General features: G+C 36.6%; 1 pseudogene; it reads right to left on the bottom strand.

Annotated features, from left to right (window-relative positions):
- Positions 1–68,936: 68,936 nt before the first annotated feature.
- LOC122690283 lies at positions 68,937–141,020 on the bottom strand (annotated as a pseudogene).
- Between the last annotated feature and the right edge of the window lie 3,159 nt (positions 141,021–144,179).

Raw genomic sequence — 144,179 nt, 5'->3', positions numbered from 1 at the left:
TCTTCAATAAATGGTGCTAGGAAAACTGGATAGCTACATGTCAAAGAATGAAATTAGAATACTTCCCAACACCATCAAAAATAAATTTAACATGGATCAGATTGGAAACTATGAAACTCTTAGAGGAAAACACAGGCAGAACACTCACTGACACAAATCACAGCAAGATCTTTTTTTGACCCATCTCCTAAAGTAATGAAAATAAAAACAAATTGGACCTAATTAAACTTAATTAAAAGCTTTTGCACAGCAAAAGAAACAGTCAACAGGATGAAATAACAACCCTCAAAATGGGAGAATATATTTGCAAACAAAGCAACTGACAAAGGATTAACTAGCAAAATATACAAACAGCTCATGCAACTCAGTATCAAGAAGATAAACAACCCAATCAAGAAATGGGCAGAAGAACTAAATAGACATTTCTGCAAAGAAGATATAAATATGGCCAACAAACACATAAAAAGATGCTCAACATCACACAATTGTGTCTGACTCTCTGCCACCCCATGGACTGTAGCCCACCAGGCTCCTCTGTCCATGGGATTCTCCAGGCAAGAATACTGGACTGGGTTGCCATTTCCTTCTCCAGGGATCTTCCCGACCCAGGGACTGAACCTGGGTCTCCCACATTGCAAGGAGACTCTTTACCGACTGAGTCACCAGGGAAGACCACTAATTATTTGAGAAATGGAAATCAAAACTGGGGCTTCCCAGGTGGCATGAGTGTTAAAGAACACACCTGCAAATCCAGGAAACTTAAGAGAAGTGGGTTCGGTTCCTGGGTCAGGAAGATCCCCTGGAGGAAAAAAATGGCAATCCACTCCAGTATTCTTGCCTGGAGAATCTCATGGACAGAGGAGCCCAGTGGGCTATAGTCCATAGGGTCACAAACAGCCAGAAAAAACTGAAACGACTAAACAGGCATGCATGCAAATCAAAACAACAATGAGGTATCACATTATATCAGTTAGAATGGCTATCATCAAAATATCTACAAACAATAAATCCTGGAGAGGGTGTGGATAAAAGGGAACTGTCTTTTAATACCTGTGGGAATGTGATTTGATACAGCCACTATGGAGAACAGTATGGCGATTCCTTAAAAAACTAAAAACAGAATTACTATATGATCCAGCAAAAACACTGTTGGGCATATATCTGGAGAAAACCAGAATTCTAATAGATACATGCACCCCAATGTTCATTGCGGCACTATTTACAATAGCCAGGATGTGGAAGCAACCTAAATGTCCACCAACAGAGGAATGGTTAAAGAAGATGTGGTATGGATAAACAATGGAATATTACCTGCCCATTAAAAGGGATGAAATTGTGTCATTTGCAGAGACATGGATGGACCTACAGACTGCCATACAGAGTGAAGTAAGTCAGAAAGAGAAAAACAAATATCAAATATTAACATATGTATTTGGAATCTAGAAAAATGGTACAGATGAACCTATTTGTGAAGCAGAAATTGAGACAGAGTCATAAAGAAAAAAATATATGGACATCAAGGGGAAAAGTGGCAGAGAGGGATGAATTGGGAGATTGGGATTTACATATATGCACTGCTATGTATAAACTAGATAACGAATAAGAACCTACTGTATAGCACAGGGAACTCTACTCAATGTTCTGTGGTGACCTAAATGGGAAGGAGATTAAAAAAAGAGGGGAAATATGTATATGTATGGCTTATTCACTTTGTTGTACAGCAGAAACTGACACAGCAGTGTAAAGCAACTATACTCTAATAAAAATAAGATATAGAGTACTACCATCAACCTAAAAATTCTCTTATCCTTTTCTGATATATCCTCATGCACCTCCCAGAAGCAATTGCTTTATGATTTCCATCTCTTTAGCTTTGTTTCTCCTATGGTAGCAATTCAAAAATGGAATTGTGCAGTGAGTATTATTTGGGATCTAGGTTCTTTAACTGGGTATACTTATACAATTCATCCATGTTGTGGGCATCTATAGTTCTCTCCTTTTGGTGGTTGAGTAGTAGTCCAATACTGATGTATCAAAATGTTCAATTCTTTTTCATGCTGATGGATAGGTAGATAATTTTCAATGTATTTTTTTTATAAGTAAGGTTACTATGAACATTTTTATACAAATCTTTGTGTGGATATATCCTTTCATGTTTCTTGAGAAAATATCTAGGAGAGGAACTGCTTTGTCATAAGGTGGGTAGTTATATGTTTAGTCATAGCAATTGCAGCATTTTACACTCGCATGTAAATCTATGAGAGATCCTGGAGTTCTAAATCCTCTTCAACATTGTGCTCTGTTAGTTTTTTGAATTTTAGTCATTCTAGTATATATATAGTGGTATCTAATCATGAATGTGACTTGAATTTTCCTAATGATTTAAAGGCATTTGTACATCTTGTCATGTTTTGATTGGTCATTACCATTACCTCTCCTGTGAAGTGTCTGTCTAAGACCTTTGCTTATTTTGCAATTTGGCTTGATTTTACTATTTATATATTCTATTTTATTTAAATATTCACAGGCACACACTTAGAGAGAGGGTAGGAGGAGAGACATTTAAAAATTCTATCTGAAATGCAAATCAAAACCACAGTGACTATCACCTTACTCCTGTCAGAAGGGCTAACATCAAAAAGAACACAAATAACAAATGTTGGCCAGGATATGAAGAAATGGGAACCATTGCACACTGTTGGTGGGAATGGAAATTGGTGCAGTCACTGTGGAAAACAGTATGGAGGTTCCTCAAAAATCTAAAAATAGAACTACCATAGGATCCAGCAACTTCACTCTTGGATACATGTCAAAAAAAATTGAAAACACTAACTCAAAAAGATACATGCATCCTAATGTTCCCAGCAACATTAGTCATAATGGCCAATATACAGAATAAATTCAAGTGTCCATCAACAGATGACAGGATAAAGAAGATATGGTATGTATGTGAGCATGTGTTGTGTGTGTGTGTGTATATATATCCATAAGATGGATATCCATCTAATTCATAACATGTTACAGAAAAACCTGAGCAAACTTTTAGCCAACCCATATATATATATATAACACACACATATACCCATACACCATGAAAGTCTCCCATTTGAAACAATGTGGATGGTAATATTATGGTTAGTGAAATGTCAGAGAGAGACAAATACATACATGTAATCTAAACGATTATACAGATATGTATATATGCAAATCAGAACTCACAGATATGGGAAACAAGCCAACAAACTAGTGGATACCCGTGGGAAGAGGGAAGAGAGGAGGGACAAGACAGGGGTATGTGATTAAGAAATACAAACTACTATGTATAAGAGATAAACAACAAGGATATATTGTACAGCACAAGGGAATGTAGCTATTATTTTATAATAACTGTGAATGGAATATAATCTATAAAAATACTGAATCACTAAGGTGCACAACTAGAACTAATATAATATTGTAAATCTGCTATACTTCAATAAAAATATTCTATCTATCTACATTCTCTGTAGTATCAATATACTAACACCTCACAACTTAGAGCATACAGGGAAGCATCTTATCAAACATTCTGAAAGCATTCACCTCCAGACCTTGGAAGTTTCAGGGAAAATGTAAGCAAGATTCAAATAGGAACATGGAATTTCTGAAAGAAAAGGGATAGCCACTCTTCCTAGATATTCAAAATTATCAATGCCTTGACCTTTGAATTGGGTAAGACCTAAAGAAGATGCAAGAGTGAGGGAAAATGCAATATACCACATTCAGTATATTTCATACCAGGGCTGTGTCACTGGAGGGATGTACGATCTACTGACTGTGCACAGTTAGTGCTAAAATGTATCTGATATCAGAAATCCTGAAACTCTGGGAAACTTTTGAAGCAAAGAGATCTTCAGATATATAAGTTGAAAGTGATATTATTAAAACTGTAATCTCTGAGGCTGGGGAAATTTTATTTTTGTGTATCTACAGCTAAGAATGGGAAGAAGGCATATGCACATTTATTCCTTGACAAACCACTAAAGGGAGGAAGGGTAGAAATGGTAAATGGATCCTTTTACTGAACTACTCATACTTCTTTGTTGTTTGTTGTTTAGTCACTAGGTTGAGTCCGACTCTTTTGCGACCCCATGGACTGTAGCCTGCCAGGGCCCTCTGTCCATGGGATTTCCCAGGAAGAGTACTAGAGTGGGTTGCCATGCCCTCTTCCAGGGGATCTTCCCGACCCAGGAATTGAACCTGTGTCTCCTGCACTGCAGGTAAATTGGTTTAGGGCAAATTGGCATTTATTTTGCCAAAGTGGGGGGAGGGGACACAAAAACAGTAAGAATTGTATGTATGTAGGGCTTCCCTGGTGGCTCAGATGGTAAAGAATCTGCCAGCAATTTGGCAGACCTGGGATCGATCCCTGGGTTGGGAAGATCTCCTGGAGGAGGGCATGGTAACCCATTCCAGTATTCTTGCCTGGAGAAAGCTTATGGACAGAGGAGCCTGGCAAGCTACAGTCCATGGGGTCACAAAGAGTTGGACAGGACTAAGCAACTAAGCACAGCACAGTACAGAGTATCACTGGATTCATGAAGGTGTTTGCTTGAGCTTTCTGTTACTTCCCTTGAAAGGATACAAATCAATGATCTTTTTAACTCGTAATTTCCCTTCTGAGTTGGGTGCCTTTGATGAAGCTACAGAGTAATAGGCTGTGCATTTTTGTTCTTTACTTGCTTCTTGTCTTTTCCAAGGTCCTACTTATACAGAATCATTGCAGCAAACTTATCATCAAAAAGCCACTCATCTGAGAAAGCAGATACTGTTCTTGCATGTGCTGACATAGCACAGATGTAGCCAAAAATTCCTCCCCAGCTTCAAATATACAACACCAGGATAAATGACACTGGGGTTCATACTCTTCCAACATCCTGTAGAATCTTTCTTCTGATTCTGACCTTTGAATACCAAGTTTTCCAATTCTCCAGTTATTATTTCTTCTGGATATTATATGATAAATAATGCTTCTTAGAAGCAAAACTGTATTTTCACCTTTACCGAGGAAAGTTATCTTGATTTCTGAAAATGATTTTGTGTAGTCTAAAGAGAAGTAAGCTAACATGGGAATGTAAGGCAGGAATGGAGTGGTCCCAGTAGGAACTAAGTGATCCTCTGAAGTAAATCTGCTATCTGGACCGAAGAACTGACAACACATTCATGTATTGAAAAAAGGACCATATACACCCAAGAGTACCAATATGTATGTACAAATACAAAGATTGAGAAATAAACTGTAGTACAGAGATAATTGAAAGGAGTTAAGTGGGGCTAATTGTAAAAGTCTTCATGGAAGGGATGAATTACTGCCAGGTTTTGTGAGATGTAAAATATATGAATTGCTGATGTGGTCCTTCCTGGATTCCCCTTCAGTAAGTGATACATGAAATATTTGGGATACTTCTGAGGAGGGAACAGGAGAACCAGGCTAGATCTCTGCTGGTAGAGTATGAAGAAAATGAACAGGCGTGGTGATGGCTTCATTGGTAAGAGGCAGGATTGATCACCAAAAACTTGATTATACAAATCAAAGAAGTTATGGATCAAACCTCATTTAATTCAGATACCTGTCAACAGGTATGGTGGGCTAGATGCCACATTAAGATTTCTGACAGTGATAGACAGGATCCAGTGAAAAACAGGTTACTATACAGCTGTAACTGATGAAAGGAATTGATGAATAAGAAAAAGATTTGGAAACTCTAGGAGGAGTCTAGCGAATTGAGGACTCTCTGGGAAACAACTAGTGCCCATCCAGTTGAGGGAAAAGTAAAACCAGATGTCAACACTTGAAAGCAAAAGTTGAAGTAAGCAGATTGGATATGGTCATCTTCATACAGATAACAGATTCGATAAATGACAACTTGGCTCCCAGAGCTCCATTCACCTCTATGCCCTTGTCTAATTGGTATGTGGCATCCAAGGACTATATCCACATCCTATTTGCCAGTTTGGAGGAGACATCTTAATAGTTTATGGAGCAGTCTTGAATAAGAGATAAGCAGAAAGACATGTGGGTTTCTGTACGCATGGCCTGGGTACTCAGAATTCATTTTAGCAGTTTCTTGCTTATTCATCAGATTCATATGGGTGTATGTGAAGTGAAAAGCCATGCTCTGCTTTTAAGAAAACTGGATTAATACATGCATGCTTTTAACACGAGTCATCAGATACTACTTCCTCCTGGATCAAAGAAAACATTTTAAGCCTCCTCTCTCTGTTTTTTCTTCCTAACTGCATTAATCACTTGTTGCATTAAAACTGTTACTTGACATGAATTGCAAATATTACGCTCATTCTGCCATTATCTTTTAAAATTATCAACTGCATTAACATATTTGGAGGCCTTAATTTGTATATATGCCCTATTTAGTTTAACCAATAAGATTAACTCCAATAATAATTTTGCACACATTTACTTTAAAAATGAACATGTTGAAATAATTGTCAAATTAGTAAAGTATTGCTTCAGATATTTCAAACTGGGGCACAACTAAATCTTTGCTACATATTGTATTGCAATTCAAATTAAACTATTCCAAGAACATTGTTATTTGTTTTCTACAGAGTAGATTTAGGCAAAGGAAAACTAACTTGCATTCCTTTCTAAATTAACAAAGAATCTCAGAGAATCATAAACTATTAAAAATAAATTGGACCACTACAATATTGTAAAGTAATTAGCCTCCAATTAAAATAAATAAATTTATATTTTAAAAAAATGGGCATTAAGAGCCATTATCCCCATTTACAAATTATGCAACCTACATCTAGGGAGGAAATAACTGGTCTAAGATGACATAAATTAGTAGAGGAAATAGGGCAAGAACCCAGGTTGCTTGAAATCCAGCTCACTTTGGTCTATCATACAACTTCTCAATACTGTAGAAGGTACTGGGGTTGGGAGTGGTGAATATTGGTCTTAGTATAGTATATTAGTATAGACTGAGCAAATGGATATCATTTAACAGAGCCCACATATTCCAAAACTGATTAAGGTCATGAGAAATCCAGGATAAGAGCTAACCCTCCAACCTGTATGTACATCACTTTGGGCAGGCATTATTTGATTTTGTGGGTGGGTTGATAGAGGAGCCTAACAGAGAAGGAAAAAACTGTAGAGGAAGGATGTGTGTGGAGGTAAGATGGAGAAGGAGGGTGATAAAAGAAAGTAACTAGGCATCAGGCAGATTTTTTTTTTATCTAGATTGGTAGCAAAAATGCACATATTTGATATGAGTGTCTTCTATTGTCTCCACTAGTCCTTTTGTTACAATCCACTAAACACAAGTGGGCCATTATCCTTCATCATCATCACCATCCATTACATTGCGATTGAATGAAAAGGTGAATAACTACTACTCATAATCAAGCTGGATGGCCTTGTTAAATTTAATTTATGAATCATTTCAACATATAGTAAAGGAACAATTCCTTGAGGAGAATGCATTAATCACAAAAAGATTGACTCTCTGAAAACATGCTGGGGCCGGATAAATTGCCTTCTGTCACTGAAGAAGGTGGTTCCTATAGAATGAATAATGCATTTCAAATATTAGAGATGAATAGCAATCTTATGGCATACCCACAGTCCAAAAATGAGTTAGAAAAATATTACTTCTTTTTATGTTAATTCATACTCCGGCACGATGGATTACTATATTTGGGGGCCATTTGACTCACTCAATTATTAAACATATATGTGCTGATTGTCTACTGTATGTAGACAATACAGTAGTATTGTCTAGTTAGTCTAGATGCTGGACATATAATAGTGAACAATAAAGACATAATTTCTGTTCTTATAAATTCTACATTCTAATGAGGGAGATAAAAAGAAACACGTTTTACACACATACACACAAAGACTTGAATGAAGGGGATGATAGTAACAGTAACTAGCATATCTTGAACTGTGAACCGTGAACTTCCATATGTTCAAGCTGGTTTTAGAAAAGGCAGAATAACCAGAGATCAAATTGCCAACATTCGCTAGATCATTGAAAAAGCAAGAGAGTTCCAGAAAAACATCTATTTCTGCTTTATTGACTACGCCAAAGCCTTTGACTGTGTGGATCACAATAAACTATGGAAAATTCTGAAAGAGATGGGCATACCAGACCACCTGACCTGCCTCTTAAGAAACCTGTATGCAGGTCAGGAAGCAACAGTTAGAACAGGACATGGAACAACAGACTGGTTACAAATAGGAAAAGGAGTACTTCAAGGCTGTATATTGTCACCCTGCTTATTTAACTTATATGCAGAGTATATCATGAGAAATGCTGGGTTGGAGGAAGCACAGGCTGGAATCAAGATTTCCAGGAGAGATATCAATAACCTCAGATATACAAATGACACCACCCTTATGGCAGAAAGTGAAGAAGAACTAAAGAGCCTCTTGATGAAAGTGAAAGAGGAGAGTGAAAAAGTTGGCTTAAAGTTCAGCATTCAGAAAACTAAGATCATGACATCTGATTCCATCACTTCATGGGAAATAGATGGGGAAACAATGGAAACAGTGGCTGACTTTATCTTTCTGTGCTCCAAAATCACTGCAGATGGTGACTGCAGCAATGAAATTAAAAGACACTTACTCCTTGGAAGGAAAGTTATGACCAACCTAAATAGCATATTAAAAAGCAGAGACATTACTTTGCCAACAAAGTCCATCTAATCAAGGCTATGGTTTTTCCAGTGGTCATGTATGGATGTGCAAGTTGGACTATAAAGAAAGCTGAGTGCCAAAGAATTGATGCTTTTGAACTGTGGTGTTGGAGAAGACTCTTGAGAGACTGCAAGGAGATCCAACCAGTCCATCCTAAAGATCAGGTAGAAGCTGAAACTCCAATACTTTGGCCACCTGATGCAAAGAGCTGACTCATTGGAAAAGACCCTGATGCTGGGAAATATTGAGGGCAGGAGGAGAAGGGGACTACAGAGGATGAAATGCTTGGATGGTATCACCGACTCGATGGACATGGGTTTGGGTGGACTTCGGGAGTTGGTGATGGACAGGGAGGCCTGGCGTGTGCGGTTCATGGGGTTGCAAATAGTCGGACATGACTGAGCGACTGAACTGAACTGAGCATGTCTTGAACACTGTATGCCACACACTTGTTAAGTGCTTAACATCCATTATCTCATCTATTCAGTCCTCCTAGATAATGCTTTGAAGGGAATATTATTCATCCCTACTTTATAGATGAAGAAACTGATGTTCACAGAGGTAAAGAAATCTGCCTCAAGTTTCACAACATGTGGTAGACATGGCATTCTAATGTTGATGTAACAATGAAGTTTAAATTATTGAGCATGATTCTAGGATTTGTTCAAATCATTTTCCTGCCTCACAGAAGATGGGGGCCAGATAAAATTTTTCCTTGTTAGGCAAACTGCGTCTTTGGTTAGTGGGTTTTTCTACACACTTAAAATACACCGTTTAACAGCTCTGTCTACCTGGGCTCTAGGAAAGTTGTAGTAGCTTATAGATCAATGCTAACAATTTTCAAAGGGCAGATGGTAGCAGTTGTGTCTTGCAATCAAAGTAAGGCTTCCTGGGCTACAGCAAAAAGTAAGCATCAATGCATGAGTGAAGTCTAATAAAAAGCTTTGGACTGGAATTCAAGGGTCTTGACTTATAAATCTAACTTGTCCGCTTATATGCTATGGACATGGAGCAAGTCTCTAAAGAGTTATTACTGTGAAAAATACAAAGAACAGACTAGACATATTTTCCTCTTATAATCTTTTGTTTATCAGTCAAATAAGAGAAGTTATGAAGACTAGGCATTTGCCTTTCATTCCAGTTAGGTTTCTTTCTAAGAAACAGCTTGTTCCTTTCCCTACACTTTCCTTTCTGTTTCTGGGTGTATCAGGGGAGGAAGGAACAGTGAGGTGAGGCAAAAATCAACCATTTCTGCACATTGATGAGCTGACAGATGGAATATACCTGGGCATTTCTTTCTTCAAGTCTCACTCTAAGGAAGTACTCTTCGAGTTATCCTTTTGGAAATGGGGATTTGGTGAATCTCAGGGCAAGCCAAGTATTGAGTCAATGGTATTTGGTAGTGCCCCAGAGTAAGGTAGGGATTTGGGGTCTGGCCCATTATGGATGTTTATCAGCTGACCTCTGTTCAACTGTCATTTACTGGTTGTTTCATTTTAATTCATTGACATTGTTGCTAGCCTTAACACAGGGATCCTTTACAGACTAGGTCAAGTCTCTGATGCAATGAATGGGAAAGCATTTAGATCATGACTTTCAGAAATAAGAAATAACTCTCATTATCTATCATGTGTCTTAGAAAAGGAAAACAAGTTTACATATGTCAAACAAAATGAAAGGCTGGGGAACAGAAAGGCCTCCGTGGCTGGCAATGAAATACAAGGTCGCTTCCTAAAGAAGAGGATACAAATGAACTTACAAAACAAATACAGACTCACAGACTTTGAGAACTAACTTATGGTTGCCAGAAGGAAAACATGGGGGGAGGGATAGTTAGGGAGTTTTGGTACATGTACACAGTGCTGTATTTAAAATAGATTACCAACAAGGATCTACTATAGAGCACATGGAACTTGGCTCAGTGTTATATGGCAGCCTGGATGGGAGGGGAGTTTGGGGAAGAATGGACACGTGTATATGTATGGCTGAGTCCCTTTGCTGTTCACCTAAAACTATCACAACGCTGTTAATCGGGATCTTCTCAACCCAGGGATTGAACCCGGGTCTCCTGCATTGCAGGTAGATTCTTCACTGTCTGAGCCATGGGGGAAGCCCCTAATCAGCTATACTTCAATACAAAATTAAAAAGTTAAAAAAAAGAATAAAAGAAGAGAAAACACTACTTTCTGAAACAACTGGAGGAAGAGGTTAAAATTTTATATCCCCTAGTTCAAATGATGGAAATCAATTTCTGTTTACACAAAAGAAACAGAAGAATCTATTTTTTCCAAGAACAACTCTCACTACAAAAACGTTACTATACCTGGTGATTCTCACAGAGAACTTCCATATAGAATAAACAAGGTATTCATGGATCGCAGAATTATAGACATTGCATCTGGTCAAATCCACCTACTACATGTCACACCTAAGGATAATTATCACCCAAAAGGTGAAGGGACTTGTCCTAAAGTGCACAGCTATGAAGTGAGAGAGTCAGGCCAAAACAAGAGAGTGATTTCTAGTTTAGTTTTCTCTCCACTTTACCACAATGCTTTGTTTTTCCCACTAAAAGATAGGGCAAGGGGAAATTATATTTTCTCTTATTGATCCTCATATGTCTTGTTTTATTCCTCTTAGAAAAAGTGACCCAATTCAAGTTCCCTACATTGCAAAGATGTTAAAGGGAGGTCACAAGAGATTCAATTGCTGAATGTGATTCATTTCATATGGAGGTGTATATCTGACTCAGAGGATTGCATGTCCTTGAAGGCAATCACAGGCATGCTTTCTTGCCTTCTCTGCTTTTCTTACTGCTATAGCATGAAATATTTAAGTACAGAAAATTTATATAAATGAGTAATTAACTAGCATCCTATAAATGATTTTGTATTTATACATTTTACAAATATGAAATAGAAAATGGGGTGGTTTTTTCAGAGAAATCCTATTACAGTATTAGCAATTCTTGCATTCTTAAAGGTTGGAAGTGTATTAAAATGATATATAATTACTGACTAACATTTAATATGGCCCAGTTTATATACACTAAAATATTCTCAAATAATTTATTACCATTTACCTTTACTATAGTTTTCCTTTGAATTCATATCATTTTGTTAAATCCCCAAATAACAAAAGTGGATCAATGTTGTAAAACTTGTGCATCAAAACATGAAAGTAATGGTAAAGATAGTGGTATAAATGCTACAGCTCAGAACAATCACAAATGCAAATTGTCCTTTTATATATATTTGTGTATATGTACATATAATGGGATTATGTATTTGATAGTATATGATAGCAACATGGGACTTTGCAAGTATGACGATTTTAAGGAAGTAGTAAAAAAAATGATAAGATGGGTTAAAGATGAATTTACTCAATTGGCACACCTCAGCAGGGACCCATTATCACAAATTTTTTATACATCAGTTATCATTTCAGGGATATATATAACCTATAATTTCAAAAATAAGTTATCTTGATTATTTTGATGTTGAAGATAAAATGGCAGAGCTGTATAAGAATACTCAGCTGTGATGAAAGCAGTTTGATTACCAAGAGTTTGACTCTTTTGGAACAATTGGTAATATTCTTTACTCAGAGGAAAAAAAAATAACACTTATTTGGGCATACTTAAAAACCAAATGTAAATGTTTCAGAATAATACTGAAACACATTTCCTAGAACTGAAAGAAACCAGAGAATAAATTGGCAATCCATTTATAGCTATCAGACAGTGTGAACATGCAACCATCCAACTTTTGCTTATGATGTATTCATTAACTTAGCTATTGACAAGTGCTGAAAGCATTCTTAAGCTGGAAGTACCTTTTTAATAATTTGGGGTCTAAGTTGGACACAAATAACTACCAATTTTTGATGGAGTCGTGACACAACTATATTTCATAAGGAATAGTAACAAGAAAGTGAAATTTTTTTAATTTCAATAAAATTAACAGTCTCCAAAAAATGACTCAATATAAAATCTGACCTATTGGTCAAACTATAATTGAGCAGGCTACACATGCATATGTGCAAGTCTGTAACCAAAAAATTAATTTGAAATAATACTTTTGAAAATCATAATTTCTTTTTGTACTTCCCTTAAAGTGATAGACTTGCACATAGCAAATACTCTTCAACTGTTGACTATACCTAAATTTCAGCAAACACAGGGATAGATGAATCTCTTATTCAGTCAAACCCACTGTTGATTCTTTTCTCTCACATTGCTTCTATGTCAAAATCCTGCTTCTCTTGAATTAGTTATCTTAGGTCCTTTCCCTTTTACTCTAAATAGAACATCTTGAATTATCTAATACCAATTTTCTATTCAAGTTTCAAACTTTCTTCAATTTAAACACATATCCTCTCTGTATGTATGGGCATAACCTCCTGTTGGACATGAGGTATCTAACAAAAATGTACACACAAATGGATTCAATGATATATTCCAGGTTTTTTTTAAACCTCTCTCTACCACTTTAGCTTAGCTAATTTTGAGTTCAACATGGTGTGTGTTCAAGGAATGGTGTTGACTATCTTATAACAAATACTTTGGGCTATCACAGTTAGGTAATACTGGATTAAAAAAATGACAGATTCTTCATGTGGGTCAGTTAAATTCACACAGAGAAAACCTATTTCTCTGTCTTATATTATACCCCTAAACAAGATCAGCTGTCTTACCAATGCCTGAAATTTCACTTCCCCCTTATCTTACTAAGACTTGACTTTAGACACCATAAGAATATTATTATAATGAGTTAAATGGTTTTACACCCAGATTTCTATGTTCATACAGTTTTCCTCATACTACTTCATTTTTTAACTGCCCAGTTGACTCCCAGCTTTTTTCAATATGATCCATAGGACAACTCTTAAAGAAAAAATATCAACCCTGCTACACTCCTCATACCCTCTTAAAATAACCAGAAACATGTTTTGCCCCCAAACATATAAGCTCTACCCCAATGGCTGTTCTACCTTCATCTCTCTCTTTGACACTGAGATGATATGATCACTCACCTAGAGTCAGACATTCTGGAGTGTGAAGTCAAGTGGGCCTTAGGAAGCAACACTATGAACAAAGCAAGTGGAGGTGATGGAATTCCAGCTGCTGCTGCTGCTGCGGCTAAGTCACTTCAGTAGTGTCCGACTCTGTGCGACCCCATAGACGGCAGCCCACCAAGCTCTCCCGTCCCTGGGATTTTCCAGGCAAGAGCACTGGAGTGGGTTGCCATTTCCTTCTCCAATGCATGAAAGTGAAAGGTGAAAGTGAAGTCGCTCAGTCGTGTCCAACTCTTAGCAACCCCTTGGACTGCAGCCCACCAGGCTCCTCCGTCCATGGGATTTTCCAGGCAAGAGTACTGGAGTGGGGTGCCATTGCCTTCTCCGGGAATTCCAGCTAACCTATTTCAAATCCTAAATGATGCTGCTGCTAAAGTGCCAGACTCAATATGCCAGCAAATTTGGAAAACTCAGCAGTGGCCACAGGGCTGGAAAAGGTCAGTTTTCATTCCAATCCCAAAAAAGGGCAAACCCAAAGAATTTTCAAACTACCACACAATTGCATGCATCTCACACACTAGCAAAGTAATGCTCAAAATCCTCCAAGGTAGGTTTCAAAAGCACATGAACCAAGAATTTCCAAATGTACAGCTGGATTTAGAAAAGGCAGAGGAACCAGAGATCAAATTGCCAACATCCATTGAATCATAGAAAAAGCAAGGGAATTCCAGAAGAACATCTACTTCTGCTTCATTGACTATGCTACAGCCTTTGACTATGCAGAGCACAACGAACTATGGAAAATTCTTAAAGCGATGGAAATACGAGACCATCTTACCTCCTCCTGAGAAACCTATTTGCAGGTCAAAAACAACAGTTAGAACCAGACATGGAACAATGAACTGGTTCAAAATTGGGAAAGGAGTATGTCAAGGCTGTATATTGTCACCCTATTTATTTAACTCATATGCAGAGTACATCATGTGAAATGCCGGGCTAGAAGCACAAGCTGGAATCAAGGTTGCTGGGAGAAATATCAATAACCTCAGATATGCAGATGACACCACCCTTATGGCAGAAAGAGAAGAGGAACTAAAGAGCCTCTTGAGGAAAGTGAAAGAGGAGAGTGAAAAAGTTGGCTTAAAACCCAACATTCAGAAAACTGAGATCATGGCATCCAGTCCCATCATCTCATGCCAAGTAGATGGGGAAACAATGAAAATAGAGATGGACTTTATTTTCTTGAGTTCCAAAATCACTGGATGGTGACTGCAGCCATGAAATTAAAAGACCCTTGCTCCTTGGAAGTAAAGCTTTTACAAACCTACATAGCATATTAAAAAGCAGATACATCACTTTGCTAACAAAAGTCCATATAGTCAAAGCTATGGATTTTCCAGTAGTCATGTATGGATGTGAGAGTTGGAACATAAAGATGGCTGAGCACTGAAGACTCTCGAGAATCCCTTGGACAGCAAGGAGATCAAACAAGTCAATCCTAAAGGAAATCAAACCTGAATATTCATTCGAAGGACTGAAGCTGAAGCTCCAATCCTTTGGCCATCCCATGCAAAGAGCTGAATCATTGGAAACGACTCTGATGCTGGGAAGGATTGATGGCAGGAGGAGAAGGGGATGACAGAGAATGAGATGGTTGGATGTCATCACCAATTCAATGGACATGAGTTTGAGCAAACTCCAAGAGATAGTGAAGGACAGGCAAGCCTGGCATGCTGCAGTCCATGGGTCGCAAAGGGTTGGACACATCTGAGCAACTAAGCAAAGTCTTCACCACTCTTTCTTAATAGTGTTGACTTCTTGGCTTCCATAGTAACACTTCTTTTCTTGTAGGACACAGATTATGTAATGAAAAATTACATACCAAGATAGTTCATGATCAGAGCTACATCTTTATTACCTTATTGTTTTATTAATGTATTACTTTATTACCTTATTATTATGTGCACTCAGTTCCAGGGTGGAACCAACTAAAAGTAAAATATTTTTCTCAATTTCTGGCTACCTGTCCCAACTAAAGAACAGAAAGTCTCTGGGAAGAAGTCCTGAATGATTTGGATATGCTGATAATAGATGATAATTATCTTTGTAATGAATATCATTTTGCTGAGCAACATGGGCATATGAAGCTGACAGGGAAAGAAAAAACAGTGAGTTCACAAAACAAAAACAGAGGAATTAATTGTGAGAGAGAATGTCTTCTTCAAAGCTTCTGTAGACCCTTCCCAAACAGTGGACGTAGTCACTGCTGCCATAATCAAGGAAGAAAGTGAAAGTGTTAGTCATTCAGTAATATCCGACTCTTTGTGACCCCGTGGACTGTAGACCATCAGCCTCCTCTGTCCATGAAATTCTCCAGGCAAGAATACTAGAGTGGGTTGCCACTGTATTGCTAATAATCTTGGCAAGGAATGGTCTTTACTTTTAAGCACAAAGTTTCCACATTCAGGAGAAAGGGGCCAAGTACTTTGAGAAACAAACAAACAAGTAAAAAAAACAAGGAACAAAGCTCCTGCGGTCGCTATTGCCCTCAGCCTTACAGAACTTCCTCGGGTGTTGCATTTGACCATTTGTTCCCCTAACCAGCCCAGCTGCTCTCACCAGGATATTTTTCTGTCCTAGGAAACTGCCTGGTGTGTATTCTATTTTAGAAGTGCACTTATCATTGCTCTTGAAATGCCATTTTGCCTTTGGAAATGCTCACAGGAACTAGCATTCAGAAGGTGAAAAGATTTTTGAAAGCTAAAAAATTTCCCAGTAGGAGTTTCGATTTTCAAAAAGCCATTAAAGAACACAGGCTGGGTCATTTCTAATACAACAACAGCAAAGTTGAAAATATCTCTCAAACCATAATATTGAGCTAAAAATATTATCATAAGATGGCAAAGGGTAATTAGTAATAATATCTGCTGCCATGCATTGGTTCCTGCTTTTTGCTAATGCTTTACATTGATTATCTCAATTAATATTCACAGCATTTATATTCTATATAAATGTAGAAACAGAGACTCAGAGAGGTTAGGTAATTTTCCCATGGTTACCCAATTAATAAGTTGGTCAAGATGAGATTCAAACCCAAGTGTCTTTCTCCTACCACTCTGTTTCACTTGAGTCCCTTCCATTAATGCAGCCTAGCCCTTAAAACAAGTATCAATGTGATGGACCCACAAAATAAGCAAGCTGAGCTCTGCTTTACATGGTGAAGAAAGCAGTTTCTTCTGACATTTTGTATCTGCTGTATTATCTACAGATATTTTCTGCTTTCAAGTTTTCAAGAGAAAATGGTGCAAAGTTACAGAATTCTGAGAAGATACTAATAATTGATTTGTACCTGCTATATGTCAAGTACTTTACATATATAACATTTTCAGGACAGCCCTTCAAGTTTTATAGTATCATTGTCATTTAACACATGAGAAAACAAAAGCCTACTTTTAGTATTCTGGCAATTGGAGGCATTTTGGTGCTGGTGTCCTCTTCCCCAATCCTCCCCTCTTCTGAAGCATAATGTCAAAAATGATTTTTTAATTAAAATTAAATGGAAAAAAGACTACTTGTAAAACCCTTTGCAGAATTATTAAAGGCAGAACTATGAAATCCTACCATTAGTCAGACTGTGAGTGTGCCAAATTTAATTTTTACCAAATGAAACAATTATTTTAATATTTTAAAGGTATCAAGCCATACTTCACTTTATTTGCCAATAGCTGTATTAGTGAAATGTACCCATATCAGATATAGTAACTCAGAAAAAGTAGGCTTCTTCATTATCTGTGGGCATCAATTGCCAAATGATACAGATTTCTCCCTTCATCCCTCCCTTCATTATACACTAATTTGTTTCTACCTGTTATTTATTACAACAATAATGCTGTGTGGCAAATCACCCCAAAACTCAGGAACTTTAAAACACTAAGCCCTTATTTAGGTCAGGAGTCTGTGGGTTGACAATCTACGCCACACTCAGATGGATGATTCTGATGTTAGGTAGGCTTACTCACATGTCTGGCAGTTGGTAAATGATAGTTAGGTCATAGGGGTGTCAGGGACACATGTCTTTCAGCATGCAGCAGTCTAAACTATGAATGTTATTATGTTGAAGGGAGAGGAGCAAGAAAAAAAGGCAGAAGCAGACAAGCATTTTTTAAAGCCTTCGCTTATATTAAATTTTCTACTTTCGAATTAGCAAAATAAAGTCACGAGGCCGAGCCCAACATCTACAAAGATCAATGATATGGGGAGGTCTGATATAGATGGCCTTTAGTGCAATCCATATATTATAGTCCACTTTTGTAATAATTATTCACAACATTCCTACATGCAAAATATGCTTTGCTCCAACAGAGGATCTCAAAACTCATTCAGTCACAACGTCAGACCTAGAATCCAGTATCTCATGATCTATGATCAGGTGCTGACAGGGCTCCTCAGATGAGGATCCAAAGACCAACAGATTTAAATGAAAATTATCAGCCATCCACATATCCAACATTCAGTGATGACAGTGGCACTGGATATAAAAATACTCATCTTTTTGGGCTTCACATAAGCATTTTTCAAGTTCACTTCATTGGCAAAAGCCAAAGTCATAATTATTTTTGAGAGAGGCCTCTGTCTCTAAATTTTGTTAGTGTTTCTTTGGAGATATCAGGCTGCTGCAAGGAAATACCCTTAAGATTTCTCCAAATACTTTCGTCTAGTTGAGAGTGTCTACTTTGTTGCTGTTCAGTTGAGTAAGTCACGTCCAATTCTTTTGTGACCGCATGGACTGTAGCCCGCTAGGGTCCTCTATCCATGGGATTTCACAGGCAATAATACTGGAGTGGGTTGCCATTTCCTTCTCCAGAAGATCTTCCCAGCCCAGGGATTGCACCTGTGTCTCCTTCATTGGCACGGGAGATTTTTTACCACTGAGCCACGAGGGAAGCCTGAGGATCTATTTAGAAATTCCTTAATTATATCAAATATCTTAACACAGTCTTACAAAACTGTTTTGGTCTTTAGTACTAAGATCACATCTATCTGGGTATTCCCTGGATTTAATCTTTTACTAGTATGAGAGGCTATAGATGAGAAAAAATGTTTCTTCTAATCCAGTGAGTTGTGGTATTCTCTAAATTTTACTTAAAAACTGGCCAGTTCTTTCTTTAGCTTATCTCTCTCTTGTTGTTATGCACAGCAAGTAAAAGCCAGGTGATATTTTCAACTTTCTGTCTGGCAATATCTTAACTCAAGTATAAATGCTAATTTGGTATATTTTCTATATTATGTTACAGCATTTTATCAAATGTTTCACTAAATAACATGGTTCACCATTTATCCAAGTGCTATAGCAGCTTTCTCACCATTGTTTCAGCCTCCATTCTTTCAGCCTCCATTCTTTCAACACTATCTTCCTAGTCTCTACCTACTGCCTTTCCCAAAGCCAAGGACATGTATTTCAGATTTTTATTACACTATTTTGCTTCTAAAAGGACAAATATCTCTATTTGTTAACTATTTCTACAATAATGCTATATAACAAAACAAATCAAACTCAAGAATGCAAATCACTAAGCATTTGTTAGCTCACAAGTCTGTGGGTTAGGGATTTAGAATGAACTTCTCTGGCCCATGCTTCTGGTCTGAGCTCAACTCCCTCACATGTTTGGAGGTTGGCTGCCTGTCAACCAGGACAAAAGCCATCACTGGGCCAGCCAGTGTCTCACATCATCCAGCAAGCTATCCAGGGAATTTTACCATGGTGAAGGCAAAGAAAAATAGAAAAGTGGAAACACTAAGTACTTTTTCAAGCTACTGATGGCATCAAATTTTCTAGTGTTTCATTGGCCAAAACAAGTTTCATGATCAAGTCAATATGAGGAGACACTGCCAAATGATGTTGAAACATGGAGACATGAAAAATTAAGGCCATTAATTCAATCAATCAAAGACATTTATTATATAATTGCCTCAAATATATTAACAGTTCTTCATCCCAGTAAGATGACAGACATCTCTAGGGAAAGGAATTGCTATACCTTTTTTGTTTTTGCTAAGAAAACACATATTTTTGAAATGAAAGATATGGAAAACAGAGGAACAATTCAAAGAGAAGAGGACTTTAATGAGGATTTTCAATACCCAATGCCTCCAAGATTCTGGAAAGTAGTGTGATTACTGAAGCCAGTGGGGACAGGAAATGATGGGCCATGGCAGGGATTATGGTGAGCTGTAAAGCCCTACATAAAAGCAGCAGCTACTCTTCAGTTCCAACAGATCACTGCCCTAAGTATGGGCAAATTATTGCCAAATGCTACAATTTTTTTTCCAAAAGAACCAGAAATTCAGATTTTTTTAAAATGTGAAATCTCTTGCTTTTTAATTATTGGTGACTAAGTCAACGAAAATAAAAACAATAAATAAAATATTGAGGAGACCACTAGTATATGATTTCCCAAAAAGTCCACAACTGCAAGCTGAATCTGAGCTTAGGTTGCCAGTTTGTGACCTGTGCTTTAGATCTTTGTTGATAGATGATTCTTAACTTTTTTCCAACTTTGCTGACTGAAGTATAATTAACACATAAAATTATAAGATATTTAAAGTATGTGCAATAATTAGACATATGTATATATTGTGAAGGGATTCCTCCCATTGAGTTAACACATCCATCACCTGACATATTCAACTTTTACTGTGTGTTGAGAAAATTTGAGTTCTATTCTTTTAGGACTTCTCTGGTAACTCAAATGGTAAAGTGTCTGCCTACAATGCTGGAGACCCCGGTTTGATCCCTGGGTCAGGAAGATCCCCTGGAGAAGGAAATGGCAACCCACTCCAGTACTCTTGCATGGAGAATCCCATGGCTAAAGGAGTCTGGTGGGCTACAGTCCATGGGGTTGCAAAGAGTCAGACACGATTGAGTGACTTCACTTTCACTTTTAGCAAACAAATTATATAAGAGAGTTATCAACTATAATCACCATGTTATATATTATATCCTCAGGCCTTGTTCATCTTATAACTAAAAGTTGATACCCTTTTACCAATCTCTCCCTATTTTTCCTGCTCCCAGCTCCTGTCAACCACTTAATTTTGGCTATGGTTTTGACTTCTTTTTCTTTTTTTACGACATACAAGTGGTACCATGTGGTATTTGTCTCTGTCTGGCTGGCTTATTTCACTTAGCATAATGCTCTCCAGGTTCATATTTTCTTTATCCATTCATCTGTCAAATGGACATTTAAGTTGTTTCCATACCTTGGCTATTTGTGAATAATGCTGCTATGAACATAGGAGGATGACAGATGGTTTTTCATTTTAAATGCTATACATCACAAATAAATCTAGCCTGGAAGTGAGTTGGAAATTAGCACATAATCCAGTACTTTTTGCCTTTCAATGATATTACATTTGCATCTAGATGTTTTTTTTGCTTTCATATGTGTTGACCATGCAAATAAACAGTTTATAAAGGTTCATCTGTGCCAAAGCCCAATTCAAAATGGTATAGGCTTAATGAGAATCTAGCATAAGACCTGATTTTTTTACTAGTACTTCCTATATAGAGACTTACTATCCCAGTTTGCTGGGGATTGAGGGAGTTCCCAGAATGCAGGATTTTCAGTACTAAAATTAGGAAAACAAACCAAGACAAGTTAGTCACCCTAGGGAGAACTTGAATCCATGTTGTAGAAAGAAATACTGAGAGTTTCAGGACATTTACCCAGGAGAAGGCATGATAAATTCTTCTGTGTATACTTAAAGACCCTATTATTTTCTTCTTTATATCCCCAAGAAGTTACAAGGATCAGGAGGTAAAGTTATACATTTTGGTTCAAAATAACAACAAAAAAAGACTTATAATCAAAGCAGCCTAAAGGTGAAATGAGATAGATCAAGAAGTTCATGAAAATTCTTAGATTATGGGCAGCTTTGGTGTAAAGATATACCAGGAATATCTTACAGAGAGGATTCAAATTTTGGGAAGAGGAGAAGGGGAGAAGGGGTTTAGATTACATGTCCTTTATGATTCCTTCCAATTCTGCTTGTAACTTCTATGATTCTATTATGATCATAGGATATTTTAAAACACAACCAAGTCTAAAGAGTAAGTTTGAAAATTTTACGTTCATTTTCAAAAAGTAACAGAATAATTTTGAAAGAGCAAAATAAGGAGACTTATAGGGCAGGAGAGAAACTGAAATTAGTCTGAGGTTAGTGTAACAGGTGATGTAAGCTGTCAAGTCATTTCTGAAGCAGGCAGCCTCAGATAAGAGATCAGCCATGGATGAAGAAAGACCATTTTAGAAGAGAATGAGAAACAGTCACTGAGGATGGTAAAGTAATTCAAGCATTAAATTAATTCTTACATGTTTACCAAAGGGATGACAAAAAATATGCCTACTCCTCTTTGTCTCAAGAAAAGTGTTTAAGTTACCAGGGTGATTGAAATGCCAAGTATCCAAACAAGTATTAACCCTAAGTTTGCCTGCACCAAATTTCTATATCATCTAAGACAGAAACATTAAGCTCATCCTTGACACTTTGCTTTTGGGTTAAGTAGCACCAGGAACTAGCAAAATGGAAGTCAGAGTTATGTCCAAAGTACTTCCATCTATTTGGGACCAACTGGTTTTACTGCCCAAGGGATAGAAGATTGAATGAAAAAGAATGGGTTGAACCTCCAGATCCTAAGGCCCTAATACAGACCTGAATTTTATTTTCAAAACCTCACTTTCACATCATAACACAGTCTACTGTGTTCATTTTTTGATCATTTGCAAAACTTTTCTACCGCAGTTTCTTATCTATGTTAAGGATGAGTTTTGTCTTCAAAATAATCAAGGCATGAGAGTAAATTACGGTGGATCCAAATAAAGTTATAAACACAGAATAACAGTTGCACTTATTGAATTCTCCCTGAATGCATAGTTCTGTACTAATTATAAAAAGTGAAAAGTGAAGTTGCTCAGTAATGTACAACTCTTGGCAACCCCATGGACTGTAGCCTACCAGGCTCCTCTGTCCATGTGATTTTCCAGGAATGGAGTGGGTTGCCATTTCCTTCTCCAAGAGATCTTCCCGACCCAGGGATTGAACCCAGGTCTCCTGCATTGTTGGCAGACACTTTACCGTCTGAGTCACCAGAGAAGTCCACATACTAATTATGGAGGGACTACAAAGAAAAAATAGCTGCATACCCTGATTTCAATGAATTTACAGTTCCTGGGGCAAGGTAGGACAAAATATTCCAGTTTGACAAATGTTAACTAATAGGGTTTGATACTTTCACACACTTGTCTTAAAATGGATACTGTCCACATTTTATAAGTGAAGCAATATGAACTGCCCATGAAGTAACCACATGTACCTTTTTGCCCTGGCCAGTCCCAGTTTATGTCTATTGTTTTGATGTACTTTTTAACAGTATCCATCTTCACTCTCCAAATTTCCTCAGTTTTGATTATCAATTATATGGTCACCTCACAGTAGTACATGACACACCTGAGATGAAAATAATGGCCTGCTAATTTCTTGTGCTCTTTTGAATGTGGTCTTAAATTGGATATTCTATGGCAGGAATGTAACCGAGCAGGATCCTATGGGGCCATCTCAGGACAGACCCCTCAGCCATGTCCTCTGCTTTAGATCCTGTCTGAAGTACCTGGACAATAGTATTTGATGCACATTTTCTGAGTTGTTTTGCAGATATAACCCCTGCCCCCTCATTAAAAGGGAGGTGTTACCTAAATAATGATCATGTTCACATAGCCCCCAGGCCTACTGGAGCTTGAGGACTGATAAAGTTAACTCCTGTGACATGGCCCTGCTACCTCACCATCAGTCAATCAGAGAATTGTGCATGAGCTAATCACTTGTGTACCCTGCAACCCCCGTCCCTCACCTGGGTTTTAAAAGTGCTTTGCTGAAACCATTCATGGAGTTCAGGGCTTTTAGGGCATGAGCCACTTGTTTCCTTGTCTGGCCCTGCAATAAACCTTTCTCTGCTCCAAACTCTGAAGTTTCCATTTGTTTGGCCTCACTGTGCACTGGGCACATGAACTTGCATTAACAAAAATATGACAGACATGAATTGCTATCTTGTGAAAGTCCATTGCTAACACTTCCATTTCTACACGATTACTCATTCATACTTAGGTAAGCATCCTTTGTGGCCTGCTACCTGCTCATTCATGCTCATCTATCCTTTCCTACTGGATCATAGCCACTACCACACATTTTCAACTTGGGACTGTAGAACCTCAATATCTTCACTGTTCATGCATCTAAAACCTTGGTCTTAGGCTTTCTTGGCTCTTTAAAATCACAATCAATCCACATGGGACACCCATTCCCATGATCATTTATTGAATGATTAACAGGGACTATACAACCTCTTCAAAACTAGAACCTCAATATCATACATAAACCAAAGTTTCCTTTTCTTTCAGTTTTCCTACCATCATTCCTGCCTAACCAACTTCCTTTAGTCTCATTCATAGTTACTGTTTGCTGACCCTCCCCCACCCCCATGATTTCTGCTGGATCATCAAACTATTTGGGGCTTTACTTTGTTTTCTACTCAGCTGGGACTCCATAAAAATCTCATCCATTCCTATGATTTTTATTTTTCATATTCAAATAACATGAAAAGAGAGTCATTCGTTTGTAGCCATAGCACTTCACATAAAAACCTGGGTTATAATGCATACTCAACAAGTACGTGTTGAAGAAAGAAATAATGATGGGGTATTGCCTGTTCTATGTTAAATTTTCTCCTTTGAATTTTCATAACAAAGTTATAAGTAGCATATCTGAAAGGGCTGGGTGATATATCAACTGGTCTAATGAGACTGCAGTAATTACTCATATCCTCAGGTGAATCAGGTATGCTTTGAACTACTATATGAAAATAAAATAACACCCTAAACTTTGATCAGCTATGCCACTCACTATTATTTTTATGATTATATTTTATAATATTAGTATTGTAAATATCTTTATTCCCTCCTAGGTACTTAGCAACTTATTTTAATTGCTAGCTAGTAGATATTCAGTGGCTCCCAGCCTTTGGGATTATTCCCAAAATAGCAGGATGTCCTATAGGAATAGTTAGTTTATAGGCAGAGTTAGCATTACACACTGCATATAAGAAATGCTTCATAATTCACTGATCCAAATAAGCATATTTTATCACTTACATATGCACAGAAAAAAAATAAAATGTAATTACAGAAAAAGAGCCAAATGGAAACATTTGAAAAACTGTATTTTTTAAAAATATGTATCATTCATCAACCAATATTTTCAAAATATAAACACTTTTATACAATGAAATACCTTATTTGTAAACATTTGACTGCTTTAAATGACTCTCTATTATAAGTAGGTTTTTGCAAAATTTACTTTTTTACTCACCTGAACATTTCTTGAATTCCAGCTTTGTTTGTAGTTGTGGAAAATTCTTCCAGAGATGGGAATACCAGACCACCTGACTTGCTTCCTGAGAAATCTGTATGCAGGTCAAGAAGCAACAGTTAGGACTGGAAATGGAACAGACTGGTTCCAAATCGGGAAAGGAGTACGTCAAGGCTGTATATTGTCACCCTGCTTAGTTAACTTATATGCAGAGTACATCATGAGAAATGCTGGACTGGATGAAGCACAAACTGGAATAAAGATTGCTGGGAGAAATATCAATAACCTCAGATATGCAGATGACAGCACCCTTATGGCAGAAAGCAAAGAACTAAAGAGCCTCTTGATGAAAGTGAAAGAGGAAAGTGAAAAAGTTGACTTAAAACTCAAAGTTCAGAAAACTAAGATCATGGCATCCAGTCCCATCACTTCATGGCAAATAGATGGGGAAACAGTGACAGACTTTATTTTGGGGGGCTCCAAAATCAGTGCAGATGGTGACTGCAGCCATGAAATTAAAAGACACTTACTCATTGGAAGAAAAGTTATGACCAACCTAGACAGCACATTAAAAAGCAGAGACATTACTTTGACAACAAAGGGCTGTCTAGTCAAAGCTATGGTTTTTCCAATAGTCATGTACGGATGTGAGAGTTGGACTTTAAAGAAAGCTGAGCACTGAAGAATTGATGCTTCTGAGCTGTGTTGTTGGAGAAGACTCTTGAGAGTCCCTTGGACAGCAAGGAGATCCAACCAGTCCATCCTAAAGGAGATCAGTCCTGAATATTCATTGGAAGGACTGATGCTGAAGCTCCAATACTTCAGCCACCTGATGCAAAGATCTGACTCATTTGAAAAGACCCTGATGCTGGGAAAGATTGAAGGCAGGAGGAGAAGGGGACGACAGAGAATGAGATGGTTGGATGGCAGCACCAACTCAATGGACATGAGTTTGAGTAAACTCCAGGGGTTGGTGATGGACAGGGAGGCCTCGCCTGCTGCAGTCCATGGGGTAGCAAAGAGCTGGACACGACTGAGTGACTGAACTTTCTGATGCAACCTCTCTCCAGCTTTTACTTCATTTGTCTTTGGTAGACTTATGCTTCTGATGGCAGCAGACTAGCTACTTTCAGACCAATCCATCTACTTAGGACACCAAAAATATCTGCATAGAACATAAAAATAAAATTTTTATTTAAAATTGTATAATGTAATATAAAGTAAGCACAATGAGTTTATATTATGTGTATCATGTATATGTATATGTATATATATATTTATAATTATTTTATACTAAGTAAGTATTAGTCACTCAGTTGTGCCCAAGTCTTTGTGACCCCACAGACTGCAGCCCACCAGGCTCCTCTGTCCATGAGATTTTCCAGGCAAGGATACTGGTGTGGGTCGCCATTTCCTTCTCCAGGGAATCTTCCCAACCCAGGGATCAAACCTGGGTCTCCTGCACTGCAGGCAGATTCTTTATTGACTGAGCTACAAGGGAAGCCCTATTTTATACTATAAAAAATACAAATTGTAGTTCAAGAGTAATAAAAGAAGATTCATGTTAAGCATATAAGGTTTTCAGTTGAGAATTTGAAGCTCTGTATTTCACTACTACACTACGTGGATAAGCAAATCATTAAAAGAACATTCAAACTTTCATGGATTATGGAAATCTGGGATTGCTAGTGCTTTCACCCAGCTATTTCTCAGAATGAAAATTAAATCATCTCTGGAGGAAGAGCACATCAAATTTATCTAAAATATTATACAAAATTCTTTGGCTTTGGATAAAATATAACCAACCTTGCACAAATAAAGGATTTGACAAATTAATGAAAAAATACATACTACAAATAGACGAACAGGAGAGCCATATGTTGAAGTTATCAGACAAGGGCTATAGAATAATTCTGTTACAGTTGAAGAATTTAAAGACAATCAAATCTGTCAGAGAGCTAGAAACTAAAACTTAAGAATCACATGGGATTTCCCTGGGAGTCCAGTGGTTAGGACTCCATGCTACCACTGAAGGGATTATGCGTTCAATCCCTGATCTGGGAACTAAAATCCCATATGCCATATGGCATGACCAAGAAATTGAAAATATTTTTAATTCAAAAAAAAGAACCCCTCTAGTTTGTCACAGAGCACCAGATTGACTGAGCTCACACACATAAAAAACACAAACAGAGATGTTCAACGGTATCAGACTGTACTGAATGTAGCCAGACTTGATGTATCAAGGTCAAGAGAGAATGAAAGCACACTGAAGTAAACCCTAAAACTCTGTCTCTTCTCTTTTAAGGCATTTGACAGTTCTTGCAAGGAGCACAAAGGCTAGCAGAAAACAGATTCCCTGAGCTTGTAGCAGTATCACTGGGCATAGAGAACAAATGTTAGCATTTAGGGCTCCCAAAAAGGCCATAATCTAGGCGCCAATATTTCATAGAAAAGGGAACCACACCAAAGTGAGTCTAACATTCTACACTCAGTTTTCCCTTGAAGTAGTTTTTTAAGTTTCAAGCTTTCCTTGTATGGAGAATGGTTCTGAGAAACCAAACTAAATGAAGCTGTAGGAGGTAAAAAGGCTAAGTAGAGATTCCAACAGTGTCATGGCACTAAGGAGACCAAAATATCGAGGTTAGAACCTACAATGGAAGAATCACCTGGTAAATGAGCAAAGCTTTCTGGTAAGACTCTGAAAGAGATGTATCCTAAAAAAAAAAAAAAAAAAGAGAGAGAGAGAGAGATGTATCCTAGAGAAAGGACAGAATGCAAATAGACCAGTTGGAGTAGGAGCAAGGCAATTTGACCATGCCCTATGCCCCTGTAAGAAGAATAATATATCCTCTCTAAAGGAAAATAATGAGGCTTAGAACCTCTAAATTTTTCTCATGCAATGTCTATTATTCAATATAAAATTAACAGGTATGGAATGAAACAAGACTAACTGACTTAAATCTAAGAGAAAAGGCAGTCAATAGAAACAGATCAAATGGTGATCCAGACACAGAAGTTATCAGACACAAACTTATAAAGAACTATGATGAATATCTTCAAGAAAATAGAAAAAAAATGGAAATTTTCACAGAAATAAATAATAATAATCAAATGGAAATCTTAGAAATAAAGCGTAAAATGCAATAACACTTACAAATTTTAAGTAATCTAAATTAGCAATTTGATAGACAAGTTTAACAGTAAATCATTTCAAGTAGAATGGATGAATAGTAAACTTGAAGGTAGGTCAGCAGAAAATGTACAGAATGAAGCACAAGGAGAAAAAGAAAAATGTAAAAAATCTATTGAACGGGTAAATGGAATCAAAGGAAAAAAGAGAGAAAATGGATCAGAAGAATATTTGGAGCAATATCAGCCAACAGTTTTCAAAAAATGATAAACACCATCAACTATAGATAAGAGAATATCTATGAATCCCAAGCAGTGTGTGTGTGTGTGTGTGTGTGTGTGTCTCCACACAAAGAGTATCATGGTAAAGCTTCTGAAAATCAAAAACAAGATAATATGAAAAATCAGCCAAAGGAATTTAAAGTTCCATTACTTTTCAAAAAACACCAATAGACTAATAGCTAATTTTTCTAAAGGAAGAATAAAATAGGAGTTCTTTAAAGGACTGAAAGCAAATAATGCAAACTGACATTACAATTTATAATGAAAATATCTCTACACATACAGACAAAATAAAACATATTCAAACAAACAAAAGCTAAAAAAATGAATTACTATCAAATTTACCCTGAAATATACTAAAAAGAAATGTTTATGAGAGGGAAATGATCTAAGGTAGAAGTACGGTAATGTGGAAAAGAATAATGAACTCCTGAAAGGATAAATTTAAATGGATATTGACCATTTAAAGCAATAATAGTGGTAAATTGTGTGCCTTTAAGTATTTGCAGAATCAAAACTTTTGGCAGCAAATCACATAAAATGTAAAAGAACTGTGAATAGAGGTAAAACATTAAAAAGGTCCTTGCATGTTTGGAAAGTAATACAAGCATTTATTTAGATTATATTTTAATGAGACAAGGATGCATGCTGTAGTCTCTAGGGTAACCATTAAACAACATGAAATATTTATTATTAACAGGGCAACAAAGGAAAAATAGGATTTTTAAAAAATATTTGATAAATTCAAAAGAATCCAAAACAGGAGAAAGAAACCACCAAGATAGGCCAAAAAGAAAGTATATAGCAAAATGGTTCATATAAACTCAGAGACATCACTAACTACTTTATATGTAAATGACCACAGACTCCAAATAAGACACATATTTTCAGTCTAAAAACTCAAATAAAACTCAAATACAGACAAATACAAAATCTCTTATCAGAGACACACCTTAAATATATGGAAACATAAAACATGATTATAAAGAGTGAAAAAAATACACCATGCATACAACTAACCCAAAGTAAGCCAAATTAAGAAAATAAAAGGACACCAATCAGAATGGCCATCATTACAAAATCTAAAGATAACAAGTGATGGAGGGGGTGTGAAGAAAAGGGAATCCTTGTACACTGCTGGTAGGAATGTAAATCGGTACAGCTATTATAGAAAACAGTATGGAGATTCCTTAAAAAAAAAAACTGAACATAGTGTTACCATAAGATCCAGCAATCTTTCTAAATTCCATATATATGTGTTAGTATGCTGTAATGTTCTTTATCTTTCTGGCTTACTTCACTCTGTATAATGAAACAGATCACCAGCCCAGGCTGGATGCATGAGACAAGTGCTCGGGCCTGGTGCACTGGGAAGACCCAGAGGAATCGGGTGGAGAGGGAGGTGGGAGGGGGGATCGGGATGGGGAATACGTGTAACTCTATGGCTGATTCATATCAATGTATGACAAAACCCACTGAAATGTTGTGAAGTAATTAGCCTCCAACTAATAAAAAAAATTTAAAAAAAAAGAAAACAAAAAAAACTACAATTTAATACAAGAAAAAAAAAAAGATCCAGCAATCTTATTTCTGGGCATATATCCATACAAAACCATAATTTGAAAAGATATTTGCACCCCTATGTTCATAGCAGCAGTATTTACAATAGTAAGGGCATGGAAACAATCTCCATGTCCACTTAAAGATTAATGGATAAAGAAGAAATGATATAATACAAACACAATGGAAAATTACTCAGTCATACAAAAGAATGAAATCATGCCATTTGCAACAACATGGATGGACCTAAAGATTTTAAGTAACTTTGAGATTATCATACTAAGTGAAATAAATCAGAAGGACAATGACAAATACCATATATCACTTATATATGGAATTTTTCAGATAAACTCAGAGACATTAGTAATTACTTTTTAAATATAATTGACAAAAGACTCCAAATAAAAGAAACATATTGTCAGTCTAAAAATGAAAATAAAACTCAAATACATGCTTACCAGAGACACATTTTAAATACACAGAAACATAAAACATTCTATCATAAATTATGATAGAAATGAATTTATCTACAAAACAGAAAAAGACCCACAGACATAGAGAACAGATTTGTGGTTGTCAAGGGGGAGTGGTGTGGGGGAGGAATGGTTTTGAAGTTTGGGATTAGCAGATGCAAACTATTATATATAGAATAGACAACCAACAAGGTCTTAACATATAGCACAGAGAACTCTATTCAATATACTATGATAAATCATAGTGGAAAAGAATATGAATATATATGTGCAACTGATTCACTTCGTTATTCAGTAGAAATTAGCACAACACTGTAAATCAATTATACTTCAATAATTTAAAAAAAAAGAGGGTAGGAGATAAAGGACAAATTAATAATGATAAAATGTCAACTCAACAGGAAGGTGAAAAGTGAAAGTCACTCAGTCATGTCCGACTCTTTGCGGACACGACTGTATAGTCCATGGAATTCTCCAGGCCAGAATACTGGAGTGGGTAGCCTTTCCCTTCTCCAGGGGATCTTCCCAAACCAGGGATGGAACACAGATCTCTCGCATTGTGGGCAAATTCTTTACCAGCTGAGCCACAAGGGGAAACCCAAGAATACTGGAGTGTGTAGCGTATTGCTTCTCAAGTGGATCTTCCCAACCCAGGAATCGAACCAAAGTCTCCTGCATTGCAGGCGGATTCTTTACCAGGCTGAGCTATCAGGGAAACAGGAAGTTACATGCACCCAATAATATAGGTTAAAATATATAAAGCACACATTTTCAGAAGGGAAACAATATACAGACCTGCAAATAAATCAGGAGACATTAAAACACCTGTCTCACTAAAAAAAAAACAAATGAATAAAAGTTACTGATGATCTAGCAGATGTAAATAAATTGTCTTAATTTGGGTTTTCCCAGAAACAGATTTGAATACAAGGATTTAAATGCTAGTTATTGCTTTGGGAAGCCCAGGGAATACTGGTAGTAGACTGGGGAATTATTGACGGAAAGAAAATTCAGCTATTGCTATGTGCTGCTGTGGGCACTGGAAATTATTCTTGTCTGTTATCTGTCAGACAAAGTTAAAACAAAGAAACAAACACTTCCTCAGTATTATACCAACTAAGGAGTAATAGAATATTTATACACATACATCCACTCCCAAGAGTCATCAATTATAGGGCCAGTCTCTAGGGGGATAAATTGTCGAGCACCTCTGGTCTATAGTGTACACATGGACAGCATGACCTTCCACCTTTCTGCTCTCAGTCATAAAGTTGCAAGTTGTAAGCAATTTGAAATCAGCCAGAGCACACTGGAGTGTTTTAAGGAAGTGAGTGAGGCACTGACAGCATCTGCTACAATAACTAACAAAAATGGCCTAATTGATATTTATAGAACACTGTACATTATAGCAAAACTGTAGCATACACATTATTTCCAAGTGCACATGGAACATTGATCAAAATACACCATATACTGGGCCATAAGACAAGTCTCAGCAAATGTTGAAGTGATTAAAATCACACCAAAAATGTTCATTGAACACACTGAAATTGAAGTAGAATTTAAGAACAAAATGATATCCAGGGAAATCCACACATGTCCATATATTAAAGACTACACTTATAAGTAAACCATAGTCCCACTTTAAGGAAAACTGATGTTATAGGCAGAACACTCAATGACATAAATCAAAGCAAGATCCTCTATGACCCACCTCCTAGAGTAATGGAAACATAAACAAAAGTAAACGAGTGGGACCTGATTAAACTTAAAAGTTTTTGCACAGAAAAGGAAACTATAAGCGAGGTGAAAAGACAACCCTCAGAATGATAGAAAATAATAGCAAATGAAACAACTGACAAAGGATTAATTTACAAAATATATAAGCAATTCATACAACTCAATGCCAAGAAAACAAACAACCCAATCAAAAAGTGGGAAAAAGACCTAAACAGACATTTCTACAAAGGAGACATACAGATGGCTAACAAACACATGAAAAGATGCTCAACATCACGCATTATTAGAGAAATGCAAATCAAAACTACAATGAGATATCACATCACACCAGTCAGAAAAGCCATCATCAAAAAGCCTACAAACAATAAATGCTGGAGAGGGTGTGGAGAAAAGGGAATGCTCTTGCACTGTTGGTGGGAATGGAAATTGATACAGCCACTATAGAAAATGGTATAGAAATTCCTTAAAAAATTAGGAATAAAACCACCATATGACACAGCAAATCCACTCCTAGGCATATACCCTGAGAAAACCAAAATTGAAAGAGACACATGTATCTCATTTTTCATTGCAGCACTATTTACAATAGCTAGAACATGGAAGCAACCTAGATGTCCATGGACAGATGAATGGATAAAGAAGTTGTGGTACATATACACAGTGGAATATTACTCAGCCATAAAAAGGAATGTAGTCAGTTCTGATGAGGTGGATGAACCTAGAATCTATTATACAGAGTGAAGTGAGTCAGAAAGAGAAAGATAAATATCATAATTCTAACACATATATATGGAATCTAGAAAAATGGTACTGAATAATTTATTTACAGGGCAACAATGGAGAAACAGACATAGAGAATAGACTTATGGACATGGGGAGAAGGGAGGAAAGGGTGAGATTATGGAAAGAGTAACATGGAAATTTACATTACCATATGTAAAATAGATAGCCAACAGGAATTTGCTCTATGGCTCAGGAAACTCAAACAGGGGCTTTGTATCAACCTAGAGGGGTGGGATGAAAGGGAGATGGGAGGGAGTTTGAAAAAGGAGGGGATATATGTATACCTATGGCTGATTCATGATGAGGTTTGACAAAATACAGCAACATTCTGTAAAGCAATTATCCTTCAATTAAAAATAAATAAATTAAAAAAAAAACCCTGATGTTTTCAGCTGTGGCAGGGAAGGCCACCCTGAGGTAGAAAAATGTATGATAAGACATGGGAATCAGAGAAGAAGGATACGTTCCATACAGAAGGAATAATATGTCTAAAAGTTATTTTTTTAGAAATGGAAGGCTTCTTGGAGGAGACATCTTGAAATGGGCCTTAAACGATTAGTGAGATTTGGCTGGCCAGAGGGAAAAACAATAAAGGATATTGCAGGTAGAAAGAGCAATATGAGTACAAAGAGGTATGAACATGACATGTTGGGGTCCATGAACTCTAACGGAAGCTAGCTTCTTTGATGAGTAGCCATGGGGAATTAAATTGGAGAAATAAGATGAGATCAGATAATGGTGTGGAGAGCAAAGATTTTTAGCTATGGGTCAATACACAAGAGATGCATGTATATACTTATGTAGCAAGTTTCCTTTATAAGGCAAGCTTCAGTAGAATATTTAAAAACCTAAATTTAATTCAAAGAGATATTAAAAGCCACTGAGTAATATATCCCTTTAATAGCACATGTAAAAGTGGTCCACCTTCTGTTCCAGGGAAAGCATTCTTCTGTTCAGTGTATATTGTAACAGCAGGTTGCTATCAAGCCCAATATTATTTAGTAACAGATTGTTACAGTAGCACAACCTAACTCAAGCCATTCTTGGTCTTCCAGCAGTCCAACAGGAATGGACTGCTTCAGTTAATTGAATATTCTGTACATTTGTCATGCAAATACAGAAGGTTTAGCAACATTTACAAAATCTGAGTACAACTCAAGTCACTTAACACAGATTAAGAGCTCAAAATCCATGTGCTCAAATTATCTTTCAGTTCATTTCAGTTTATCTTTCTTTGACGATTCAGAAAGCTCTTTGGGTCTTAAGAGGTCATCTGTAGAAATATTTTCTTATGTGTTCAGAAATGCTTAGTGTAGAAGTGTCCAGCCACGGGGTGCTGGAGAAAATAATTTCTTGCAAGCTGATACTCTAATCCAGTATGGGGGGAAAAAAGTATAATAGGGTATTGGGAAAACCTAGAAGAATATCCTGCCAACAGTTGTACAGATTTGGAAAAGGAGAATGTCTCCTGTGCTGGGCATGAGGGATGTAGGACTGTGTATTCCTCTTTACAGTCTCCAAGATACTGCTTCAGGCTTAAGTCATAATAGCTACATTCTATAGTTCTGTTCATTCACAATGATTGCCCCCTACATCACCAGCCTAGCTTTCAAGAGGGAAAAGGAGGCATTACAATATATGCAGGATGGTATGGAGAACTCAGAATACAGACACAAAATATATTCTACTGTCAAAATAATTTTGAGGTCCAGAAAGTGTTGAGGAGAGAATTCACATTTAGTAAGGCTGAATCTTTGAAACAACCATTATTCATATATTATAACTGTGAAATTATTCCCATTTTACAGACAGAGAAACTGAACCTCACTGGGCTTAGTTAAACTAATGTATAGGTTAGCCAATAAATCTTTAAATCAGTATTTAAACTCAGTTTTGTCTCATTCCCACACTGCTAGCTTTTCAGTATTCTACACACTCTCACATTCATTTTGGCAACAGCTATATGTCAGGTAGGGAATGAAGCACTCCCCATACATCACCCCATCTCAAAGTTTTAGAGACTGAGGTCCAGAGAGCTTAGGTAACATGTCTAAAGTCACACACTAAATGGCATAAACCAAGATTTGAACCTAGACTCTGATTTCCAAGTCTCCTTTGTTAAGCACTGTGATACATGTGGCTAGAAACAGACCATGCACCTCCCAACCTGGTTTCTGCCACTCAAAATCAGGATGCCCAGTGTTCTTCATCCAACCAGGACGTAGATACCCAGTTAGGAAGTTGAAATTAATTTTCTTGGTTTTGCCCCCAAACAATCCATTATTAGTACAGCAGTCCTTAACCTTTTTGGCACCAAGGACCAGTTTCATGGAAGATGATTTTTCACAGAATGGTAATGGGGCAGGGGCTAGGGATGGTTTTAGGATGATTCAAGTGCATTATATTTATTGTGTACTTTATTTCTACTCGAACCCTTGTCTCCTGCATTGCAGGCAGATTCTTTACCATCTGAGCCACGAGGGAAGTCATGGTATTATTACATCACCTCAGATGAACTGGCCTTAGATCCCAGAGGCTGGGGACCCCTGCATTAGAAGATACTACAGTACCTAGCAAAGGAGAGAAGACGGTGTTTTCATCATGGACAATGCCACTTGGCAAAGGGTTACCTCCTGGGGCATCCAGTGCCTGTTTTGAAGGAGCACTATCTGGTTCAGAGCTGAGAGTAATACAGAGATTCAATTATGTCAACTTATGTCACATGGCCCCAGATGATCTCACTAGCTTCTTCCGAACTGTTTCATCTTCTGTAACTTTCCTTAGTATGTGCTTTCATTTCTCATAGAACTCCACCCTCAACAAACAATTCCATATCTTTTCCTCTCCTCTAGGAGAGAAATGCAGTAGCAAATTGCATATATTTGTTCTCAAGCTTGCGATGTGCCAGAGGGGTTTCAAAGTACTGCCTGACTCTAGAAATCCAGTTCACAAAAAAAAAAAAGAAAAGATCAAATCTTTTACTATATTAATGGAATACCATGTTAGCTATAATCACACTAGTTGTAGAAAGGTCAGGGTTTGAAATGGTACAAACAGAGAAACGATTCCTCCTACTCACATACTACTCATCTATAATACTGATGTCAGAAGGGAAGGCATGACACCTGTGTTCTAATTAACCTGTGACCACCAAGGCAGTGGTCCCCAACATTTTGGCACTAGGGACTGGTTTTGTGGGAGACAATTTTTCCACGGACTGGGCAGGGGTTGGGGGATGGTTCAGGCAGTAATGCAAGTGATGGGGAACAGCCGATGAAGCTTCATTTGCCTGCCGCGCAGGAGGTGAGCAGCCCAGTTCCTAACAGGCAGTGGACCAACTGGGGGTTGGAGACCCATGCACTAAAGAATTCTTACTTAGGGGATGCCTTCTAATCTGTTGAATGTCTAAAACATACAAGGTGATAAGGTAAGGCACCCTGCCTCTGGCCAACAGCTCTCTAGATGCAGGAATAAATAAACCATGGCATATGGACCAAATCCAGACTGTTGTTTATTTTTGTAAATAAAGCTGTATTGGAACACAGCCACACTTATTTATTTAGGTATGTCTAGTGGTAAAGAGGAGAAGGCAATGGCATCCCACTCCAGTACTCTTGCCTGGAAAATCCCATGGACGGAGGAGCCTGGTGGGCTGCCATCTATGGGGTCGCACAGAGTCGGACATGACTGAAGTGACTTAGCAGCAGCAGCAGCAGTGTTAAAGAATCTGCCTGCCAACAAAGGAGATGCAAGAGATGCAGGTTCAATCCCTGGGTTGGGAAGATTCCTTGGAGGAGGAACTGGCAACACACTCCAATAGTCTTGCCTGGAAAATTGCATGGACAGAGGAGCCTGGTGGGCTACAGTCCACGGGGCTGCAAAGAGTTGGACACGAGTGAGAACGGCACATTCTATTCTACATTCTACTTGGCCACTGTTGTTGATGCTGTTCACTCAGTCGTGTCCAACTCTTTGCGACCTGATGGACTGTGGCATACCAGGCTTCACTGCCTTTCATCATCTCTTGGAGCTTGCTCAAACTCATGTCCATTGAGTCAGTGATGCGATTGAACCATTGCATTCTCTGTCATCCCCTTCTCCTCCTGCCTTCAATCTTTCCTGGCATCAGGGTCTTTTCTAATGAGTTGGCTCTTCGCATCAGGTGGTCAGAGTAATGGAGCTTCAGAATTGAGTAGCTGGTCTAGATAACACATAGCCTATAAAGCTGAAAATGTTTACTATCTTGTTCTTTTTTTTAATTTTTTTTTTAATTTTTAAAATTTTTTTAATTTATTTTTTTTGAAGAGTCATGATTTTTTTTCCATTTATTTTTATTAGTTGGAGGCTAATTACTTTACAATATTGTAGAGGTTTTTGCCATACATTGACATGAATCAGCCATGGATTTACATGTGTTGCCCATCCCGATCCCCCCTCCCACCTCCCTCTCCACCCCATCCCTCTGGGTCTTCCCAGTGCACCAGCCCCGAGCACTTGTCTCATGCATCTAACCTGGGTTGGTGATCTGTTTCACCCTTGATAACATACATGTTTCGATGCTGTTCTCTCAAAACATCCCACCCTCGCCTTTTCCCACAGAGTCCAAAACTCTGTTCTGTACTATCTTGTTCTTTACAGAAAAATTTTGTAACCCCTGGTCTATTGGCAACAGTTGACTTGGAAACTACAATGAGCACAAAATCAACCCATACAGATGAATGCCCCTCAGGTACCTTCTGTTCCCCACTACCCTTCCTGTTGTTTTCTCTCCAAATTCACAGGAGAACTCAGGGGGAAGGTGCCCTATGAAAACTAATGTGAGTTCTCCAGGGAACTTATGATTTCAGCAAATGGGAAAAAAAAAGAGTGGGATAAAATTTCAGCATACAGAACACTTAAAAGTGGTAGGGCTGAACTGAGAAGATGGCAAATTTAGGAGAGTTTAAGTTAGCATGAAGACATTTAGGACCTCAGGAGAGATGATTTTTTAGAGCATGACAGTTACCTAGGTTCTGTTCATTTTTATATTTTTACTACAAACTTCCTGACTCATTCATAGAAAATAGAAAGTAAATACCTCTTCTCTAGTCCCTATTCTCATTCCATTCATTCAAAATTTCGAGCAAGATACTAAACTGGATGCTGAGAATGTAACATGAATAATCAGAGCTTGTTTTCTATTCTCACGGGGCCTACAGTTTAGTGAGAAAAAGAATTAAAGATAAGCTCACAAGAATTTATAATTCTGATAAGTACCACAAAGGAAAACCATAGGATGCTCTAAGAGTCCAAATCTAGACTGGAGGGGTGGGGATAGTGTTACAAAAACAGCAACACTGATAAAGAACATTTAAGACCTGAAGGGTAGAGAGCAGTTTATGTGAACCGCTCTTTCTCCTATTTCTATTTTTGCCTCTGATAGGAATTTGGCATCTTCAAAGACTTGAAACAAAACCAGATTCCTAAGCAAGGGTGAAAGAAATAGAACATTAGGTTCAATACACAGGTAGAGTATAAATCACACTGGACATAGAAAGTGCTATAATTTTATTACAATAATAATATAACACAACTGAGAAGTAACAGGGACCATGATTTCACCTACAGTTTGCTCTATCACTTCGAGAAGAAGGTAGAGAATAGACAAATAGGGAGGAAGGTCATAGTTTTCATGGGCAAAGTCTTAGGGGGCTCTTGCAATATCTAAATGTCTCTCTTCACTTTTAGTCATCTTTTTTTCCTTTTCTATACTCTCTACTTTTCTGCTTATTCCTTTTCCTTGCCTTCCTCTCCTCTACTATCACTGGTCCAGTGCCCTTGGATTTCAGCTGTCAAGCTTATGCTATTAGTTTTACTGCTTTAGCAATCAAATCAGCTCTGTGGACTGGCCTGGGAAGTCAGACATTGCTTAGAGTGTTGCAACATACTTTGTGTGCCAGGCTGAGTTTGTACATAGGGCAACTTGTATTTGGAAGTTGGAAAACATCTGTACTGTAGATCTTGGCTCAGTGGATACCCAATGCTTGTTTACTCATAGATTAACATGAACCCCTTCATCCTCCCTCTTATTTCCAGCTGAACTGTAACACTTAATCCCTTACCCAGCATTGAACACCCACATTGTGCTCTCTCTGACTTTCTCCTCCCATATTTTTTCTTTCTTTCCTTTTTTTTTAAAAATTTCATTTCATAGCATTTTTCTAATTGAGGAACAAGCAGTTTTATCTCCAGCTAAACAACTGTGCCATTAGTGAGCAGATCAAGGGGGAAAAAAAAAATCTTTTGGTATAAGGGGCCTTTCAAACATAGCCGCAACCTCACCATATTCACAACTGACTGCTTAGGCTACACAGAAGGCTGGATTGTAGCAAACATATACAAGTACAGACTACAAGACCACAGCCTACTGTGATTCAATCATAGCTGTCCATATACTTCATACATCACTGCTGCCCATCACCATAAAGTTTAGCCATTACAGCCATAACTTGAATAATATTGTGATGGAAATTTCTGTTTAACAAAGATTTTCAAGCCTTGAGTGATGGCCCATTTATTTCAAGCAATTTACATTTATATAACTTTCATGTTCTGCCACCTAGAAATGAAAAGCCAGGGTACCAGCGAACCATCTATTAGGATTAAGCTCTCTACATTTTGGTCTTGGGGTTTCGTATTTTATCAGACCTCCTCCTTCTTCTCTCCTCTGTTGCCTGGTGATAAGTTCCATGCTCACAGTGAGAAGGAAATGAATACACAACCACAGAACAGTGTCTGCATTGTACTGGAGCTCCTGAGAGCGATCCACTGAGGTAGTCAATTTCCAGCTGAGATATCCAGACGCCCCTCAAGGCAACAGAGCCCTCAGTTGCTCTGGTAACTTGATGTATTGCTTTCCTTACCCCACCTGTGTCCTAGTCTAGCTTGACCCTGGAGCTGCTGTTGATTCTACCTCTGTGTGTCCATGCAATGCCATCACCACTTTCAGAAAGGAAGCCTACACTACTCTCTTTGATGTTGCCTCTTGATTTCAGATTTATCCTAGTTTATATCTTGGCTACAAGTTTTCTTCAGGTGTTACATATTTTCATCAGCCTCTGGCCCCTTTACTTTATACAAGTTCAGTTTATTCTTTTTAAGATTGGTATTTCCTTAAAGAGTGAGGCAGCACATCATGGTCAATTAGAGCAGTGCTTCTCACAGTTTATTGCATATAGGAATCACCTGGGGATCTTCTTAACATGCAGATTCTAATACAGTAGGTAGGGGTGTGGCCTAAGAGTCTTCATTTTTAATATGCTCCTAGATAATGCTGATAGATCCTGGTCCACAGGAAGATTAATACCTAACCTATAGGGTTGTGTATTAGGTAAACAGACCAAGCGAAAGTGCCTGGTAAGAATGAAGATATCGAATCCAGGTCTCCCGCATAGCAGGAAGGTTCTTTACTGACTGAGCCACCAGGGAAGCCCAAGAATGAAGAGAATCTGCATTTTTTGAGTACTTATTTGAAAACTACTATGAGATTTTCATCCGTGATTTAATTTAAACCTCACAAGAACACTATTAGGAAGCTACTATTAGCGTCATTTTCATGATAAAGGCACAAGGTTAATACCTTATCCAAAGTTCCGAATGTGTCTTATACAATGTTCAAGTTCTTAACCATCATATAAATAAGTACTTGGCAAGTAAAAGCTAGACTTTTTGATCCAAGATAGAGCCATATAATCAGGGGTGCTCATGAGAGGTTAGATAGTTATGAGTCTGGTGTACAGGCACTTGATTATCAAAAACATTGGTTGAACAAGAGTGAAGATTGTCTCAACAACTAAGACTCTATGATGCTGTATTTGATAATGGTTACATTTCAGATGACAAATATTTATCACTTCTGGATTGAGCATGGGTGCAAGAAGTCAAATAAGCAGCTTTATCCATGGTAAATCTAGATTTGGAATATGGATTTGATTCAAAAATTAAACTTGGGCTTCCTATCCCCTCAATACTCCCAATTTTAAGATAGTGAACTCCACTAAAGGGCAGGAATGACTTATTAATCTAAGTGAATAAATGGTAAAAAAAAAAAAAAAAGCAGAGTAGGAGTTGGGAGCCACTAGAACCAATCTGCTTACCCCATAAAGATTGCAAGCACATATGAAGTTCACCTTGTCTGAGTACAAGGGATCCAAAAGTGATAGGAGAGGAGAGGAGAGGAGAGAGAGAGAGAGAGAGAGAGAGAGATTGAGGTAAGCCTGAATTGCCTTTTCAATACATTTATTCTGCCTTCTGATTAAAAGAAAATTCTTGGGAAGTAGTGTGTAGGATTTGAAGATAAACTGAAAATATTCTCTCCAAAATAACTCTCCATATCCCCCTAACCACACAAAAGAGAAACAGAAGTTCCCTTATATATAGTACAGGCAAGAATCATGAAACAGGTAAAAATATGTCATCTCTCCAGGTAATGATAAACATGTATCTTCTTGATGTGATAGCATGGAGTAGAGGTTAAATTATGGGCTCTACTTAAATCACAAGGGCTTAAATAAGGCTTTGCTAATTACTCTGTAACATTAACAAAGTCACTTAATATGTGGGTCAGTTTTCCCACATCTAAAATGGCAATAACAGGAAAGAATTTGGGGGAGATAGTGGAAACAGCAGCCTTCTTCTTGAATCTCCCTGAGTTCAACAATAAAAAACATACGGAACAACTAGATATCACAATAAAAAATTCAGGAGCAACATTTACAACAAAATTAGGTAATAAGATACCCCAACCATCTCAAAATACCAGAAAATAAGCAGGAGAGATATCAACATGCAAAACTAGCATGGTATCAGGGAATGTGTAGAACAGAGTAGAGGGAAGCAACAGCGCATCTCATGGACCTCAGAACAAAAGAGCTCCAACATAGTTTAAAAGTGTTTATAGGAAATACAGCAGAATAAATTGAGAATAGCAACAGAAACTGCATGTAGAATACAAGAAAGGAGATAAGCAGAAGAGGTTAAGTAAAAACTCTGTAGCCCTGAATTGGATGAAATAAGAAGTATACATATGAACTCATAAGGTTTCCTTCCTTCCTTCCTTCCCCCATCTCCTCTCTCCCCCTCCTTTCCTTCTTTCTATCTATCTATCTTCACCAGCTCTACACATGGCAAAGGCATAGAAACACTGGCCAAAACAAATAGTAACAAGTTGTCTAACATCCAACTTGTGGACTTGAAATACTGTGTTCTATCAAAAGAAACTAGGCCATCTTAGAGAAATAACTGATTCTAGGTCAGCCATATTTTATCATATAAGACAATATATATGTTATGAAAAACTAGTAGAGTCATGTTAAAAGAACTCATGGGCCAGTTTGAAAGGGGTCTTACTGACCATATATGGAAAAGTTTGAGATTGAAAAAGGACTACATTAGTAAAATTGCATAGTGGGCAGCTCCAAGCTTTCATTTCACCAAAGAAACATCACAAAATCACCAGAAGTTTTCAGAACTCTAGAAAACAGTCAAAGGTTTAGAGCAATCAAGTAAACATTGAATCAAGAAAAAAAAATAAAAACAACTGAAACAATAGAAAAGTTTTATGGAATTTATATTAGCCCTTGACTCACTACTTTCCAGCATGGTGGCAGTCTTAAAGCTAGAAATCTGATTTCCTAGTGTGGGATCCTGATACCTGGATACAAAGGGAGAAGACTAGGCTTTGTTCACAAATTATTGTATACGTGTATTCTAACTCATTTGGAGGATACCTGAAGGACAAAGGTAAGAAAATTAGCTCTGTTTCAAATAACTCAGAATTTAGGCTATAAAATTGGTAGGATTTGCTCAAAAGTGCTACAAGCTGAAATAACAGTCCACAGATGCTTGATGACAAAACATAAAATAGTCCACCTAAGGCTCAGGAGACAAAACTTGAGTTTCTTGGGGAAATTAGTACACTCAAAAGGATCTGTATATACAGGGAAATTTAGAAAGCCATGTGAATGCTCAGTAAAAGCTGAAGAAGATACAGTTTTCAACTAAAGCTAATCCTCCAGCTCAGTTCAAGCCTGGCCAATTGTGGAAGGAATGTCCTCACACAGAGCAAACCAATAAGGAATAGGAGAAGTATTTTGTGTTTTAGGGATTTTTCTGTTTTTGTTGTTGTTGTTTTTAGCTCCTGGCCTTCAAGAAAATCTGTCAAAGTATTACCTGAACACATACTAAGGAAGAGAGACTTCGCCAATCACAAACAATGAATATAGTTACAAAAATAGCTTTAGGAAGTCATTAAACAAAACAACTAGTGTATCCTTCAACAATGATGACAACAGAAAGCAAATCCTAGGGAAGGGAGAAAGTCTGATTTCAAGAGTTATCACTTTATAATATTCAAATTTCCCATTTTCAACAACAAAACATATCAAAAAGCATACAAAGAAGTGGGAAAGTATGACCCATTCAGAGAAACAAAATAGAGTGACAGAAACCATACCTGAGCAAGTCAAGACATTATACTTACTAGAAAAAGACTTTAAAACAACTATCTTAAATATGCCCATATGGACCTACTGTATAGCACAGGGAATGCTACCAAATAATCTGTAATGATCTACATGGAAAAAGGAAACCTAAAAAAGAGTGGATATATGGATACGTAAAACTATTCACTTAGCTGTTCAGCAGAAAGTAAAGCAACATTATAAATCAACTATACTCCAATAAAAATAAAGAAAAAAACAAATAAAATGGCAGTTTTACATCAATGTAACAAAGTGAAAAACCTAAAAGATCTGTGGAACACTACAAACAGAACAACCTGCACATCATGTGAGTCCCAGAAGGAGAAGAAAAGGGAAGAAAGAATATATGAACAAATAATGGCCAAAAACTCTCCAAATTTCATGAGATATATGAATCTATATGCTATCTACAAGAGATCCAAAGGCTATGAAAATGTGCTAGGCTCAGTTGCTCAGTCATGTCCGTGTCTTTGTGACCCCATGGACTGTAATCCGCCATGCTCCTCTGTCTATGGGGATTCTCCAGGTAAGAATATTGGAGTGGGTTGCCATGCCCTCCTCCAGGGGACCTTCCCAACCCAGGGATCAAACACATTGCAGGTGGATTCTTTACTGTCTGAGCCACCAGTGAAGCCCATCTTGAAAACGGACAAATGAAAAAAGACTTTCTATCCAAATAGTAACCAAAAGAGATCTAGGGTGTCTATACTAATATCAGAAAAATATACTTCAAGTCCAAAACTGTTACAGGACAAAAAGGACATTATAAAAGACTCAATTCATTCATAAAATATAACAATTATAAAAATATGGTTAATAAGCAATGATAAACCAAATAAGAGCTCCCAAATGAAGCAAACACTGAAAGAATTGGAGAGATAAATAGATAATTCTACCATAATAGTTGGAGGCTCCAATACACCACATACAATAATGGACAGAATGACTATATAGATCAATGATGGAATAGAGGATTTGAAAAACAATATAAACCCATGATGAATAATAATCATTCTACAAACAACAGCAAAATATACATTCTTCTCAATTGAATATAAACATTCTATAGGATAGACCCTATGTTAAGTTATAAAGCAAGTCTCAGAAATTTAAAAGATCGAAATCATACAAAGTATCTTTTCTGACCACAGTGGAATGAAGCTAGATCAGTAATAGAAGTAAAACTGGTAGGTTCACAAATATATGGAAAATAACACATTGCTAAACAATCAATGATCAAAGAAGAAATCACAAGAGGTATTTGATCATGCTAAGAGAAAAATAAACATGAGAACACAATACATCAAAAGTATTCAAAGGGAAAGCCATAGCTGTAAATGCCAAAGGCACAAATATCTTAAAAATATGCTGTGCTTAGTCACTAAGTCATGAAAAAAGAAGGATCTATCACAGATAAATTAAATCTATACCTTAATAAACTAGAAAAACTAGAACAATTTAAAACTAAAGATAGCAGAAGGAAGAGAATAATAAAGACTGGAACAGAAAAGAATGAAAAAGAGAATAAAATACAGATTTTTCTAAACAGTTGGTTCTTTGAAAGATCAACAAAAGTTGACAAACGTTTAAGTTAGACTGTCAAAGAAAAGAGAGAGGACACATATAACTAAAACCAGAAGTGAAAGTAGGAGGAATGTTATTTACAACCTTACAGAACAAAAAGGATTGTTAAGAAAAAAAACCATGAACAGTTGTACAACAAAATTAGGCATCCTGGATGAAATTGACATATTTCTAAAACCACAAAAATTACCTAAACTGACTCAAGAAGAAACAGAAAAGCTCGATAGTTCTTTAACAAGAGATTAAATCAGCAGTCAAGAATAAAAAAAGAACTGGACCAGATTGCTTCTTCACATATAATTTTCACCAAATACTTAAATAAGAAATGACCCAATTCTTCTCAAACACTTCCAAAATGTAAGAGTAGGAACCAATAACTTATTCATTTGATAATACCAAAGCCAAAAAAAGACATCATAACAAAAGAAGGCTGCAGACCAACACTCCATAAGAATATATAAGCAAAAATTCTCAACAAAATACTAGCAAACTGATTCCAACAGTGTATTTAAATGATTATACACCATTACAAACTGGCAGTTCTCACAGCAAGGCAAGGATCATTCGACACAAGAAAATCAATATAATATACTACATTAAAGAATATGGGAAAAAAGACATGATTCTTGGATAAGAAAAAAGGCCTTTGACACAATCTAACATTCTGTCAGGATAAAAACATACATATAACTAGAAAGTAGATAGTGGTGATAGCTACAAAACACCATAAATATAATGCTACTGAATTGAATTGTACACTTAAAAATGCTTAAAATTTTAAATATTATGTGAAATATATATATAAAATTTCAAAAATGATACAATGAATTGAAATCTATTAAATATGTTAAGTCCGTGAGTACTTAGTGATATTAAATAATAAATGATTTGTTCACTTTTGGAAGTTCACCTTTCTTTATATTAAAGTGGGTAAATAAAAGGAAAGATAATGCATGTGTCCTTCCTCTTCTATGTAAATTTTACTTCTCATTAATCAATTTGTAGAAGATACATCTATTCTAAGTATACTATATATAAGCAATAATAGAATTAGAATTTTTACCCTTTCCAATCTCTAATTGAATACTTGATCTAGGCATTGACCCTAAACAGCTGCTAACACCACAAAAAGATGGAACCAAACATGTATGTCTCGTTATTAAAACACAACCCTGACTGTAGTTTACTGAAGAGAACAAATAAGAGTCTGAAGCAAGCTTCAGATTGATCTCCCCATTTGCAGGAAATACTAGGGTAGAGGAACATGCTTAATTACACCATGAGCATGCAATATATTCTTTGAGTTCTTCATCAGATATTAATAAAGCTAACAGGTGTAAGAGGAATCTTCAGAATTAAATAATTTTTAAAATATAAAAAGTTTCATAAAAATAGACAAAACTGTAAATACATATGAGGAAAAGATTACTGTAAAACCAAGATGGAAGTCACTGTGGAGAAAGAGAGAGGTTTTGACTTGATGGGGAAATTGAAGGGCTTCAGGGTGTCTGCTATATTTCTGTTTCTTGACCTCAGTTGGGTACACGTGGGTTTACCTTATGGTAACCCTTCATGCCATATATTTGTTCAGTTTGTTTTCATAGTCTATGTTTTATTTTGCAATAAGAACATTAAAAATTGATTAAGGAGAGAAATGCATTCACAAAAATTTTTAAATGGCAATATTAGTATTTGAAAGACCCTGATGCTGGGAAAGATTGAAGGCAGGAGGAGAAGGGGACGACAGAGGATGAGATGGTTGGATGGCATCACCGACTCAATGGACATGAGTTTGAGTAAATTCCAGGAGTTGGTGGTGGACAGGGAGGCCTGGCGTGCTGCAGTCCATGGGGTCACAAAGAGTCAGACACGACTGAGGGACTGAACTGAACTGAACTGATTGGTAGTACCTTAAATGGAAGACTATGAGAGTTAAGTGAAAAGTATATTCAAAGCACTCCGACATGCCTGGTATGTCTAAAGTTCTTACTATCAGGGCATACTTTATTTCTGATTCTAAAATTAAGTTTTAAATATAGGTAGGTGTAACAGCAATTTAAACACATTTGTCATCTCACCATTACAACAAGCATAGAGGTGAGGTACTCATTCTTTGCCTCAGGGGTGTAACTGGTCATTGCCTTAATATGTTAAATGTCTGTTTTGTAATAATAATGGTGAATTGGAAAATTAATTCAATTATGAGGCCACTGACTTTGAATAAGGTACTTTTGTCATTTATGAGCTGTGCTAAATTGTGTGTGCAAGAAATACACTTCTATTTGGTTAAGTCCTGAGTTTGGGGAGGACTTATTCATATTACAGCAGCTGGAATTATCTTAACTATGACATCTGGGTAAATTGTTTAACATCTTTGTTTTTTGGTTTACTCTTCTGCAAAATGGGTATCAGTCTCTACCTCAAAGGGTTGTTGTGAGGATTAAAGGGGTTCAGGTTTATAAGTGTTTTGAACAATACCAGGCAGGCTCTGTCATTTATGGCTTTCTGGCTGCTTTCTGCCAGAACTGGCTCAAGAACTGGGCACCGCTGATACTGATATTTGCAGAAAATTCTCAGGATTTCAGCTGACAAAGCTTGGGGCAAAGATTGGTACACATGTGCTTTTGGTTATCTTTTTATATTGCTTAATTTATCCTTATGCTGACCACACATTCAAAACACCTCAAACCTGTTCTTTCCCTGTTTCACTCCTTAATCACGTGTGCTGCTTGATAATTTACTGGCTTTTCTTTCCAAGTAAGCACAGGGGACCTGTCATATACAAAGTAGTTCCTCCTAGAAGCATTTCAGAAGTTAATAATTCCAATAATATTAACCTGAGAGAATGTGCTGTTTGACTGAGGCTGCATGGCTATTCCCTCATGTGTCACTTGCTGCTTGCAATATGCTGAGAACGATGCCTTGTTATAACTGGGCCTGCTTTCTACTCTTTCTTTGTGGTCCCTCAGGTAAAATAGGTAATACGTCAAAGTAATTAATTATGGCTAAAACCAAGAGCTGTATTTTCCCAGCCTGAACTCTTTGGGAATGGGAATATGAGGACATTGTCCTCTCTGGGCAAATTTGCTTATGTTTATACATTTTTAAAACTGCTTATCCCTGAAGAAAAGAAATTAAGTCTCACAATTATGGATTGGAAAGTCATGAGGACTTTCTATTTTGAAAAGAAGAGCTAAGAGGAGTGGCTAGAAGTAAATGCCCCAACTTCTCTTAGCACTGCAGTTTTTAGAGGGCAGGATTAATATCTACCTTAACAGCCATCTAGGGTTGAGCAGACTCTTGCTGTGCAGGGTTCTAGTTTAGGGATTCAAAATGTGACCTTTAGAACAGGCCCTGTCTTGTAAGTGGCTAGAAACATCGGTCACAGGCATAAAATGAGGGTTCTGGACTTTCCCATTACTACCCATGTATTCTTGGGTAGCTCAATCACAATTCTAAGTATAAAGCAGCCTCACAGACATGTTATGAACACCAACTATGGAAGGCATCATGCCAGGTATTCCAGTGACAAAGATACATAGGGCTAGGTCCTTTTCTCTCTCTTATATGGGTAAGGAAATTGAAGTCATTGGACTTTGGGATCTCTAAAGCTCCTTTCAATCCAAAAAATTCTTCAGTATGACCATGTCTGATGTTTCATTTATTTTAATTATTGTGCTATGCTCAATCGCTTCAGTAGTGCCCGAGTCTTTGCGACCCCATGGACTGTAGCCACCAGGCTCCTCTGTCCATGGGCTTCTCAGGCAAGAATACTGGAGTGGGTTACCATGTCCTCCTCCAGGGGATCGTCCCAACCCAGGGATCAAACCTGCATCTCCAGCATTGCAGGAAGATTCTTTACTGCAGAGCCACCAGCAAGGCCATTTCAATTGTTAGAAGCTTCAAATGTAGTATTTAGAGGTTGCAGCCGTTTGGATGGATTTTCTTATTATTCCCAATGATCCAAGACTTCTGAAATGTAATGGGAAAAGCAGCAAATTTAGCCATTTCCCAAATTTGGGCTCCTATCGGCACCTCTCATGTCCTGCTGAGATACCGGGTGGGTGATTCCAAATCAGAAAGGTCATCTTCTATGTCAATATGAGCATTGTTGCTATTAGGGTTTGCTACCTTCTTAACATCAATGGACCGTCTCTAAACGAGGACTATTGCTAAGGTGACCATTTGGAGTTATGGCAGGCAAAAGTGTAGGTTAAACTGTGGTGATATATTTCTTAACTTAGGTGCTTCAATGTGCAAAAATATATCCTATACCAATGTGCACAGGAAAATAGAGGAGAGAGCCTGCACTCTGGACTCTGAGAGGAGAAACAAGACAAAAAAGTAGGCAGGTTCTATGTCACTAAAATGATATTTCCTTCCCTGGAGAAGGAAATGGCAACCCTCCAGTATCCTTGCCTGGAAGATTCCATGGACGGAGGAGCCTGGTAGGCTACAGTCCATAGGATCACAAAGAGTTGGACATGACTGAGCGACTTTACTATGTCACTAAAGGAGGATGTCAACTTGACTTTTGAGATTACTTGATGGGAAATTAAATAATACTTGTGAAGGGCAAGAAGAGCCAACCTTAGCTAATGGCTAGGTTCACTCCATCTGTCTTAACTGAGTAGGCTTCTTTCCCAGGAAGGCTCAAAAGGGCCATCCTAAACATCTCAAGAGGTGACATCACAGTAACCTAAGTAGAATGGCAGAATAGCACCTCAGAATGGTAATTTTTTCATCTCTTAAATGGAAAATCACAGTAACAGTATCTACTTCATAGACTGATGTGACAATGAAAGAAATTCATACGTGAAAGGGTACACAATAAGCACTATAATTGTTTGTGAAACAACAATTTTAAAAAAGGAAAAGGAATGCTACCACTGAAGACTGAATCAGGCCATAATTTTTCCATGGTTTTCTTCCCCAAAGTGAGTTCAAACATACCTGTCACACACATTTGTATATTAATGTACACGTGAGGACTTTATAGTATGGCTAAGTTGGTGGGAGTGTAGGTATACATATGCGTAAATGAGCAGGGAGGGGGTCAAGTATAAGAGGGAGTATGTGGGTACTTAGTACAAAATTACGTTGTACTTGGACATGATTGACATGGCATCATTTTGCTTATTCTGCTCCAAAACATCTCTTCTTTTATTGCAATCTGTTTACTTGCACATCCAGCTGCCATCTATTCTACCACTTTAATTCTTATTCTAATAGTTTCCCCAATATCCTAATATCATTACCATTTTTGCAAAATAAATTATTTGATAAAAGAGACTGCCTGCATTGTTCCCTATGCACTAAATTTTTAAACCTCCTAAAAATGGATGGCTTCCTGGTTGATTTTTCTCACTAGCATCATGTCCTGAAGATAACCTCTTTTTACTGTGCTGGTTGACACATAGCAAAGAGAGACTTTAATGCTTTTTCTTGCCAGCTAATCTGAGTCTCCATCAAGCTTAAAGTTACTTTCTTTGTTTATCAGGAGATATAAATCTAATAAGCATTTCCACTATCTTGAAACTGATATATGACAATGATACCCTAGGTCAAAATGAAAATTAAGGCAGTCATAATACCTATATAGGAGATAACTTCCTTTCGATAACCCTCCCCATCTGTACAAAGATATGTTAAAGTTCCACCAACCCAGGGAAACAACCCTATATTCTTTTAAATTGCTTTTAGGAGACTGAAAATAAAGATCCAATTTTTTTAAACTTGGTCATTACTGACTAATTAAATCTTCACATTTCACTTGTAAATAATGTAGTATAGCTACATTGTAACAGAGGGCACCAGTGTGTGAGTTTGTTAAAATCAGAGTAATCCCATCAAGAGTCATGGCACCATGATGAATTATTAGGATTCCTTAAAACTGTCTCAGGTCACTGTGCCTAGGATCAGATGTACTCAGTTGGAATAACAGTAGTTAGATTTTTGTGATAGAATACTAAAGGTGAGTAGAAGCATTTCCAGAGATTGTTTTGTTCATACAAAGACCTGTCATTAAAAAAAAAAAAAAAACCACATCCCAATGTACAAAGTTCAGTTCAGTTGCTCATTCATGTACGACTCTTTATGACCCCATGGACTGCAGCACGCCAGGCTTCCCTGTCCATCACCAACTCCCAGAGCCTGCTTAAACTGATGTCCATCAAATTGGTGATGCCATCCAACCATCTTATCCTCTGTTGTCCCCTTCTCCTCCTGCCTTCAATCTTGCCCAGCATCAGGTTCTTTTCCAATGAGTCAGTTCTTCACATCAGGTGGCCAAGTATTGGAGTTTTAGCTTCAGCATCAGTCCTTCCTGTGAATATTCAGGATTGATTTCCTTTAGGATTGACTGGTTTGATCTCCTTGCTGTCGAAGGGACTCTCAAGAGTCTTCTCCAACACCACAGTTCAAAAGCATCAATTCTTCGGTGCTCAGCTTTCTTTATGGTCCAACTCTCACATCCATACATGACCACTGGAAAAACCATAGCTTTGACTAGATGAACCTTTGTCGGCAAAGTAATATCTCTACCTTTTAATATGCTGTCTAGGTTGGTCATGCTTTTCTTCCACGGAGCAAGCATCTTTTAATTTCATGGCTGCAGTTACCATATGCAGTGATTCTGGAGCCCAAAACAACAAAGTCTGTCACTGTTTCCATTGTTTCCCTATCTATTTGCCATGAAATGATGGGACCGGATGCCATGGTCTTAGTTTTCTGAATGTTGAGTTTTAAGACAACTTTTTCACTCTCCTCTTTCACTTTCAACAAGAGGCTCGTTAGTTCTTTGCTTTATTCCATAAGGGTGGTGTCATTTGCATATCTGAGTTTATTGATATTTCTCTCGGCAATCTTGATTCCAGCTTGTGCTTCGTCCAGCCTGGCATTTTGCATGATGAACTCTGTATACAAGTTAAATAAGCAGGGTGAGAATATACAGCCTTGACATACTCCTTTCCTGATTTACAACTAGTCTGTTGTTCCATGTCCAGTTTTAACTGTTGCTTCTTGACCTGCATACAGATTACTAAGGAGGCAGGTAAGGTGGTCTGGTATTCCCATCTCTTGGAGAATTCTCCACAGTTTATTGTGATTCAAACAGTCAAAGGCTTTGGCATAGTCAATAAAGCAGAAGTAGATGTTTTTCTGGAAATTTCTTGCTTTTAATGATTCATCGGATGTTGTCAATTTGATCTCTGGTTCCTCTGCCTTTTCTAAATACTGCTTGAACATCTGGAAGTTCATGGTCCACATACTGTTGAAGCCTGGCTTGGAGAATTTTGAGCATTAATTTGCTAGTGTGTGAGATGAGTGTAATTGTGTGGTAGTTTGAACACTCTTTGGCATTGCCTTTATTTGGGATTGGAATGAAAATTGACCTTTTCCAGTCCTGTGGCCACTGCTGAGGTTTCCAAATTTGCTGGCATATTGAGTGCAGCACTTTCCCAGCATCATCTTTTAGGATGTGAAATAGCTCACCTGGAATTCCATCACCTCCACTAGCTTTGTTCATAGTGATGCTTCCTAAGGCCCATTTGACTTCGCATTCCAGGATGTCTGGTTCTCGTCCAGTGATCACACCATCGTGGTTATCTGTGTCATGAACAATAGAATGGGAAAGACTATAGATCTCTTCAAGAAAATTAGAGATACCAAGGGAACGTTTCATGCAAAGATGGGCACAATAAAGGACAGAAATGATATGATCCTAACAGAAGCAGAAGATGTTAAGAAGAGGTGGCAAGAATATAAAAGAATGATACAAAAAAGATCTTCATGACACAGATAACCAATATACTAAAGATCAAGATAAATTTAGATTAGAAATTCTACAATAATAATCTCAATGAATTATGTAAATATGTAAAGTGTGTCAAGCAAGACATACTACACTCAGTCAATGATTCTGCCACACTAAAGGTCAGAATTGGCAAAGATAATGTGAATCATTCTCTTTCTATAAATTTCTTCCTTTTTCCCTCCTCTCCTTTCTTCCTCCCTTCCTCATTTCATTAAACATTTACTGAGCACTTGCTATTTACCAGGCACTGTGCTCGCTGCTATCGACAAGGAACACAATGAAGAATAACTTATAATCCCTCTTCTCAAAGAGCTCACAGTCTACTGTTCACATACCTCCTCAGCATCACTATGAACTGATTGTTAGCCAAGGGTATTACAACAGGGAGCACTGGTTGGTAAGAAGGCACAAATAAATGACACATAACCCAAATTTAAAAGATAACTAAAAAAGCACAAAATGTTCTAATATCTTTGTCTCTCTGTAAAGTCAAACTGTCCCTCATAGCGGAAGTACTGATTTCAGCTCAATATATTCGAGAGTTTTCTCCTGTCCAGTTTTCTGAAAACAAAATAGGCTATGACTTGTATAGAATGATTATCATTTGAATAATCAAATATATGTTTATGCCTGTTTGTTTAGACCTAAACAAGCTGGAGACTGGATAACATGATGTCTAATGCCATTTCAAACTCTATAACATGATTATATTTAAATAAAATAACAGCACTCATTCAATCCCTACCCCCTTCAGTTCAAGCACTGCAAATTGTTTTTGGTCAGGGCCCACTGAACAAATAGTACCATCATCCTCCATGGTAAGAAGTCTACAGTACTGGGAGGCTCCTTCTCCTTCAATGTGTTCAGTCTCAAAGCTCAAAATATACCAAAGAAATATATTTGTTGTGGGGGTTCATATTACCCTACATTTGATATCTGGCAATGACTCTGGCTATCTGAAATAGAATCAAACTATTTTGAAAATAAATAAGAGTCATACAAAATCACTATAAAATGTATTATTTTAGTCCTTGACAAGAAACATTTAGGGAATATAAACTCCTTGACATAACATTACTACTACTACATTTGCTTCATTTGAAATGCAGAAAAAAAATTCAGTTGAATCAAAACTACATTTTTCTGCTGATGCAAGCATACAGTATGTTTTTTGATTTGCTGTGGGTTGTTGCTGTTGTTTATTTCTTTTTGGCAGCTTCTTCCAAGTGTAACATCTAGTCAAGGGAATGCTTTTCTTGCAAACTTTATGCCATTATTTCCAAGGATAATAAAATAAGAAAAAGGAAAAAGAAGATCCTATATTCAATAAAGTACACAGAAATATAAGCTTTCACCCATAGACACCACAAGATTCCGCATACACACACACACAGAAAACAGACATTTAACATCTAGTTTTAAAATCTGGATATTGTCCCCAAGCTCTGGTCCTCATTATACTATTATTTCCTTAAGAGATTTCTCCCTTAGTGATATCATCCTCTTCTACCATTTCAACCATCATTCCCTTACATCTGTCTTTTCTATCAATCATCTCCACCTGACTTGTGCAGTCTCCATCTTGATGTCTCAGTAACATATACAAATAAATTCAAAGGTACAACTCCTCTCTGTCTTCCTTATTTCTACTCCTGTAAAGGAAAATCCTTTCCCTAATCACTCAAGTTGTAAACATTTGATTTCTTGCCCTTCATTTTGGCCTTTCTTATGTAACCAATCATTTAATGATGCTAACTCTTCACAATGGCAATCATCTTCCTTCTCTTGTTCATGGTTTCTACTTTATTTTAGGGATTTACCATCTTTAGCCTGAAGTATGGTAATAATCTCATAAATGGGCTCAATCCAGACTCTCCTTTTCCAACCTACTTCACAAAACACCAGACAAATCCTACTGAAAATAATATTTACACATGTCATATTTTCCCCAAAACTTTCAATGGCATTCCCAATTATTTTAAGAACAGTATATGAAATCTATAACCTAGAATTCAAGTTCCCACATATTTGGGCTCAGTTATTATTTTAAATTGATCAAAGGGGCAAATTGCTTAACATCCCTTACTACACGTAAGAGGAGACTGAAACTGGAGAAAGAAATAAAATATTGTACAATAAGCAAGAATACAGGATCTTCAGGCTAGGTCTGTGCCTCTCTGCCTATGTCTTTGCTTATACCACTTTTTTTCTACCTGCAAAACCACCAATGATCCCTTCCTTGCTCTGCATATGCCTACTAACCCAAGCTCTCATGTCCACATTAATCAGTCTATTTGATCTTCTCTAGAGCTTCTCTGTGTTACTTGCATTTAGCATCCTCTGCCTTATACTGGAATGATCTCTCTCTCTCTAGGTATCATTTCACTCCCCATTTAGACTGTCAGCTAATGAAGGTCAGAAAAAGGCCTGGCACTTCTTTGGTAGCCCTTGTGAACACTAGCCAGGTACTCAACACATGCTGGCGTTTGAATATGGAGCATTTACCAAAATTGTGTCTTTGGTTTAGGGTAAAATTCTTGACCTGACTCAGTTCTTTATTTTACTGATGCCAGTTTGTGTGTGTGTGTGTGTAGACCTAGCCCCAATTAGTCTGCTATTCCTATAAATTATAACCTGCAGGGCCATGTACCTAGCCTTTCTCTGCAGATTGAGTTTCAAACTGTGACTGCTTCTTTTAAGCACATCAGTCAAAATCCTGGTTCAGAGTTATTTAAAGTGGTTTGTATTTTATGGTCCTATGAAGACTTCACATTGCAACTGCTGAGCTTTAAAAACACAGAAACTAGAAAGAGGGTACGAGGAACTGCCATCTGTCCCTATAAACAATTATCGGCCAGCCATCTGCCCTTATACTGGGTAATGATTTTAATGCTGGTAATATCTGACTGAAATACTCTCTCCCTGGAGCCAAAGAAAGGGAACCCATTAAAAAGTGCTGATCCTTCTAGTTGTTGTTTGTGACTGTTTTCTCCCATAGAAGAGCCTATCATTTCATTTGAATCTCTATGCTCTTCCCTATGTATTGAGAAGTTATTCTTCGTGACCCATCTACAAACACTGCAGCTTATCAAAAAAAAATAGGTGCTTCTTCCTACAAATTACCAGAAAGAATTAATACAACTGTATAATATCATTTAAACCCATTCAAAATGAAGCAAAGTGTTGAATACAGTATAAAAGAGAGCTAATAGTTAAGGGATTAATGATCAACCTCAGGTTCAAGCCAAGCAGACTACAGAAATGAAAACCAGTTCTATGCCTTTCAAAATCAACTCCACAGAAGTTCACAATTCAATGTAATTCTTCTAATGGGTTCACTGCTTTATTTTTCTGTGATCAAAACTGAGGCAAATTAACATGTGAGTGATAATGAATTATTCTTTGAACCTGAGCAGAATCTGTCTAGTCATTTAAGGTAGGGGATGGCTATTTGACAATGCATGGATTTCTACACGTGTGACTAAATACATGAAATCAAGGTCCTGCTTGAGGTATTAACTCTGAATCATGGTTCATTCGACTCATTCCTATTTTATACACAATTGTCCTAAAAGATATGTGATAATTTGTAGCTTTTATCAATAACATAAATCTCAAGTTTAGGAATATTACCCAAATGGACAATGTGGGTTTCAGCCAGTACCATTTCTTGAGAGACAAGCATTAACTAAGTTTCAACCCACAGTGCCCTATACTAACTCATTTGTCCTGAAATTACTTGTTATTCAAGTGTAGACTCAATTTCTTAATAAAATAGGTTTCAATAAATGTGTCATTTCATATATTTAATGTGAGACAGAGATCTTGCCAACAAGTTTCATGTCTAAACTAATTCTAATAATTTATACTTAAAGAATTCAATTATGTTCAACAATTCTTTGCCTTGCTTTTAATTGTTTATTATATTCTTTCCTCTAATAAGCACGGCTTCTCAGAAGTCTGCCTTAAGTAATGGGAGATGAGCTTCTACAATATTGGCTAGCCCACTGAAACTAGCTAAAAATTTTCAGCTAGCTGATAGAAGGTATGAAAAAAGTAATTCTCAGACACCCTGTATATTTTGAGCTTTGCTTGGTAAAGGATGTGAGAACTTTTGCTGCAAATTTCAGATCTGGTTCTACAAATAAGTATTACTCCCGTAGAAGCTTCAGGGACTGAGAGTTTTAAGGGCTGTTAAAACCCGAAGAGGAATGCATGCTCCTCTAGAAAATGGCCAGCTTCTTTGACTTGACAAATGATGCTGGACAATGTATAAAATGAAACCTCAATTTAGAGCTAAGAACTATTAATGAGGTGTAATTTTATTTACATTTTAGCAAACAAATTTAAAAAAAGATCAATCATAAGTCTTTTTACAGAAAAATGAGGCACATTTTTATTATTGCTGCCTTAAAATGTATGACTTTCTTTGTTCTCCTGTACCTGACAATTTTAAATACACGAGTTGTGCTACTTATATTATAATAATCACAACATGTTGTTTAAGAATAAAAGGAAAGCATAAATTTCCACATCATTCAACTTTCATTTGAAATCTTTGCTATTTTTTTTCTAAATCTTTTCTTGGAATAACAGAAATTTGTCATCATCTTGACACTTCAGGTGCAAAAAAGACATTAATAAGGCAGATATTACTGTCACTGCCCCACTAGGAGTATGAAAAGATAATGAGTGAATCTGCTAAAAGAAAAAAAGTGGAAAGAGAAAAGAAAATCTATAGGTGGCAATTTATTCACCAATGTCAACTGATGACTCATTCCCCCTAGCTAGCTCTGCAGCTTGCCAAGGAACTTTGCTGGAGAAAGGACTCCTTCTGGGCTTGGTTACTGCAGTGTGCTTTTGCTTGCTGGTGTTAGATTCCTGCAGCTGTTGCTTTTTCCTGCAAAGGGGCTGCCACTATAAAAGCTCAAATGCTACTGCAGTAGCAGTATGTATTGGATTCCCAGAAAGTCTTTGGTAGAAGAGTGAAGAAAATGAAATAAGCACCTCAGCATCAGGATGACCCGAGTTCTTGTACCAGATCGATTGCAAATTAGATGTGAGAGCCTTACTAAGTCATTTGCCTCCTGTAAATATCACTCTCCTCACCTATAAACCAAAAGATGTGGATTCAACTACATATTCGTAGTCCTCTTTACTTTATGACCCTAGGAATAGCTTCTCTGTATTTGTATTCATTAAATGGAGGATTCTTAAGATATTTAAAGAAGTCTATTTTTTTTTCTTTGGCATGGGTACTCTTGCTTAATAACTGACGGATTTGTGACTTAAAAGCTTTTCAGACATAACTACCAAATATAAATACTATGCTGATCTCAGGTCTTTCTTTAAAAACAGAATCAATGCCTGTACAACATATTTGAGTACTTAACACAATATTCAGGGCTTCTCTGGTAGCTCAGTCCATAAAGAATCTGCCTGTAATGCAGGAGACAACCTGCAATGCAGGAGACCTGGGTCTGATCCCTGGGTTGGGAAGATCCTATGGAGAAAGGAAGGGCAACTCACTAAAGTATTCTTGCCTGGAAAATTCCATGGACAGAGGAACCTGGTGGGCTATAGTCCAAAGGGTCATAAGAGTTGGACACTACTTAGCCATCAAACAAACACAATATTTAATCCCATGTCTTACTTATTTTTTTGCCTACTTAGTAATCATTCCCTTATTTCTTGTTACCCATTTCCAATTTTTTTCAGCTATTGGGTGGCCAAATGCTTCAGGGATCTGCCCTCTTCTCTCTCAAGGGGTTCATTGTGATTAGCCTAAACCAATCAATGTAATCCTATTTCTCTTCTTAGAGAAATTTAAGGGTAGGTGTTCTGGGATAGGTTTACTTACCAAAAAAAAAAAAAAAAGGATTTTCAAAACAAATACGTGAGAATGTGCCTGGATCACAAAATGCCACAACCATCTTACGAACACAAGTAACCAAATTGCTAAGAATGGCAGAATAGAAAGAATGAACTTGGATTACTACTGACATTATACAGTCTCTCTTTTTTTTTTCATTTATTTTTATTAGTTGGAGGCTAATTACTTTACAATATTGTAGTGGTTTTTGTCATACATTGACATGAATCAGCCATGGATTTACATGTCTCTTAACTAACCAATCCTTGACAGTTCATAGTTTCATAGTTCTTAAGTGAGATAGTAAAATGTCCTTTCTGTTTTAGCTATTTACAGTATTTTTATAATTGCATCTATAAGCATCCTGATAAACATACTTAAGTAAAAGAAGATATTAAACAAACAATAGAATATATTATAGCCTCCACTCTCAAAATGATACATTTCTACTTGAAAGTTTGAGAATCTTGTTTTCTTTTCTATTATAGCATGTAAAGGACACCAAAAGTTTATAATTTACTCATTTATATTGATAGTTCCAAATAATGATATCTGCATTGTATTTGATGATGAAGCACCTGTTAATGTTTAACCAAATTTTAATAATTTGCTTGAATGTTATGTCTCTACTATCCCACATATTCAGCATTATTGAATTTTACATGCAATGTGCTAAAATGACCAGCTATTTTGGAGTTCTGTATTATTTATTATAGAGACACAGTTCCAAAGTACTTTGTATCATCTTATATTTAATTCACAGAAACTAAAAACAGTAATATATTATGTCACTAGATAAGAACATCATGAGTTATGAACAGACAGTGCCAGTTTCCTCAAATGACAGCTCAAGCCATCCACCTAATTGTTTTCATGGGAGTTAGGTATGAGTTTCACTCTCAGCCAAGGGCTTGAGTCAGATCATTCTATATATTTCCCAGTATGAGAGATTCTCAGAAATGAGATCCAGACTGTCAACAGACTTAAAGCCATCCTGGCCCAGAATTCTGGGATCTCCCTTTAATACTCTTTCCTCCACCTCTTCATTGGACAAGTCTCAAATTTAGTTAGACTTTAAGTTCATTTTTTTCATAAATTGTTTGCTGAACACTGCACTAAATTTAAAACCTAAATTTAGAGCTAAGGGCTATTAATGAGGTGTAATTTTATCATTTTAGCAAACAAATTTAAAAAAAGATCAAATCTTTTTATAGAAAAAATGAAAATGAAGCACATTTTTATTATTGCTGCTTTAAAATGTATGACTTTCTTTTTTCTGCTGTACCTGATAAGTTTAAATACATGAGTTGGATGCTGGGCTTTTAATAGTGAACAAGATACATGAAATTCTGGTCTGCTGAAGTTTATAGACTAGTGCTGTCATCCTGTGTCTAGTATTATACTCTCGACCATCATTCTAGTATAGACAATTTTATGCCCTCCATACAGTCTCTTGATTAACCAATATATTACAGAAACTCAGAGAAGGGTTTTGACAGACAATCCAGGGTAGAGTTTGGAATTTTTTAAAAGATGAATTTACCAGCAAATCCCTTGATCTTAGCCTCAAGACTCTTGAAATTTCACCCAATTCTACATGTCCAAAATGCTTTTTCCAACATCATCTTACACAAGTCATGGCATTAGTCAGACTGGGCTATTCGTTATCCTCAGAATTGGCCACAAGCATTTATGATATCCTGAATTGTAACTCAAACTGGCTTTGCTCATAGAAATAAATCACACTGGCAGTTAGGTATGTGTGAAATATTACTCTAAGTAGACGTATCGAGTATATTGCTGCTTAAATCTCTAAAACTTAAACATCAAGCATTTAGAACTTTGGAACTCAGAATTCATTTTACCATAGAAACAAACTATTCCATTAAAAATGAATTTTGGGAGCACAAGTAATTAGTAAGTATTAAATGCTTGTTCATGTAAGATGTCATCATTCTGATTCTTGAAAAGATTAAATATCAGTATTTCTACTTTGACTATATTTTTCTAAAAGTACATGTTACCACTAAGTCTTGGCAAATGCTCAATAATGTTCTGGAACAGTCTACCATGAACGCGTTTTATTATGCTTTGCCTCTTTCTTTCAAAGTTTAAAATGATCTCAAATTTAGTTAATTAAAATATTCTATTAATTGCTCTTTGAATTATTAGAATTTTACTATCTTTACAAGGTCAAGATTAAACTGACTTATTCATAAGGAACTGCTATCAGTGAATGTTACAACCTTTTCCCACTCAGCTATTTTGATACAATTCCATACTGGTTCCTGCCCTATGCTGTATCTCTTTGCCATAGTTTTAATTTCTGAACAGAGGATAATTTAGGGTATTTTAATAAAGAAGATGTACTCACCCCTGGGTAACAGAAAAAGGGAAATGCTTTAGCTACAAGAGCTCCTTTCCAAAAAAAAAGGAAAAAGGAAAAAGAAAAATGGACCTAAAAGCTCTTCCTGACCTTAGTAAAGTTCAAGTCACGGAAAACTCCAAGGATATGAAACACAGCTCTGTGTGAATGTTTACATATAATAGTTGATATATGGAGAGTGTGAATCTTCCTAGTCATCTCTATTCAATAATGCCCCAGAAAGACACATAAAATCCCCAATCTGATTTTGCTTGATAAAGGCAGCAGATTCATTCATACTTAGTAGTCCTATCTGGAGACTACCTTCGCTGCCAGTCCCAAGCCTCCTGCTAGCATGCTGCAAGAGTTTCTATCTCTCTTGTACTTGTAGTTTGTCCTTACAATCCCACCCCTCCCCCACTAAAGACTCAAATAAGCACCAGGAAGCACTTATGTAAATAGCAACTCATCAGATTCCATCCTGAAACAGAATTCTTATGATTCCAAATCCATTCTCCTGCCCGCCTCCTAACATATGTCTTTAAATTCACTTATCTGAGAGCACCATGAGTAAGCATGCCGCTTCACAGATAAAACTTGTGTAAGAGGATTAAGAAATCTTCACATTTTGTCTCAGTTAAAAGAAACAGGGAAGATTTGCTTCAATTTTCAAAATCAATTCACTCTCTTTGCCTTTTTACCAATTCATATCAACAGTAGTTAAATGATGTTTGTTTTATTCATATAATTTTATTTTAACCCATTTCATAGAATTTCCTTAATATATAGCTCAGAATAAGGACATTTTAGCAAGTTCTGTCTTACTTGTTAAGGGAGAGCCTCCTTATAAATTTCCAATTTCTTCCTGAACCAATAATTTTCACTAAATTCAGAGATGACTATTTTCATGTGACACCACTTCAATTTACCAAAAATAAAAAAATATCAATACATTCACTGACTGCTTTACATGACAAGACCCAGTCAATTAGATAGAAAATAATGAATGACATGAATCTGTTTTAGGAATAGATATGTAAGAACTGTGAGATAACTAGAAACAGATTAAAGTTTGGAAGAATGCTCTGAAAAAGCAAAATGAATACCTACTTTTCCAACCAATCTGAAATGTAACAGTTTATCAAAACTTTTAAAAATTTTATTGTGGTAGGACACTTAACATGAGATCTACCCTCTTACTAGATTTTCAGCGTACTGCATAGTATAATTATCAAACTGAGATTCTTAACTGAAGAAACATACTGAAGTGAATGAGGGGAACTATGACCATACCATCCACCTATGTCACAAGGATGGGGTGGGTATGTGAATCTATGTAGAGACTTTTGCACAGTTGTACTGACTGTGATGGGCAGACATCTAAATGGTGGAAATTCTTAAACTATATTTTGAATCTCATCTCTCACTGGAGTCAAAAGTGTACTTATTATAAAAAGTTTATTACCTCCTAGCGTGTTAAAAATTATTGGTAACTTTTATACTTATAATGAAGTGTTTGTGGAAGAACATTACCTAATCTGGCAATCAACACAGTTTCATTATATGTTTATTGTAATTTCAATCCATCAATGAGCTCAAGTCAATAAAAATGCAATAAGTTTCTATTACACACATATATGTACTGAGTAGAAGGTGAGTGAAAGAAAATGCACAGAGATGGCAGGACACAGTTTTTACCTCCAGGGGCTCACAGTCTACTGGAAGAGACCTTCAACTTACTGCTACAGAAAACAGAATGAAAGTGAAGCTATAAACGAGAATAAAAAACATGATTTGGAATTAACATCTTTTTTATGGTAGAGTTATCTTATTAACCCCACACAGAACTACATTTTATACCCTGTGAGGAAAAAAGATGGGTATTATAACTATTTTTGGATTTCTAACAGTGCCTTTCACATAACTGGTTATTAATAAATATCCACTGAATTGTAAACTGCACTCAAAACAAATTTTGTGGTCTTGACAACAATAGAAGGTTGTCTTGCTCTTTATAGTGATGCTGCAGTCTGTGGTATAGCTTAAATCTTCTGACTTTCTTTATTTGAGTGTGCAGTAAAACAAACAAGTAAACATAGTAACTTTTCAAATCTTGTTTAAGAAATAGCTAGGAAGAAAATCAACAGTAAAAACAAAGCCAACTGCCACCTTCCAACTTTGAGCCAGTCACTTTCCTTATCTTGACCACAGTTTTTCCACTTGAGTCCTTCCATATCCAGCAGTATGTGATTCTCTCCCCTGACAGCAAGTTTTTCCTCAAGCTGCCTCATTTCCCTGCTTCTCAGCAAATTTGCTCGAAACTGGGCTAATATTTACTATTAAAATAGCAGCAAATATCCCTCACCTCCCAGTCTTTCACCAAACCCACTTCAGTTAAGGTTTTCTTCCCACCATTTCACTGAATCTACTCTTTTCAAGATCAACAGTGACCTTCAATTTACGAAACCCAATGGCTACCTCTCTGTCCTCATCTTCTGTACCTCTTAGCAGCATTAAATACTTCATCACTATCTCATTCTTAAATGTCAGCCTTCATTTGCTCTTCATGACACCTCCCTCTTCTTTGTTTCTCTTCCTTGTTTTCCTGCCCTGCTCAGATTCCTTTCCTTGCTCGGCCTCCTCTAATTGAGGGCCTTGCACTCATTCCTGGATTGTCTGCTCATTTATGTCTATAGTTTCACATGATGTGATTTCAACAAACCCAATGGCTCTCAATACCACGACATACCAAGGACTCGTTTTATAACTTCATTCCTGAACACCATACTTTTTCATAAAATATCATAGCTGAAGTCTTTAGTCTACGCCTAATAGGCCACTGCAAGTTAATCTGGTCAAAACTAAAGCCTAATCCAGGGCAATTATCTTTCTCCTCACTGTTCACCTCCATGGAGTTGATGACTAAATGACTATAATATTCTTTTACAAACTGAAAATTTTGAAAATGGAATTTACCATAAAATAACTTTCTAAGTATACTGCCTAGAAACTCATTTTTTTCCCATAGTTAGTAGCAGATCTGTTTTCAGCTGTGAAATTTCCATTTTTTTCATAGTTGTAATTCTTTGCTGAAAACTAGTCTCTTCCCATTCATTTTAAGAGTATTCACCTTTTCTTCATGGAGCATTCTTATAATAGCTGCTTTGAAGACTTTATTTTATAATTTTGACATATGGGTCATTTTAGGATAACACCTGTTTTCTTCTCCCTTCAGAACTGGCCACTTTTCCTGGCTCTTCATACAGCAAATAATTTGGGATTATGGCTTAGATTCTGAATATTATGTTGTAAGATTCTAGGTTCTGTTAAAATTCTCTGGAGACGTTGATTTTGGTTTTGTTTTTGTTTCAGCTGGCAATCAAGCTGGTCATGTTTAGACTGTAGGTTGTTTCTCGTTTTATGCAGGCAATGATTCCAATGTCTGTGTTTGGTTTTCAAAGCCCTTGTTACACTTTTCAGCTGTATTCTGCACATGAACATCTCAGTGGTTAGTCTGGACCTCGGGTGGCATTGTACAGTTCCATCCTTAAAGGCTTTCTTGTTTCTTTGGGTCTGTTGCATGTATGCATAGGGAAATGTTGGGGATGGGCCTGGGACTTGATTAATTCATACACGGAATTTGGAGTGCCCTATTTTAGTTCTATTTTCTTCAAGAAACCTTTCCTCCCAACTCTTCGGGTCACCTGGGCTCCTATTTACAGTTTCCTCTATCCAGAGAGGCAGGTTTTCTCCCAGGACTACAAGTGTCCACATGGCCTCCTTGCCTGCCACTAGAGCTGTGCAACTTCTTATCTGGGACTTGCATTGTGACAAAGCCAAGGGAGAAAAGAAAAGGAAAGATAAACAACTCAAGGATTCTTCACACTTTTTTTTTTTTTTAGATTTACAGAATCTCCTTTCCCTAGCCCTCTGGCTAAAAAGAGGTGGTTTCTCTCAGACTTCTTGCTTTCCCCACTCAAAGTGCAGTTCTGAGGGCCTTCTCTGGTGGGTCAGTGGTTTAGAATCCTCCTTCCAATGCAGGGGACATGGGTTCAATCCTTGCTGGAAGAATGAAGACCCCACACGCCTCGGAGCAACTAAGACCATAACTTGAGTCTATGGCTTCAGAGTCTGTGCTCCACAGCAAAGATCCTTCATGCTGCAACTGATGCAGCCAAATAAATAAATAAATGAACATTTGAAAAAAATATTTTTAGAAAGTGCAGTTCTGAGGCTTAGTTCACCCTTGGTTTAAAGCCAGGCAATAAAGAAGGGGGGAACAAAAAGAACATTCCTGTCATTATTTACTTTTCAGCATCTTCAGGCAGCTGCATTTTGGCTGTAATTAATTGGAGAAATAGACTGTAGTGACCTTCTCTCTTAGCCAACACCGGAAGTGCCACTATCTTTTTCAATCATTCTGTGTTTACCGATGAAAATGTAATGTCCATATAGGCTCTCATAATCACTGCTGAATTCACAGAGCCAAGAACAGTGCTTAGCACATAATGAACTCTCAGTATGTATTTGTTGAATGTATTAATCAGCTAATTAACATATATTTATTTCTTTTCATTATTTTTTTTTCCTAGAATGATGCCAACTATAGGAATATGGATTTCAGGATCTCTTATTTAATGATGCTGTTTCCCTTGTCATGACACTGAAAACTAGTCCTTCTGAATATGGAGGAGGATAGAAGTTAAGTTGGAGGGTCACTTGACAATTTTTTATTAAAGGGGTGCAAAACTGAAATAAAACTGAGCTGCTATCTTGTCTAAGCCCTAAGTCAACCTCACTGTGCTTCTATTAGCATCACAATATATTGAAAAATCTTTATGATAGTAACTCAAGACTCTTAGAGAATTTAAAAAATTCTAACATTTTCTTAAAATTACTTCTCAGAAGCCAGCATTTTAGTAAAATACCCTTTAACAACTTAAACATTATGTAAGTTGCAATTTACCAGTTCTGAACTTTCTTCCTTTTTAGAGATAAGGTATTAAAGTGGCCTGTAATTTAAAGGAAAGAACACTGTGCCTATCTTTGCCCTTGTTATGCACTGAGGCAATTGAATTGACTTTCCACGGGCGCACACTGATCATTAGGCTAGCAGTAGAGCAAGAACAAAATGAACTGAATTTAATGAGTAGCTGGGTATTTGAGAAATGCAGCACTTCTAATAGCAAGTATCATGGGACAGTATCAACAAATCTTTGCCAGTATCTGATGAATGAACATACCATCCAAGCACTCCTAAACATGCTTTATAGTCCAGAGGTTGAAAGGATCCAGAGCACCTACCTGGAAACACAGAATAAGGTCCTTCTACATTTAACACTTCAGCTGTCTCTAGCAGGGCCTATTTAATTTATATGAACTATTTCTGGAGTTCTACTGGAGAACTTTAAGATATAGATTTAAAGTAGTGCTTCCTATAATATAAATGAACCATATAATTTATAGCCTAAATAAGGACATACTAAAGAAAGGAGGTGCTATTGATAATTATGGTAGGAAAATGGGAACAAACTGGGATCCTCCTGGACAAACCAGGATGTGTGTTTTTGTGGTCTGTCTGCATGATATAGAAGGTACAATGTACCATCTATAAAATTGGTCAAGCTAAACTCCCTGAATTTATGGCAAGTAAAACTCACAACAATAAAAATTCTATTGAATATATTAAAAAGCACAATCCTAATGATGTTCAAAGAAGAGAAAGCAAAAAATTGTTGGTAGGGACCCAAAACTACCTTCAAGATAGATGATTCATAAAAAAAAAAATAAATAAGAATTATTCCTGATTTAATAGCATGAACTGTCTTCAGAGGAGCCAAATAATCCTCAATTATGAGTAAAAGTTCTTCCTCTCAATAGATTTCTTGCCAATACATGTGGAAGAAATACTAGAATTACAAAAATAATTCTTTTGCAATCCCTAATGAATTAATGTATTCAAACAATAATCATCAGTGAACAAAATCATTAGATGAAAGGTTTTTGGAGCATTTCATAACAGAAGAATTATACTGGCATCATCTACCAACTAGGTACTCAATTCAATAAGTTTAGGAAAACAAGGCATTATTTGCCTCCTGATGTGATGCAATATATTGTATAACACTGCCTATGATATACCAAAAAAAGTTGAATCTAGAGCTAATTAATAGATGATTTAAAGGAAATAAGGTGGTAGAGGAAAAAGTTAAAAAACATCACAGGGAAGCAAAAACATCTAGATTATGAGACTGTTACAAGATAACTGAACTTGATTTTTCAGCAAGTCATTAGAATGAAGAAAGGAAAAAAAAACAAGGAAGGGAGAAATATTGTTGAATAAGAATGTAAAAGACACTAAACCAAATATAATATGTTGGATTCTAATTTAACAAAACATATTCTATCTCAGACAATCCAATAATATCTATCTTAGGGAATATGATATTTGAGCAATAACCAATACAAGGTATATACAATCCTGCTGATATATTTTATTTACCTCTCCTAATCCATTCTCTGTGCTTTTCTGGTGGCTCAGAAGGTAAAGAATCTGCCTGCAATGCAGGAGAACCCATGTTTGATCCCTAGTTTGGGAAGATCCCTGGAAAAGGAAATGGCAACTCAATCCAGTATTCTTGCCTGGGAAATCCCAAGGACAGAGGAGCCTAGTGGGCTACAGTCCTTGGGTCGCAGAGTCAAACAAGACTGAGCAGTTAACAGTTTCACTTTCAATCCATTCTCTACTCATTTTGTGCCCATAGAGGGTAACCTGTAGAACTTATATAAAAAGGTACTGTTGCTCTTAGTTTTGCATTTGGTTAGTCCATTGTAAGGTGCTAGCTCAAGAGCAGAGGATTAGCCATGTTAGATGCATACCTCCACCAAACAGAACTCCTTGTTAAAGGGACCTATGTGGCCAAACCATACTAGCTTTCCTAGGACTTTTCCAGTTTTAGCACCAAAAGTCTCACATTCCAGAAAATGCTTCAGTCTGAGGAAAATCTGGATGGCTGATCATGAGGGGTGAATCTCTCCATTTAGCTAGATTCTCAAGATTTTTCTAGTTGCTTCTTTCTCCTTGACCTTTTAGGCGTACAAGTGGTAATGGGTCCCTGATGCCATTAACTCCAGAGTAATTATTGTTTTTCCTTATCTTTCTCCTATGCATTTGTAAACAATAATTCTATTACAGTTTGTTTAACCCTTTTTGAGGCTGTGATTTGTTTCTGCCCATGTCCAGAATGTATGTAAAATAAGGAAATTTGTCAGTCTTCAAAAGTGTGATAATGACATTTTCTTGTAAAGAAGTACCCACGGTTTTGAAGATGCATACTAAAGTATATTGAAGCAAAATTATAAGATACCTGGGATTTTTTTTAAATGTTTTACTAAAATAAGGGGGATATAGATAAATCAGCAGTATAAAAATTTGGTAATTCTAGAATATGGATTCTGGGTATGAGGTTAATTCTACTGTTCTTTATATTGTGAATGTTTGAATTTTTACAAAAATTAAAAAGAGGTAGTTCATGCAATTTGAGTTACACGAGGAAAGTTACTAGTCAGTCATATTTTAAGAAAATATTAGGTCAGTGCAAACATAATTGCTCTTTTGGACCATGAATTATAAAATCATTATAACTAGGTTCAAATACATTTTTATTAATCAAAATAAGAACCATTACAATCAACTCATTTTTGCCAATGAGAAATAAGTTTGTTTACTCTTGTAGCATAAAAATCTGTGCTTGGGAATTTGAAAAACTCTTGGAAAGTATTTTCTGCCTCCTGCTGGTTGTGGAAATGTTTTCCCTGCAAAAAGTTGTCAAGAGGCTTGAAGAAGTGGTATTTGGTTGGTGAGAGGTCAAGTGAATATTGCAGATGAGGAAAAACGTCATAGCCCAATTCGTTCAACTTCTGAAGTGTTGGTTGTGTGAGGGACAGTCAGGCATTGTCGTGGAGAACAGGGTCCTTCCTGTCAACCAATGCCAGATACAGGTGTTGCAGTGTTCAGTGCATCTCATCAAAATGCTGAGCATACTTCTCAGATGCAATGGTTTCACCAGGAGTCAGAAAGCTGTAGTAGACCAGATGAGCAGCAGACCAGGAAACAGGGACCATGACCTTTTTTTGGTGCAAGTTTGGCTTTGGGGATGTGCTTTGGAGCTCCTTCTTGGTCCAGCCAAAGAGCTAGTCATCACCAGGTATCATATAAAATCGACTTTGCTTCACACTTCATAATCGGATCAGGAAACTGCTCATTGTTATTGCACAGAGTAAGAGAAGACAACACTTCAAAATCAAATTCTTTTTGATTCATGGTAAGGCCATGAGGCACACACATACCCAGCTTTTTCAGCTTTCCAGTTTGCTTCAAATGCCGAATAACTGGAGAATGGTCGATGCTGAGTTACTCAGCAACTTCTTGTGTAGTTGTTAACAGGATCAACTTCAATGAAGTCATTGGCAACTTCAATTGGTCATTGGCAACTTCCAATGGCCAGCCACTTTGCTCCTCATCTTCAAGGCTTTCATCTCCTTTGCAAAACTTCTTGAACCATCACTGCACTGTACATTTGTTAGCAGTTCCTGGACTAAATGTGTTGTTGATGTTGCAAGTTGTCTCTGCTGCTTGAGGACACATTCTGAACTCAGATAAGAAAATCGCTCGAGTTTGCTTTTTGTCTAACATCATTTCTAGAATATAAAGTAAATAGCAAGTAATAAGTAGAAAGGAATGGACAACTGAAGAGCTTCTTGATGAAGGTGAAAGAGGGGAGTGAAAAAGTTGGTTTAAAATGCAACATTCAAAAAACTAAGATCATGGCATCTGGTCCCATCACTTCATATCAAACCATAAGAAATTCTTAAAGAGATGGGAATACTAGACAGCCTTATCTGCCTCCTGAGAAATCTGTATGAAGGTCAAGAAGCAACAGTTAGAACTGGACATGGAACAACTGACTGGTTCAAAATTGGGAAAGGAGTATGTCAAGGCTGTGTATTGTCACTCTGCTTATTTAACTTCTATGCAGAGTACATCAGGCGAAATGCCAGGCTGAATGAATCTCAAGGTGGAATCAAGATTGCCAGGTGAAATATCAGATATGCAGATGATACCACTCTAATGGCAGAAGGCAAAGAGGAACTAAAGAGCCTCTTGATGAAAGTGAAAAAGGACAGTGAAAAAGCTGCTTAAAACTCAACATTCAGAAAACTACAATCATGGCATCTGGTTCCATCACCTCATGGCAAATAGATGGGGGAAGAAATGAACACAGTGACAGATTTTATTTTCTTGGGCTCCAAAATCACTGTGGACAGTGACTGCAGCCATGAAATTCAAATACTTGCTCCTTCGAAGAAAAGTTATGACAAACCTAGACAGCATTTTAAAAAGCAGAGACATTATTTGCCAACAAAGTCCATTTAGTCAAAGCTATGGTTTTTCCAAAAGTCATGTATGGATGTGAGAGTTGGACCATAAAGAAGGCTGAGTGCTGAAGAATTGATGCTTTTGAACTATGGTGTTGGAGAAGACTTGAGAGTCCCTTGGTCAGCAAGAAGATCAAACCAGTCAATCTTAAAGGAAATCAACCCTTAATATTCCCTGGAAAGACTGATACTGAAGCTGAAGCTCCAGTACTTTGGCCACCTGATGTGAAAAGCTGACTCATTGGAAAAGACCCTGATGCTGGGAAAGATTGAAGTCAGGAGGAGAAGGGGACGACAGAGAATGAGATGGTTGGATGGCATCACTGTCTCAATGGACATGAGTTTGAGGAAACTCTGGGAGTTAGTGAAGGACAGAGAAGTCTGACGTGCTGCAGTCCATGGGGTCACAAAGAGTTGGACATGATTGAGCAACTCAACAACAACAACAAATAAAAGCCTAAGCTGATTATGAACATGTAAATTAGTACTAGCTTTAGAAAAAGCTTATATTGAATTAATCCAATTTTCTCCAAGTCTCCTTATGACCAGGAATAATATGTGCAGAAATGTTGGTCAATAATCGAGATTTTTATCTCTATTGTTATCAACAACACTAGATGTTGTTCAACAATATTCAACAGTAGATATTGTTATCAACAACAGTAATAATGGATATTGAGTCACAGCTATTTTTTTATATGCATCAGGGAAGAAAGCACTTTTAAAGATAATAGACATTCATTATTGAAAATTTAAAAATTACAAAGTACTACTGAAAAAATAAAATTCCCTCATAAATTGACCATCATATAATAGTACCTGTTAATATGTCAGAATACTGATATCTAGTCTTAAAAAGGTTTTTATATGTGCACACATAACACACACTTACATTAAACTCACATTAGTTATCACAGTGAAGTTATACTTTTACTGTTTTAACCCAAATTTTCATATAATATGAATAAACCAAAAATGAGCAAATAAAAATAGGTTAAAATAATATTAATACTTAATGATACCATATATTCTATTTTATAAAGATTCTCTTTTACTTAAATATTGACATAATCTTGAGCATTAAGATTGCTTGCAATTTTTTTTTTTTTGGTTATTTATTATACTTTAGTAAACATGCTTTTACATAAACCTTTATATACCTGTCTGATTATTTTCTTAAGATGAATTCACCAAAATAGAATTTCTAGGTCATAAATATAAACACTTTGAGGTTATTTATGTATATTGGAAAGTTGCTTTCAAAAAAGGTTTAAACTTAATTATCCTCCAGTAATAGATGAGAATATCAATATTACTCTGATATACTATTTAAAGAGAACTGTTGTTTTGTTGTTCTTAGTTGTCTACTCAGTACTATTTCTTAGTATGTTTCTTCTGATTAGGCTAGGCCGATAATAGCCTTTCATCTTCCTAGAAACAAGGATTGGTTCAACTGACTTAAGAAGGCAAATTGTATTCCTTCTTATTTCCTGTGACTGTGGTTTACAGTTAGTCTGCCATCTGATGGAGAAGGGTAAGAAGCTTATGAAAGCTTCCTGAAGGGAGAGACTGACTGAGGGGGAGACTGGGTCTTGTTCTGATGGGCAGGGCCATGTTCAGTAAATCTCTAATCCAATTTTCTGTTGATGGGTGGGGCTGTGTTCCCTCCCTGTTATTTAACTAGGCCCAAATTAAGGACTTCCCTGTAGCTCAAATGGTAAAGAACCTGCCTGCGATGCCAGAGACCAGGGTTCAATCCCTGGGTGGGGAAGTTCCTCTGGAGAAGGGAATGGCAATCCAATCCAGTATTCTTGACTGGAGAATTCCATGGACAGAAAAGTCTGGTGAGCTACAGTCCATGGGGTCGCAAAGAGTTGGACATGACTGAGCAACTAACACACACACACACACACACACACACACACACACAAACAATGGTGGAGGTAATGAAGATAATGGCAACTTCCTTCAAAAGTTCCCACATATGCACTACTACACTCAGTGCCCCCAGCCCTGCAGCAGGTCACAGCTGACCCACGCCTCCACTGGAGACTCCTGGACACTTACGGGCAAGTCTGGGTCAGTCTCTAGGGGTCACTGCTCCTTTCTCCTGGGTCCTGGTGCACACAAGGTTCTGTTTGTGACTGCCAATGGTGACCTCTTCCAAGAAGGCTTATGCCATACCCAGGTCTGCTGCACCCAGAGCCCCTGTCCCTCTGGCAGTCCACTGCTGACCCTTACTTCAGTATTCTTGCCTTGAGAACCCCATGAACAGTATAAAAAGGCAGAAAGATAGGACACTGAAAGATGAACTCCCCAGGTCAGTAGGTGCCCAATATGCTACTGGAGATCAGTGGAGAAATAACTCCAGAAAGAATGAAGGGATGGAGCCAGAGCAAAAACAACACCCAGTTGTGGATGTGACTTTTGATGGAAGTAAAGTTTGATGCTGTAAAGAACAATATTGCATAGGAACCTGGAATGTTAGGTCCATGAATCAAGGCAAATTGGAAGCGGTCAAACAGGAGATGGCAAGAGTGAACATTGACATTTTAGAATTCAGCAAACTAAAATGGACTGGAATGGGTCAATTTACCTCAGATGACCATTATATCTACTACTGTGGGCAAGAATCCCTTATAAGAAATGGAGTAGCCATCACAGTTAACAAGAGAGTCTAAAATGCAGTACTTCGATGCAATCTCAAAAATGACAGAATGATGTCTGTTTCTATGTCCCAACCAGTAATGCTGAAGAAGCTGAAGTTGAACAGTTCTATGAGAATCTACAAGACATTCTAGAACTAACACCCCAAAAAAGATGTCCTTTTCATTATAGGGGACTGGAATGCAAAAGTAGGAAGTCAAGAAACACCTACAGTAACAGGCAAATTTGGCCTTGGAGTACAGAATGAAGCAGGGCAAAGGCTAATAGAGTTTTGCCAAGATAACACACTGGTCAAAGCAAACACCCTCTTCCAATAACCCAAGAGAAGACTCTGCACATGGACACCACCAGATAGTCAATACTGAAATCAGATTGATTATATTCTTTGATTATATTCTTTTGCAATGCCAAAATATGCTAGTAAAATAATGCTCAAAATTCTTCAAGCCAGGCTTCAACAGTATGTGAACCGTGAACTTCCAGATGTTCAGGCAGTATTTAGAAAAAGCAGAGGAACCAGAGATCAAATTGCCAACATCCTCTGGATCATCAAGAATGCAAGAGAGTTCCAGAAAAGTATCTACTTCTGCTTTATTGACTATGCCAAAGTCTTTGACTGTGTGGACCACAACAAACTCTGGAAAATTCTTCATGAGATGGGAATACCAGACCACCTGACCTGCCTCTTGAGAAATCTGTATGCAGGTCAGGAAGCAAGTTAGAACTGGACTTGGAACAACAGACTGGTTCCAAATAGGGAAAGGAGTACATCAAGGCTGTATATGGTCACCCTGCTTATTTAACTTATATGCAGAGTACATCATGCTTCACTGGATGAAGCACAAGTTGGAATCAAGATTGCTGGGAGAAATATCAATAACTGTAGATATGCAGATGACACCACCCTTATGTCAGAAAGTGAAGAAGAACTAAAGAGCTCTTGATGAAAGTGAAAGAGGAGAGTGAAAAAGTTGGTTTAAAACTCAATATTCAGAAAACCAAGATCATGGTATCTGGTCCCATTACTTCATAGCAAATAGATGGGGAAACAGTGGAAACAGTGTCAGACTTTATTTTTTTGGGCTCCAAAATCACTGCAGATGGTGACTTTAGCCATGAAATTAAAAGACGCTTGCTCCTTGGAAGAAAAGCCATGACCAACTTAGATAACATATTAAAAAGCAGAGACATTACTTTGTCAACAAAGTTCCATCTAGTCAAAGCTATGTTTTTTCCAGTAGTTATGTATGGATGTGAACACTAAACTATAAAGAAAGCTGAGCACTGAAGAATTGATGCTTTTGAATTGTGTTAGAGAAGACTCTTGAGAGTCCCTTGGACTGAAAGGAGATCCAACCAGTCCATCCTAAAGGAGATCAGTTCTGAATATTCATTGGAAGGGCTGATGCTGAAGCTGAAACTCCAATACTTTGACCACTGATGTGAAGAACTGATTCATTGGAAAAGACCCTGATGCTGGGAAAGATAGAAGGCAGGAGGAAAAAGGGATGACAGAGGATAAGATGGTTGAATGGCATCATTGTCTCAATGGACATGAGTTTGAGTAAACTCCGGGAGTTGGCATTGGACATGGTGGCCTGGTGTGCTGCAGTCCATGGGATTGCAATTAGTCAGACATGACTGAGCGACTGAACTGAACTGAGTTGATTCCTTCCTGTGGTTGACACAAAAATACTGGGTGAAACAAGCTTTCTATTTTAAGTAGAACTGCTAAACTGGAGTTTCTGGCATTCATAATCAATACAACTTCAAGAGGTCCCACGTACAGCAGGAAAAGATGTAGGAAGAACACAAAACAAAACAGAAACATGACACACAATTGTTAAGTCCAAAGACAAGAAAAACCAGTGTCATCAAGACAGAGGTTCTCATCAAAATTATTAAACTATATGCAAGTAACTTAACTTTGTCTTAACATGTTCAACGATATGTAAAAAAATGCAATAATATTCAGCATGGAACAAGGCAAAATTCACCATGTCTGGCATCCAATCAAAAATTATAAGTCATTCAAAGATGTACAAAAATATGACACATGATGAGGAGAACATATCAACCACTTAAAATGAACACAGAAATGACAAAATGATGACAGAATTAGTTGGACATTAATAATCATGTTAAGCCAGTTACTATAATTATATTTCTATATTGAAGAAGCCGGGGGGGGAGGGTCAAAAAATATTAAGCAGCAAAGGAGAATAAAAGCAGAATTTTGGACTCAGTGGGAGAAAAAGAAGGTGGGATGATTTGAGAGAACAGCATTGAAACATGTACATTACCATATGTAAAAGAAATAGCCAGTGGGATTTTGATGTTATGATGCAGGCAACCCAAAGCTGGTGCTCTGTGACAACCTGGAGGGATGGGGTGAGGGAGGAGGTGGGAACAGGTTTCAGGAGGGAGGGGACACATGTATGCCTATGGCCGATTCAAGCTGATGTAGGGCAAAATCCATCGAAATATTATAAAGTAATTATCTTCCAATTAAAGTAAATTTACAAAAGCAAAGTAATAGAGATTATATAAAAAAGAAACCTCAACTGAACTTACAAATGTGAAAAATACAAAATCTTGGAAGACAAATTCTTAAAATGGATTAACAGCAGATTAGACACTGCAAAATAAAATATTAGTTAAGTTGAATGCAAAGCAATAGAGTGCTAAATTAAACAAAAAGTGAAAATAAATACAAAAAATGAACAGAGCATCAATGACCTTTCACAATGTCAAAAGACCTGATGTATATATCATCAAATATGAGAGGAAAAAAATAAGAGAAGTATGTTGAATAAGTAATAATATTTGAATAAATAACAAATTTATCAACTTTAATGAAAATTATAAACTCAACGATCCGACAGGTTCGAGGAATCCCAAGCGAAAGAGTTATGAACAAAACTACATCACCACATCATAACTGAATGTTTTTAAAATGCAATAAAGGGGAAAAAAATCTTAAAAGCAGCCATCGGGGGTAAAAGAAAACACATTACAAGAGCAAAGATAAAGAATGATGTTCCACATATGATTATTAAATTATGATTATTAAATAAGTTTGTTATCTGACCACAATGAGTTTGCATTAGAAGTCTATATCCAAAAATCCAGAAAATCCCTAAACATTTAAAAACCAACGAAATACTTATAAATAACACTTTCCAATAATCCAAGAGCCTAAGAAATAATTAAAGAGAAGACAAGGATGCATTCTGAATAAAATGAAAATGAAAATATAGCATGAAAAAATTTTATAGCAGTTAGAGCAATATTGAAAGGGAAATCATAGTGCTATATGCCCATATTACTAAAGAAGAAAATTCTCAAAGCTAGGAAAAACACTAAAAAGACAAGCTAAACCCCAAAAGAAAGCAAAAATAATGCAATGGAAAACACAATGGATAAAAGCAATGGATAAAATCAATAAAACCAAAATCAGGTTATTTGAGAAGACCAATAAAATTGATAAAATTCTTGCTAAGCTACTAAGTTAACAAAAGGAGAATAATAAATTATCAATATCAAGAATTAAAGGGGATATCACTGCAGATACCAAAGGCAAAGATAATAAGAGAATATTATAAACAATTTTGTGTGAATACAGCTGATAATGTAGGTGAAATTGACAAATTCCTTAAAAGGCACAAACTACCAAAGATTACTCAAGAAGAACCAAGTAACATACATTGTTGTTGTTGTTCAGTCACTAAGTATTGTCCAGCTCTTTGCAACCCCATGAATAGCAGCATTGCAGAATAGCTATGAAAAATATTCAACCTGTGTTTTAAAACTATCACACACACACACACACACACACACACACACACACACACACACACACATGCACACGCCCCTGGAAGCCCATATGATTTCACTGTGGAATTCTATCACACATTTAAAGAAAAAAATACCGATTCTACAAAAAATGCCTACTAAACATTAAAGAGGAGACCTCATTTCAAAATTCATTCTGTGACCAGAATTAACAGACTAATTCATTACAAGAGAAATTAACTACAGATCAGTATTCCCCACAAACATAGTTGCAAATATTCTTAACAATATTTTAGCACATGTAATCAAACAGTATACAAAATACATAATACATTACAATCAAATAGGAATCTTTCCTAGGAATGCAATTTAACATTCAGAAATCAATCAATGTATTTCACCATATCAATAGACTAAAGAAGAAAAAAAATCTGTCTTCAAAAATAGAGGAAAATATTTGACAAAATTCAGCATCTATTCTTTTTTTTAATTTTATTTTTTTCCATTTATTTTTATTAGTTGGAGGCTAATTACTTTACAATACTGTAGTGGTTTTTGTCATACATTGACATGAATCAGCCATGGGTTTACATGTATTCCCCATCCCGATTCCCCCTCCCACCTCCCTCTCTACCCAATCCTTCTGGGTCTTCCCAGTGCACCAGGCCCGAGCACTTGTCTCATGCATCCAACCTGGGCTGGTGATAAAATTCAGCATTTATTCTTGATAAATACTCTCAGCAAATTAGAAACAAAAGAGAACTTCTTACATCACACTTAATTGTGAAGGAATGAAGACTTTTCTTCTAAGATTGTAAATTCTTCTAAGAAAGAAAAAAATCTTTCTTCTAAGATTGTCTCCACTCAAAACTCAACATTATAATGGATGTCCTAGCCAGAGCCATAATGCAAGAAAAAGGAACTAAAGGTACATGCTAAATATTTTCATAGCTGGCATGATTTGAAATGGAAAATCCCAAAGAATCAATAAAAACAACAGAAGAACTACTAGAACCAGTAAGATCTCAGGATAAAGTTTAATATAACAAAGAATCAATCATATCAACATCATATCCATCTAGTAATGGACAATTAGAAGTTTATTTTTAAAGTACAGTTTATAGTATCACTAAAAATCAAAATAGATAATAATCTAATGAAATATATACAGGATCTATAAATAAGAACATATAAAACACTATGAATGAAGTCAAGAGGCTAAAAATAAGATATAGTCTGCTTATGAATTTGAAGGCAATGCTAAGATGTCCATTTTTTCCAAATGTATGCATACATTCAACGTAATCTTAAACAGAATTCCAACAGGACTACTGCAGAAATCAGCAAGATAATTCTGGAATCTATATGAAAATGCAAAGGGACTGGAATAGGCCAAACAATTTTGAAAAAGAATAAAACTGTAAGACTCACAATTTTAAGACTCACTATAAAACAGTATTTCATATAGTTTTGTTGCAAAAGGCAAAAGGATAGATATATATTTCAGATGACAAAATAGTAGTGAAATAGACTAACAGACATATGGTCAATTGATTTTTTCTTTGTTTTCAATCACACAATACATAATCTATTCTTGTAAAATCTCAAATGTAGATAAATCAAAAGTCCCTCTCAAAATCTTGTTCCAGTTCTACTGACTTAACTGGCACTCCATCTGTGGGTTAGCATTATGCCAGACAAAGCCAGACTGTGCTACAGGATCTGGCACAAACAAACATGATGCTTGATTTTGAGCCTTTTTAGGTTCAAAGAAAAGAGGCACACACACGAGTATGTTTCATACTAAGAATACTTAAAGGAATACAAAAGGACAGGAAAGAATTGGAATGTTACAACTAGTCTCACAGAGAACTGTAATACCATCTAGAACACAGCTCAGGAGTACCAATTCAGTTCTTCTTTGGTGTCCTCAACAGTAGGGATCCATTACTCCCAACTCTAGTGTTCTCCACTATAATGAGCCAATAGGTTATTCCTATTTTCAATTCTCCTAATATTTTCTTAATTCTTTGCTAATAATTTCTTAATTCCCAATTCTCCTCTTGTATATTTTGCTCCTGCCTCTGTACCTCTTCAATCTACCCTTCCTAATTTCCCCCTAGTGTCTGTCCTTTCTGTTAGGGATTTTATTTCATCTCCTTTAAAGAAAATTTCTGATTGGCCATTATATAGTAATAAGAATTTTTTGGTGTGGTGGTAAAGCCCTCATGACAGATGATCTCAAAGGCTGCTCACCAGCCCACAGGTAGCTATTATGGTCAACTGAGTGTTTGACCAAGGTGTAAATGCAATTAAATACCTCTTGTTGGAACAACTGGATACCCAAACTCACAAAATAATCAAAGCAAACAAAAAGTGATTCAGCAATCCCACTTCTGGGTATATATCCAGAGGAAATGAATTCACTATTATCAAGAGTTATTGGCAACTCCCATGTTTATTTTAGCATTATTTACAAAGTCAAGATATGGAAACAACCCAAATGCCTGGCAATGGATGAATGAAGAAAGAAAATGTAGTATATAAATAATGGTATGTTATTCAGCCACAAAAAGAGAAGAAAATCCTAGCATTTGTGATAATATGCATGGACTTGGAGGGCAGGCAGTATGTTAAGTGAAATAAGCCAGACAGAGAAAGACAAATACTGCACAGTGTAACTTATATGTGGCGAAAAAAGTCAAACTCATAGGAAAACAAAGCTCAATCCATTCCTCATCCATATATTAAAAAAAGTCAAAATTAGATCATGGACTTAAATATGAAATCAGAAACAATAAAACTTCTAGAAGAAAACATAGGATAATACTTTTGTGAATGCAGATGTAGCAAAAATGTATTAAGCATCACCCAAAAGCATAAAATAAATTAATATAAATTGAACTTCATCAAAACTAAGAATTTTCACCTTTATAGAGACAGAGAATGAAAAGAAAAACCAATATATTGAGAAAATACATTAGCAAATCACATACCAAAGAATTTGCATCCAAAATATATATTAAAAGGTCCCAAAACTCAGCAATAATAAAATTTTTTAAATGGCCAAAACATTAGCACAGACATATCAGTAAAAAACTATAAATGGTACAAATTTCAAATGGTACATAAAACAATGCACAAAAATATTAGTCATTGGGGAAATGAAAGTGGAAAACTTCACTTAGAGATATATCTAAATATTATTAGATCAGTTAAAAAACATCACTGGTAATGCAAAGTGTTGGCAAAGATGTGGAACAATTCTAACTCTCCTACATTTCTGTTTTGAATGCACAGTGCTGCAGCCACTTTGAAAAATTATTTCACTCTTTCTTATAAATGTAAACATTCATTAAACATTTGATTCAGCATTCCCACATCTAAGTATTTACACAAGTGAAACAAAACATATTCATACCAAACATGCATGCAAATGTTATTTATAACAGCTTCTTTATTCATAATTGCCCCACATTAGAACAATCCAAATTCAAACAACTTTCTTCTACTGGGGAATGTATATCCATATAATGGTGCTATATATTAGATTGAAATTATTTCAAATCCAATTGCTTTTGGCTTCAGTGAACTTGTTTAAATCCACATGTTTATAACACAGATGGAAAAAACAAAAAAAGTTGTTTTTAGAAGTAAAGTTGTTTTGATATAAGAACGGAGCAAGTTGTGTCAGAACATCACCATCCCATTTGTTGTCACTGATAAACACTTAGTAGCTCAGCTGCTGCTGTGTTGGTGCAAAGTGCACCTTCCCAGGTGGCATTAGTGGCAAAGAACATGCTTACCAATGCCGTAGACAAGGGTTCAATCCCTGGGTTGGGAAGATTCCCTGGAAAAGGGCACGGCAATCCACTCCATTATTCTTGCCTGGAGAATCCCATGGACAGAGGAGCCTGGAGGGCTAAAGTACTTAGGGTCGCAAAGAGTTGGACACAACTGAAGTGACTTAGCACACACACACACACACACACACACACACACATACACATGCACAGCTCAGTTGCTAAGAGGCGTGGCTGGGTCTTATGGATAAGAATACATGGAGAACCAACTATGGCAAAGGAATATGTAGACTACAAATACTACAGTTTGTAAGGAATACTCAAGAGTTTTAGTCTGGGTTATGGCTGCCCTTTGCTGATCTAGCTATCCAAAGATCTTAAGACACTTGCTCCTGCTGTGGCCAGGCTCCTCTTGGTCAGCAATGGTGTGAAACCATGCAGCAGTTTCAGGAAGAGAAGGGACATATGTTGCTTCATTGGTGAAGCACTCCTGCAGGCAGTGGGGCAATCCATGCCATGGTCCCTCAGAGCTGTCTAGCCTGCCACCAACACCCAATCACGCCTTCATTCTCTAGCAACAGGGAACTTCCATTTGCTGAAATTTATTCTTGATTGGTTAAGGCTGCTCTCCTGAGTAAGCAAACTCATAAAAGGTACATCTCAACCTAATGTGGACTTCTCTGCCATCTTCCCTTGCCTGTGACAATAGTGTAACTAATCTATCATTTGTTTGGGGTACACTTCTTTATGGGCTTATTGGAACACATTACCCTATATGTTATTGGTTTGTAAAATTCCTGAAGTGAACCTCTGTTAAGTATGCTATCTCAGCCTCTGAGCATAATTTACCCCCTGCCCCAAATAAAATAAATAGAATACTCCTCAGCAACAAAAAAGGAGCAAACTACAAATGCATGCAACAATGTGCATAAATCTCTAAAGGACAGATTCAAAGAGACATAGACTATCTGATTCCTTTCATGTGATATTCTGGAAAAAGGAAAACCTATAAGAGATCTCAAGCAGATCAGTAAAATTTTTATGAGGCTAAATATAAGCACCTTGAAATAGTTTCCATAATCTTTCAAATGTTTCAAGTTTCATCATATGTGGTGTTACAGTGGCAGAAAGTGATAATTGTCATGGGCTCATAATTTATTTAATTTTAAATAAATTAATTTTCCATGACAATTTCACAATAAGCAACTTAAGACCTACCGTGCACTCTGAGTTGCTCAATTATTCAAACTTTGCTATCTCAATTTTTTATTCACCAGCATCCCACTCTCTTGTTCAGAAGTAGAATAAAGAACACTGAATTGTTATGAATACATATTGGGTCCCAGAGTCAAATGTACTCTTAACCCAGTGATAGGTCACTCAGTTGGTAAAGAATCCAGCTGCAATTCAGGAGACCTCAGTTCAATTCCTGGATTGGGAAGATCCACTGGAGAAGGGATAGGCTACCCACTCCAGTATTCTTGGGCTTCCCTTGTGGCTTAGCTGGTAAAGAATTTGTCTGCAATGCGGGAGACCTGGGTTCAATCCCTGGGTTGGGAAGATCCCCTGGAGAAGGGAAAGGCTACCCATTCCAGTATTCTGGCCTGGAGAATTCCATGGACTCTACAGTCTATGGGATCACAAAGAGTTGGATATGACTGAGTGACTTTCACTTCACTTCACTTCAGGCCTTAGACCGGTTTGTTCCTTAGTATTCTAATCTATAAGATAAAGATTTGTAAAATCCTTCTTCATAGAAATCTCAAAGTTCAGTAAAACTGACAAATTATATTAGGAGATTAAGCAGGCAGAAGACTAGATTCCCAAGCCATGTTTCAAGTAATCTGTATTGCACATTATTATTGTATGTAAGAAAAGGGCTACTGGCGAAATAAACGCTTTGAGAATCAGCCATCTAAATGTTCCTTTCCACCTCTATAATTGCCATCACAAATATTTAATAAACAGATTAGTGTGCAGCCCCATGCAGATACATAATTTAGACACAAAACAGAAAGAAAACAAGATGTTCCTGGTGCTCTCTCTCCAAATAAAACAGTATGAAATGATCAGGCTTGAAACTCACAAAGCATCAACTTGGACCTTCTCTTAGGTGATGTACTAAGTAAGATTGTTGGTAGAGGGAGGCATGCATGCAATTACCAGAGGCCACTTCAACACAAACAGAGACTACTCAACACATCAACAGTCTCCTCACATATCTGGACAGGTAATCAGGAGAAACTCACTGTTGACAGAAACGTAAATTAAGTGAGCCATTTTGCACTGATTTGCATTCCAGCAAAGGTGAACTTACAAAGTGCATCTCAGTTCAGAATACTTATAAGAATTCCAATGTTTAAAACTTTCTGGACTACAATGAAGAAGTTCTTGAAAGGCCAGAATAGCTGGTCCATGGCAAGAGATCTGGTAAATATCTATGTGTAGAAGGAGGTCATTTCACCCACATCCTCTGGTAAACATCCAGATATACATAGTCGTTAGAGATGTCTTACTTGCTGTATCTCCTTACCAAAATAAAGCCTACTGGCCAAAAAAAGAAGAGAACTAAAATAGTACAAATGAAAAGCTATTAAATTGGGTTTGATTCTTGGCCTTCACCGAATGACTCTTAAGCAAGTGATTTTCTGTCTCTGGGCCTCAGTTTCCTCTGTAAAATGAAGTATGAATAACCTCCAAATTCCTCCCCATGTCCATTATATCTTCAATCTGAGAAAGGAAAACGACTTGAGTGTGTGCTGCTAAGTCTCTCCACCTATCTATCACCAATCAAATACAGTATATGTCAAGAATCAAAGAATGATTGTAAAATAATCTTCACATGTTAAATGACCAATTGTGCCCAGTGGCTGCCTGACAGAAAACACCTCACTGTGGGCACGACTCCACAAATCAAACTGCATGCTCTCATTACAACTTAAAGGCAATTATACAGCAGTGTTTGATAAGTAACCAACCCTGATCTCTGGTCAATATTTCCAAAATCTGCTAGAGGAAGGAGAAATGTATGCTTAGTAGTTCAGAAAGATCTGTACATACATTGATATGAATCAGCCATAGATTTACACGTATTCCCCATCCCGATATCAATGTATGACAAAAAAAATTAATTAATTAATTAAAGAAAAAAAAAAAAAAGAAAAGAAAGATCTGTACACAATACACATATTCAGGGATTTTGTTTAAGATTTTACAAAGCCCTGACCCACCTCTGATTTCTGAGGTCTGAGAAACCTTCAGTGATCTTAAAGGTGCCAATCATTCTGGTTCACAAATAATGTTTTAACCTACTTTGACTTGCCTAAAATTGCCACAAAATTGGGAAATAGAAAAACTATATCATTGTTACTTAGATAGCATATTATTCTGCTTTTTGAAGCTGCAAAAGTTTTTTCTTATCAAATCAAACTAGAAAAGTTACATGTGGTGAAAGCGTGTTTTTAAATTCTAAATGTGCTGAAAAAAATAAAGGTGTTCAGAAATAGTATTAGATTGAGATATATAGTCTCATAATAAGGAGAACAAAGGCCAGAAATCTGAATTTCTCTACAAAGGTCACCAAGTTATTAAATGGAAAAGAGAGACAAGGAAACTATGTTAAACAACTTTCCACACTGAGCAAACATGTTTTCTATTTGTGTGCAGTCAACAGGAGGTAAACCCAGTACAGTGTCAGATTTGGGGAGATTGTGGTCACCTATATAGATATCTCCAATGGAATGATGGAGCAAGCACACTTTAAAAAAATCAACTCCATTTATTTAAGGGCATTGGGAATATTATTTACTTCAGATGAATGCAAGGTTATCTACATGGAAAATTTACACAATCAGCTCCTTGCGAGAATTTCTACTAGGATACAATTGTGCCTCATCACAATTACAAAGATGCATGAAGTTGTAGAAAACTATTGGTAAAACTCAAATCATGCTTTGAATCATAAACTTTTGAGCTTCTGGTTGTTTTCACTGAGGAACTTTGGTTGCTCCTGTGCAGTAAGTATCAAGTCACCGTCTGGTCAAAGCTATGGTTTTTCCAGTGGTCATGTATGGATGTGAGAGTTGGACTGTGAAGAAAGCTGAGCGCCGAAAAATTGATGCTTTTGAACTGTGGTGTTGGAGAAGACTCTTGAGAGTCCCTTGGACTGCAAGAAGATCCAACCAGTCCATCCTAAAGGATGTTCATTGGCAGGACTGATGCTGAAGCTGAAACTCCAGTACTTTGGCCACCTCATGCGAAGAGTTGACTCATTGGAAAAGACCCTGATGCTCGGAGGGATTGGGGGCAGGAGGAGAAGGGGATGACAGAGGATGAGATGGCTGGATGGCATCACCGACCCAATGGGAATGAGTTTGAGTAAACTCTGGGAGTTGGTGATGGACAGGGAGGCCTGGCCTGCTATGATTCATGGGGTTGCAAAGAGTTGGACATGACTGAGACTGACCTGAACTGAACTGAACATGCCCAGGAATAAGGATTGGGTGGATAGAGGGTGGAGAATAATACTTATCCATGAGACTAGGCCAAAAGGGAATACATGTATACTGAGCACCTATGATGAATAAGCCCCTATGGTTTTAGATCCCAATTTAACTGAAGTCTTTGAAGGCATATGTGATTTGACACCTTCTATGGTCACAAGAAGCTGCCATATTGGAGCTATATATATTGGAGAGCATATCAGCTCTAAGAGAAATTTGTCTAACTTCAGTCTTTCCTGCTCTCTCCCAGAAATGAATAGGAAGAGTGACCCAGAGACATTTAAACATAGCTGACTTCAACTGGAATGAGCATGGCAAAAGACAGGACATGGAAACCGATCTATCTATGGAGACATGTGCGACACTGAAGAGCAGGGTCTGAGAGCATAGAATAGATGCATGGTAGGGGAGGAAGCCTAGTTCCATGGCTAGACCTCATTTAAATGGCAGTTAAAAATGCAAACTGTGTCCGAGGCAAGCTCTGAGCATGGGAAGAAAGAAACAAACATAAGGTGATGGGGTGTCCTGCCTAGAGCAGGGCCAAATACAGTTACTGGGAATCCAGGGATAGAAGATACAGGTAAGTTAGAGCAGGCAAGCCAGCATACAGTCAGATATCAGGGGAATCACGTTTTGGGCTTCAGCATTCCAGCTGCTGTGCTAGGCTTAGGATAAGACTAAAGTATCAGATAATATAAACTGGAAGAGCAAAGCATAGAACAATTCTAGGGCAAGGGTCAGGAAACATTTTCTCTAAAGGGCCAGACAATAAATACTTTAGGCTTTCCAGGCCACATGGTTTCTGTTACAACTGCTCAATTGCAACTTTTGTGGCATTAAAGCAGTCATAGACAACACATAAATGAGTGGGCATACTTGCATTCCCCCAAAAAACTATTCACAAAAGAAGTTGACCACTAGAAGACTTGGAAATGCTTGGTAGGTTATACAACAGGAACTTAAAAAGAAGAGGATAAGGTTCTGATAGAAAAGCAGAGAATGATAGGAGTAGCTGAGTTTCAAAAACAAGGCCCAGTTATTATTAAGCGTGGCATGAGATCAAGGCTGGCACAGCAAGAAGGGCTATATGATTGTCCTGGAATGTTTGCTTGTAGCTGTGGAAACTCCTCTATCCTGTGGTCGGATGAGTTCCAGAGTCTGGGGCAATGCTGAGCCTGCAATTTTGCAAAGTCATGAATCACAGCAATTGAGAAGGAAGAAGCAAACACTTTGAGCCAGACAAGGTCTGCTAGAAAAAGCCTGAGATAACTCTCTGAATTCTTCAGTTTGCTCTTTCTCCACATTTTCCCTAGCACCAACATAGTCACATTTATAAGTCTGTCCCTCAGGAAAGCAGAGCATAACTGCTGGAAAAGTTAAAGAGACTAAAATCTGGGAAATACTGATTCCAAATCCTGAGATCTACTTTTTATTTATTTATTTTTCATTTATTTTTATTAGCTGGAGGCTAATTACTTCACAACATTGCAGTGGGTTTTGTCATACATTGACATGAATCAGCCATGGAGTTACATGTATTCCCCATCCCGATCCCCCCTCCCACCTCCCTCTCCACCCGATTCCTCTGGGCCTTCCCAGTGCACCAGGCCCGAGCACTTGTCTCATGCATCCCACCTGGGCTGGTGATCTGTTTCACTATAGATAATATACATGCTGTTCTCTCAAAACATCCCACCCTCACCTTCTCCCACAGAGTCCAAAAGTCTGTTCTGTACATCTGTGTCTCTTTTTCTGTTTTGCATATAGAGTTATCATTACCATCTTTCTAAATTCCATATATATGTGTTAGTATGCTGTAATGTTCTTTATCTTTCTGGCTTACTTCACTCTGTATAATGGGCTCCAGTTTCATCCATCTCATTAGAACGGATTCAAATGAATTCTTTTTAACAGCTGAGTAATATTCTGTGGTGTATATGTACCACAGCTTCTTTATCCATTCGTCTGCTGATGGGCATCTAGGTTGCTTCCATGTCCTGGCTATTATAAACAGTGCTGCGATGAACATTGGGGTGCACGTGTCTCTTTCAGATCTGGTTTCCTCGGTGTGTATGCCCAGAAGTGGGATTGCTGGGTCATATGGCAGTTCTATTTCCAGTTTTTTAAGGAATCTCCACACCGTTCTCCATAGTGGCTGTACTAGTTTGAGATCTACTTTTTAAATCACTGTGTTACACTGTAAAATGAAGATAGTCTTAATCCCCAAGAAGAATCTTTCTTATAGTATTCTTATGAGAAACCAATGAAAATTAGAGATGAGAACATTCTTTGTAAATTATAAACAGCTCTCCATACCCTGGTTATGAAGATCCAGTTTATGATAAACAAGACTCTGGTTTAGTCATGAATTGCTCTCATCTCTGCATTCTTCTTAAATAACAAATGTCACTGAGCTAAACTGTAATACACAATCAGACAAGGAGGACGTAAAGAGTAAGCTGTCTATCAACTAATTCAGTAATTGAAATACAAGGTGAGTAGAAGGGTCCTACCCAATATTATACAGTTGGTCCAGTTACAGTCAGTTGCTCATTTTCCCAACATATTTGTGGGTAATAAGGGTGCAGGAGAAAAGGAAAGATATTCCCATTTGAATGCAGAGTTCCAAAGAATAGCCAGGAGAGATAAGAAAGCCTTCTTCAGGGATCAATGCAAAGAAATAGAGGAAAACAACAGAATGGGAAAGACTAGAGATCTCTTCAAGAAAATTAGAGATACCAGGGAACATTTCAGGCAAAGATGGGTTCAATAAAGGGCAGAAATGGTATGGACCTAACAGAAGCAGAAGATATTAAGGAGAGGTGGCAAGAATATACAGAAGAACTGTACAAAAAAGATCTTCACGACCCAGATAACCAAGATGGTGTGATCACTCACCTGGAGCCAGACATCCCGGAATGTGAAGTCAAAGGGGCCTTAGGAAGCATCACTACGAACAAAGCTAGTGGAGGTGATGGAATTCCAGTTGAGCTATTTCAAATCCTGAAAGACGATGCTGTGAAAGTGCTGCACTCAATATGCCAACAAATTTGGAAAACTCAGCAGTGGCCACAGGACTGGAAAAGGTCTGTTCTCATTCCAATCCCAAAGAAAGGCAATGCCAAAGAATGCTCAAACTACTGCACAATTGCACTCATCTCACACACTAGTAAAGTAATGCTCAAAATTCTCCAAGCCAGGCTTCAGCAATACATGAACCGAGAATTTCCAGATGTTCAAGCTGATTTTAGAAAATGCAGAGGAACCAGAGATCAAATTGCCAATATCCACTGGATCATCAAAGAAGCAAGAGAGTTCCAGAAAAACATTTATTTCTGCTTTATTGACTATGCCAAAGCCTTTGACTGTGTGGATCACAACAAACTGTGGAAAATTCTGAAAGAGATGGGAATACCAGACCACCTGACCTGCCTCTTGAGAAACCTGTACGAAGGTCAGGAAGCAACAGTTAGAACTGGACATGGAACAACAGACTGGTTCCAAAAAGGAAAAGGAGTACGTCAAGGCTGTGTACTGTCACCATGCTTATTTAACTTCTATGCAGAGTACATCATGAGAAACGCTGGGCTGGAAGAAGCACAAGCTGGAATCAAGATTGTTGGGAGAAATATCAATAATGTAAGATATGCAGATGACACCACCCTTATGGCAGAAAGTGAATAGGAACTAAAAAGCATCTTGATGAAAGTGAAAGAAAAGAGTGAAAAAGTTGGCTTAAAGCTTAACATTCAGAAAACTAAGATCATGGCATCTGATCCCATCACCTCATGGGAAATAGATGGGGAGACAGTGGAAACAATGGCAGGCTTTATTTTTTTGGGCTCCAAAATCACTGCAGATGGTGATTGCAGCCATGAAATTAAAAGACGCTTACTCCTTGGAAGGAAAGTTATGACCAACCTAGATAGCATATTAAAAAGCAGGGACATTACATTGCCAACAAAGGTCCATCTGGTCAAGGCTATGGTTTTTCCAGTGGTCATGTATGGATGTGAGAGTTGGACTGTGAAGAAAGCTGGGCACCGAAAAATTGATGCTTTTGAACTATGGTGTTGGAGAAGACTCTTGAGGGTCCCTTGGACTGCAAGGAGATCCAACCAGTCCATCCTAAAGGAGATTAGTCCTGGGTGTGATGCTGAAGCTGAAACTCCAATACTTTGGCCACCTCATGTGAGGAGTTGACTCATTTGAAAAGACCGTGATGCTGGGAGGGATTGGGGGCAGGAGGAGAAGGGGATGACAGAGGATGAGATGGCTGGATGGCATCACCGACTCGATGGGCATGAGTTTGAGTAAACTCCGGGAGTTGGTGATGGACAGGGAGACCTGGCGTGCTGCAATTCATGGGGTCACAAAGAGCCGGACATGACTGAGTGACTGAAGTGAACTGATAGCCATAAATAATGTAACACAAGTAAGTAAAATTAGTTAAATTAGTTAATAATAGGAAATTAAAATGAGGAGAATTTAATCTAGACTCAGCACAATAAAGAAATGACAATTGACAGCTTTCTTCCAAGGAGATATCCCACTCTATATATTCAAATAAGGACTTTCCAGGTGGCGCTAGTGGTAGAGAACCCACCTGCCATTGCAGGAGACAGAAGAGACACAGGTTCAGTCCCTGGGTCAGGAAGATCTGCTGGAGGAGGGCATGGCAATCCACTCCAGTATTTTTGCCTGGAGAATCCCATGGACAGAGGAACCTGGTGGGCTACAGTCCATAGCATCACAAAGAATCAGATACGACTGAAGCAACTTAGCATGCATGCACACAGAGATCCAAATTAAAGTTTTCCTAAACTGAAATTGGGAGAAGAGTTGCTGTATTTTCTGTCTGATGTCATTTTGTGACAAGGGGACCACCTCTATTTCACCCTGAGTTTGAAATGGTGGCAAATGGGAGATGGTGGTCAGTTATGATATAATGCTAAGACCTTCTCTCCCACTCTGCCAGCCCCCAGCATTGCAGAAATCATGAGAAATATCTGTTTCTACTTCTCCTCCTTGGCACCAATCTCCATGCCCAGTGGCTGTCATGGCAGGTGTTGAAACACAGAGGCAGTGATTGCTGCCTTGGGTGGCCAGTTCTCTCCAGGACCTGAGCAATCATAAAGGCGGTCTGGGACCAGTGAATTAAAGCCATCCGTCAGGCTCGTTGCACCACACTGAGCAACTGCTTCTGCTGACAACAGTGAGAATAGAGCTCTCACAGGGGAAATGGAAATGCAAGAACTGGAGATTTAAAATGAGGAAGCATTTCAAGAAGTAGACCTGCCAAGACGAGAACCATTATTCTATCAGATTCCGAAGCCACATTCAGGCTTTACCTAGAGACACGGCTTCATTTGTCAGGAAAAGCACTGCTAGCCTATGAGATTACAGGGAGAAAAAATGTTGGGAGCTTTTAAAGTTTTAGGCAAACATGAAAGAATGGAGCATGGTATCTTTGATCCTTTCAGCACTGAACAGGCCCACTTTAATTACCAAATACAGCAATCTTGTCCACACACTTGCTGTGCTCTTTAATCTACAGTCCCAGGCACCCAAGCCTGTTCATCTGTCAGACAGTTCCACTTTTATGGAGAGGCAAAAGATGTCACTAAGGCCAAGCTTGTGACTTCTCTATTTCCCAATCCAATCGATCTCTGTACATTTATTCTTTCATTACAAAAATGATAATCATGGGAAATGAATTAGTACAAGGCCATGTGGATGCTTAGCTACAATGCATTGTTTTGTAAACACTGCTTCTGCCCCACCTACTAAAATGAATTTGATGTATCTTCTTATGGGATTCCCTGATGGGTCATTGGTAAAGAACCTGCCTGCCAATGCAAGAAGAGATGCAGGTTTGATCCCTGGGTCAGGAAGATCCCCTGGAGAAAAAAATGGCAACCCATTCCAGTATTCTTGCCTAGGAAATCCCATGGAGAGAGGAGCCTGGGGGGCTACAGTAGATGGGTTCACAAAAGAGTCTGACATGATTTAGCACTAAACAACAACAAAAACACCTTCACATCTGGTAGGAAAAGAATGGATTATGCCTTTCCTTCCAGATGCTAAATCAGTTGCACTTTCTGTACATGTCTGTCAGACTTCCAGGAAAGGTTCCACTTTAAATGGTTATAACTGTAAACCCCTTCCTATGCAGCAACATACCTATTCCATATGCAGCTCCACTCAAACCCAATTCTTAGGGTCCTTATAGCAATAAGAAGTGATTCATGAAATATGGTATTTGAGAAGCAGAACAAACATACTACCCTAATCAAAAATATCTCATGCCATGACCCTGATAATGATGTTTTATAATGCTGCTTTGACATTCATTCATCCACAGAAATTCATGGAGCAACTCCTCTGTAAATTGCTTTGTGTTCCCTACTGTGCAAGATGCTAGGGATACAGTATTGTGGAGGAGGAGGGCAAGTGAATCAGTGTTTCAACTGTGTCATAAGTGCTCCAAGAGATAAGAAAAGAGTGATGTGGGAACACAAAGGAAAGAGACATGTAGCATGAGAAAGCAAGCACTGATTTGTCAGAAAGGGTGGGCTAGAGACACAAAATACCAGGCCCTCCTGATTCAGAATTCAATGAGGGCCAATCCTGGCAGAAATGTTGCTCTCCCCAAATCACTCATTTCAGGCTGCTACATGTCTACATAGGGTTTTATAGCTAGATTGGAGTTTTCTGATAGAACTGTCTCCAGATATAGAAATGGTTTCTACCTGTACTGGCCAATATGGTAGCCATTAGCCACATGTAAATATGTGAGCATGTGAAATATGACTAGTACTAAGGAACTGAATTTCTAAATTTTTGTAATTTTAATTAAATTTAAGTGTACATTGTCACACATTACACAGCACAAGCCTAGACAGTGTGTGTTAAGGTGGGGAAAGCGAATGGTATATGAATCCTCAATTATACTCACAATTACAAAAGCTAAAGCCATTCTTTTCTGGTCTTACTGCCACTACCAAAATTAGAATCCTCATCATGTTACACCTAAACTTCTGAGTTCACTGAATCGATCCTTCTGTCATCACTTTCCTTCTGTCATCTTCTCTTAATTCACCATATCACTATCAGATTACTTTCTAAAATGGGAAATTATGTAAAAAATGGAAGACCACAGAAGTTTACAAAAGAGTAAATGGAAATATCAAATCCAAAATCTTGTTTCTTAATTTGATCCAACATGATTTTTCAAAATTATTTCCCATTATACCAATCATGTGGTATATTCATGGTATACTGATTCAATGGACATGAACTTGGGTGAACTCTGGGAGATGGTGAGGGACAGGGAGGCCTGGCGTGCTGCTGCCTATGGAATCACAAAGTACTGGACACAACTTAGCAACTAAATAACGATGACAACAGCGACAACATATCACTCATGTAGCCTAAGCTCCAACGTAATGCATTCTAACCTCAAACCTAATGGGACCTCTCACCATATTTGAAATACACCCAGCATTTTACTCTTCCAATACATTTAAGTTGCCTACTTTTTCTGGAATTTTCTTTATCACTTCTCACTTTTAAAATTCTCAAGGCCAAACAGAAATGACACCTCCAATTAGGCCTTCCCAGGGTTCCCTCATGTAACAGCTGAAATTAATTTCTTACTAATCTATGTTGTATATCCTATAGAAGCACAAATGCAAATAACCAAAATAACCAATAGTTTAAGTTTCAGCCCAGAAAAATACAGAGACTAACATTGATTTCCCTGAAGCCTGTGTAACGACCTTGGACTTCCCAGGCGGTGCAAGAGGTAAAGAACATACCTGCCAATGAAGAAGACATGAGAGATATGGGTTCAATCCTTGGGTTGAGAAGATCCCCTGGAGGAGGGCATGGCAACCTATTCCAGTATTCTTGCCTGGAAAATCCTATGGACAGAGGAGCCTGGCGGGCTACAGTCCATAGCGTCACAAAGAGTCAGACATGACTGAAGCAACTTAGCATGCATACATGTACCTTATGTTATAAATCTCTCAACTAAGCAATTTTATTTCAGCTATTAAATTTCATTAGGTTTTGCAAAATTTTAAGCCTATCTCTATAATGCACATGTAAATAAAAAAGAGTTCCGTAGCCAAATAAATTTTAGCAAGCCTTTATGAAAAAAAGTCACTCTTGGAAGTTTCAATGTGCAGGACTACAGAATGTCTCAAAACCTTTAACAGATTAATGGAATTCATTTAAACCAGACATTTTAAAACTTGAGTAATCATTAAGATTTATATTGCACAGTCTGGCTATTAACATTTTATGGCACACTATGCTATAATGGAATATTTTAGGAAACACCATCATTATAAAATGGAGACTCATTTGAAAATATTTCTGAAAATAATGGACATTTAGTCTTAGAGTTACTGTATTAAGCATTGCTGTATTATATTCAGAGACTGGAAACACTCGCAAGACAAAGCAATTAGTGTGTACCTACTCTAGCCCATGCTCTGTGCTGTTAGAGGAGGTATGGAATAGCATGAGTAGCAAGTATGGAGAAAAATGAGAAATGGCTAAAGCTGGATATCAAAATCTGATCCCTCTAGATTCTGGATGTCTACAAATTTCCATGTTAGTTTTCTAAAAGCAATAAGTTACTAAAAAAATATGACATATACTACAATTAAATGTTGGAAAAAAAAAAAAGCAAAATGCAGAATGTTGCTCAGTACAGTGTTTTATTGGTTTTTGTCGTGGTGGTTGTTTTCTGACACTATTCTTAGTATGATTACATGGTTGAAAGGACATAATTGTGAGGAAGGGATTGAAGAAACTATAAGTTACTACTGTGAAAACAGAAGGGGATACTGACATGGCATGAAGAAGAGCGGGGATGAAGTAATCATACCCCTGCGAATTACAAAGCCTCAGTGAGTGTGTGAAGTGTCTGATGGCTCCAAAATGTGATTATCTTCTGGTAACCACACCACCTGGGACGGCCTAATTGCTATTCTCCAAGTCTCAAAGGAAAAAAAAATGTGTACGCAAAGACAAGTTGGCAGGGCAGTTTGGAAAGCATGATGCCTCTACTTGAACAGCAGTCAGAGCTGAGCCATGCAATTTGGAAAGGAAGCCTCAGTGTTGAATAAACACAATAAACACACAGTTTATTTATTGCTCCAATGTTTCATAAATATTATTTATTTTGGAAGGGGAGCATAATGGCAGAGTAATAGGGAGTAATTAGCACTGTTAGCAAAATAAAATGGAGCCTTCCTGAGAAGGGCTGGTAAGAAAGGGTGCTACTACATTCCTTTGTAGCCTTTAAGTTTAAATTTCAATCAAGGGGAATAAAGGATCAGTCAGGTGAGTGCAACTCATCACTGAAGCCCAGATACCTATTGGACATTGTCCATTTTAAAACATGTCAATCTCTTGTTGGTTGCTTCATTTACAAATATTTTCTCCCATTCTGTGGGTTGTACATGGATGGACCTAGAGATTGTCATACTGAGTGAAGTAAGTCAGACAGAGAAAGGCAAATATTGTGCTTTTATGTGGAATCTAAAAAAAAAAAAAGTTACAAATGAACTTATTTACAAAACAGAAATAGAGTCACATATGTAGAAAACAGACTTATGGTTACCAGTGGGAAGGATGGGGAGAGGCATAAATTGGGATACTGGGAATATCCCACACTACTACCCATATATACACTCAGTTCAGTTCAGTCGCTCAGTCGTGTCCAACTCTTTGCGACCCCATGAATCACAGCATGTCAGGCCTCCCTGTCCATCACCAACTCCTGGAGTTTACTCAAATTCATGTCCACCGAGTCAGTGATGCCATCCAGCCAATCTCATCCTCTGTCGTCCCCTTCTCCTCCTGCCCTCAATCCCTCCCAGCGTCAGGGTTTCTTCCAATGAGTCAACTTTTCACATGAGGTGCCCAAAGTGTTGGAGTTTCAGCTTCAGCATCAGTCGTTCCAACAAACACCCAGGACTGATCTCTTTTAGGATGGACTGGTTGGATCTCCTTGCAGTCCAAGGGACTCTCAAGAGTCTTCTCCAACACCACAGTTCAAAAGCATCAATTTTTTGGCACTCAGCTTTCTTCACAGTCCAACTCTCACATCCATACATGACCACTGGAAAAACCATAGCCTTGACTAGAGGGACCTTTGTTGGCAAAGTAATGTCTCTGCTTTTTAATATGCTATCTAGTTTGGTCATAACTTTCCTTCCAATGAGTAAGTGTCTTCTAATTACTATATATAAAATAGATAAGTAATAAGGACCTACTATATAGCCCAGTGAACTCTACTCAATACTCTGTCATGGTCTACATGGGAAAAAAAAATCTAAAATAGAGTGGATATATATGTATATATATGTATAACTGATTCACTTTGCTGTACACCTGAAACTAACACAACATTGTAAATCACCTTTGAAGGAAACTTCAGCAATGCCATAATTGTTGCCCAGGATCACATTTGAAAACTTAGAAGAATATGGCATTATTCATTTTTTTCCCAAAAGGAGCTTAGAATTTGTCACAATCATAAGTTATTAAATTTATGTTAAGTTTAAAAAATTCATATAATTACACAGGGCTAGGTTAGCTTAAAACTTCACCCAAGAGACTATAGCAATAGTTGTCGACCTTCTTCTAGTTTCCATGGAAATAACATTAAAGAAAATGTATCTATTTTTAATGAACTTCTGATTCTACAAGGCTATTGAAAACTATAAAACTATATAATAAATTTAATGACTGAAAGAGGAAACATGATTTTCTAAGCAGCAGTTCACAAAAGAGGGATTATTTTATCCTCTTTCCTCTAGGACATTTAATGCTGTCTAGAGACAATTTTAGTTATCACAGTTAGGAGTAGGTAGTGCTTGCCACTGGCATATAATGGTTAGAATCAGGGATACTGCCAAACATCTTATAGTATCTTACAGCATAGCCCTCCCCTGATGATGTACCCTTGCCAAAAAAGTATCAGGCACAAAATATTGAGAGTGATCAGGTTGAGTAGCTCTAGTTTAGAAGTTTCTGTATTATTTTAACTTCTTTATAACTAACAGTATATTTGAAATATTGTAATTTTATTGGGATAGATTTTTATGAGGAAAATAATAAATAGTGGCAATTTTTTCATGATAAAATAGTAACAATAGAATGAGAGAATATTATGAATAATGGTATGCAAATAAATTTGAAAATTTGGATGAAAAATGGAAAAAATAGTGGCAAAAAATCAGACTTAAAAACTGAGATAATAGGTTCATATAATTGCCTTGCCTTTTATTATATACGTGACCTTAATCACATTCCAGAACCTCTCTATGTCTTTGTTTGCTCTTTAAAAATGGATTTTGTGAGAATTAGGAAATTGCATATGAAAGGACTTAGTATTGTGCTTGATAAATAGAAAACATTTAGTGCATTCTGTGAATAAATGAAATAGATATTAATTTATTTTTAAAATGAACACCATTTTGTTTAAAGGTTATGTCACACAAGCTGAAAAAGAAAGCATGTTAGTTGATTTAATGCTAATTTTTTTTGACACTTTAGGGGAGAGCTTGGGAGATATAGAATGGTAATCATAGCAAAGGTCAAGTGCTTTCTATAGTCAGCAGTTGTGTGAATTGTGGCATTTCTTATTAACAATGAAGAAAATGCCTCTTTTTGGAGTGAGAAGCTTCCTATATACAGGTCACAATTCATACTGAAAGATTCAAACAGATTTTTGCCTCCATGTATAACAGGGCTTCCCTGGTGGCTCAGATGGTAAAGAATCTGCCTGCAGTGTGGGAGACCTGGGTTTGATCCCTGGATTGGGAAGATCCCCAGGAGGAGGGCATGACAACCCACTCCAGTATTCTGGCCTGGAGAATCCTCATGGACAGAGGAATATGGTGGGTTACAGTCCATGGGGTCGCAAAGAGTCAGACATGACGAAACAACTAAGCAAAGCACATAATGTATCAAGAAAGGTGAGCTGAAGAACAAGATGCTATTTGACAGATCAGTTCATTTGTGATTTGAAAACCAGTTGTGTAGGATCAAATCACAAGTGGAACATTCTCAGGCAGAGGTACTTTTAGTTACGTAGAGAGTGTTTAAGATTCATCATCACAATTCCGCATAATTCATTGCTTTTAGAGTATAGTCAGAATTGATCAACACTGGGAGACAAACTCATTGCGGTAGCATTCTCTAAACAGTAGATCATATTCTTTTTGCTAGTTTTATTGCGGACTCTTTCATTCTTCTGCCTTTGGATTGTGGAACCCTTCATCTTCAGTGCCAAAGTTTTGTCTTTCTATCCACCACTGAACCGCAAATTCATCAATAATACAGTTGCAAAGTGTTTTGCCACTATCATGTAAACAATACTTTGGCTAATTGTGGCCTCTGTCTCCTAGTTTGTTTTGGAAAATGTCACTAATACAGCTTAAAAAGCAGTAGGAAAAAAAAAAAGGATGTCAGTCAGGCAATCATCATTTTCATACAATGGAGTGATATTTATCATTTCATTTACTTGAGCCAAGTGATTATTTCTGTTTTACTCTGAGTCTAGTTGAAAAATAGATATGTGGCTCCAGCTTGGTTAGAGAGTGGTATGATGACATTAACAAACTGTTCTAGAAAATATCATCACTGAAATTTCTTTCCTATGCCCAATCTGCTCCTCATTTCTTTGGAGACAATGAAGTGATGACTCCAAAACTTATTGAGATGGAAGGAAAAGCAATGTCAATAATTCTTTGGTCACTAAAATAAAATATGCTTTGATAAAAATTTTCTTTACACATGTTAGAAGTCACTGTTCATATATGTCCTTTTTGGCTTAAACTTTCATGATTATAATATAATTAGCTATCTGGAATTACCCCCAACTCTACTAGACTCATTTTGTACCATAGAAATGTATGGCTGCATATAACTATGGAGAACAGTGTCGAGATTTCTTAAAAAACTGGAAATAGACTGCCATATGATCCAGCAATACCACTTCTGGGCATACACACCGAGGAAACCAGATCTGAAAGAGACACGTGCACCCCGATGTTCATTGCAGCACTGTTTATAATAGCCAGGACATGGAAGCAACCTAGATGCCCATCAGCAGATGAATGGACAAGGAAGCTGTGGTACATATACACCATGGAATATTACTCAGCCATTAAAAAGAATTCATTTGAATCAGTTCTAATGAGATGGATGAAACTAGAGCCCATTATACAGAGTGAAGTAAGCCAGAAAGATAAAGAACATTACAGCATACTAACACATATATATGGAATTTAGAAAGATGGTAATGATAACCCTATATGCAAAACAGAAAAAGAGACACAGAAATACAGAACAGACTTTTGAACTCTTTGGGAGAAGGTGAGGGTGGGATGTTTCGAGAGAACAGCATCGAAAACATGTATATTATCTATGGTGAAACAGATCACCAGCCCAGGTGGGATGCATGAGACAAGTGCTCAGGCCTGGTGCACTGGGAAGACCCAGAGGGATCGGGTAGAGAGGGAGGTGGGAGGGGGGATCAGGATGGGGATTACATGTAACTCCATGGCTGATTCATGTCAATGTATGACAAAACCCACTACAATATTGTAAAGTAATTAGCCTCCAACTAATAAAAATAAATGGAAAAAAAAAAGAAAGAAAGAAACTCAAACTGCAAAAAAAAAAAAAAACAGAAATTTATGGCTGCATATAGTCTGTGGTGTATCTTGATCATTCTCTGTTGTTATTTAGTCACTAAGTCACGTTCGACTCTTTTGCGACCCCATGGACTTTAACCTGCCAGGGTCCTCCAATCAAAGGATTTCCCAGGCAAGAATACCGGAGTGGGTTGCCCTTTCCTCTACAGGGGATTTTCCTGACCTAGGAATTGAACCTGTTTCTCCATCTCCTGCATTGGCAGGCAGGTTCTTTACTGTTGAGCCAGCAGGGAAGCTGATCATCCTCTATGATTTCATAAAATTTTAGACCACAAGGGGAAAGGACTATTACAACACCAGCCTTGAACAAATTCTGTTTTTGGAGGTCTCTGAATAGAAGTAGCTATGTGTGCCTCAGGAACTTGAGCAAGTGCTCAAGCTCCACCGACTCAAAATATTCTTTCTGTGTTTGTTTTTACAACCACCTGGTACCATATTGTTGTTGTTCAGTCGTGTCCGACTCTTTGTGACCCCATGGACTGCAGCATCAAGGTCTTTTCCAATGATCAGGCTCTTTGCATCAGATCATCAAAGTATTAGAGCTTCAGCTTCAGCAACAATCCTTCCAATGAATATTCAGGCTAATGTCCTTTAGGATTGACTGATTTGATCTCCTTGCTATTTAAGGGACTCTCATGAGTACGCACCTTTTAATTTCATGGCTGTAGTCACCATCTGCAGTGATTTTGGAGCCCAAGAAAATAAAGTCTCTCACTGTTTCCATTGTTTCCCCATCTATTTGCCATGAAGTGATGGGACCGGATGCCATGATCTTTGTTTTTTGAATGTTAAGATTTAAGCCAGCTTTTCCACTTTCCTCTTTCACTTTCATCAAGAATTTCATCAAGAATGCCAGCCCGGCATTTTGCATGATGTACTCTGCATGTAAGTTAAGTAAGCAGGGTGACGATATACAGCCTTGATGTACTCCTTTCCCAACTTTGAACCAGTCTTTTGTTCCATGTCTGGTATTGTTTTTTTCTTGACCTGCATACAGGTTCTCAGGAGGCAGGTAAGGTGGTCTTGTATTCCCATCTCTTTAAGAAATTTCCATCTGGTATCATAAACTCTTTATATTTTAAAAAAAATTGCCATTGCATTTTGATGTAATTATGTAGACTTGGACATATTGGTCTATGGTAGCTTTGTGGTTAATGTCTTGCTTGTTTTAAGCAATATAGTGAAGATTTTAGAGAGATTCCAAAATAAATGATAGAAATAATACTTTTTAGCACTGACTATCTCCTCAGGTCATATGCTGTTTCATGTTTGAAAGCAAATTGCTTTACAGTAAAGCACTGCATGCAATTATAGCTTGGAGAATGACTGCATTATATGCTCCCTTTGACATGCTGCTGAAGTACCATGTATTATTATTTTCAAATCAGCGAATAAATGGAAAATTTCTATGCATCAATGACTTTTAGTTGAGGAAGAACATACCTAAAAATAAAGCTCTTCCAATAGGTAAATTTTGGCATGTCTTTAATCAAAAGAATAGTGACAGGAGTGACTGGAGGATTGAAGGAAATAAGGTTATTTTCAGATTTTTAAATATATCATATGACTCAATCTATTTAATATACCTTAGAAATCATATAAAAATCTAAACTTGGGTCTATGGTAGTAGCTTTCCTCTTGTGTAATCTTTTTTCTATTGCAATATTGAATTAACTAAGAAACTGAAAGTATTACATAGCCAAACGTTACATATTCAATAGATAATTGAATGCATCTGATTTAAACTCAGCTCAAGAATCATTTCCTCTTGTTATTTAACATGTACCACTGGAATGTGAACAGTACCGAAGAGACAGCTTTGCTTTTTCCTGTAAGTTGCAGAAAATTCATATAACAGATGGGAAGTGATTGTTTTAAAAATCAAAGGATTTTTCAATGTAGCAGTATATGAATTAACTTTATAAATCCTCTATTATGAGCAATTATTATTTTGGTATAATCAGATAGCAATTCTTAAAATATACAACAAATTTTATTAAACCTTCTTGTTGACTGAAAATTGCAGTAGGATATATTTTCATCTATTTAAAAACAGCTAATTCTAGGGATAATATAAAAGCCATGCTTTTGGATTTCAGTAAGAGTACAAAACTAAGGAGAAAGGTCAATCTATGCTCAGAAGCAGTATGTTATTTGACCAATGGACTGGCAGCATCTAGCTAAGCATTGCAAAACCCATAGTACTATTTGTATTCTTATACTAGAGAGACAAAGCCATAATTAGGAAGAAATGACAGAACCATTACACACACACACACACACACACACACACACATATGTATGCACTAAAGATGACACCAGGGATCAGGATGCTATCATCATAAGAATATCTAAGAAGACTCATGAAAATAACAAAACCAAACCAAATGTTCTAAAAATGTCTTTTTAATGCATATATCATACTGTCATACTTGGAGTAAATTTCTTTAGACTAGACATTCTCTGAGGGCAAGAGTCTTTGTTTTGCTTGAAGAGAATGACATAATTCAAAGTAGAGATAATACACCTTTAAATGAATTTAAACTCAAAAGTGTGTTAGAGCTAGTTCAAATCATCTCATGAGAATTTAATGATAAATTTTCAGAAAATTTGTAAACATATTCCCATTATTTAAAATTAAATTACATAGATCTGACATCAGCAAAATGGCAGAGTAGACAGTTCCAAGCTTTTGCCTTCCATAACAGCACCAAAAAATAAGAACTGTAAGAATCAACTTTGTCATAATTCTGGAAAAGAGTCAAGGTTTACAGTAATCAAACACTGAATCAAGAAAAAAAAAAAACACAACTTAAAATTGGTGGGAAATCATTGTAGCATTTTACTTGCTCTTCCCCGATCCCTCCCTGGCTTGATAGCAGTCTTGAAGATGACAGCTTTCATTTCCAGTGTGGCACCCTCTATCAAGTTACAGAAGGAGCAGATCAGGTATTACTCATAAATTATTGTGTATGTTGACTTTGAACTGTCTGCAGGCTACGTGAAATATTAGTGCTAGGTACTTGTCTCTGTTTCACCAAACTCAGAACTAACAGGCCAGAAAATTGGCAGTCATTTCTTGAAAGCTTTGCAAGGTGACCAAAAAACCCTCAAGAAGTCTGGGGCAAAAGATTAAAGTCAAGACACATAATAGACCAACTAATTTTGGAAGGAAAATCTAAGGAGAATTTCTTTGAAAAGTTAGGTCATTCAAAAACACCCATGTTTATAGGGGAATTTAGAAAACCACAGGACTTCCCTTGCAGTTCAGTGGTTAAGACTGTGCTTCCATTGCAAGGGCCACGGGTTCAACCCCCAGTTGGGGAACTACGATCACACATGCCTGGTGACAAAAAATAAAAATAAAGAAAAGAAAGCCATAAGCAAGAACAGGGTAAGACACATGCATACAATAAGATCTTAGAAGGCCCTAGACTTTTACTTCCAGCCAATCCCTAGGCTCAGTACAAGCCTGAATAACTGTTAGAGAACTCTAAAGTGAGAATCTGGAAAGAATGAAAGAGGTGCTTTTCCCCCTATTTTCAGCTCTTAAAACTAAGGAAATTTATATAAATACTAGCTGAGCACAAGCTCAATGAACAGACACTTCAGTAATCACAAAAAAGAAATACAGACTTTTCAACAATAATCTTGAAAAGTCATTAATCAAATGGACTGTTAGAATCTTCAACAAATAAATTACACAGTAAACCTGAGGGATGGGAAAGAATTTAATTTTCACAATTACCATATTATAATATTCAAATGTCCAGTTTTCAACAAGTGAAACAAGAAGACAAACAAAGAGTCAAGAGCACATAGCCAAGTCAATGGAACAAAATAAACTAACAAACCATCCTTGAAGAAGTCTACACACTGGCATTACTAAACAAAGATTTTATAAAATTCATTTTAAATATGCCCAAACAGCCAAATGAAGAGGACAAAACACTAAATGAAATCAGGAAAATGATGCAAAAACAAAATGAAATTGAAAGTTGCTCAGTCATGTCCGACTCTTTGCGATCCCATGGACTATACAGTCCATGGAAGTCTCCAGGCCAGAATACTGGAGTGGGTAGCTTTTCCCTTCTCCAGGGGATCTTCCAAACCTGGGGATCAAACCCAGGTCTCCCTAAAGATATTCAAATTATAAAACTAACCAAAAAAATTCTGGAACTGAAAAGCGTAATGACTAAAGTGAAAAAAAAAAAAAAAAACAAAACACTACAGGTGTTTACAGCAGATTACATTAGGCAGAATAAATAATCAGCAATCTTAAAGACAGGATAGCTGAAATTATGTTGTCTGAGTAGCAGAAAGAGAAAGAAAAGAAAAGAAAAATGAAAAGAGCTGAGAAGAACACTGGAACATCATCAAATGGAACAATATATGCATTATAGGAGTCCCAGAAGGAGAAGACAGAGAAAGAAAAAGAATATTTGAAACTATAATAAATAAAAAACATCCAAACCTAATGGAATATATAAAGCTATATATCCAAGAAACTCAGCAAACTCCAAGAAAGGTAACCTGAGGAATCCACAAAGAGAAGCATTATCATATTTGTCTAAAGGGGAAAAAAATAAACATAATCCATACTGAAAACACAACTTACAGAATGGGAGAAAAAACAAAGCATGTATCTTATAAGGGTTCAATATCTAAAATATTTAAAGAACTCTTACAACTCCACAACAAAAACACAACTAAAAAATGGATGAAGGAAGGACTTGGATACTTTTCCAAGAAAGATACACAAATGGCCAATAACCTTATAAAAATATTTTAAAAGCCTTCAGTTCAGTTCAGATCAGTCGCTCAGTTGTGTCTGATTCTTTGTGACCCCATGGACTGCAACATGCCAGGCCTCCCTGTCCATTACCAACTCCTGGCTGGAGCTTGCTCAAACTCATGTCCATCGAGTTGGTGATGCCATCCAACCATCTCATCCTCTGTTGTCCCTGTCTCCTCCTGCATTCAATCTTTTCCAGCATCAGGGACTTTTCCAAGGAGTCAGTTTTTCACAACAGGTGGCCAAAGTATTGGACTTTCAGCTACATCAGTCCTTCCAATGAATATTCTGGACTGATTCCCTTTACAATTGACTGGTTGCAGAACAAGAGACTCACAAGAGTCTTCTCCAACACTACAGTTCAAAAGCATCAATGCTTCAACGCTCAGCTTTCTTTATAGTCCAACTCTCACATCCATACATGACTACTGGAAAAACCATAGCTGTGACTACATGAACCTTTGTTGGCAAAGTAATGTCTCTGTTTTTTAGTATGTTTTCTAGGTTGGTCACAGCTTTTCTTCCAAGGAGCAAGCATGGCTGCAGTCACCATCTGCAGTGACTTTGGAGCCCCCCAAAATAGTCTGTCACTGTTTCTATTGTTTCCCTACCTATTTGCCATGAAGTGATGGAACCAGATGCCATGATCTTAGTTTTCTGAATGTTGAGCTTTAGGCCAGCTTTTTCATTCTCTTCTTTCACTTTCATCAAGAGGCTCTTAAGTTCTCCGTCACTTTCTGCCATAAGGGTGGTGTAATCTGCATATCCGAGGTTATTGATATTTCTCTCTGTAATATTGATTCCAGCTTGTGCTTCATCCAGTCCGGCATTTCACATGATGTACTCTGCATATAAGTTAAATAAGCAGGGTGACACTATACAACCTTGACGTACTCCTTTTCCTGTTTGGAATCAGTCTGTTGTTTCATATCCAGTTCTAACTGTTGCTTCTTGACCTGAATAGAAATTTCTCAGGAGGCAGGTCAGGTGGTCTGGTATTTCCACCTCTTTCAGAATTTTCCAGTTTGTTGTGATCCACACAGTCAAAGGATTTGGCATAGTCAATAAAGCAGAAGTAGATATTTTTCTGGAACTTTCTTGTTTTTTTGATGATTCAACGGATATTGGCAATTTGATCTCTGGTTCCTCTGCCTTTTCTAAATCAATGGATGTTCACGGTTCCTGTACTGCTGACACCTGGCTTGGAGAATTTTGAGGATTACTTTGCTGGTTTGTGAGATGAGTGCAATTGTGCAATAGTTTGAACACTCTTTGGCATTGCCTTTCTTTGGGATTGGATTGAAAACTGACCTTTTCCAGTCCTGTGGTCATTGCTGAGTTTTCCAAATTTGCTGGCTTATTGAGTGCAGCACTTTCACAGCATCATATTTTAGGATTTGAAATAGCTCAACTGGAATTCCATCAACTCCACTAGCTTTGTTCTTAGTGATGCTTCCTAAGGCCCGCTTGACTTCACATTCCAGGATGTCTGGCTCTAGGTGAGTGTGAGTGATCACACCATAGTGATTATCTGGGTCGTGAAGATCTTTTTTTTTTTTTTTTGTATAGTTCTTCTGTGTATTCTTGCCATGTCTTCTTAATATCTTCTGCTTCTGTTAGGTCCATACCATTTCTGTCCTTTATTCTGCCTACCTTTGCATTAAATTCTTCCTTGGTATCTCTAATTTTCTTGAAGAGATCTCTAGTCTTTTCCATTCTATTGTTTTCCTCCATATCTTTGCACTGGTCACTGAGGAAAGCTTTCTTATCTCTCCTTGCTATTCTTTGGAACTTCGCATTCAAATGGGTATATCTTTCCTTTGCTCCTTTGCCTTTCACCTCTCTTCTCAACTATTTTTAAGCCCTCCTCAGAGAACCATTTTCCCTTTTTACCTTTCTTTTCCTTGAGGATGGTCTTGATCACTGCCTCCTGTACAATGTCCCAAACCTCCATCCATAGTTCTTCAGGCACTCTGTCTATCAGATCTAATCCCTTGAATCTATTTCTCACTTCCAATGTGATTTAGGTCATACTTGCATGGTCTAGGGTTTTTCCCTACTCTCTTCAATTTAAATCTGAATTTGGCAATAAGGAGTTCATGATCTGAGCCACAGTCAGCTCCCGGTCTTGTTTTTTGCTGACTGCATCTTTGGCTACAAAGAATATAATCAATCTGATTTCAGTATTGACCATCTGGTGATGTCCATGTGTAGAGTCTTCTCTTGTGTTGTTGGAAGAGGATGTTTGCTATGACCAGTGCGTTCTCTGGCAAAACTCTGTTAGCCATTGGCCCACTTCCTTTTGTACTCCAAGGCCAAATTTGCCTGTTACTCCAGGTATCTCTTGACTTTCTACTTTTAAAAGTCTTAGTCATTAGCAAACCACAATGATAGAATGCTCATCACACACCATTATGGCTATGATTTTTTTTAAAAAAATGAAAATAAAAACTGGAAATAACAAGTGTTGACAAGGATACATAGAACTTGGAATGCTCATGTATTGTTGCTTGGAATATAAAATGTTTCAATTACTGTGGAAGAGAATTTGCCAGTTCCTCAAAAATTTAAATAAATACTAACAATAAAACCTAGCAATTCTACTGATAGGTATACACCTAAAAGAACTAAAAGCAGGGATTCAGACACCTGTAGACCAATGTTCATTGCAGCATTGTATACAATAACCTAAGATGAAAACAATTGATATGTTCATCAACAAATGAATGGATAAACATTCACTGCTATATATATATATGCTGAAGTATTACCTGGCCTAAATAGGAATGAAATTTTGGTATATGTTGCAGCATGTATAAACTCAAAATATTACACTATGTTAAATAAACCAGACACAAAAGAAAAAATATTGTATGATTCCACCTATTTTAAATATTTGGAACAAGAAAGACAGAAATTATGAAAGGTTATCAGGAGCTGGAGGAGGAGGAATGTGGAGCTATTGCTTAATGGGTATAAAAAGTTTCTCTTTGAATTGATAAAAAAGTTTTAGAAACTTTCAGATAGTGGTGATAGTTATGATAATACTGTAAATGTAATTAATATCACTGAAATGCACACTTAGAGAGATTAAAATGGTAAATTCCATGTCATTCACATATATTTATATAATTTCAACAATATTAAATTGTATATATTTTAATAATATATATATACTTTTTATAAAATTCACAAACAATAAAAACATTAAATTATATGAACTTACAATTTAATTTGTGTTAGAAATAAAGGTAAAACCTGTATTTACCTTCAATATATAAAGACCTTGGAAGCTGTCGTCTCATTCTTACAAAAATAATTGGAAAATCTTAAAATCTTGGACTTACTAGTCAACTGACTTGGTAGGAGAAAACTTCTATCCAGATATTTGGAGAGTCAGGCAAACCCAGAAATTCACCAACAGGATATGATTACTTGACATAGAAGCTGCTGAAGCCAATACTGTTAGGAACACTCAAAAGGTAATTTTTACAAAATGTTGGAAATTGACTGTTAACAGTAGCAGGAATGAGAAACTCCCAAGGGCCACAGTTCAAGGAGGAGTCCCACACTTTAACTGATTTTACTTCTAGTGGTCTACTAGGTTCTCATGGTGAAATTCCAGAAACATCTCCTGGTTGTTCTGGCATGGAAAGGGGAAAATTAATCATTGTGAAATATATCCAGGGCCTTCTCTGTAACAAATGCCTATTCTCAGGAAAAAAGTCTTTCTCAGAACCATATTCCAGGTGGGGAAACCACATTCTTCCCACTCTGGCCCTCTGTAACTTATCTGTGTTATCCAAAAGGGAGAAAGTGATACTGGTGGAGAAATACTTGTGAAAGTTTGAGTCCAGAGACAGGGACCTACAAATCACTAAGGTTTACAAAATACTTCCCTTCCCTCAGCTTACCACCACCACCAAGTTCCAGTATAATAACAGAGGATTGCAGATGGAAGATTGAAAAGACACAGACATCTGTAAGAATACTGTACTTGGGGAATTCCAAAGTAAATAAGGGAGACCAAAGCAAGAACACTAGAAGAATTTGAAGCATTAGGCACATACAGCAAAAAAATATTAAACATAAAATATTAAATTGCATCTCAAATATTATATTGCACACAAAGCTAGACTACTTTATATAAAGGTCAACACACACTTTGTGCACTTTTAAATTCTGAGCAAATGTGAATTAATATAAATTTGAATCATAAATCTATTTTTTTCAGTTTTTTCAATAACCTTTTGAATTGGTATCAAGTCATTTTCATAGGACAGCAAGCACCAAGCTCAACATGAAAGGAATGTATTCCTAGATTTAGTAAAATTTATTGTTATTTGGTGAGGGGGAGGATACAGACTGGATGAATTATGAAGTAAGGTATAAAATAGGTGATATTAGCTAGTTCAAGAAAAAAAAAACTAACAGTGCTTTGTATTACCCCCTTAAATCCCATGCAAACATGATCTATTCTCTCTGAATTTTCACACTGGACTACTATCCAATTGTACAATAAGAAATCTATTTCAGAGAGTGAACTATATCCTTAAATAGACAATTTTCTAGAAACCTCTTACTTTATTGATTTTAAATATTGTATTATCCATCACTTAGGATATATTAGCAAAATAACCATTGGTCACACACTCTACATAGTCTCTTATAACCATTCATTCAATCAAAAATATAGAAATATTTATGGAAAAATAATAATGAATAAAGCAGGTAGGGTCGTGGACTTTATGGAGACTGTAGTCTAGTAGGGGAAAAGCAGAAATTATAGTTGTATTAGCATAAACCAAATACTAAGGATCAGTAAAGGGAATATTTGTCATGAATTGCCTGCACCAAAAAGAAATGAGAATTACTGGTTGGTAACACTGGTATTTGAATCAAGAGACAGGGAACCGTAAATTAAATGCAAATTATTAACATTTTTACTTTTTAATTTTGATGAGTAGTGAAGAGCTGCAATAAAAAAGCAGGGGAGATATTTTCTTTCTTATATGCCATTGTTTAGATCTTATAATCTAGGCTTTTGCCTTGTTTATGATTGTTATGTTCTTGCCTTGTATCACAGATCAGATAATTAGTATTATCATATCCTCCTGAACAGCATGTCAAAAGAGCACCCTAATTTTAAGCCTTTTTAGAGATCAAAGTTTCTTTCCCCAGGAGTGCCAATCCTTCCAGTTCCTTGAGGGGAACAGACTGCCTTTCTCTTTCCCCAGTATGACTGCAGGTAGCATTTAACACTTCACTAGCCATCTGCTTAACAAGATTTCAATCAATTTCTTATTGACAAAGACCCAACACTTACCTGGTTGGACTAATTGTTTCCTGATATCTCAGGCAGGCTCTCAGCCTACCATACCTTAGCAGGTATTTCTAGTCTATAGTGTCCAGCCCTTACTTACTTATATAGCTTTATTACTCTAATCTAAGTCACAGGACTAACACTGAAGGCATACTGGTCCCAGGGATCACACAGAGGCTACTATCAGGCAAATATTCAACAAAAGTTTAAAAAGGGGTGAGGATGGAGACTTCTGCTTCTAGTAGTGTGGTAAATGAGATAATTTGGAAGACAATTTTTGCTATAAAACAACTTTATCTTAGAAAGAAGATAGCAAAATATCACAGGATTTACAAGATGTAGGTAGGTCTCCAAACACCTAATAATTTATCCTGCTTTGATAAAGGTAAAAGTCACAAGAATAAATCTGAGCTGGGGGTAATCAGTTAGCACTAAAGGGGAAATGGGATTATCATGATATAAACTGTCAATGGAAGCACTGCTAATGTGACACTAAATTCTGACGTATCAAAAGGTAGAGAAGGTAAAATTAAGACGTTAAGATTAGTTTACAAATCTCAGGGAAGAATAAAATAAGCTTTTCTATACTACACCTGGCTGAAGTAGACACAAATTCTAACAGGAAAATGTTCAAAATTTGAAAACTGAAGGATTGCCAACAGATTGAAACTAAGTAGATAAAACTTCAAAATCAAACATCAACAAGACCATGAGGAGGTAAACTGCCATAATACTCAATAAGCAAAAACTATTAACAAACTTACATACAGAATATGTAAGAAATATTTAAAGAATATTGGAAATACAAAGATAAGCAAGCAATAAGAAATTATCAGAAATGATCAGACCAGACATATCTGACAAAGAAACAAATGGGGCTCAAAGAAATTTAGTTGAAACTACATAAATATACAATTAAATGTTATTATATTTAAACAAATATATATTTAGATATTTACAAATATATTTAGGCATATATATTACAATATTATATTATCAGAAATATAATCATGTATATAAACAGCCCACTGTAATTATGTACATACAGAATTTGTTATATGAGTATAGAATTTATTACATAATACCATCAGTTTCTATGAAGTATATAGCTTATTTTCCAAATATTCATGGATTTTCCACTTATTTCTGTTATTGATTTCTAAGTTAACTCTGTTATGGTAAGATAACTTAATTCATGCGATTTTACTTTTTCACAGAGCAGGCAAGCTGGTAAAAAAAATCTACCAGCTTTTGTTTCACTGGAAAAGTTTCATTTCACCTTTATTTTTGAAAAGTATACAATTCTTGACTGACTTTTTTATTTCCATATTTTAACAATTTCAATCCACTGTCTATTTAAGTGCCTCAAGAGAAGTCAGTTAAATTTTTTGTTTCTCTGTATTGAATTTCCTTTCCCTATCTGCCTTTCTCCAAATTTATTTTTACCTTTGTTATTGAGCAGTTTCATTACAAGTTCTATGTTTGTTGCCATTGTAGCACCTGCATTGCTTCCACCTTTCAGCTGAAATTTCACATCCCTTCATCCATGTTGTCCACATTTACCACTAGATGCTTTACATATAACTGTAGTTGTTTTATTTTTCCCACTTCAATGAGCTGTAATTAGCATATAAAACTATATATTTTAGATGTACAATGTTTTGATATATGCATAAATTTTGAAATTACTACAATTAAGCTAATTAACATATCCATCACCTCACATGGTAGTTATTTTCAAATTCTTATCTGATAGTTTCAAATTCTGGCTCATCTGAGTCTGTTTTTATGTATTGCTTTATCTCATAAAAATGTTTTTCCCTGAATTTGCTATGTGTCTTTTAATAGAACACCAGAATTACTATCCAGAAGAATAACAAAGACTGAATCAAGTAGTATTTATTACCACAAATGGTTACACTTCTTTTGTCTGGCCACTAGTTGAGGGAATTGAATAATGTAGCAAGTACTTGGGAGAAGGCAATGGCACCCCACTCCAGTACTCTTGCCTGGAGAATCCCAGGGACAGAGGAGCCTGGTGGGCTGCCATCTACGGGGTCACATAGAGTCGGACACGACTGAAGTGACTTAGCAGTAGCAGGAGCAAGTACTTGAGTTGGGTTGTTATATTACCACTTTCAGTATAGCAGAGTCTTCCATTTTATTCCTCATGATAAGCAGTTGTTATTCTGTACTGAGTGTGAGGCTGGATTACTGAGGAGTAATATTTAGCATTCCTACTTGTGTCACTCTTGCCACACACCCAGAGTACTCTTGCTACCAGGTGCTAGGCTTGTAGAGTTAGCAACTAGATTCCCACTTTTCCTCATCAAATTTCATGTTTTAGGCAGGACTTGCACACTTTGCCTTTGTGGGTGAGGTCTTAACATTCCTATCCCTTTCACCTTGTATGAGCAAATTCTGCCGTGCACCTGGGCAAGGTCTTTTGTAAGAGACATTTTTATACCCCTCCCAACACTGGCAGATGACTTTTGCTGTGACTCCCTGCTCCAGAAGCAGAGAATCTGTCTGCATTCTGCAGGCTAGAGAAAAGATTCCCTACCCTCTCTCAAAGGGTTGATGGACTTTCCTATGCCCTTCCCTCAAAATGTGAGGTTATACCTGAATTTTATGCTAGAAGAGTTGTGGTTCCACCCCTCATTCAGAAGAATTGAATCTTTGCCTGAATATTGGGGACAAGACATTTTGGATTTTCCTCCCCCAGTGGTTTAAGGCAATTTCTTCACATAAGAGAAGGATTCAAGAAGGAGTATGGGGTTTTTACTAGCCTAGCAGTGGAGCCTATACCTCTGGTTCCCTGGTGGTTCACATGGTAAATAATCTGCTTGCAATGCAGGAGACCCAGATTAGATCCCTGGGTCGGGAAGATCCTCTGGAGAAGGGAATGGCAACCTACTGTAGTATTCTTGCCTGGAGAATTCCATGGACAAAGGAGCCTGGTGGTCTACAGTCTGTGGGGTCGAAAATAGTTGGACATGACTGAACGACTTGAATACTTTCACTTTCACGAGTTTTACTGGCCTTGCAGTGGAGCTTACACCCCTGTACCAACAGGTATTCTCAATCTTGTCTTCTGCCCAACCCAAACTTTTCTTGTGGGTAACCAGTGGAGGACCATGTAGAAGACTGGTAAATCAATCTCATTTCCCTTGTATAGGGGGCTCCAGGTTATTCTAAACTAATATGTTAGGCCATACTCAATCATTTGGAATTTGTTACAATTTCAGCTGTTTTATTGGTAAACATTTCTATGCCTGTTTCCTCTTCCCCCAGTGAAATAGTTTATGTTTCTTGCTTCTCCTGAGAGAGTCTTGTCATTTTTGGGAAACAAGATTTTTGCATTTGCCTTGTGAGCTTTGTTTTCTGGTACTTTCAAGAAGAGTTATGATTTTGTAGAGTATTTGGCATTTTTTCATTATAAAAATAGGGACAAATTCTCATAAAAATAACACTATAATGTGTGGTTTAAAATGACTGAGTACCTGTGTGCGAGGGCTATGAAAGTGAAAAGTGAAAGTGAAGTCGCTCAGTCGTATCTGACTCTTCGCGACCCCATGGACTGTAGCATACCAGGCTCCACCGTCCATGGGATTTTCCAGGCAAGAATACTGGAGAGGGTTGTCATTTCCTTCTCCTGGAGATCTTCCGACCCAGGCATTGAACCCGGACCTCCCACATTGTAGACAGACGCTTTACCATCTGAACCACCAGGGAAGTCCAACACGGTAAATATACCATAAACCACATAAGCATACAATTTAAAAATGCTGCATTATATGTTATATGAAATATATCCCAAACTTTACAAATGTTTTAAAAGTCAATTTCAGGCAGAGAAATGACTAATGCATAAAAGGGGAAACTATACACTTTTAGACGATGCATAAGACAATATTTTTATGATTTCAACTTGAGGGAAAGATGTGTTAAACTGGATGAAAATAGCCATATGCATGAAGGAAATATTGATAAACTCAATTACATTAAACTTAATCTCTCTTCATCTAAAGCCATGATAAAACTGTGAGTAAAGTTAAAAGAAAATAAGGAGAGGATGTTTGCAACATGCATATTTAATCAACTGTATATATATATTTATATATAAATTGACAAACAAAAAATACAAAAGCCATTAAGAAAAATTTCAAATACCAGTTTTTGAAAATGGGTCTTAAGTTTCACTAGACTTTACAAAAGAGGAAATACCAATTACCAGGAAACATATAAAAATATCTTTAACTTTATTAGTAAATCAGACAAATTCAAATTAAAATATCAATTCAAATGGTGAAAAATTGAAAGCATTCTCCCTAAGATAAGGAACAAGACAAGGGTGTCCAGTTTCCCCACTATTATTCAACATAGTTCTGGAAGTCCTAACTATAGCAATCAGAAAAGAAAAAGAAATAAAAGGAATCCAGATCAGAAAAGAAGCAAAGATCTCACTCTTTGCAGATGACTTGATACTGTACATAGAAGACCCTAAAGAAGTGAATTTAGCAAAGTTGCAATATATAATATCAATACACAAAAATCATTTGCATTTCTGTATACTAGCAATGAAAAATCAGAAAGAGAAATTAAGGAATCAATCCCATTCACCACTGCAACAAAAAGAAATAAATATCTAGGAATAAACTTACCTAAGGAGACAAAAGAACTGTACACAGAAAATTATAAGACACTGATGAAAGAAATCAAAGACAACATAAACAGATGGAGAGAAATTTCATGTTCCTGGGTAGGAAGAATCAATAATGTGAAAATGACTATACTACCAAATGTAATCTACGGACTCAATGTGATTCCTATCAAATCATCAATGGCATTTTTCACAGAACTAGAACAAAAAATTTCACAATTCATATGGACACACAAAAGACCCCGAATAGCCAAAGCATTCTTGAGAAAGAAGAATAGAGCTAAAGAAATCAACTTGCCTAACTTCAGACTATACTACCAAGCTATGGTCATCAAGAGAGTATGATACTGGCACAAAAACAGAAATATAGACAAATGAAACAAGATAGAAAGCCCGGAAATAAACCCATGCACCTATGGGTACCTTCATTTTGACAAAGGAGTAAAGAATATACAATGGGGCAAAGACAACCTCTTCAATAAAAGATTCTGGGAAAACTGGACAGCTACATGTAAAAGAATGAAATTAGAACACTTCCTAATATTATACACAAAGATAAACTCAAAATGGATTAAAGACCTAAATGTAAGACCAGAAACTATAAAACTCTTAGAGGAAAACTTAGGCAGAACACTCGATGGCATAAATCAAAGCAAGATCCTCTATGACCCACCTCCTAGAGTAATGGGAATAAAAGCAAAAGTAAACAAGTGGGACTTGATTAAATTTAAAAGCTTTTGCACAGCAAAGGAAACTGTAAGCAAGAGGAAAAGACAACCCTCCGAATGGGAGACAATAATAACAAATGAAACAACTGACAAAGGATTAATTTCCAAAATATACAAGCAGCTCATACGACTCAATGCCAAGAAGACAAACCACCCAATCAAAAAGTAGGAAAAAGACCTAAACAGACATTTCTACAAAGGAGACATACAGATGGCTAACACATGAAAAGATGCTTAACACTGCTCATTGTTAAATGCAAATCAAAACCACAATGATATATCACCTCACACCAGTCAGAATGGCCATCATCATAAAGTCTACAAACAATAAATGCTGGAGAGGGTGTGGAGAAAAGGGAATGCTCTTGCACTGTTGGTGGGAATGGAAATTGATACAACCACTATGGAAAACACTATGGAGATTCCTTAAAAAAACTAGGAATAAAACCACCATATGACCCAGCAAACCCACTCCTAGATGTATACCCTGAGGAAACCAAAATTGAAAAAGACACATGTATCCCATTGTTCATTGCAGCACTTTTTACAATAGCTAGAACATGGAAGCAACCTAGATGTCCATGGACAGATGAATGGATAAAGAAGTTGTGGTACACACACACAATGAAATATTACTCAGCCATAAAAAGGAACATATTTGAGTCAATTCTGATGAGGTGAATGAACTTAGAACCTATTATACTGAGTGAAGTGAGTCAGAAAGAGAAAGATAAATATCGTATTCTAACACATATATACAGAATCTAGAAAAATGGAAATGAAGAATTTATTTACAGGGCAGCAGTGGAGAGATAGACATAGAGAATAGACTTATGGACATGGGGAGAGGGGAGGAGAGGGTGAGATGTATGGAAAGAGTAACATGAAAACTAACATTACCATGTGTAAAATAGATAGCCAATGGGAATTTGCTCTATGGCTCAGGAAACTCAAACAGGGGCTCTGTTTCAACTTAGAGGGATGGAATTGGGAGGGAGATGGTAGGGAGGTTCAAAAAGGAGGGGATATATGCATACCTATGGCTGATTCATGATGAGGTTTGACAGAAAACAACAGGATTCTGTAAAGCAATTATCCATTAATAAAAAAAAAAGTTAAAAAAAAAAGAAAACTACTCTATGAACCAGCAATCTCACTACTGAGCCTATACCCTGAGGAAACCATAACTGAAAAAGACACATCTACCCCAATGTTCATTGCTGCAATATTTACAATAGCCAGGACATGGAAGCAACCTAGATGTTATTAACAGATGAATGGATAAAGAAGTGATGGCACATATATACAATGAAATATTATTCAGCCATAAAAGAAAAACATTTGAGTCAGTTCTAATGGGGTGGATGAACCTAGAGCCTACTATACAGAGTGAAGCAAGTCAGAAAGAGAAAAACTTATATCATATATTAACACATATATATGGAAGCTAGAAAGATGGCACTGATGAACCTATTTGCAGGCAATAGAGACTCAGACATAGAGAACAAACTTGCAGACACAGTTAGGAAAGGAAACTGAGGGATGAATTGAAAGAATAACATTGAAACATAAATATTACCATATGTAAAATAGATAGCCAATGGGAATTTGCTGCCTGAGGCAGGGAGCTCAAACCTGGTGCTTTTGGACAACCTGGAGGGATGGGATGGGGTGGGAGGTGGGAAGGAGGTTTAAGAGGGAGGGGACATATGTATACCTATGGCTGATTCATGTAAATGAACACAATAGTGTAAAGCAATTATCCCCCAAATAAAGATATAATAAAAAAGAAAATATCAAATCAACATCTCAATACATACACATTAGACTGGCAATTACTGAAAACTCTTGATGACGCTAATTGATGGTAAAATTGTGAAACAATGGAGTACATCATTCATGCTTGGTAGAGTGTAAGTTGCTCAACTATGTTGTAAAAAATTTTAGCATAATCTACTACTCTAAACAAACAACTGACTTATAATATAGCAATATCCTATCTAAGTACATAGATTAGAATGCCTTTTGTACATGCTCACTAGTAGATATGTAAAGAGCATTTGCAGCACCAGTGTTTGTAATAATTTTCAATTGGAAAAAACTTCAAATTTCTATCAATAGTAGAACGAACAAATTTGGAGATATTCATACAACAGAATAGAATATGGCAAAGCAAATGAAATAACTATACATATATTTAATGATTCTGACAATGTTGATCAATAAATAAAAAAGTAATAGAGTAGTATGCTCACTTTGCATAGTGCTCAAAATCGAGGAAAAATATATTTACAGACATATTCATAAGTAGTAAAAACAATTAAAAAACAAGGCAATAATTATCATAAAAGTAAAAAATACTTAGAATGGGGGAAATGATGGATACATGAGGGATTTCTGAGGTACTGAAAATGATCCATTGTTTTCACCTTGGTTGCTACAAACCACGCATACTTTGTAAATATTCTTTACATTGTGTTTTATGCAGTATTATTTATGTAAAATGTACCTCAAATAAAAATAGATAGATAGATGATGCTAGAACAATCTTCTGGATGGCAGAAATTAGTCTTTATTTCCTTCTCAGAACATACGTAAAAATTCAATTGTAGGTATATTAAATACCTACATTTGAGAAGCAAAATTTAATAATTTTTAAAAAATACAGGTAAATTCCTATATTCAGCCTAGGAAGACTTTCTTATATAAGAAACGTATATTACAAACCTTTAAGGGAAGCAATAGTAAAAATAATACTTGAAAGTTTTGACTCATTCTTGCTGTCATGCTATTTCCAATTTTCTTCTACAGTCAATTTATTTTTGATAAGGTAATGTATCCTTAAGATTCTCTCTCTCACCTACCTTCCTGTAGGTCTTTGTTTGGCTTTAATATCATGGTAGTGATGGACTCATAAAACCAGTTTGGAAGTGTTCCCTCCTTCAATTCTTGGAAGAGTTTGAGAAAATTGGTATTTTTTCCTAATAATTCACTAGTGAAGCCATCTGACTCAGGCTTTTCTTTGTTGGGAGGTTTTTGGAACAGTTAAGGGATATTAAAGAATGGTTAAACAAATGGGTTGGAAGATCTCCTAGAGAAGGAAACGGCAACCCACTCCAAGCATTCTTGCCCGGAAAATCCCATGGACGGAGAAGCCTGGTAGGCTACAGTCCATGGGGTCGCAAAGAGTTGGACACAACTGAGCGACTTCACTTTCACTTTAAACAAATGGAGGAATAATTTATATTCATTAATTGAGAGACTATCACTGTGGTACTGAAGAAACTGGCAATTGGATTCTACAATTTATGCTACAGAAGAGCCAGTATTAGTTTTCAAGAAGAGAGTGATATTATGGGACATTTACTACCAGATATCAAGACTTACAAAACAGCTTCATTAAGACAAATGGTATTGGTATAAGGATAGATGAATCAATAAATGGAATAAAATAGGAAATTCAGAATCAGACCTAATTGTATATGATCACTTGACTTTCCACAAACATATTTAACATATTTTTACAATTTCATGGGGAAAAGAAAGTCTTTCTTATCAACAAATGGTACTGGGATAACTGGATATCATTTGGGTGAAAAAAAATGACCTTGGATCCTATCTTACTCAATACACAAAATTTTATTTATGGACGATCATACACATAAGCATAAAAACATAACTTATATACCTGCTGGAAAAAATACAAAATATCATATTTTAAACCTATGAATATAAAATAAAAACTTTCTAAGTAGGTAAGAGTTGCGAGAATTTGTCTGAAATGGGCATACAATATAAATGATAAAAGAATTTCAGTTGGCTGTAGAGAAATTATATATGACAGCAAATTGGAACAGTAAACACAAAGTAACAGCAAAGACAAAATAAATACAAATACTGATTCAGTTAATTAATAGACAAACACTAGAATCAAAAGGCAGAGATTGTCAGACTCAATTTAAAAGCAAGACTAAACTTTATGGTGCTTACATGTAAATCCATGGCTGATTCATGTCAGTGTATGGCAAAACCCACTACAATATTGTAAAGTAATTAGCCTCCAACTAATAAAAAATAAAGAAAAAAAGGCACACAGTGACAGCAAACAGTTAAAATTATAAAAATTGAATATGAATCATATTAAAGTTGATGCAAAAAGCTATATTAACTAAAAACTGACAGACTATAATAGAAAAATCAGTACTCATAGAAATTAACTCCCTCACTCAGTACCTGATTTAAAAAATATATATAGGGAAAAAAATCAATGAAGATACAAAAGATTTGAAAACCACTATCAACTTGATCTAATTGATATTCAAGTGCAGGGAACATTCATCAACATAAAAGGTATGCGGAGCCATAAGACAAAGTCATCAACAAATTTAAAAGAATTGAAACTATCCAGTAACACTGGATTAGTTTCCTAGACCCTGCCATAACAAAGGGCTTCCCTGGTGGCTCAGATGATAAAGAATCTGCCTGCAGTGTGGGAGATGGGAAGATCCCCTGGAGGAGGCAAGGCAATCCACTCCAGTATTCTTGCCTGGAGACTCCCCATGGACAGAGGAGCCCAGTGGGCTACAGTCCATAGGGTCGCAAAGAGTGGTACACAACTGAGCGGCTAAGCACAGCACAGCACAGCCATAACAAAGTACCACAAACTGGTACCACAACAGAAATGAAACATACCACAACAGAAATTTACTGTTTCAGTTCTGGACGCAAGAAGTCTGAAAACAATGTGTCACCAGAGCCAACCTCCCTCAAAACCTGCAGGGGAATCCTTCCTTTTCTTAGCTTCTGGTGCTCTGTCAGCAGTCTTTGGCATTCTTTGGCTTCTACCTGCATCACTCTGATTTCTGTCTTCACATGACTTCCTCCTTGTGTTTATCTTCACATGGCTATCTTATAAAGACACCAATCATAGTAATCAAGGATTTACCTGACTCCAATATGACCTTATCTTTCATTATATCTACATTGATATTATTTCCAAATAAAGTCACATTCTGAGGTACTGATGGTTAGGTCATCAGCATATCCCTTTTCACAAGTGGGAACGTATCTCAACCCGTGACAAATAGCATGGAGAGATTCCCAGAATTTGGAATTTCTACAACTTGTATTAATGATACATGGATCAAAGAAGAAATCACAAGAAAAAATAGTGACTATTGCGAGCTGAACATCTACCACATATATCAACAATGAATATCAAAGGATAAAATTTTATGGTATGTAACCAAAGCAATGCTTAGAATTTTATCAACATAAATAAATGCTAGAAAGAGATTTAAAAATTAATGACCTAAACCTGAACAATAATAGCACTATTAAAAGACCAAATCCAGGCTTAAACTAAAGAAAACCAGGAAAAACAATAGGGCAGCCAGGTATGACTTAAATCAAATCCCATATGAATTGGGAGTAGAGGTAACAAATAGATTAAAGGGACTAGATCTAGTTAACACTGTGCCTGAAGAATTATGGACAGAGGTCCATAATATTGTACAGAAGGTGGTGAACAAAACCATCGCAAAGAAAAAGAAAAGCAAGAAGGCAAAGTGGTTATCTGAGCAAGCTTTACAAATAGCAGAAGAATGTGGGAAAAGCAAGGGAGAGAGGGAAAGGTACATCCAGTTAATGCAGACTTCCAAAAAATAGCTAGAAGAGACAAGAAGGCCTTCTTCAATGAACAGTGCTTAATAATAGAAGAAAACAACAAAAGGGGAAAAACTAGAGATCTCTTCAGGGAAATTGGAAACATCCAGGGAGCATTCCACCCAAAGATGGACACAATAAAGGGCAGAAATGGTAGAGACCTAGTAGACACTGAAGAGATCAAGAAGAGATGGAAAGAATACATGGAAGAATTGTATAAAAAAGATCTTAATGAACTAGATTGCTACAATGCTGTGGTTAGTCACCCAGAGCCAGACATTCTGGAGTGCAAAGTCAAGTGGGCCTTAAGAAGCACTTCTGTTAATAAAGCTAATGGATGTGATGAAATCCCAATACAACTATTCAAATCCCTAAAGGATGATGCCATCAAGGTTTTGCAGTCATTATGTCAGCAAATTTGGAAGACCCAGCCATGGCCACAGAACTGGAAAAGCTCAATACTCATCCCAATGAATCCTCTCAAAATATAGAATTAAGGGAAAAACAGAAATTATGATAGCCAAGGTACTGAGCAGTGTCTTTGAAACATGAATGTGGATATAAATTACCAGGTGATCTTACTAAAAATGCACATTTTGATTGAGTAAATATAGGGTAGAGCCCAAGATTCTGCATTTCTCATTGGTTCCCAAGAGATGGAGTAGTTACTGATCAGTAGATTTTACTTTAAATAGCAAGGATACAGAGAGCAAATATGGAAGAATGTCTTCATTCTGACATACACACACACACACACACAACATTTATACAACAGGATTTCCATAGGAAAATATGGAGGCTTGGAGGAGAAAAAAGCAGTCAAATGCACAATAGAAGAAGGCATTTATTTTGAGGTGAAAGCACTTATTGAACATGGGACAGAACTGTTTTTGTGTGATATTTTCTAAAAACATCATATTAAATATTTGAACTAAAAAGAGTAAAGAAAAAAGAGCAGAAAGATTTAAACATTGTTAGTATATAGGAATGCAAGGGATTTCTGTGTGTTAATTTTATATCCTGCAACTTTACTATATTCATTGATTAGCTCTAGTAATTTTCTGGTAGAGTCTTTAGGGTTTTCTATGTAGAGGATCATGTCATCTGCAAACAGTGAGAGTTTCACTTCTTCTTTTCCTATCTGGATTCCTTTTACTTCTTTTTCTGCTCTGATTGCTGTGGCCAAAACTTCCAACACTATGTTGAATAGTAGTGGTGAGAGTGGGCACCCTTGTCTTGTTCCTGATTTCAGGGGAAATGCTTTCAATTTTTCACCATTGAGGGTGATGCTTGCTGTGGGTTTGTCATATATAGCTTTTATTATGTTGAGGTATGTTCCTTCTATTCCTGCTTTTTGGAGAGTTTTAATCATAAATGAGTGTTGAATTTTGTCAAAGGCTTTCTCTGCATCTATTGAGATAATCATATGGTTTTTATCTTTCAATTTGTTAATGTGGTGTATTACATTGATTGATTTGCGGATATTAAAGAATCCTTGCATTCCTGGGATAAAGCCCACTTGGTCATGGTGTATGATTTTTTTAATATGTTGTTGGATTCTGTTTGCTAGAATTTTGTTAAGGATTTTTGCATCTATGTTCATCAGTGATATTGGCCTGTAGTTTTCTTTTTTTGTGGCATCTTTGTCTGGTTTTGGAATTAGGGTGATGGTGGCCTCATAGAATGAGTTTGGAAGCTTACCTTCATCTGCAATTTTCTGGAAGAGTTTGAGTAAGATAGGTGTTAGCTCTTCACTAAATTTTTGGTAGAATTCAGCTGTGAAGCCATCTGGTCCTGGGCTTTTGTTTGCTGGAAGATTTTTGATTACAGTTTTGATTTCCTTGCTTGTGATGGGTCTGTTAAGATCTTCTATTTCTTCCTGGTTCAGTTTTGGAAAGTTATACTTTTCTAAGAATTTGTCCATTTCATCCAAGTTGTCCATTTTATTGGCATAGAGCTGCTGGTAGTAGTCTCTTATGATCCCTTGTATTTCACTGAAGAAACAGACAAAGGATTAATCTCAAAAATATACAAGCAACTCCTGCAGCTCAATTCCAGAAAAATAAATGACCCAATCAAAAAATGGGCCAAAGAACGAAACAGACATTTCTCCAAAGAAGACATACAGATGGCTAGCAAACACATGAAAAGATGCTCAACATCACTCATTATCAGAGAAATGCAAATCAAAACCACAATGAGGTACCATTACACACCAGTCAGGATGGCTGCTATCCAAAAGTCTACAAGCAATAAATGCTGGAGAGGGTGTGGAGAAAACGGAACCCTCTTACACTGTTGGTGGGAATGCAAACTAGTACAGCCACTATGGAAAACAGTGTGGAGATTTCTTAAAAAACTGGAAATAGAACTGCCATATGACCCAGCAATCCCACTTCTGGGCATACACACTGAGGAAACCAGATCTGAAAGAGACACGTGCACCCCAATGTTCATCGCAGCACTGTTTATAATAGCCAGGACATGGAAGCAACCTAGATGCCCATCAGCAGATGAATGGATAAGGAAGCTGTGGTACATATACACCATGGAATATTATTCAGCCGTTAAAAAGAATTCATTTGAATCAGTCCTAATGAGATGGATGAAACTGGAGCCCCTTATACAGAGTGAAGTAAGCCAGAAAGATAAAGAACATTACAGCATACTAACACATATATATGGAATTTAGAAAGATGGTAACGATAACCCTATATGCAAAACAGAAAAAGAGACACAGAAATACAAAACAGACTTTTGAACTCTGTGGGAGAATGTGAGGGTGGGATATTTCAGAAGAACAGCATGTATACTATTTATGGTGTAACAGATCACCAGCCCAGGTGGGATGCATGAGACAAGTGCTCGGGCCTGGTGCACTGGGAAGACCCAGAGGAATCGGGTGGAGAGGGAGGTGGGAGGGGGGATCGGGATGGGGAATAAGTGTAAATCTATGGCTGATTCATATCAATGTATGACAAAACCCACTGAAATGTTGTGAGGTAATTAGCCTCCAACTAATAAAAAAACAAACAAACAAACAAACAAACAAAAAAAGATTTAAACACATTTTTGGAACCAGAAATCCAATAAGACCTTGGACACATCCTTAAAAATTTGGGAACCTGACAAGAGTATATGACTTCTAAGTCAAGCTAACAGTCTGTGACATAAAACATATACATTGTCCTGTCTTGAAAAAAGTTAAATGCCTGGATGATTTTTATATGACTGACTTTTGGCAGAATATAAAAAATTATTAATCATTAATATATAACTTGATTTTCTATTGATTAGACAGTGATATCTAGTTGAATAGTAAAATATAGATATATATATAATTCATAACTTATGAATGTTCATTTCATTCAATTTATTTTTCCTGTTATTTAGTGTTGTTAAAATACTTTCATATTAGTAGTAATGCTATAAAAGATTGAAATGTAAAAGGTGATCATGTTCAAAAATACAAATCTTAAAATTTATGTTCATAAAATTAAATTACTATAAAATATTAAAACAGTTAATATATGTTTTCAATATAATTTATATCATATTCAAAAATTTTAAATTAAAAGATAAATTAATATATCTTAATTATTGAATACCAAAATTTTTGTTAAATTTAAACAAAGCTGAAATGTATTGTTTTGAAAATTTACTCAAATCTTTTCAAATATTATTATAAATGCAAAGATAATTGTAATTCTACCTTTTAATGCCCACTTACTTGCCAACATAACAAACTACATACGGAAACATTTAAAAGGAATATGAACTGTTAAATGTATTTAGCAAAATGTTTCTCAGCTGCATTTTGTAATGATTATAAGAACCATGTGTGTATCTACAGAAACAATATTGGAACACAAAGAAAAGAAGGAAAGATGCTTGGCACTACTGTGAAATAAAACTTCCTTAAACAAGAATCTATTGGATTCATATCATCTGAGAGAAAAGATAGAACAACTTAACTAATTTGTGTTTTCTGTTACATAAGGCATTTAAATGTTTCTCATATCCTGAAGTAGGATCTGTATCCAACACATAACACTGCTGGGTATTTGGATACGTTTCAGCACAGGGCAAGAGGTGGGAAAATGTTTTTTCTTGGATCTAAACAATATTAGTCACAAGACAGCTTGCTTAGCGTTGCAGGTCTGAGTGGCAGATGCTAAGGGACAGAAGTTGCTAGATATTCTTTAATAAGTTTAATTTTGCATGTGTTTATAAATGTGATCATCCAAAACATGGATATCAGGACAGGTTACCCTCTTGTCCTCTTATAAATGTGTTGCTGAATATATGAATGTGGTACCTAAAGACAAATACAAGTTGGTCTTCATGGGAAAAGCCCACTGAGGGTCTATCTCTGAAGTAAGTACTTATAGAGGGATACAGAGATATAAGTTGAATGACTATTAAAAATTATGCCAAGTCTCTGCCATCATCCCATCCTGTCCAGTTCTTCCACACAGAGACATGGTGAAAAGTGAGACAAGATATTGATTTTAATATCTGTCTATAACCGTCTATGGAATCCTGATCAGCCTCTAGCCTCATCCTTATCCTGCCCTACTCCTCCATACAGAGATATCAGATGGGAAGCCCATTTCCCTGCCACCAACCAGGCTTTAACTCTTTGCTTTGGAAAAAGCACTACCTCTGGAACCAGAAAACCTGGACTCAAGTCTCAGTTCATCCCACTATAAGCTGTGTGACTTCAGACAAGTAACTCACCTTCTCTGAGCTCATTTCCTCAACTGTACACTTGGAACAAAAATCTCTCTACATACATTTTAAAAATGCAAAAACGAAAATGAGATATCATGTATAAATTCCACAGCCTGGAACTTGGGGAGACCGAGCCAAACATTCTGACTTTTCACACAGGCATTTTAAAATTAAGCTTGCCTTTCAAAATGTCCAACGTTGTCTCCAGAAACAAAACTTCCAATCAGGTGAGAAGTCTATCATGAAACACATATGCCTACACAATAGCAGAGAAAACCAATTTCAACTTACCTGCAATAATCATTCTGCAGTACATGAACAGGCAACTAAAATTGAACACATACAATAACAATCAACAGAATAAGACATTAAGTTTAAAAACAAGAAGCAGAATATTGAGCCCAGAATATACTTCAAAAAAAGAGAAGAGACAGTTTATTTTTTTTAATTTTTTTTCCATTTATTTTTATTAGTTGGAGGCTAATTACTTTACAATATTGTAGTGGGTTTTGTTATACATTGATATGAATCAGCCATGGAGTTACATGTATTCCCCATCCCGATCCCCCCTCCCACCTCCCTCTCCACCCGATTCCTCTGGGTCTTCCCAGAAAAAAAAAGAGAAGAGACAGTTTAAAATAATCTAATTACTATTCTCAGAGAAATATGAGGACATCTTTTTTTTTTTTTTTTTTTAGGACATCTTATATTGTTGGTAGGAATGTAAAATGGTACAGTTTCTGGAATACACTCTGGAATACAGCTTGAGTTTCTTAAGTAAATAATCATGCAACTACCATACACCAGCAATTGCACTCATGGGTGTTTATATAAGAGAAACAAAAATTTATATTCATACAAGCAGCTGTACATGAATGTATATACTAGCTTTAATAGTAATAGCCCCAAACTGAAAACAATGCAGATATCCTATAATGGACAATCAGTTAAACAAACTGTGGCACATCTATATCATGAAATACTAATTAGCATTAAAAAGCAATCAGCTAATTATACATGCAACAGCCTGTATGAATCTCCAGAGAATTATGCTGAGTAAAAAGAGCCAAAAACACACTATATAAATGTTGTATTTATATATATAAGATTGATATGAAATTTTTGAAAGTTAATTCTACAAAATAATAGAAAAGAGATGGACAGCCACCAGGGATTAAGAAAAGGGTGAGGTGGGAGGGAAATTGATATGACTATAAAAGGGGAACATGAGGGATCCTTCTAGTGATGGAAATGTTCTAAATCTTGACTGTATCTATTGCAATATCTCTGTTGTGATATTATAGATTTGCAAGGTATTATCATTGGGAGAAATTGGGTAAGGAGCATACAGGATCTGTTATTTCTTAAAACTGCATGTGAATTTAACTTTCTCAAAATGAAAAACAATTTAAAATGAAATTGAATGTTGTAAAAAAGCATCAGAAAAAAATGTGATTATTATAAGAAAGTAAATCAATAGAATTTCTGGGGAAAATGCTGGAGAAATACATGTGTTTTCATAGACAGAAAGAAAGTGTGAAAGCAACAGTAGTGACATAGGGATTTAATCCCATAGAGAGAATATTTTACTATTAGAAATGCTAAAATATTAGAGGAAATGATATTAAATGATATTAGATATTAGAGGATATGATATTAAATATTAGAGGAAATGATATTAAAGAATTATATTCAAGAATTACTGTAAGTAAATTTCCAAAAGCTGAAACTCATGAATCTTTGGAATAAAAGGAAAATGTTTGGTCTTCCTAGTTGAAAATTTAATGTCTATCAATAAACTGTCTCATTTTCTTGGTATAATTTAAGTTTATTCCAAAATAAAATTAAAGCTCTTATCTGTTTTAATATGCATCTTTATATTTCTGTTTGCAATATATCATTTGAATGCTGCTGATGTATTTTTCTTTCTAGTCTAATATTATCAGATCAAATTATTTGAAAGCATCTTCAATTTTATATCAGTTTCCAATATTTATATCTCTTTCTTTTTCTTAATGTACTGGTTAGGTATTCTAGTAAAATAATTATAGTACCAATAGTGCTATTCCCAATTTGGGATGAATTATTAATATTCTACCATTAAGTATGATTTTTGCTCTAGGTTTGCTACATTTATCTAATGATATTTTCTTCTTTCTTAATTTGCTCTGAATTTTTGATATGCATAAGGATGATAGTTCAAATAATTGCTGTTAGCTATTGAATTTATTTCACTTTATATTATTTTTGTAGTCTAAATAAAATATATTTTTATTAAAATGGATTTACATTCCATATACAAAACATTACCCAGGGCTGCACAAAAAATTGATTGTGAATTTTAAATAGCATGATAAATTTAGATTGTACTTAAAAAGTGGTACAAATGTCTTTTTAAATTTAAAGATATATAAAATGAGTCTTCCCAGTGCACCAGGCCGGAGGAATCGGGTGGAGAGGGAGGTGGGAGGGGGGATCGGGATTGGGAATACATGTAAATCCATGGCTGATTCATATCAATGTATGACAAAACCCACTGGAAAAAAAAAATAAAATAAAATAAAAAAGAAACGCTAAAGATATATAAAATGAAAAAGCTAGTACAGAAGTATTAACAGATCTCAAACATTTTCATTAAACTGGAAGTTCTAGTCATAGGAAGGCATCTACAAATATTTGACAACAGATAATATTTTCTACTCCAATCCAGACTTCTTTACTTGTCATTTAATAAAGGATGGGCTGGACTTGCCTGACAGCACTGTAAAGGAAATTAAGTTTGTAAATTCAGTATTTTAAGTATGCATAAGAAACTCTAGAGTTGTAGCCACACTGTTTCAGTATTCTGAATCCATGCAACCCACTCTTCCTACTTTGTTATATAGATTTTCTCCATATTCTTCCCCAACATACACAGCTCTTGATGTCAAGAAAGTTGTTTATTTTATCTGACCTAACAAGTCAGTCAAGTATTTGTAAGTGAATAAAAGGTTAAGTTGCCCCTGCCCACCCTTGGGAAGGTGAAATTAGAAAGTTAATTTAGACAGGAAAATAGGATAAGCTCTGCTACAAGTGATTCTTATAATCTTTAAAACTCTTTTGCATTTTTTAATATGTTCACACATATATTCCCTTTTTTGTTAATGTGTAAATGGTTGTTGATTACACAGTCTATACAGTGGCACTTCAGGCAAATACTACTTCATCAGGAAGAACTGTGGATCAAGTATCTACACTAAGTTATTAGAAATAATGATATTTATATCGGAAGTCATCAACTACAAATTGGCACTTGCCAGAAGCATTGCAAATGACTGAACCACAAGAGCGTTTGCCATCTGCCTCTGTGGAGATTCAACTCTGTGCTGCTGCAGTTAGTGACCTTCAACACTCCCTGAGGGAGTTCAGGGTGGAGTGAGGAACTAGTGCTCCAGGGAATCTGGTGGGACAGGTCTTTGGATGGATGTTTTTAGGAACAGATTTTATGATCCCAATCCTTGTTATTGTTGTTCAGCTGCTCAGTCCTGTCTGACCCCATGGATTGCAGCATGCCAGGCTTCCCTGTGCACCACCATTCCCTGGAACTTGCTCAAACTCATGTCCATTGAGTAGGTGATGCCATCCAACCATCTCATCCTCTGTCATCCTCTTTTCCTCCTGCCCTCAATCTTTCCCAGCATCAGGGTCTTTTCTAATGAGTGGGCTCTTCGCAACAGTTGGCCAAAGTATTGGCGTTTCAGCTTCAGCATCAGGCCTTCCAATGAATATTCAGGACTAATTTCCTTTAGGATGGACTGGTTTGATCTCCTTGCAGCCCAAGGGACTCTAAAGAGTCTTCTCCAACACCACAATCCAAAAGCATCAATTCTTCGGCATTCAGCTTTCTTTATAGTCCAAATCTCACATCCATACATGACTACTGGAAAAGACATAGCTTTGACTAGACAGACATTTGTCAGCAAATGATGCCTCTGATTTTTAACATGCTGTCTAGGTTGGTCATAGCTTTCCTTCCAAGGAGTAAGCATCTTTTAATTTCATGGCTGCAGTCACTGTCAGCAGTGATTTGGGAGGCCACAAAAATAACGTATGTCACTGTTTCCATTATTTCCCCATCTATATGCCATGAAGTCCCAATCTTTGCATCTCCTCATATCTAGAAAAGCACCAAATCCCTTCATGATGACATCAGATCCTCTTGACCAGGAGAAAGCCTCTTGTAAAGTAAGCACTTGATTTGCATTTAACTCCCCCTTCACCTAAATCTTATATATTGACCTTCCCTGACTGCCTCTTTGGAGCAGTCTCTCAGAGCTATCTGAGGTGCCATCGCCCAGGCTGCAGTCCTCATTTTGCCACAAATAAAACTTAGTTTGCAACTCTCAAGTTGTGCATCTTTTTTAGTGGACACAGTTCATATAACAATGTAAGCAGTATGAGAAAAAATAAAATTTTAAGACAGCCTTCTAAAAGACAAATTAGCAGAACAATTCACAACATCATATTCCTCCTTCCATGCTTTGTTAAAAAGCCTTAGTTTATATTTGCTTCATGCTCCTTTCAGGAAGATGAATAAGTTATGCAAGCCCAAGTACATCAATATTTTAATTATATAGAAAAAGGTTTGAAAATAATTTGACAGTGAGATAAGCAAGAGGGTCCAATTAAACAAGCCCTTTGGCAAATTACTATTTCTTTTACCAACTCAATTTTTGTCATTTATAGCAGAAAATAAAAAATTCCCTGACCAGCTAGGTGTTTCTATTTTAATTTTAAAAAGCAATATTTATTAATAACACTCCACAGCTAACCATTTTAAACTCCTATCAAGTTCAGGCAAGAAATTATTAAATTCATAAATGTGCTTTCATTGCATTTTAATGGAAATGAAATTAGATCTGCCTTATCAGAGGCGGGACTAGTCAACACTAAAAGAAGCAGAAGTACTGCCAAATAGTCAATTTACATAAATAAATTTGCCTCCTTTACAAATCAGGAAGTCTTTTCATGGGAGCTTGAAAAGCAGCATCACTCCCCAAGCTGACTTTGAATTGATGGACTAGTGGTGAGACTGATAAGATTTAACCAAAACCTTTCCTCTTTTTTCTCCACACTAGGTAAATTTTAAGCATTGCTTTTCCAATGATACCTATCTAAATGTTAATAGTGCACATCCTTTCCACACTATTACTGCAATCCTAGGGAAGAAATGCATATCCTGTACACAGCAATTTTGTTCAGTCTGAAATAATAGATATTTGGAAGTACAGGGTCCTGAATAATTCATTTACACAATCTACGAAATGATGATTGCAAGGCTTGCTTTTAAAGGATTTTACTAACTTTTATTGAAAGACACTATATAAAGTGACTAGATGATGCAGCAAATCTTATAGTCCAAGAATGTACACGAAGGGGACCTCTTTGGCTTTTGTAGAAATACTCACTGAATCATACAAAGAATTGTTCTTCAAGTGAGAATAAATTTTTGAAGGTCACCCAAGCCAACTTCCTACCTGACTAAAATTAATAAATTTCTTTTCTTGCATAACTACCAAGAGGTTATTTATTATCCACTAGAATACCTCTAGTAATGGTGTATCCCCATGTGCTACTGGCTCCTGACCAGGTGTTCACACTCACCCTATGCGGTCTTGACCAACTTTAGTCAGGTTTGTTTCTTCACTAAACATTTCTGAACTCTGCTTATCCTCCAACCTGATCAAGCTCTGAAAAGCCAAAAATTGCCCCTTCTCAGCTTATCCTGAGAATCGGCTGACTACAGTGAGACACATTTCCTGACAGAGCCCTCTAATCATTTTCTCTCATTTGCCTGACTGGCCCATACTTACTGCTCACCTCCCTCTCTGTAAAAGAAAAGTCCTTTTGCTTGCTTTTGAGACACTTTCAGATCTCTGAGATCTGAGAGATCTCCCTACTGCAACAGCCTTTCTTCTCAGTAAAGCCTCTCCTTATCTAACTCTGGATTTGTTTTGATACAACACTCTTATTAAAAAAAATATGTGAAAGACTAAAAGTTGGTACTTTAATTTATATGCCTCAACTCTTTTTTTAAACCCTGTGCTATTTGTATTTCCTTTCCACATACTCCCTTTCTTCTAGTTTCCCTTCCAATATATAAAGTCACAAAATTAAACCCTAATACTCTTATAGATGTAAAATTGTAAATCACGAGTTCCTTGGGTCAACCTCATGTCTCTTCATGACATTTCAACTGAAATATTGCTTTTTTACATCTTAATCAATATATGTACTTCTAATAGAATCAAGTTTCCTAAAGTATGTTTCACTAAACTGCGTTATTTTGATAAGCAGCCACTAATATCTATCCATTGTCTATGAAATGCCCATATTTCATTTTTTTTATTTTTGTTTTTAGTGCCCTTATTCTTTAACTTGAAATTTAAGCTCTTCCAACAGTGGGGCAGCAGAATAGTCCTCAGGGTAACTTAAGTGCTGTGATGTTTTAATATATAGGAATACTTTAGATGTGTGTATATACAAAGATATAACTGTACAAGAACAAGACAACTATGATTCATTTAGCTTGAATGTACCAAAAAAGTAAGTTAAGCTAGGTTTCTGCCTTGTAGGTGAGCTAGAACTGATGGCTTTGGCTCAAATGCATTGCTATAATGACTTTATAGCTAGGACTATAGAAATTTAGTTAAATTCCATCTAATGATTTCTTGCTTTACATATACCCAGCTCCATGGTATGTACTATGGAGAAAGAAAAAAGAGAACCCTGAAACCAACATCATACATTTTCACATACTATATATATAATCTCAGAGTCAGAAAACTTCCTAAAGTAAATATGAAAAATCAACCTTATAAAGATAATTTTAGGACATCTGCTTCTGGTCATGATGGACTAGCTAGGTTAGATAAACCTTGGGTTGCAAATATCATTAGATAAATATTGAGTTGTAGAATTAGTAAGTTTCAGGTTACAACTGGTTTATCTTGTAGGTATGTTATAGCTCACTAGAAGTTCCCAATGTAAATCTGGTATGTTGTTCATTGGAGTCCCTTTTGTTGATGGTTCATGAGCTTTAGCCTTCAGCACTGCAAGATTATGGAATTTTTGTTTTTCACATGTTTTTTGTTTAGTTTCTTAGTGTGCTACCCACCACAGGTTCAGAATATAGCCACTGTTTTCAGAGGACTCCAGATGTCTATGGCTCCTGAACTCTCCTATTTTGTTGCTCCATTGTGTAAGACTCCCAAGAATTCTACTAGCTTCAGTCTTACAACCTCTTCCCAATGTTCTATTTCTTAACTTCTTCCCTAAGTTGAAATTGGCAAATGCTACTAGGGGAAAAATGACTGAATGACTGCATATCATCACCTTACGTTTATATGTTTCAACTTTGCACAGAAACTTATCCCCTGTTCTCTGATGTCTTCAAGCAGATTTGAAAAGAATTTAGCTGACATTTCCACTAGTTGTCAGAGGGACACAAATCACTTCATCCTATGCATAAGCAGATGCTAACTGGGAAAGGTTTCTACTAGATGTTCAAATTAATTATGACATCAAACTCATTAATACAGATAATTATTCAGATTTTCCATGTCCTCTTGTTTTATTTATTCACCTGTATTTCTAAAGAAACTTTCTCCTCTCATCTAGTTAAAAATTTTATCTTTATAAAGTTGTTCAAATTACCCTGCTAATGTCTTTATAATAATCCTGAGAATCTAAAGTGATGCTCATTTTTCATTCCAGGTACTGGTTATTTCTTTTCTGCCCTTTTTTTTTTTTTGATTGGTCTTGACAGAGTGAAAAAAATAAAACATAAATGAGCCAACATTTGGCTTTATTTATTCTCTATTGCATACTTGCTTCATATTTTGTTATGTCTCTCTTGACTTGACTTCATTTCCTGCCTCCTACTTCAATCTTAAAATATCTTTTCTGTTATTTTCTTCTAAATTTACTATGAAATACATGTTAAAACTCTCCACTTAGGACAATAGATTAATCTATTCCTTTGATTCTGTTACTCTTAGCTTTGTGTATTTTGAGATTATTTCATTAGGTTTATACGAAGTTAGAATGTATCTCTTTCTACTCTCCTTTCTCTACTGTCTCCTTATGAAGTACTAATTACACTGGCAAGACTATACAGTGAACAGCTACTCTAAGTATTGAAGAACTGTTGATTTTTGTCTATGAAAATTGTCATTTTAATAATTTGTATGTTGATTCCATAGGATTTCCTATATGTAAATGAGCCAATTTACATATATTACCTATATAAATGATTATCTATACGAAATGAAAGTTATTTTTCTTTTCTTCTAATCCACGTATTTATTTTTTTCTCATTCTAATATTTGTGACAGGATTACCTATGTTAACCACTGATGGAAGTAACAAGCAATACCTTATCTTAAAGGGAAATTATATGAATTCTCTCCCATTAAATATATTTACATTAGGCTTTTGGTAGATAATATTTATCAAAAAAGTCTTCCTCTACTCATATTTGCATGCAGATTTTAATAACAAACATTTGCTAAACTTTCTGAAAATGTTTATGCAGAGAAAATGTGTGGTTTATATATACTATCAAAAACACGTCATATTGTTAACTTTAACATTAAATTACACTTACATGACTAAAATGGGACATTTAGCAAAGAAAACAACCAGATATCAGAATAATAAACTAAAATTGTGTTTGTGTGTTTGAGAAATACAGAAAGAGAGATATCACTGATATTCCTTCCTGCATTTTCTGAGAATTTAAAATATAATACAATTTGGGCTTCCCAATACATATTATCAACTAACCATGTATTTGGTACTGTTTGCTGGAGTATTTCACAAAGTGCTTGCTATTTTTCAGAGATCTGTATGCATGCCATTTTCAGACTTTTGCCACAGGTGATGAGATTATCAAATAAACATGCATTTTAGCTAATTGTAAGGAAAAAGAAAGTCCCTGTAGCATTCAGAAGGAGTGTGGAGAGCAGGGGAATATATATATCCACAAATAGGGAAGTTTTTGTTGGTTGAAACCTGGCTCATACTTGAAAATACCTGCCTTATGAAAATAACACCAGTTAAGTATTTCCCTTGCATTTAAAAAGAATATTTATTTATTTCTTCTCATACCTTTCTTACATTTCTCTCAATGAGTGTGCATTTCAATAGTCCATGATATCTTATTTTTTAAGAAATAAAGACTGTACACAATTACCACTATGCCCTTCAGGTATTACAAACAACAATATTCCAGCAAAGACAATTGTGAGTGGTCCCACAATCTGATCATTAAAGCCCATGATAATACATGGTATGAAAATGTATCTGGTTCACTTCACGCAGGCACATTTCTAGGGCTTCTAATAACTGAACTAAATAAGAATACCTCTTTCATCATGCAGAAGATGTAAAGGCAATGCTCGTGAGAAAAAAGGTAAAAGCATAAAGAAAAATATATTTAAGAAGACAGCAACCAGAACAGAAAGATGAATTCAGACTTCCTAATACAGATGAAGCAGAAGAGGCAGCCACCTGCAATAAAACAAATTAAGAACAGTTCCAAGGACTTGTCTGCCTCCAAATTTTGGACAGATTGATCTGTTCCAATACTTAAAATCCATAATGTTAAGGTTATTTATTTTAGTTAAGACATTGACTTCCCAGAAAGGCTTAAGAAAATGCATTTTCGCTTTGCAGGATGGATCAAACTGTTGGAACAGATTTGTCCTTCAGCTGAGCTATCTGTTACCACTCAAGTAGACAAGGTACTTGGTAAACTTGAAATAGAGATACAAGAATTCCTTTTGTGTACTGCTTCAATCTTTGGGCACTGTGTAGTAATCTCCAAGTTTCTCACACTCAGTCCATAACCACATCTCATTTGAAGATTATCTGTCATATGGTCATGCCCTCAGAACTTTACTAAGTGCTAGCCATTTTATTTCCTTAGTATAAATTTTCTAAAATTGTTTTCATTTCAAGTAATTTCAGGCTTTCAAAAATAGTACAAAATATCCCCTTATTTCATTCACTCTGGTTCCCCTAATATTAATATCTTATATTATCAAAGAGAGTAAAGAGATAAAACCTTTAAATGCAATGCAAATCAGCACACAAACACTTTTTCTTATCTTGTTCTTTTTATATTGGGCTGAACAATCAACATTTGAGGATCTAATAATTCTAATTCTGCCCCTGCTTTCTGCTTTTAATAGCCCAGGTGATTTGTGACATATGCCTCTCCCGATATTCCAGAATAATCTCCCTTTTTCAAGGTCAATTCATTAGTAACTTGAATTAGATTTCCAAACTCCTTTTGTCCTGAAATGTAACATATCTACAGGAGTAATACCATAGGACACAGATCATGTAGGCCATAATTCTGCCTACCATGGAAGACTCAATATCAATTCACCTCAAATTGATGTGAGATCCAATATAATCCCAAATAAAATTCTCACAGGCTTTTTTTAAAGAAATTGACAAGTTGATTCTAAACTTTACATGGAAATACAAGAGACCTGCAATAGCCATTATAATTGTGAAACAGAAGAAAAAGTTAGAAAGCTTACACTACCTGACTTTTACTTGTTATAAAGCTACAGTAAAGGAAAAAGAAAAAAAAACTGTGGCATTGGCATAAAAGCAGACATATAGATTGATAGAAAAGAAGTGAGAATTCAAAAATGGATACATGTATGGTCAACCATAAAATGGTGCAGAGATAATTTATGGGGAAAGAAAGGCTTTTCAGCAAATCATGCTTAAACAAATGGATATCCACATGCAAACAATTTAAATAAAATAACCCTAACTACACTGTACAAAAAATTGATTTGAAATGGAACTTAGACCTAAAGTTAAAGCTAAAATTATAAAACTTCTAAAAGAAAATATAAGAGAAAATTTGTGTGAATTTTGGCTATATGAATATCATAAAACAAAGAATATATAAATTGGAATAGATCAATACTAAGAATGTCTGATCTTTAAGAATAAACAGGCAAAGAGATTAAGAAAAATTTTGCAGAAACTTTCATATGATCAAGGTTTTGTATACAGAATTATAAACCAAAAATAACTCCTATAATTCACTAAGACAAAAAAAACTGATTTTTAATTATGGGCAAGGGATTTTAACAGAAATTTAATGAAAGAAGATATACTAATTATAAATAAGCTCACACAAAGCACATTAGTGAATTACAAATTAAAAATTTAGTATCATAGTACTACATACTGCAAAATGACTAAGAATAAATACAGACTAAACTGTTCATGTGAGGATGTGAAGCAATAGTAATTCTCATATATTGATAATGGAAATTTAAAAGGGTACAGCTCTTTTGGCAAACAGTTTGGCAATTTTTTATAACATTAAAATAAAAATTACAAACAACCCAGTAATCCTGCTCTTAGTTGCATGCATGCTCACTTGCTCAATTATATCCAACTCTTTGCAACCCCTTGGACTGCGGCCCACCAGGCTCCTATGTCCACGGAATTTTTCAGGCAAGAATACTGGAGTAGGTTGCTTTTTCCTCCTCTAGGGGATCTTCCCAACCCAGGGATTGAACCCAGGTCTCCTGCATTGCAGGTGGATTCTTTACCACTGAGCCACCTGGGAAGCTCACTTACTTACATAGGAGAAATAAAAACATACATGCATGGGAGCTTTATTCATAATAGTCAAATACTTGAAAAACCCAAATGTCTATCAATTGGTAAATGTATAAAAGATTGTTGCATATCAATACAATGCAATGCTACTTAGAATTAAAAAGGATTATATTACTGGCATACTTAACAAGATGGATGAATATCAAAAGTATTATGCTGAATGAGAGACATCAGACACAAAAGTCTACATACTGTATGCTCTCATTTATATGAAATTCTAGAAAATGAAACACTATGGTGACAGATCAATGATTGCCAAGGGATATGGATGGGAGGAGAGGAATAAATTAAATCGTTATGGAAATTTTTCTGTTAAAAGAAACGCATTATATCTTGACTGTGGTTGTGGATACAGGTCTGAATATATTTGTCAAAGCTCATGAAATTGTAAACTTAAATGGGTGAATTTTATTATATGTAAATTATACTTCAAAAAGCTCACTTTTAAAATTACCTATATATTTCAAGGGGAAATTTACAATACTTCTGAAAAATATCTGCTTAACTACTTTGTTATTTCCTATCTCTTCCATCTGCATTTGCCTCTCAATTTTACTTGTTCCTTCTCACCCTCTAAAATACATAAACAATGGTAGTGTCTAATTGAACCATATCACTTGACTTTTCAGGAGATAACTTTCTATCAGATAAAGAAGGAAGCCCCATTGGGAGTATTCCGCTTAGGCCCCTCAGATGAATGTGATTTTGCACAAGTCATTGAGAAAGAAAGCTCAGATCTTGAATCAATATTCCTCCCAGGATCAAAGCTTCTGAGACACAAGTGTCAGCTGTGTTCATTAGATATTTGCAACCAGGTTTTTGCTTACTTCTGCACAATCAGTAATTTTTCTCTTACACAGAGTATATAAACTTTGTCTCCCACCACATTTACTTAGAGATCTAAAAACTCTGAAATCTCGGATGATAGGATTTTATAAAGATCATCTAATAGAAGGAACATTTTGTCTCAAGTTTGACCAATCTCCAAAGGGTAATGTATTTTTAATCTAGCAAAGCCTGCTTTATCACAGAAGAAAATGAATTTTATTCCCCAATGAGATATTCCTTATTAAAGCTAAAACTAGCCCTGCAGACAGTATTTGAAACTTTATAATTAGACTCACTCATTATCACGACATTTCTCAGTTTACAAATGTATCACCCAGAAACTTGAGATATCGCTACATTTGGAAATATGAAAATATACATAGAGATCATCTCTGCTTAGAATAAGCACCAAAACAAGTGTTCTAAATTACAGATGGTCCATATAAGGCATAGGAAAACATCAGTTATTCAGGAGAAGAGGGGAGGTGACTGCAAAATAATAGCAATTTCTTATATGTATGCTGTACTTATAATGTACAAAGTAGTTTCTTAATTTTATCCTATTTCATAATCTTAATGACTTTGTAGTGAAGAAATTAAAGCTAAAAGGAATGACTTCCATAGGTTTAAAAAAGTAGCAAAAGGCAAAGTTAGATTTCAGCTGTTCAAATTAAATAGCATTTGGACTGTGGGAGTAATTCCACAAATATATTAAATGCCTGGGACTTAAACCTATGGCTTCTAACTCCTGACCCTCTATACCACCATGTCACCACTGTATCCTGATGCTTCTATATATTTGCATAAGAGCCAATGCAAAGAGTAAGTTGAGGCAAGAGTGATACACATTAAATAAAAAAAAGGAATACAGAAAATAAACTTTTTCACCAAATTGTGAGATATCTGCAAAATGCATATGTTCTAAATACATATGAAAATTTTGTTATAGCTCTTCCATTCATGAAGATATGAAGAGAAACTATAGTGTTCACATATGTGCTTATCTTTGGGTCATTAACAACAAGGAGCATAACCAAGTCCTACTTACATGCTGCCAAGCAATAACTAGTAGTAGATATATCATGGTTATAATAGAAAATGATGTATCTCCTGTCTTTTGTTCTAATTTTTAGAAATGGATTGAGTCTCCCAAACTATACATAGGTATAACACGCTCAATTTAGCAAGTTATTTGCATTGAAGGAAAAATATTTTCATATTGGTCAAACTCATAGCCTATTCTGTTTATGCAGAATTCCTTTTAACAAAAACACAACAGGATATTTGGGAGATGTTACATGTGCCCTTGATGAGATGGTCAAAACAGTTGGTAATTAATTTAAAAAAATATTAGAAAAGGTTCAACATTTCTAATAATCAAGTAAATGCAATTCTTAAGAATTGGATATCATATTTTGCCTATTACATTGGCAATTTTAAAAATTAATAATGCCAAGTGTTACTGGATTGCTTATCTCTTTTTTGTGTGGCTTTGGGCTAAGTGAAGATTATAAAACAAAGTCTATACAAATTGGAATGCATCAAAGTTAAACACTTCTGATCTCTGAAAGACTTATAAGAATAAAGAGGCAAACAGATTAAGACAAAAATACCTGCAAAAAATTTTATCTGATCGAGGTTTTATGTACAGTGAAGTGAGTGAAGTGAGTCGCTCAGTCGACACTTTGCGACCCCATGGCAGCCATGCAATTCTCCAGGCCAAAATACTGGACTGGGTAGCCTTTCCCTTCTCCAAGGAGCTTCCCAACCCAGGGACTGAACCCAAGTATCCTGCATTGCAGGTGGATTCTTTACCAGCTGAGCCACAAGGGAAGCCCAAGAATATATACAGAATATATACAAAAAAACTCTTACAACTCAGTAATAAGGCAAAAACTAAAACTGATTTCAAAAAGTCTCCATGTGAGGCGACTTCTCTTGAATAACAATATCAGACAATTGCCTTACCTCTTCTTCCTACACTGAAGAATGACGTGCCTCATTGAAAAGTAAGAGTTATTGGTATATGTTTCTTCATTGTGTGGAACTAATATATTAAAAAATAATAAAAATTCGGGATTTGCTCCATTTTTTTCTTCTCACTTTTCTCTAGACCTAAGGCAGTTAAACAGCTGTCTCTTGGTATCCATGGGGGATTAGTTCCAGAACCTCCTCATAGACCAAAATCAGGGGATGCTCAAGAATATTCATGCCACAATCAAAAATCACTCATCGTATAAACTATAAGAAAAATTACAACATGAATGAGAAAAGACAATCAATGAATACTAACAAAGATGCTAACACTAAGATGAATCAGATATTGAAATTCTGTCACAAGTATTTTAAAGAAGACACCATAAAATGCTTAACAATCACAAATTCTCTTAAAAAAACTCACCAAAGAAATAGAGGTTATTAAAGAGAAACAAATAAAATTATAGAACTCAAAAATGTGACATCCTTATTTTTAATCATCAAAAACTAGAAGCAAGCACAATGCCTTTCAAAAGGTGAATGGATAAGCAAACTTTCATTCTTTACAGTAGAATTCGATTTCTTAGAATTGAATCTTATTCAACAGTACCAAAAAAAAAAAAAGACCCATTAAGCTATGAAATGACATGGAGTGAAGTGAAAGTCATTCAGTCATGTCTGATTATTTGAGACCCCATGGACTATACAGTCCATGGAATTCTCCAGGCCAGAATACTGGAATGTGTAGCCTTTCCCTTCTCCAGGGGATCTACCTAACCCAGGGATCAAACCCAGGTCTCCTGCATTGCAGCTGAGCCACAAGGGAAACCCCATGAAACAACATGGATAAACCTTAAATATATATTGTTAAGGGAAAGAATCCAATCTGAAAAAACTACATACTGCAATATAATTTCACTTATGTCATATTCTGGAAAAGGCAAAAGTATACACAAGTTAAAAAAAAAAATCAGGTACACTGGGAAGATTCAGAGGAATTGGGTGGAGAGGGAGGTGGGAGGGGGGATCGGGATGGGGAATACGTGTAACTCTATGGCTGATTCATATCAATGTATGACAAAACCCACTGAAATGTTGTGAAGTAATTAGCCTCCAACTAATAAAAAAATTAAAAAAAAAAGAACCTGACTGGAACAAAAAGGCAGAGGAAGGGTAACATGGATCTTTTTTAGCTTCCAGGCTCTTCACTGTTTCCTGCCCTTGAACATCAGCATCATGTTTCTCAGGCCTTCAGATTTAGACTGGGAGCTAAACCATTGGCCCCTGAGATTCTCCAGCCTCTGGACTCAGACTGAATCATGCCACCAACTTACCTGGTTCTCTGGCTCACAGACAGCAGATTGCAGGACTTTTCAGCCTCCGCAAACATGTCAGGCAAATGCTACAATAAATCTCCTTATATACACACACACAAAAAAAAAAATCAGTGGTATCCAGGAGTTCAGGTAAAAGGGAAGGATTAAATAAAAGAACCACAAGGGGTTTTTTAGGGTAGTGAAACTTATTCTGACTAATACCATAATGGTAGGTATAAGACATTAAGCATATGTCAAAGCTCACTGAAATTTTCATAGCACAGAGAGTGAACCATTGTGATTGTCCAAGCAGCACATGTTTACTGGGTCCCCTTAGTTGAGGGTGTGCCAATACCTGTCAGTGTCCCAAAGGGGAGGATCTCAGTCAGCACCTAGATTTTGACTGATTGGATACCAGATCCTCAGAAAGTGATTTTTAAAGTCTGCAAATATGTCCAATCCTGTGCAGGTTTGATCCGTGGGTTGGGAAGGTCCCCTGTGGAAAGCTATGGAAATCCACTCCAGTATTCTTGCCTGGAAAATCCCATGGACAGAGGAAACTGGCGGGCTACAGTCCATAGGGTTGCACAGAGCCGGACGCAACTGAAGCAACTTAGCATGCACAGGGGAACAGCAAACAAAAGTCCCATAGGCTATGATCTAGGCGATCTAGAGGTGTCCCTGAGTGGCAGTCATCAAAATTGGGGCTCCCGATGAGGGTACAAGCTCCTTTCTGGAGGTCCCAGAAAGCTGAAGTGAGACAAGCAGAAAGTGGAAAGAATCCACTGGACTCCGTCCCCTGAGAGACCCTCAGAAGTCCCTTCGATGTGTGTAAACCAGGTGCATAGCCCTCAGGTCAAAGCTCCAGGACAAGCGAATAGGTCTTTATCACAAAAGGACTCAGGGTAGGTTTCAGTCTCTGTGCAGTGCCCTGAGCGTGGTAGCCTGCAAAGAATTGACTCTCTGATTATTACAGTCCTGTGGGAACACAAGTCCCCCAGCCTCCAGAGCCAAGTGATCAAGGGTATCCCTCTCTCAGCAGCCAAAAAAACTGGCACAACAGATATATGCAAAAGCTCCCCTCTGGGAGACACTGCTCTGGAACCTGGCAGAAGAGAGCACAAAGTTAGTACCCTCCCTCCTAGGTCTCTGGAAAGAATTACAGGTACAGTCTGGGACCTCAGGCTACAGCTATAAAGATAATCTCATATCAACAGAAAGCTTGGGTTCATGGGACTGTCTCCTCTTGCTGTCCCCTGGGATAGTAGCCCTTTAAGAATTCTTTATTGATTACACTCTTTTGGGGCCAGTAAGCATAAGCCTTCATGGCAACTATGGTCTTTTAGGCACAAGCACATGCACATCAAAAGAAAATTTTAAAATGACTGAAAGCAGAGGAAAAAAGACATAAGTAACAGAAAACAGTACAAGGAAATACAAAATGTGGCTTCCATGGTTTAAAAAAGAACATAATTATGCAATATAGAGGCAAATCTAACACTGTCTCTTCTGCCCTGCATTCTGCAAAATTATGAATGAAGATAAAAAATGAAGTATAAATGAGTAAGTGAGCACAGACAATGGAGATCAAAACAATAAAGTTTGTGTTCCAAAGAGGGAACAAGAACATTTGAAAGGAAGAACCAAAAACTGGGAATAAAATTTTCTGGACCTAAAAAAGAATGCTTAAGAATAGAAAGAAAAATATTAACTTGCTTTAGGTAAATTAAAGAAAATAGAGTTGTACATAGACAACAAACTAATAGAATTTGAATTTGCATTTGAATATGGACAAAACATCTTCATGTATTTAAGGAAACAAAATCAAGTTTTGCTTTTGGGAAAACTCTCCCATATTTGCCAACCTGATTTTTATTCCCTTCTTAAGACAATGGTATAAGAAGAAGAGTTCCAAACCTTTACCCCTGGCTCTGCTTGTTGCTTAGAAACAGACACAAATTAGCTAAAATGTGCAAAATCCTGTTGTGGAAATTGGGCAAAGATGCCCTTCAAATGACACAAACTACAAGAAATTTTTCTTTGAAATAGGTAAAGAAGGCCTGACTGAAAGATTTATTTCATTTACTTAAATCCTTTCTTGGGAAAAGCAGTGTGGAATCACAAGAACTGTGTTGATACTGGAAAAACACTACAAATACCCCTAATATTAAGACATGAGGATTGGTATTTTAAACATTGGAAAATATCTTCCTTGAATATTTTTAGCTTTGCAGAAACTTACCAGAAGCAGCTACTTCCAAGTATTTTAAAGGCAAGTGTGGCCAAAACAAATAGAAATCTTTGGTATCTCCCTAGCATAGTGGTTTCTTGATATGGTTGACACAGTCTCTAAAAGGTAGGATTATTTCTATTTATTGTGTGTTTTGCTTATGATGTTCTTTAACTGCCCTACCCCAATTTTTACTTATGAACAATTTCAGACATTCAGAAAAGCTTACAAGATTTTACAGACAATAATTGTAATAACTGTATATTCTCCTGGATTCTACAATTACCATTTTGTAACTTCTTCCAGCTTTCATTATTAAGGCATGCTTTAAATATAGGAAAATTCACCCATTTTGGTATATAGTTATACCAACTTTGTCAAATATCTATATAGTTATATAATTTTCACAACAATAAAGATACAGAGTATTTCTTTTATCTCCCTAATTCCCTCTACTTCTTTGTATTCAATCCCTCCCCTCCCCTTGGATTCTGGCAACCATTGATTTATTTTCTATCCCTAGGGTTACCAGATTTAGCAAAGAAAATTATGCACTTGGGGAACACTTACACTATCATGTCACTGTTTATCTGAAATTCAGATGTAAATGATAGCCTGTATTTTATCCAGCAGTATACCTGTATGTATGCTTTTGGTGCCCTAATTAAAATTATGTAACCAACCTCATAGCATACATTTTATCTTGTGTTTTCTTCTAAAACTTTAAATGTTTTTTTATTTTTTTTTTACAATTAGGGCTATGATCCATTTTGAGTTAATCTTTGGTTTTTGTATAAGGTATGAGATGTGTCAAGTTTCCATTTTTTGTTTTGAATTTTCAATTGTTTCAGCACATTGTGTTGAAAATATACTTTCTCCATTTAATTACCTTTACACCTTCATCAGAAATATGTTCATATCTGTGTGAATCTATCTCTGATTTTTCTATTTTGTTTCATTCATGTGTCACTTTGCCAATACTACATAATTTGATTACTTTAGC

Source organism: Cervus elaphus, chromosome X (genome assembly GCF_910594005.1).
Source record: "Cervus elaphus chromosome X, mCerEla1.1, whole genome shotgun sequence".
Taxonomy (NCBI): domain Eukaryota; kingdom Metazoa; phylum Chordata; class Mammalia; order Artiodactyla; family Cervidae; genus Cervus; species Cervus elaphus.
This window is presented reverse-complemented; position numbering and strand designations above follow the sequence as displayed.